Consider the following 144,179-nt stretch of genomic DNA (forward strand, 5'->3'; position numbering starts at 1 on the left):
GGACTCCACAAGATCTACGATGGTGTGCTGTAGTATCTGGCACCACAATGTTAGCAGCAGATCCTTGAAGTCCTGTAAGTTGTGAGGTGGGGCCTCCATGGATCGGACTTGTTTGTCCAGCACATCCCACAGATGCTCGAACGGATTGAGATCTGGGGAATTTGGAGGCCAAGTCAACACCTTGAACTCTTTGTCATGTTTCTCAAACCATTCCTGAACAATTTTTGCAGTGTAGCAGGGTGCATTATCCTGTTGAAAGAGGACACTGCCGGGAATACCATTGCCACGAATGGTATCTGGGTGATCTGCAACAATGTTTATCTAGATGGTAGATGTCAAAGTGACATCCACATGAATGTCAGGACCCAAGGTTTTCCAGTTTTGCCCAGAGCATCACACTGCCTCCGCCAGCTTGCCTTCTTCTCACAGTCCATCCTGGTGCCATCTCTTCCCCAGGTAAATAGGTACTAACCACTGCATACTGGGAACACCCAAAAAGACCTGCTATTTTGGAGATGCTCTGACTCAGTCGTCTAGCCATCACAATTTGGCCCTTGTCAAAGTTGCTCAGATCCTTATGCTTGCCCATTTTTCCTGCTTCAAACACACTCCTTTCAACTTCGAGAACTGACTGTTCACTTGCTGCCTAATATATCCCACCTCTTGACAGATGCCATTGTAATGAGATAATCAATGTTATTCACATCACCTGTCAATGGTTTTAATGTTATGGATGATCGGTGTATAATATATATAAAAATTAGGGCCTTTATTACATAGAGAACCAAAAAAGGACCATTACATTTGTGAACTCCATCCCCCACCCCCACCCCACCAAGTGGTTTGGTCTCAAAATTCAAGATGTGGTTATTGCCTTGGGTTCGTTAGATTAATCAACAGTCTGCTGCCTCCCAATGCTCAGCAAGGCTAATCACATACTTAACCCAGTATGACTCAAATACATTGCACACCTGCACTTTACAAAGCTGCATTAGACATTTTTTATTTATGGAACTCGTTTTGCTCCCAACATTGCTGCTATACTTACTGCTATTACTTACTTACGCTATTCAATAGTTTACAGTTTACAGCCCATGTTCTCTGTATTTATTGCCCTGTGTATTTATTGTCCCATGTATTTATTGTTCTGATCCTATTATTTTGTGTATTCTTGTCCTGCACTCGTCTCACACTGTTGTGTATTTGCACTTTATGTAGTCATGCATACTGTTAGGTGTTGCACCATGGTCCTGGAGAAACAACATTTCATTTCAATATATATAAGCTATATAGAGGAATGACAACAAAAACTCATTTGACTTGACAGAAATATAGAGGCCATACCACAAGATGCAAACCACTCATCAGCAGTAAGAATCGGAAGGTCAGATTGGAATTCACAAAGAAATACACAGATAAGCCACAAAAGTTCTGTAACCACAATTAACCTCTACCAAAGTGATCGAAAGGACATAGTGTAGAGAAGGAAAGGATCTTCTCATGATCCAAAACATATGAGCTCATGCACGGTGGAGGTAGTGTCAGGGCTTGGTCTTGCATGACTGCTTCTGGAATGGGCTATTTATCTTTATTGATGATGTACCTCATGATGGATTCAGAAGTCTACAGAAACATTCTGTCTGCAAATTTACAGAGAAATGCATCCAATCTAATTGGGAGGAACTTCATCATGAATCAAGACAATGACCCAAAACACAAAACCAACACAGCAAAGCACTTCATCAGGGGAAAAAAGTGAAAGGTTTTAGAGTGGCCAAGTCACTCACCAGACATTAACCCAATTGAGCATGCATATCAGTGGGTCACTGCCTTGATGCAGTTATTGAAAGTAAGGGATATGCAACCAAATATTAAGTGTTATTTACTTTGTGACTATCTGTTCCTATAATTTTGCTCACCTAAAAGTTGGTCTGTTGGAGTTAAAAGAACGGCCCTCTCCTGGCTCAGGCCTGATTTGACTGATCGTTATCAGTTTGTAGATGTAAATGGTGACTCTGCACATACTAAGGTAACAGATGGTGTTCTGATTACATAGTATCTCTGAATGGCCTTTCTGTTTCATCATGTGCAGCAGTAAAGGTCCCCTCTCTGTTGAGCTACACATTCTACTCCTGAAATACCAGCAATCCTGACCCCTTCTGCTCTCAAGATCTGCCTGATCCATCCTTATGCCCTACTTCTGGTTGGAGTTCTCATCACTTGTAAATCACTCGCTGTTGCTGAGGATGGCCCCACATGGACAGCCTAAAGATCAATGAGATTACTGAGGATGGTGGCACTTAAAAACCATGAAGATGGCTTTGGACTGCAATTGATATGAACAGTCTTGTTACAATGGCATAGGACTGCAATTGCCATGAACAGTTTTGCACTCAAGTTTCCATCAATGATCAGTTGATAACTTCAACAAAATAGACTTCATGTGAAAATTATAATGAATTTCCTGTATACACAATTGCACTTGTTGACCATGTAGTACACAGTTATGGAAGGGAATTATTTATAATTGCATGATCAGGTGTCACCCAGATGAGAATGGTTCCCTTTTGAATCTGGTTCTTCTCAACATTTCTTCCTCATTTCGCCTCAGAGAGTTTTTCCTTGCCATTGTCTTCGCTGGCTTGCTCATTAGGGATAAATTTATAACTTTATGAGTTTAAAATTTATATCTTGAATTTACAGATTTCTGTAAAGCTGCTTTATGACAATGGAGATTGTTAAAAGCACTATATAAATAAAATGAAATTGAATTGCCATGAAAGGTGGCATGTTCTGAGTTGATTAATGCATCTAGATGTAAATATCAGGAAACAAAAGCTGAAATTCTGATCTATCATCGCATATTCATCTCAAACCCAAATGTCTTCAGTGTACTTTTCACATGTGAACATCCTGAAGTGTATTCTGTATTTTACCTAATCTACAGTTTTACACTTTGTCCAGTGGACAGCAAGTGAGTGCTCTGATTAGCAGGTTTATTTTTAGCAGGAGATAGCATTGTGAGGTCTTTTATTTCAAGTGTGGAACACCAGCCTCCCAAACAGATGTTTAGCCTAAACAAAGGAAATCCACAAATGGTCTTCTACTTACTTTGCTTGTTTAGTAGAAAGACATAATCCTCTTGTTTTATAAGGTGCTTGTATCTCCAAACAGAAAAAGGGATCAGAATACATAAGTATGCTTGCAGATTCAGTATCATTCACTAGCTTTGGCTAATAAAGGAGCTTCCTTACAATATGGTTAATCTAGTAAGAGTCAGTGAATTTAGGTGTGCTCAGCACCAAACATATCCTAGGTAATATATTTTTCATACCAGAACATAATCAAATTTTACATATTTACACCTTCTTGTCAACTCCAGTTGGCTTGCAAATTCAATACCTCAATTGTTTCTGGTAGACCAGCATATCTCTGCACCCTAATAGAACAAAAACAATTCTTGATTCTTTGATTCTGTAACATGGGGGTTGTGACAGCAGAGTTGGGGATACAAATGCAAGGCTTTATTTAGGCAGAGGCAAAAGAGTAATCCAAAACACAGGCAATGGTCAGGACAGGCAGCAAACAATCAAAAACAAGGAAAACAGTCGAAGGGTCAAAACACAGGTGAACACGGAAACTATGAATAATAAACTACACAATAATCAGAGAACTAGGAGCATCTTTTATACAGGACATGACAAAACCAACCAATGAGAACATGACACATGAAACCAAGGAACCAATCAGAACATAACACACAAACAAGGGTAGCACATGGTAAGATTGCATGAGGGGCAAGGAACACATGGGAAATGGAGTCCAGAAGACAAGGGCAAGAGTCCGGGGTGGAGTGCCCTCTAGTGGAGTTTGTGGGCACTCCAGCTGGCGATCGTAACATGCCCCCCAAGGAGCGGCTTCCAGACGCTCCTCAATAGGAATAGACATGAGTGACAGGGGGTGGAGCGAAGGCGGAACAGGGGGAGGGATGGAGGGCCAGGTCCATGTGGAAGTGGAGGAGCATGGAACTGAGGCAGAGCAGGCTGAGCAGAAGGGGACCAGGGCGGGGATGAAGACCACCACAGCTGAGCAGATGGGTCCAAAGATCCCCACAGCAGAGCAGACGACCACCACAGCAGAGCAGATGTCCACCAATGTAGATCTATCGAGGGAGGTGCCCACCAAGGCGGATCAGGGACTGGAACAGAGAGCACAGAGAGGTTAATAAGGGCCTCTGCAACCAAGACAGAACAGGCCGAGACTTCACAGGCAGCCTCCATGGCCGTGACAGGACAGTCAGAGTTCACAGAGGGTCTCCTTGACCGTAACAGAACAGGCAGAGGGTTAAGAAGTGGATGCTGCCGACTCGGGAGGTTCTGCAGTGGAAGCTGCCACCTTGGGAGCAGCTAGAGCGGACGCCGCTGATTTGAGAGGTTCTGCAGCAGGAGTTGCCACTTCAGCAGCTGGAACAGGCTCTGGAGCAGATTCGAGGACTGGAGCGGGCTCTGGAGCAGATTTGAGGACTGGAGCGGGCTCTGGAGCGGGCTCAGGAACAGATTCACGGACTGGAGCGAGAACAGAGCAATATGTAGCCCAAACACACAGGATGACAACTGCCATATTACAGGGAGCACAGAGGATAGGGGAAGTGTCTCTGTGACGAACAGTGCTGAAGCTCTTGGAAGCACACACCGACATCAACGGTGGGTCCACCAGACTGGACACCAGCCTCAAACGCCCTTGGAACGCCTTGGTATCTTCAAATGCAACATCCACAATGCTCTGGAATACTGGAGTGACATCCGTGATGGCTGGAGGCTCTGGTGTGACAGGCATCTTGGGAAGAGGCTCTGGTGTGACAGGCATCTTGGGAAGAGGCTCTGGGCAGGCGGCCATCTTGAGAAGAGGCTCTGAACTGGCAGCCATAATCACAGGACCTGCTGGTGGCCATGATGGGTCAAGCTCCGCTGCTGCCGGAGCTTGCCCCTGTCGGCCCCCCCAAAAAAAAATTCTTTGGGGTTTCAAAGTCCTCTGCCTCTCCCACAGTAAAAGGAGAGCCACATGACAACAGTGCATAGTCCATAAAGTCTCTTAAACTACAATTAAACTCCCCTCCAGGAAACAATGACTTTGTTGGCTCACTGAGTCCAAAACGGAACAAGTCCTTAAACAAAATCTCATCATATAGTGGTACTTGATATGACAACTCACAGAACAGATGAACATATTCCTCAATGGATAGGTTCTTTTGCCAGTGCAGTAGTTGATTGACTGGGTCCATGATTGGCCTGGAATGCACAAATAGCCTTATTTTGTAACGTGGGGGTCGTGACAATGGAGTTGGGGATCCAAATGCAAGGTTTTATTTACAAACATGGTCAAAACAGGCAGGGTCAAGCACCAGCAAACAGTATAATCCAAGGCAGAGGCAAAAGAGTGCCCTCTAGTGGATTTCGTGGGCACTCCAGCTGGCGATCGTAACAGATACAGTAGCAAAATTTTACTAGGAATAAGACCACCTCTGAAGCAGAAATACCACTTGCATGTATAGTATCAGTGAATTTATGAGTTATTTTTCATGACAAAATTGAAAAGTAAGACAATTTGATAAGTATGTTGAGTACAATATAACCCCATTAGTAGAGTGATTAGAATCTTTTACTCTGAACTGTCACTGATTTCCTCTACAAAATCATCAGTATGTGCACTAAAGCCCTTACCTACACATTTCCTTATGCAAATACTACCATAAGCAAACAAAACTCTATTAAAAATGTTCAGTGCCTCTGAGAGCAAGGGCTGTATACCTAAATCCTTTGCACTAGCAGTTATTAAACCATTATTAAATTTGAATTGAATTCACTCATTTCCCAAGGGCCAAATTAACCCTAAAATCAGAGCTGAAAATATACAAATTCATGCACCCAATGCCATAACAAAACCTACCTTTCAGACTCCAAAAAAGTTGCCACTCTGATGTTCCCTCTTGGATTGAAAAGGTTTTCTAAACAAAAATATATGTTGAGTAGAACCCATTGTTCTGAATGGTGGGTCAATGTTCAGAACAACGGGTTCAACTCAGCATTGTATATTTTTGTTTAGAAAATGGTGGCTTCCTATTTTATATCTGAGAGAACTAAAATGGTTCCTGAAAGCCCCCCCTTTTATCATGTGAAATTTCACACCAGTCAGCAGTTGTTCATGCCATGTAGCCATGAGACAGGTTCATTTCAGTAGATCTGCACAATGCATATCCAATGCATGCCCATGTTCCTATCACCCCAGCTTACAGGTACCTACTGGGGTTTGCCTTCCTAGTGCAGGCATACCAACTCAAGTTCTGCACTTCGGGTTCTAGCATGGATATTTTTGAGATGCAGACAGGCTGTCTTGTTTCCTCTGATGGCTCTGATGATTAGCTCCTGTGTGCCTCAACCAGAGAACAGGCTTCAGGCATTTCAGAACATGTACAAGCTTCGTTTCAAGGTGAGATTACAGAAGAACACCAAAACAGATCACTCAGTTTATCAGCATAGAGCTGAATTCAGGACATGAGGATGACAGCCACCCCCAGCCTGATCAGTAAAATGTGAGAGGGACCTTACTTCTGATTCCGGCTACTATCGAGGACGCTGGGGTCGCTGACTTCAGCCATGGCAATGGTTCTGTTGGGCCTGTTGGAACTAAGAGACTTCTATAGATAGACCTTCAGCCTGTTGCTAAATCCCAGGGCCGATCAACAGAGACATGCTCTCATCTCGGCGAAAGGGGCATGGACCCTGGCCCGCTGGAGACATGAAGCCTTTCTCACAAAAGGGTTATGCCTACGAGCGGTTCCCCAGGTTTCCCTAAAGTAGCCTGGCTGGCCCTCACATTCTTTCTAACTGCTCTGAAACACTGTCATGTCCTGAACCATTCAGACAATGACGGTCAGTTACATAAATCGCCAGGGTGGCACACGGTCAAAAACGTCTTTTTGCGTTATGCCAGTTTTTTTTTTTTTTTTTTACAGAAAACTGTAATCTGTAACCTTAAATGCAGGTAGACTCACTGCAACTTACCTACCGGGTAGTGCAATGGGGCAATGGCTGCGCTGTTGAGGCGGAGCATATGACTATGAGAATGGTACCCATAAGTGGCATAAATGGACCTCTTTGCCAAGTTGACTCATTGCTGAGTATGGTTTCCCTAGTGGTGCTTAATAGCCCTCTGGAACAAGATGCACTAGTCCATGACTGGCTTCATGGCCTACTGTACATGTTCCCTCAGTTCCCTCTGCACCTGTCTATGCTGCAAGTGTATGTGGCAGCCTTTTCCGCTCACAGTGGATGACACTTCTCTGGGAGCTCAGAGGCTTATAACAGCATTTCTGAAAGGAGTTATGTGCCTCCGTAACCCCTACCCCCAAAGATGGCCTGGCCCACCAGGTAGTGAGGATACAGGGGGCCTACATCCACCCATTTGGAGGCCTTGGCCACAAAAAAAGGACTATGGTAGCCAGAGGTTACACTGCAGTCTTATTAACATTATTCGCAAAAAAAACCCAGTTCTCACTCGATAGGAGCTGCCACTTTAAGAAGCTGCATTGAGTGATGTTGCTCAGCAGCCTTGTAGCAGGCTAGTTCAATAAATAGCTTACCTTCTCTGAAATAGACCCAAAAGATACAATGTATCTTTTCTCCCTCTACTCATACACTGTGATCACAGGATATAATAACAGAAAATTTCAGTTTAACACTCGAACATGCTGTCATAGTTGTTGAAGAACAGAACTGCAGAACTAAATTCTACTTGGCTTACTGAAAAGTCAAAGGCACTTGTAAAACACAGCAATATAAACAGCTCTTTTGCCTCATTTCTTCAGCCTCATTTCTCTAGGTGCAAGGACGCAGGAAGTAGGGGTGCTGATGGTGCTGCCGCACCCCTGAATTTCAGGATTCCTTTAACTGTAAATGCAGCTGCAACTGCTAACATAACAATAATAATAATTTTCGGGGGCCAAGCAGCCAGACTCAGTGAGCTGCAAATTCACAGACATGCTACAAATCAGCTTAATAATTGATTAGGAGCTTGTTGTTTTCAGTAGAACTAATTTGTTTGAGCGAGTGCATGTATGTGTGATTAACGGTGGAGGAGCAACTGTAATGAAAGCACTATAGTCTTTTAATGAGTTAATTCAGATCACAAAAATGACAAAACATCATCACTGTAAAACAAAAAAAAAAAGTGATATAACAGTAATGAATACATTTTAAATCGTAGTTTTACATTCATATACATGCACTGTTACTCAAAAGTAGCATGCTGCTCTTTTAAAATCTATTCACATTTCACACCTCTGAATACTCAAACCTGCCCTCACACCATACTTTTCACATCAATCACTATGGAGTAGTGCACTAGCTCTGCATACTCCTGCCCTTTCCCTCTGGCCTTCTTGAGGTCTGGTGAGCGTGGGTCCTGCATCAGGGCAGCCAGAGACTCGCGCTTCTTCCAGTCCTTTATATACAACACAATTGCACTGATCAACTGAAATTGTCATTGAAATTGATCAATTGAAAACATCATTAAAGAGTTTATTATGCATACCTGGGTTGAAGAATGAGTTTCTTCATTTCTTTTGCTACATAGGCAGAAAGAAGCAGAACAATTATTTTGTACCAAGTCAGTACAAAACCTGAGGTCCATAGAAATGTTATACCAGAATTTTAAAGTTGTAATGTAGACTAGAAAGCCCAACTGCTGTCCTGGAATTCAGAATAGTTTGGTGGTGCTTGAATGCAGCTGGTTCCAATAAAAGAGTTTATTACCAGGATAAGTATGTGTGTGGAAATCATCAAACATCAAATAATCAAATCTCATCACAATGGATATATGTGAATTCTAAATCAGGGATGGTAAAAGGCTATAATGAAGCATCATTGCCTTTTACCATTCCTGATTTAGAATTCCATTGTCATAAAAAGAATCTGTTTTTGCTGAACAAATGTTGTAGTTGTGGTTAATGTGGCAATATGTATCATCTGTCTATATAAACCACTGCATATCCTGTTTATGAACAGCATGTCACGCAGGTCTAGGTGTACTACCTTGTTTCCTGTTTTGTCTACAGTCTCACCTATATATGAAAGACCAACAAAAACAGCTGTTAGTCACCTGTGCTCATGGTAAAATGAGCAGCTACTCACCAGAATATGCAGAGTGTGATCATCAGTATGAGGGCAATTACAACAGCAGAGGAGAAACAGATCAGGATAAGCATCACTATGCATCAGACAAAGAAAGCACATTAAAAATGAGACAAAGTGACTCATTAAATATTTAAGACAATTAATAGATCTTCTATGATATACTGTGTCAGGTGAGTATAACAAGGCCCACTGTATAAACATTGTAATGGTCTATATGCCACTATAGCCATCATAGGACAAAGCAGTAAATACTCACTGCTGTGGATTTCCTGGCTGGTTACATCCACCAGAACAGTGACTGTGGCATTGTGATGGTACCAGGATGTAATGCATGTGTACAAACCAGCATCACTCTCTGACACTTGCTGAGCAAAAACCAGGGCCATACCAACAGTGTGGGCAGAAAGTCCATTGGATCTAATGTCAGCCAAGCACAGACATCAAACATTAAAGGACATCTAAGAAAAATGTCTTGGGTGAATGTTGAGCATTTGAGACATACAGTTATAGATATTTCATAAAAGGCTGGGTAAAAGTTGCATTTTTTAAGTTGTTAAAAATATGAAATATGTTCCTGAAATGTTGTTTTGTAATGATTACATGAACATTTTGTCACCCTGACTTCTCATACCTTAAACATTTGATATTAGTTGCTGATGCATTTCCATTAACTCTAAAAATTATCCTCTGATTGGAAACATGTTCCTTCAATGCAACTCTGTGCAAGCCAGTATGTTGCCCATGGCTCCCATGCAGTGGAATAGTTTTGTTCAAAACCACGATAGATGAGATAACTGCAGAATGAAAACTAGATCAGAAATGTGTATTTTTCACTTAAAATATGTATACATCAATTGATGACATAATGCAGACCTTTTCTGCATTAAACAAATTTAAATGCATAATAAACATTAATCATACCTAGAACATTTCATATACAGAATACTGGATGTACCTGCCACAGTTTTTCCAGTCTTTTTTTATTAATACAGAAAATTCAGTTTCATTTTTTTGTGACTGTACACTCTATTAGATTCTGAAAGCTTGCTTGAAATTAATCTCCATTTTATTTTAAATATGAAATTATTTGGCATAATTTCACAAGGAGTGTTTTGCATTACATCATTGCATACATCATTGCATACATCATCTGGTGCGACCATCAAGAAAAGACAATTCAGTGAAAATTTAGTTACAGAAAGTGATCTCATACAGCATTATTTTGATATATTTTTTGGATATTGTTCTAATGAGAATCTCAGATGGACAGAGTGATGGATGGACAATGCAAAAACATTATGGCATTAAAAGATTACTATTACCAAGCCAACATATGATTTTTACATTGCCCTATTCCTAATGTTTAAAGTGCCCATATTCTGTTTTAATGCACCAAAAACAGTTGTAATTCATTTTCCATTCTCTATTTACTGCTTAGAATTCAATGTGTTTTTTTTTTTTTTTTTTTTTTTTACTGTTCGTTTAATTGGCTGCCCTGTATTGTGCTTTGTTAAAAGAACTAGTCTAGGTTGAAGCATTCTTTATCACTTCAGCTCAAATGTCTAAACTGCTATGGAATGAATAGTGGTGATATGTAAATGTGTGTTACAATATGAATAATAACTATGAAAGGGATATTGAAAGGGATATATTTCCATTATGGACTAGGGATGAACAAAACTTACGTAGTAACAATATTTACATAGTACCTCAACCTCTTATTTAAAAAAGCAAGAAAAATGAGGTTTTCAATGACATGGGCACTTTAATCTTGTTTAACACATAACAACTAATGTCTTTGTTGTCTATCTGATGGGTTTGTTTTGATTTTTCAGCCTAATTATGGCTTGCTTCACTGGTAGTGGCAACTCTTTGGGCTTCATATTCAGAGTTAACAGCAACAGACTCAATATGCAAATGCCACATGTTGAAATGAACTGTAGACCTTTCATCTGCTTACTTGAAAGTGAAATAATGAGGGAAATAATGAAGGAATAACCTGAAAGTCTGAGCTCATATTCATTATTTATTTTCATGTCTAATATACTGTGGTAGGCAGCTAAAATAACAATAATTTTGTCAATGTCCAAATACAGTAGTTATGGACCCGACTGTAGCACACACTTTAAGTTGGCTATTTAAAATCAACACTTTGTACTTTGTCACATTTTTTTTACTTTGTAATGGTTTAATTTTGTAATGGTTTAGCTATCTATTAGCTAGTGAAAAAAAAGACCTGGGAAAAATTACTTATGTAATCTTCTTGTGATCTGCCAAGACAGACAGCAAGAAACAGAGAGAGAGAGAGAAATGGAAGGTTGCATCCACAAGTTACAAGCAGAGAAAAAAGAAGGCTAAGGCTGTGTTACACCTTATATCTCCATCCATTTATTCATTGCCCTTTTTAAGGAATCTTTTTTAGGAAAGTTGGTGTAACCAATAATGGCAATTATTGTATTGTATGCAAATTGTATTAAAATTCAAAATAAAACCTCCAAGTTCCTTGGTTGAACATTAATCACTGATATGTTATGCTCAAATGGGTAATAGTCTTTTTCAGTTTTTGCATTAAAATGTCTGTAATGTGTATGCACATGATGTGCAATTATAGGACATAACTGTGTTACTGTAATTTTAATAATTTTTAAGCATATTAAGGAAATATATTATTTAGATGGTAAATGACGCACCACATAAAGTCGCACCACATAATTTTAAAACCATGACCAATTAATGTTGCAAAAAAGGGCTAAGTTCACATTGCATCTGCAGTTAAAGCTTTTATTAAAGGGCAGGCAGATAGATCCAAAAAACATATGGCAGAGGCAGAGTCAAAAACAGGCATGGGTCAGACGATGTACAAACAGAGAGAACGAGGCAAAACAAACACGAGAAACAAGAAACAGGCAGGAAGTCGAAAAAACAGAGCGAACCAAAATGGCTTGGTAAAGTCAGGTGGAAAAACACTGAACAATACTACGCAAAGAACAAAGACACATGGGGTATAAATATTCAAACTAATCAAAGGGTAAACAGAAACAAGACACATTAGGCAGACAACAAATGACAAGACATGGGTCATGAATCAAAACAAAAACACACGTGGCAACAAAAACAAAGACATAACCCGGAAGCATGTGCTGTTGTGTTGCCGGTTTGCACTCGGCACGAAGCAGAAATAACTGACAGATATAATTAAACGTTTTTATATTAATATAGACTTGATGGCCAAAGGTATGAGGACACCTCACCATAATATATGGTTCTTCTCCAGAAAATGTTGGAAAACAAAATTGTCTAGAATGTTTTTGTAAGATGTAGTATTAAGATTTCCTTTCACTGGAACTAAAGTGGCCAAACCTGTTCCAGTATGACAGTGCCCCTGTGCACAAAGTGAGGTCCATAAAGATATGGTTTACCAAGGTTGGTATGGAAGAACTTGAGTGGCCTGCACAGAGTCCTGACCTCAACCCCACTGAACAGTTTTGGGATGAATTGGAGCTCAGATTGCATGCCAGGCATCTTGTCTGTCATCAACTGCCTGACCTCACTAATGTTCTTGTGGATGAATGAGTACAAATTCCCACAGCCATGTTCCAAAATCTAGAGTAAAGCCTTCTCAGAAGAGTGGATGCTGTTATAGCAGAAAAGGGTTACCCATAGTTTTGGAAAGAGATGTTCAATACTCAGGTATCCACATACTTTTGGCCATATAGTATATGTGTACTGAACATTACAAATGTTGCAACACTTGCCAAATATATGCTTGATTTTTATATATTAAAATTTACTCTTTCAAAATTCTCATTAGTAAGTGATCTACTTACAGAAATTTGGGACATGTATGGTTCTCCTTTCAACTTCCCCGTTTACGTTTTGGATCACACAAGTCAAGAACTTTCCCTCATGCTGGCGCAGCTCAAATTTATAAATGCATGTGGCAAGCACCTTACTGCCCTCTCTTGAGGTATTTCTGGTCAAAGGTAAGGCAGTTGTATTGGTATCAGAAATGACCCAGGAGATGTTGGTTATGGCCCCATCACTTTTGTATTCACACACAGCAGCCCAGTGTGTGGAGTCTTTCTGCAAACCAATGCTCACATAACTTCTGGGTGGTCCTAATAGAAGACAGGTGACAGTTTTTAATTAATGCCAGTGGTAGCTCAATGGTTGAGGTTTTGTGCTAGTGACTGTGGTCTCAGCTCCTGAGTTGCTGAGTAATGTATTCACTGTTGCCAACATTCTTTCACAGTGGGAAAAAAAACAGTGGCCCCCTTGGGGATAAATAACATTAATAAAATTATTAAATTAATAAAATAAAACAATCAATATTAACATTAATTTATTTCAGACACTAACTTTTCTTTAAGAATACTGTAAATATTATTGAGGAACATTGATTGCAGTGCATAGATCTCTTTGATAGTTTAACATCCTATTCTTAGATCAGTACAATGGTGTAAAACATACCTATTAAAGGGATATGAATGCTCTTTTGTACCGGTTTCTCTAACCCGTTGTGATGCACCACACAAATTACTGTGCATCCTGCATAAGAATTAACTGGGAACCGTGCTGTGTTCCAAACCACACCGTGGTCCTGCTGACTTCCAGACACTACATTTCCAGGCTCAGAGGTACTGATTCTACTTCTGCAGTCTCCTGTATCCCAAGTAATATTGGCATCAGGAAACACATTATCTACCATGCATTTCACCTCTGTATACTCAATCCCATTCTCCCAAGATGTATTGGAGAGCAGTGTCACATTGATGAGAGCTGTGAGGAATTAAGAAAACCAGGAAAACCAGAGGATTAAGAGTGATGCAGTAATACTTTACATACAAGCAGAATTTGGTTAATTACTGTTTGACACAAACAGAGAGAGCAATTTGCTTAACCACACAATCTATAGTTAGCTCTTGAGGCAAGCAAGCATTAAGATACTTTAAAAGAAATGTGATCCATTAGTTGAAGTAATGTTAACTTTATCGTTGCTCCTTTCAGGCCTTGTTGAAGAACCCATGATACATTCATATTGGGAGTGGCAGCAGAGACTGAAAACTGAGTATAAATGTTGCCTCCTTCTTTTCTAAAATTCACACTTACATTTGGAGTAAAAGTAACAAAAGAAGAAGTAAGAGATTTCAGTTAAAACATATCTTTCATTTGTGGCTCACAAATTCTGCATAATTCTTTAAAAGGTACTATGCAGAATTTGTGAGCCACACTCCACCCTAGCAAAACTACTGTGTCTGATAAATTAGTAATAACATGAATATTTATAAATATAATTGTATAGTTACAAAAGGCCTATATATCATAAGTATATGTAAGAAATGGAAATTATTTGATGGTTTACTTAAAATTCTGATTTAAAAAAGTGTGTTCTTTTATATTAGCATTAGGATATATAAGTAGACAAGAAATCATTTCAGTAAGTCACACTGAATAAGAGCATCTGCCAAATGTCTTACCACTATACAGTATGTGTTAACTGAATTCTGCTTCATATCATCTGCACTTTGGAATGGCACAATCCTATGGCTGACAGGCACACTGTCTTGTTTTCCTTGTCATGTCTATTGTACTTTTTTGTACAATGGAATATGAAATTTTGAGAAACTATAAATACTGCCTTGCACCTGGTACTCGGACTCTGGGCTTCACTTCTATTTCAAACTGTAAAGAGGCTGAATGTCTGTAGTAGGAGGCTTGGCACTGGTATTGGCCCGCATGATTTGCCCCAACAGCACCGTTTATCATGAGACCACTGACAAATATATTCACATCGTCTGACAGAGGTTCACCATCCCTGAGAAGCAGAGCAACATAAACAAGTTAAGCAGCCATGTTATCACATTGTGCTTCTTGATACTCAAATACAAAATATCAGTATTCTGTACATGGACCAGCCATCTACTGTATCTGATCCATGAACATCGCTGAGCAATGTTTCTGCCATACTCTCAGTAAATATCTGTACAAGTGGCTAAAACATCAACATTAATAAATATTAAGAATTCTCACTTTGTGCAATTAATTTTATATCTTGGGACATTTCCCAACACTTCCATGCTGATTCTGATGTCACTGTCCTCCTCTTCTAATATCACTAAATCAGAGGTGTTTAAACGGTTCACCTTAATACTGCTGTTTGTCAGCTGAAGAGCGGTGAGATCTAGAAAATGAGATGCAGTGAGGCAGTAAAGAATACATTTACATGCATAACTCTTTTAATGCATGCATGTGTGACATACTGCTTTTATGTGGACTTTTTAATCAATGTAGATGATGTAGATATTTATACCCATACTCACAGTATGTTGGCAGCGTAACATTTCTCTTTATGGAAAGATGTGGGTAACCAAAAATGCAGGTGATATTTTCACCCTCATAAACATCTAATGGGAAGCAGTGAGAACTAGAAGCCAAATCAGATTTCTTGAAATGATCAGTGCATGATGTGTCTGCATATTCAGGTTGGATCCAAGTGATTGACGGATGAGGCCTCCCTCCTTTTGCTCTGCAGAGGACCTCAAGGAAGGCTTTTCCTTCTTTTTCAATCAGGGCCACTTCCATGGTTACATTTGGAGAAACTTAACAGGGAAAATTGAAAAGGTTAAAAGGGGGGGAATTGAAATATTTCAAATCAAAAGAGGAGGAAGATCTTATTAGAATGTTATAGAGAATTAAGGTGTTACTGTATCAGTTCAAAGTGGAAAATATCATTAATAAGGAAAGATTTATGTATGTGATTTATGTTGTGTTAAGCAGCAGTTTCAAAGGAAGTGGTTCAGTTGAGGTTAGTATTTAAACTACACAGGAAACACATGCCAGGCAGAAAGAGATCATCTGAAGTATAGCCAAGTTAAGACAAGAGAAAGAATCACACCGACACACACTCACATACATTATACATATACTGTGAAAGAGCAAGAGAGAAAGAAATAAAGAAAGATACACAAATGCTCACATGTATCTTTGCAATTCATATATATCTGTAAAATTTATTTCATTACCCATAACACATATACATGTGTGATTAGTAAGACTGTTTTCAAACTCAAAGTGCAAAAAGAAGTCTCAGTATTATAGTGAAGTAACATTTTAATAATAACCTACCAAATGTCTGTAACTTTATTACAGTTGTGCTAGGTTCAGTCAAAGCTGGGTGCCGAATCACACAGGCAACACTATCTTCATTATTCAAGTGGATGGGGAATCGTAGCATGCTGACAATACTGACTGTGCCGTTTGGCAGTGTAGAGCATGTGTTCTGGATGGAGAAAATGCGCTCACTGGGTGGAGCCCCATGGATGTCCCAATGGAGACTCGCACTGGGCTTGGCATAGGAAGCTGAACAGAAGATGCTTTGGTAATGAGTTTCATTCAGAACGTCTTCCTCTGCATGGATGTTCACACGGGGCCGGGCTTGAGAAGAAACACATTGTATATCAGGCACGTCAGACAGTGGTAGCTCAGGTTCTGTGCTAGTAGCTGGAAGGTTGTGAGTTAAATTCCCAGGACTGCAATAGAGATACTGTTTGGGCCTTGAGGAAATACATTTAACCTTTAATTGCTTAAATTGGATTTGCAATTCATGTGCCAGACAATTTAAAAAAATTGTTAAAAAAAAAAAAAAATCTCAAAAAACTTAAAAATAAGGCAACAATGTGTTTTAGTCTTAGTGGACACCTGACCATCACACCCATATGGGCTTTTTGAATATCTCATTCCAGAAGTAGTCCCCCCTTTGCTGTTATAATAAGGTCCACTAGATTTTGTAATGTGGCTGTGGGAATTTGCCCATTCAGCCACAAGACCAATAGTGAGGAGGCCAAGGAGGCCTGGGGCTCAGTCAGTTCAGTGACTGTTCAGTGGGGTTGAGGTCAGGGCTCTGTGCAGGCCACTTGAGTTCTTCCATACCATACTTGGCAAACCATGTCTTTATGGACCTCACTTTGTTATCCAGTTCAGACACTGAGGGATACACTCCCCCAATATTTGATATTTTTGCTTCTGCTGCACTCCATTATGCACCACTATGTATGTTGTTAGGATGGCAAAAAGTAGAAACAGTCACATTTTTTTGGGTGGTCTGCCTCGGCGGCCTAGCAGCACTCATCAATGTCAAAATGATTGAGATGGCCAATCAAATCAAAGAAGGCGTGCTTTACTGTTCACAGAAGCCACGCGATGCTTCAGTTTTAATGGTGAAAGAGTGCGAGGTAAGAAGCAACCTAAGTAGGTAAATATTTGACAACTGTTTTACAATGGAAATGTTAAACGACTGACAGTAATGTCTAGGGATGCAAACATTTATGTGATTCATGTAATGTAATGCATTATTGTCAAAGTGACGAGACAAGAAACATTAACGGAGCCATTTTTAGCATATAAGGCATAAGATTAAGAATGGATGTGTGCATATTGTGAATGTATTTAATGAACATGGTTACCTAGCTTTCCTGGTAGCCTTTCAATAAATGATGACAGTTCAAAACCAGGTGAAGGGGTGAGCGAGAATTGAGGTAAAACTGAAAGCCAGTGCCGGAAACTGAAAATACTGGCCACTTTGCTTGTAAAATACATCAGTTTATTGTCTGAGCCTTACCAGACAATAAACTGATGTAGCCTTACCAGATTAAAAGCTGCTGTAATGTGTTGTATTTGTTTGTACCTGGTTCTAAATTTAAAGGTCTTGCATTGTGTGTGTGAGCATCTATCTATCTATCTATCTATCTATCTATCTATCTATCTATCTATCTATAGATATGCATATAAATTTCAGCCTTTATTACATAGAGAACCAAAAAGGAACATTACATTTGTAACCCCACCCCCACCAAATGCTTTGGTCCCCCCCAGTGTTCAAGACGTGGTTACGGCCTTGATCAGCCAATCATATGTCATAAAATCATGCAGATACAGGTCAAGAGCTTCGGTTAATGTTAACATCAAACATCAGAATGGGGAAAAATGTGATCTCCATGGCATGGTTGTTGGTACCAGGTGGGCTGGTTTGAGTATTTCAAAAACTGCTGATCTCCTGGGATTTTCACACACAACAGTCTATAGAGTTTACACAGAATGGTGTGAAAAAAACATCCTGTGAGGGGAAGGTCTGCAGGCTGAAACACCTTGTTTATGAGAGAGATCAGAGAAGAATGAACAGATTTGTCTGAACTGACAGGAAGTCTATATAGGAAGTCTCAAATAAGGACTCTTTACAACCATGGTGAACCTTCCCGGCAGATTGAACCAATCTAGCCATTTTCCTCTGACCTCTCTTATCAATAAGGCATTTCTACCCTCAGAGCTGTCACTCACCCAATGTTTTTTTTGTTTGTTTGTTTCTTGCACCATTCTGTGTAAACTCTAGAGACTGTTTAGTGTGAAAATTACAGGAGATCAGCAGTTTCTGAAATACTCAAACCAGCCCATCTGGTACCAACAGCCATGCCAAGGTTAAAGTCACAGAGATCACATTTTCCCTATTCTGATGTTTGATGTGAAAATTAACTGAAGCTCTTGACCTGTATCTGCATGATTTTATGCCACATGATTGGCTGATTGGATAACTGCATAAATCAGAAGCTGTATTAAAGATAGTTAAACAAAGGTAAAGAAAGTTCCAGCATGACAATGCCCCTATACACAAAGTGATGCCCCTTATGCATTTTTGGTTTCTGTTATACTTACCAATTACACTAAGGAACAGGCTATCCATTATTTCCTCTTCTTCTGTGCTAAACACGCATGCATACTGTCCCTCTACCTCTAAGCTGTTTATGCTCACTTTCACAGTAAGATTGGTGTGGGATGCTGGAGTGGAGAAGTTGTCTTTGGCGAATGTCTTGCCATTTTTGTGTCCTGCCATCATCTTTGCTCTATTTCCTGAATCCAGGCGCTTCCAGGAAGAATCACTGATGTTGTGTTTGCCAGAGTACAAACAACGCAGGTGTACTTCCTCTCCTAAGACTCCTGTCACATTATGGTCAATAATGATGTCTCTTAAGACCACCTCTATTTAAAGGATGAGAAAATCACATATCTATGAGAATGGTCACATAAGCTCATGGTGCATACACAAGGCCTACATGCTGCTGGGGCAAGTTCAATGCCAATGTTGAAAATACTGTATATAGTAGAATGGCACTATGACACTTGACAGGTTTTGTTCATTTTCAAAATAAACACGCATACATGCAAACATGCACACACACACACACAGACACGCACACACACAATGTCAAAACATACCCAAACACCATATTTTCAGGACAATTAATATAAATGTCAGTGTTGGAGATGCTTACTAAATTCTCACAGATCACTTGTGTTAGAGCAGTTTGAAGAGCATTTTTAATAAGTGATATAATTCATGCAAAACATTGTTATGGTTTATGAAGTCTTATAAGTTCATAGACCTTTTTTTATTTCTAAAATCACCAACCATACTACTTTACTACTTTCCTGTTTCAGCATTTGATAGGGAAACCACCTTGATATCTAACTGAGACATAGATTTCCCTTGAAACAGTGAACACTGCTTTCACTACGTTCAATCACGTGACTTTGAGGTATAAAGTCATGATGGTGTGTGGTTTGCAGCTGAGGCATTCATACACATTGCAGCAAACCACATCGATTTTTACCTGTCCCACTGAGGGTGGCGGCTTAACATGGACATAGTTATGTCTACTACATTCACCTTATCAATAAAATTAAACTCAGATAAAACTGAAATTTACCAAGTCAGTCAGCAAATTTCAAAGCATGACTGGTTATTTACATAAATAATATTACTGTAACATCAGTGCTATCAAAAGGTCCTCTACTGTCCATTTTTGAATAGTACAAATCAGGTACATGGAGGAAAAGCTACTGCCAATCAGTGCAATAAACAATATATTTACACCGGATAAGCTTGAGTACCATTATTAAGTTTCAAGAGTGAATGTAATGCCATCATTACACAAAGGGAATTACAGAAACCAGTCACAATTATTACCAGAAAACCCCATGAAAGTGATGCTTATGCTTTGCTGACAATGTGTTACAATGCTGTAGCACAAATAAATGCAAAAGTTATCAGAAAGTGCTATTTGTTTTCAGTGGTTCAGTTTTAAACAGCTCAGATCAGGTAGGACTAAAAAAAATCTACTGATAACCTGTAGTGAAGGTGTTACTCACTTAGTGATTACACTAAGGGAATTACAGAAACCTGTATAAACACTATCAGGAAAAGTCCTCTGAAAGTCAATATACTCTGATTACAAAAGTAGTAGTTACTTAAAGGTAAGGGAGCAAATTACACCTGACCTGACAAATTACACAAAAGCCCACTGAAACAATATACTTACATTTTAACTAGACAAATTTGCATTGAAATTCTATGTATTAATAAGTAATTAATAATATGTAATACATTAATAATTATTATTAATAATTAGATGCACTAATAAAATTATTAAATGCACTCACAGTTTGAATGAAAAAAATATCTAGATCTGATGGTGATCAAAGAAATCCTGGAACAACTGGCTTAATCTTTAAAAATACACCAAAAAGAAATTCAGACTCATTTGATTAAATATGTCTTAATTGAAAAAGGAAAGCTCATTTGACCTACCTTGATTTTCCAAGCTCTGAGGGAGATTAAGGAGAAGTCCAAATGCCACAAATATTGACAAAAACATGGTCAAGTCAAGATAAATGTGTTGCAAGAAAGTTTCAAAAATGTTTTGCAAGATGCTTCAATAGATTAGGGAGAAGTGGGCATGATGTGTGTATGAGAGGAGGTCAGAGTCAACAATTAGAAATTGTTTGTGTGTGTGTGTGTGTGTGTGTGTGTTTTACTAACCCAAACCACAAGGTAGACCAGTTTTGGAAACCCACACAGCTTGTATTATCTTACCATCTGCTTCTTCTTCTTCTTTTTTAAACTTATTTTGAAAACTTTCAATAATTTATTGCAATATTCACATATATGGTGTATCAGATATTATATCAGACAAATAGTTCAGTGGTCTGAATGTGAATGGAATTAATAAGTTTTACACAGATTTAAAAAAATGTTTAATATGGAAACAATTACTATATTCAATCATACACAGCAACACATGATACTTCTATTTCTTGTCATATTAAATGTGTAACCATTAACAGAAGTGCACGGTGGGGTTAGCTAAACTTGGTAAATTGCTCGAAGTTGCTCTGAATTCAACAATAGTGACGTTCACTAAATAGGTCTTGGAAAAATCAGGACAGTAACCGCTGAGTCATCGGATGATAGTGATGAAGTCTGAGGTTTACAACGACATCCTGACACAATCAATGAAAAACAAGAAAAGGGTTTCGGTCTATGAGACTTCTGAGGCTTCTCAGTTTTTTCACTTTAAGTAATCAAGGTATCCACATGTGCAGTGACAAATATGAATCAGCACTGATAATGTTTTGATTTAGCAAACAACGTTTAATGTTCCCTAAATGATTATGCTTGCAAGTGAAATGTTTTTCTCAGTTTTGCACGCCACAGCACTAAGAAAGAATGTACACATCTGTAATTACACACCTTCACATAAACACAAAAAATGTGAAAAGAGACATGCATACAGACAATCATTGTTAATCATGGTCCCACAGATATGCAATTAAAACTGTAGGCACACGCGCACACACACACACGCACACACATGAAACCCACAGTCTGACAGTTGCTAAAGTAAACAGGAAGATCATGAGTCAGGTTCTAACCTCAGACTTGTTCCTGTTGTGCCAGACCTGAGATCTTTGTATAGTTCCTAAGCACAACAGGCTTAATATAAGCATGTTAATTTCCAAAGTCACTTAGATAGTGCATAGACATGCTGTGAAACTCGATCAAATTCCATTTTTATCCCAATTTATTCATTTATTAAATACATATATGTACATATTGACTTGCAGGAGACAATTAGTAAGCCTGGACTTCAGGGTGGAATGGTACAACTTCACCTTAACCAGAGAACAAACCCAGGTCATCTGCAAGACTTGATCTCAACCCACTGTACTATCATAGCGGATCTACTGCCAGGTCCATAAGTATTTGGACAGTGACAAATTTTGCCTCTATACACCACCCCAGTGGTCTTGTTACGACACTGCTAAATAACATAGACTGGAGTTGGATGGAGGACAGCTAGGTTGGTGGAGGAAGGAGGAGACTGTGGAATTGTGCTTAATATTTACAAAGTTTATTACAAAGAGCAAAACTATATACATAAGAAACCAGAATACCTGACTATATACAAGAGACACTTTACAAAACAGCTCTTTGAAAACAAATGACGTGTGTGGAATGACAAATGGTTTCACAGATGGCTCCCTAGAGAGAGAGAACGAGACGGTACCAAAGGAAAGAACAGAATAAAAGGTTTCTAACCCTTTTCTTAAATTTAACCTCTTAACTAACTACCCAGAAAAAACTATCTGCTACACTACCTTAACCTTTAGTAAAATACAAGGGGTGTTACCTGTCTACTTACCTAGAGTAACTAGACAATGGAAACACTACGTGAGGCTAACGTATTTGCGCGCACCTGCTTACCTGTTCGTCTTCCCTACTGTTATACCAAAAACTGCATGGTGGAGGGGGAAACAATAGAGACAGTGAGATATCAGCGAGGACACACCAACTAACACATAAGCAGACATCAAAGACTGTTAGCACAAATAGCACACATTAAAGTACAGAAGCTTAGCATAAAGCTTAATGAAACAAGCAGTGTCAAACATGAAACAAACCCAAGCAAAGCACTAAAACAACGAGCAGCGTGTATATGAGTGTGAGCCGAAGGCTGTCTTGCTGTTGTCGCCATGAGCCTTTTAAAGCCAGAGCTCCTCCCATTTCGGCATGCTCCTGTCATTGATAGGCCTAGTGGTTATGCTGAATGACGGTAGGTCCACCAGTCGGCAGGAACTGCGGGGAAAGGGAGAGGGCGAGAAAGAGAGAGATAGAAAAGAAAAAAAGGAGCAAGCAAGCAAGTGAAGAGGCAACAAACAACAAAAAAGTGCACGCAAAGCTCCATGCACATAACAATTTGAAATTAAACAATCAAGATGTAACTGAAGTGTAGACTTTCAGCTTTGTTGAAGAAAAACCCCTGCACAACATCTAGCCAAGTCAAGAAAACTCTGGAGGAGGTAGGTGTATCATTGTCAAAGTCTACAATCAAGAGACGCCTTAATGAATGTAAATACAGATGGTTTACCTCAAGATGCAAACCACTGGTAACACTGAAGAACAGAAAGGCCAGATTAGACTTTGCTAAAAAGCCTCTAAAAAAGGTCTGACCAGTTCTGATGCAAGATTAACTTGTACCAGAAGAGTATGGAGAAGGATAGGGAGGGCTCATGATCCAAAGCATACCTCATCATCCATCAAACATGTGGAGGCAGTGTTATGGTATGGGCATGTATGGCTGCCAATGATCCCTGGTGTTTATTGATGATATGACTGCTTACAGAAGTAGCAGGATGAATTCTGAAAAGTATAGAGCTATACTTTATGCTCAGATTCAGTCAAATTCTGCAAAACTGATAGGATGGCGCTTCACAAAACAGATAGATAATGACCCAAAATGTAATGCAAAAGCAACCCAAGAGCTTCTTAAGGCAAAGGAATGAAATGTCTGATGACCTCAACCCAATTGAGCATGCTCTCCAAATACTGAAGACAAAACTGAAAGACCCACAAACAAGCAGAAACTGAAGGCAGCTGCAGTAATGGCCTGGCAAAGCATCTCAAAGGAGGAAACTCAGCATTTGGTGATGTCCATGGGTTCCAGACTTCAGGCAGTCATTGATTTGCATCCAAGTATTAAAAATAATCCTGATATCTATGATTATGTTAGTTTGGCCCATTACTTTTTAGCCTGTGGAACTGGAGGGACTATGTAAAAAATGGCTGTAATTCTAAAATGGTTAATGCAATATTTTTGTTAAATATTGCATTGTTAAATATTATTTTTGTTTTTGTTTCATTCCCCTTGAATTAAAGCGGAACATCTACACTTCAATCAACTTGCCTGGTGTACAGAGGCAAAATTACAGAAATACTGTCACTGTCCAAATACTTATGGACCTAACTGTATATGTAATAATATGACCCTCCACGTAATAGGCCTTATTACCACAAAGACAGATACAAGAAATAGTTTCACTGACTGTCTTTATATCTCTCTTCATAAAGGAAATCTCTCTATTTACATCTTTACATAAAAGCTCATTTCATCATTTATATTTGTCTCAGAGGTGATGAAGTTGGATGCAAGTGCAGGTTTTATTCATGCAGACAAATACAAAACACAAATTCAAATGCAAAGTCCAAAAAGAGCCAAAGTTCAGCTGATCGGCAAACAGGCCAGACTAGGGCTTACATGAAGATCAAAGTATCAAACAAACAGAGTAAAAAAAAAAAACGGAAGTGCAAAAATGTGTACGAAGGCTTGGAATCATCAGCAGAACAGGCTAGGAGTGAGACTTTGCAACAAGAGTTTTAAAGTCAGGGTTATTTATAGTGTGAGTGAACTTGGCAGTCTGGTGAAATTGATGATGTGATGACATGAAAATATTAAGCTTTCTGTTTGACTAGTCTTTGTCTAACTCAGACTTATCCTATTTTGTTAGTGAAAATATGGTACACACATTTAAAAAGCAACTTGGTGTTGTACATGAGACAGTAGACAAACCCATTCTTACTCACAGACATTACTGTGAGTGACATGCTTCCTATTAAATAACAGAATAACAGAAAAAATAACAAAAAATTGCAGGTATTCAATGTGGAGACTAAGGCAAAGTATTGTCATATTCTCTACAGAACATTGGAGATGCCAGTCACACTATCTACCTATCTCAGCCAGGATTTTATAATCAATAGAGGGTCCATATCACAATATTTAATTCCTGGACATACCATGCATTAACTAAAAATGGTTGTGACTAGTTAAAAAAAAAGTCAATTGATTTTCTACAGGATTTTGTTCTAAATTAATGTTTTTTAATATAAACATTTTATATCTCCATAAAAATATTTCCAAGAACATTTCATCACTTAATATTCTTCTTCCACACATATCTCATGTTGCCCCATATCAGTTATTATCATAGCAACAGTTTTAGCAACATAGCACCTTGTTGCAAGCACAGACCTATTGTTCATTTGATAGTGTAAGGTATGTTTTTTCTAAAAATACTGCATTTCTTTAACTGGAAGATTTTAAAACATAGATATTCCGATATTCTAAATCAGCTAGCTTTTAGTGAGTTAGCTAGCTAACATATTGCCTAGCCTTTTTCCAATCTTCTACTGCCCAGTTCAACTGTCCAGCCTGTGCCCCCTGTGGCCTCAGATTCCTGTTCTTGGCTGACAGAAGTAGAATTCAATGTGGATTTCTACTGTTTTAGCCCATCCATCCCAAGGTTTAATAATAATAATAATAATAATAATAATAATAATAATAATAATAATAATAAAACCTTGGAATGGATGGGCTAAAACAATTTATATAGTGCCTTTCTCACACCCAAGGTTGCTTTACAAGTACAAAAAAACAAACACTGAAAAAACAAAAACACAGTGTCTGGGATCTAATTTCAATGGCGTAGCTACTCATGGTACCAATGAAGGCCTCAAAACTTTTTTTTTTCTTGAACCCAGGTATAATAAAAGGGGGGGGGGGGGGGGTAGTTTAAGTCGCATACACAAGAGTCTGTGGAATGTGAAAAAAAAACCCTTCATATTAATAGCATTGAAATCCACCATACAACATTATCAAATACGTACATGATTTGTGAATTATGAACAAAGGAGATAATCTGTATCAGTAAAAGAAGTAATATAATCATTAATCATAAACCAACAACATGAAAATAACAATACATAACACAGTAATACTGTAGTTAAGCAGTGCAATGAACTGGAGCAACAAAGTTTATCATGCAGTATTAGAGTTGGAAAGTATGGCTTAACTGTGGGGTTCGATGAGATGTTGACCCAGGCTGATGAATGTCCAAGCTGAAGAGTATGATGAATAGACCAAGTAAAAAAAAAAACAAAAAGAAAAATCAAAAAGTAATCCACATAAGGTTAGACCACTCTGGACAGCTCAAGAACAGTTCAACGGTTTTTAGTCTTTTCTTAGGCTACAACCTAAGAAAAAGGGTTGTGGTGCAAGCTCCAGACAATACATACTCCATACAAGTACAAAAAAGGAACAACAGACCACTCTAGTTAAACATAAGAACATAAGTCCTTTAACCTTTAAATGTTTGGCCTGCTAGGGGCACTAGCTAACCCAGGCCATACTGCCAAGTAAGAGAAGGCCCAAAAGGAAGAGGTCTCCTTTCTCTATTGAGACTTTTGCAAACTCTTGCAGGACCTTTCCATTTAGCTGCCTGTTTAGCCATATGCCCATAGCCTCTGCTCTTGGCAAAGGGTGTGCCCTAACCCAGACCAAGTCTCCCTCTGAGAAGAACGCTTGCTTTCTCCTTTGGTTGTCCTACCATCATTGCTTTAGTTGAACTCTTACAACATTCTCCCTGATGCACCAGATCCTCCTGCCTCTTCAACAGTTCGCATGTAATGGTAAGTGGTGGTTAATTTCTGAACAGCTCCCCATTGCTGGCATACCAGTGATGAGATGGGATGTAAACTGTGCACGTGACCTGACACAAGATAGGCCGGGGTACCCCCCTGAGTGAATATCTCCTTCACCAGGATTCATGCCACTTGAGGTGGTTTTACTGTCCCCATTGGGAACAATTCCACCCATTTAGAGCAACAGACCACCACTACTAGGAGGTATTCATTTTGCTTAGTACTCCTGGGAAATAGTCCCATCAGCTCCACTCCCAGCATGTGCCCTGGCTCTACCACAGGAGTTGACTGCAACTGCCCTGACAGCTTGGTGTTGGAGGGTTTGTATTTCTGGCATACCTGACAGTCTTTGCAATATTTCCACACATTTCAAAGACTAGGCCAGTAAGCAACTTCCAGCAAGTGGAGGAGGGTGTTCAGAAGACCAAAGTGCCCACTCAATGGACTGTCATGAGCGAACCTCAGAAGTTCTCCTCTATGGCACTTTGGGATGACCATCTGTAGCTTTTGTCCTTGTTGCTTGTCAGGAGGCACATTATGGAACAGGTAACCATTTTTGACAACATACTGGATTCTGTTGGTGTTGAGATCTACCTGAGAGGTGGCTTTTAAAGCTAGCTCTTTAACCTCAGGGTCACTTTGTTGAGCATCTGCTAGCTCAGTACGAGTGACTGGGACTTATAGATGCTTTTGAGGCTTTACATACAGCTAGCATTCCCAGAGCCATTGGTTCACCCATGCTTCTTGAAAGGGTATCTGGCACCACATCACATTGACCTTTGCAATACTCTACCATGAAGTCAAAGCCTTACAACTGAATGGTCCAGCGTGTTTATCTGGAAGAGGGTTTGGGATGGTTGAAAACCCAAGATAATGCAGTGTGATCCATGATTACCTCGAATTGCTGTCCCTCCAGGTAAGGTCTCCACTTCTCAATAGCCCAGACAGTGGCCAAAAATTCATTCTCAGACACTGAATATGATTTTTCAGTACCACGGAACAATCTGGAGGCATATGCAATGACATGTTCATTACCCTCTGTTTCCTGGGTCAACACGGCTCCCAGACCAACCTCACTGGTGTCTGTCTGGCCTTTGAATGGTTTGCTTAAATAAGGAGGAATGAAAACAGGAGCTTCAGTCAATGTTTGCTTGATGTCAATAAAAGACTTCTCACAGTCTTTGGACCAGGCCCAAGTAGCGCCTTCTTGTTTTAATGTGTGCTAGGGTGCCACTTGCTCTGAAAAACAGGGAAAAAAGTGATAGTAATATCCCATGAGGCCTAAAAACCTCTGCACATCCTTGAGGGACTGTAGGGTAGGGAACTCACCAACCGCTCACCAACCTTGGCTGGGTCCATCTTCACACCTCCTCCAGACACAACATATCCTATATAGGTGAGGGAAGTTGAGGTTGCACTTTTTTTAGGTTTAAGGTAAGACCTGCTTTATGCAGACAGCTAAACACTTGGGTAAGATTTGCCAGGTGTTCTGCCTCATCTCTGGAGATGAAACAGTGTTTACCCTTGAGGTCTTTCAACATGGATTCCATGAACTGCTGGAAAGAGGTTACGGCATTTTTAATGGCGAAGGGAAGACAAAGAAATTCACAGAGACCTGAAGAGGTTACAAACACTGTCTTCTATATAATATTGGGTTCCATATTCACTTTCCAGTAACCACATTTGAGGTCCACTGTGCTGAATTCTGTGGCTGTGTGCAACAACTCTAAGATCTCTTGGATTTGGGGCATTGGTTAGCAATATATGTCTTCATGTTAAGAGCCATGTAGTCAACACAGAATCTTGTACTAACACCTTTTTTGTACTAGCACTACAGGAAAGGCCCAGGGAGAGATTGAAGGCTTATAATCCGTTTAGACAGCATCTCTTGAATTTCCTTGTCAATGATCTGTTGTTTCTCCAGGGAAACACAGTAAGGTCTTTTCTGAGAGGCTTTTCATCGTGAGTGATAACAGAAAGTTTGACAATTTTGGTATGTCTGATCTCATCAGTTGGCCATTCTTTCAATATCCCTTCTAACAAAGACATAAACTCTTCTGTTGTGTCAGCTGCTTGGACCAATTGCTGGATTGACTGTGTGGTGTCAAATGACTCTTTAAGGGAAGACAGAGCAAGACAGAAGTGTAAATGTGGAAGAGAAGATAATTCACTAGGCATGAATGTATATACCTCATCTTCACCATCTGACTTTGAAGGCAAGATGCACTGGCCTCTTCTGAAATCCAGTATGATGTCAAAAGAAAGCAAGAAATCCATTCGCAAGATTAAAGGAAGAGTTAGATCGGTGTCCCTCTTCAGGTATAGTGTCACTGCAAATTCTTGTCCTTGCACCTCACATTCCCAGTTCGATCACCCCAGTGCGGTCTGCACGTTTCCATTGGCCAACATGAAGGTCTGCCCTCCACTTGACTTCCATCGCTCTTTTGGCTCCAACTGCCTCCAGCAGGATTCGTCGATCAAAGAGTAAGTGCTTCCAGTATCCTCCATTGCTTGGAAATACCAGCCATGCAGAAGAACAGGTAAAGAGACCATCTTCAAATCTTGCTTACTGGGCTTGGAGCCTGGCTGTACTGACTGTATGGTATGTATATTGGCCGTAGATGACTGGGTAGCTGTGCCTCGTATGTGTTGTGCTTTCTTCTTCTGTTACTCTGAGTTAATGCTGCTCCAAAAGTGCTTGGTTTCCTCAAAGTCTCACTCTATTTGCGTTCCAATCCTCACCAACACTCTTACATCCTTCACCATGCTCCGAAGCAAGCAAGCTAATTTACCTAATTCACGGTTGTCCTCATGACACTTGCCGAAGCATGGGGAAAGCAATAATAATGAGAGGACACTAGGAAATGAGTGGACTATTGTCTGTGGGTGGTAATGGATTATGTATATGATTACTTTTATTGGACACTTTAGAGACTGCAGGGGTGGGAACTGAGCTTGGCGGAAAATGCACTTGTGTGGACATCATGGGTGTACAGGCTTTCTTTCAATCTGGGCATCACGTCTGGCAAGGCAATCTACTAATGACTTTCTCAGATCCTGGATGTTTATTCCCAGATCCTGGATGTTTAACTCCAATACCTTCCTGACCCATTCACATTCCCTTTCGGCGATAATCCATTTTATCTTCCACAGCTCTGCATCTGACTTCCACTTCAACATCTGTAACACATTCACTTACCTTCTTCAAACAATCTGCCTACTGCCCCTCAAGTGAAGTAACTCTCTGAGCGAGATTTTCCACCAGGTCCAAAACAAGTGTTCCATGTTGCTCCAGCACTGGAGGGGAAGCAAAGTCATCACAGATTTCATCCATGCCACAGCCACCTCCTTCTGACTCATGCTCCCCTTCAGAGTCAATGTAGAGTTTGCCAAATGAGTTTACATGATTTGTGAATTATGAACAATGGAGATAATCTGTATCAGTATAATAAGTAACATAATCATTAATCATAAACCAACAACATGAAAATAACAATACATAACACATTAACACTGTAGTTAAGCAGCGCTATGAACTAGAGCAACAAAGTTTATCACTGCAGTATTATGGTTGAAAAAAAATAAAAATAAACAGTCCAAATGGCTTAACTGTGGTGTTCGATGAGATGTTGACCGAGGCAGATCGATGTCCAAGTTGAAGAGTATGATGAATAGACCAAGTAAAAAAAAAAGAAAAATAATAAAAGTAATCCAAATGAGGTTAGGCCTCTATTCTTACTCCTTGGCGTCCTCCACTGTCATGGAAGAGAATCGCACCTACTGTGACAGGTTTAACTGTTACAACAGGTATGTTTCAAACAGCCTGTACAGCTGCAATGCCACCAGGCAACACCACTCGGAACACTGTGCCATGGATCCACACAGTGAGCACAGACAAGTTGCCACACAGAAGAGAAATCCCGAGACCACTCAGAATGATCATACAAACTCTCCGCCATGGTACGGTTCTCAGGAGTGGCTATTTGAATAGACTTCCTGTCAGCTCAAACCAGTCAGCCCATTCTCCTCTGACCTCTGCCTGCAGAACTGCCGCTCACTGGACTTTTTTGTTTTATTGTTTTATCTTTTATGTTTTTGGCACCAAAAACATAAAAGATAAAATCCAAATCCAAATGGTTTTATTGTTTATGGCACCAAAAACCATGCCATGGTCACTGATATCACATTTTTCACCATTCTGATGTTTGATGTGATCAATAACCGAAGCTCTTAATCTGTATGTACATGATTTTATGCATAGTGTTGTTGCCACATAATTGGCTGATTGAATAGTAGGGTTACAAGTGTGCCTATAAAAGTGTTTATATTGCGTATATCTACATGGGAAGTGAACATTTGAAATATTAAAACACTTGTGTATCATCACTTGTGTATTTATGATTTTTTTTGATGATTATTATTTAGAATTATTTCTTTAAATAGAATATAATGATAAAAACAGGAGGATTAATGTGTGAATTCAGGAGTAATTAATCATTTAACTGTATTATTTAAAGTAACGCATTTAAAATAGTGAGGACATTCATATTGACCAGATTTTTGCTATAACTATAATTTAACCTATGTATTGCATTGCATTGATTCAAATGAAATAGTGGCTTCTGTTGGTACATTTGGTCATGCAGAAACATCAAATCACAGACATTGTAAATCTAAATTGCAGTTTTATACTGCCATCTATGGACAGTTATTCACTGGCAGCATTTAATGGTTAGAAGAAAATAGGAAACACTGCAGGGTGTCTGCTGGCACCTTCCTAAAAGTTAGTAAAACAACCACACTCAGCACAATCTGTAATTATGCAAAAGAAAATCTGCTTACAGAACATTGCACTACACTGCTGCAAAATGTCTTGTCAGGTCATTTACATTATCGATTTATACCTAATGACTCTAAATTTAGCTGTAATGGTCAGAGAGGGTATGCTGTGCAAAAGTGACATACATAGATACTCGTAATTACTAAAGGTATTTAAAGCTGGAAAAAACAGCAAAAGATTTGGCAAGAATTAACACAGATGACCCACAAAATTCCAACAGCTTCTATATTCAGATTAAGCAATATAAATGGACTCAAAAGGTCACAAATTTTTCAAAGGTGTTTCTTCAAAGGCTGTATTTACCTGAAAAACTGAGGTCACATTACTTTATGTTGTACATAAAGTATGTGTACACTTAGAACAAAATTACTTCTACAAAATTGGGATGTCTAATGATATTACAAGCATTGGTTATCTGACAGGTCCACCATTGCCTTGTAAATTCATTAATGGGCACAGGAGTTACATAATCTTTTCTACAATACTGAATCCATTCACTTTGCCATCATAATTTACTTGAGTGTTGTATAGCCTTGACATGGCTTACTTAAATTAAACCCTTTCTCTCAGAGTGGAGCACAGGTCTTCATAGAACTGTCTGGTAAAAAGATGTGAAATTTGGTACACTGATTGGAGAGGGTCTAAAGAACATTCTGACCAAATTTGGGCCAAGTGCTTCCAACGCTCTAGCGCCACTATTGGGTCAAATTTAGGCCTAATTTGGAAGTACGTTTTTGGTAATAACTTTTGAACCGTGTGTCTAAAATTTAAAAGACAGGCATTTGGCATCTTCACAACCCTGACCTGAGGCTATGCAACAAATTCCATGCCACCTTCTCGTCAAAAGTTATAATAACATGCTAAAAATTTTTACATCTAACTGCAATTTTTGCTACTTCTCCTCCAAATTTTGTCCAATCTTCACCAAACGTGATATCTTGAGACCTGTCTGAACAAAAGTTTTCAAAGGAATTTTGATATTCAAAATTGTTCTCCTGTAACGTGCTGGCAAATGCAAAAAACAGGATGTGACGGTGTATCCCAGCAATGCATCTACGTATCATCATGAAACTTGATACATATATTCAGGACCATGAAGTTTTATGACTGTGCCACCTTGTGGTCAAGAACTATAACAACTTTCATTTTTTCCTTATATCTGAAGAATTTGTGCTCAATTCACAGATCATTTTTCCTATAATTCCCTGGAGTATGCTGAAGTGAATGGACACCAACATCTGAAATTCAAGTTTACTTCCTGTTGACCATCTTGGATTTTGTCAAAAATGGTTGTTTTGCTACTCCTCCTACAAATCATGTCTAATCAACACCGAATTTGGCATACATCATCTTCAGACCAACCTGGACAATATATATATATATATATATATATAACAAATTTCATTACAGCGCCGCTTACTGGTCAAAAGTTACAGTAACATGCCAAAATGCTTCCATCTAAGTGACATTTTTGGTATTCCTCCACCAAATATTGTCCAGTCTTCACCAAATTTGTCTACTGCCATTCTAGCTGGTTAATGTGCTATTATATTTATAATAGGTTTAATATCAAAAGGCATTTTTATTGGGCAATTTTCAATAAAAAAAACAAACACAATATAGAAAGACAGATATAAGTTTGGTGCAGACACTTGCACAAAGTGGGGAAAAAAGGCCCAGACTGATGAGAAAAAACATAAATATCTTAGATGTTTTTAAATTGCAAGAAGAAAAAAATTTTCAGGTTCAGAGCAGTAGTAATCACAACCACCGTTCAAAGTAGCAACAGACAACACCACAGGTCACAGCATAGCGGTAGCTGCAGCAGCAGTGCCAACCTGCTGCCCATTTGTTCAACTAGACCTTTCCTCCTACAGTCAGAGAATTCCACCACTGTCCATGGTCAAACATACACATCATGAGTGAAACTACAAATCACTCTTGAATCCCTTTGCCTAAAGTTATGGCTCTGCTTTCCTGTGATTGCTTTGGCAACAATTTTAGCATGTCTGTGAATGTGCGGTTCGTGCTGGCTATTGGAACAAACTTAAATGGATTGTCTCTCATTATATATGGGATGGAAAACGTCCTTGAATTAAGCTGCTTAATTTACAGCGCAGCAGATTGGATGGAGGTCTGTCTTTCCCCAACTTTAAATTATAAGCGTCTACTCTTCACCATGTGTCAGTTTGGTTTGATCCTGATGTTTCAATGTCATGGAGAACTTTGTTTCTCCTTATGAATTGAAGCATCTTGTTTTTTCTGGAATTTCGCTTAGGCAATATAAATTACGTTTCGGCCCTATTATAACTCACCTTGAAGGCGATTATTGAAAGGCAATTACAACGAGTTACAATCTGGCACCATCATTTGCCTATCTTCCATAGCTATCATCTTTTGTCAGGTAATGCAGCTACCCTTTCAATGGACGCACAACAATGTAAATGTAATGATCCACTGGAAACCCTACATAGGGTTTATTTGAGTCCTTTGAAATGATTGTACATAAACTGGGCTTCTTCTCCTAAGTGTAATTTATGCTCTCAAGGGTCTCTGGACACATATCTACATTTCTTCTGAGATTGTCCTTCTCTTTTGCCTTTTTTGGACCCTGTTCTCACAGGACTTGTCATATTTGCTGGGCATGGATTTAGTTTTGACTCCACGCTTCTTCCTTCTGAATGAATTTTGGGACCTTGCCTTATCCACCTGACAAAGGAGTTTATTAGTTGGCTGCCCTCATAGTGTTGAAAAACTGTTAATTAATTGCTGGAATCCTCCTCACATGATGGGCAGGTGGACATGGGCTGTGTATTTACTGAGCATTATATCTATGGAACTCTCAACTGCTTGTATACATGTGGCTCAATCTAAGACCTTGGATATATGGCATGCTGCTTTTGATATTGTGCCAACATTTCTCTCTTCTTTATGAACTTCTGTATATTTTCTATTTGTTTTACAATTTTGTGTTTATGTCTATATCCTTGGAGTCTACCATGGGTGGGATGGGTTGAGGGGTGGGTCCTGGCTTGTTTGGTTTTTCTTTGCTCTGTACTGTTGTTCTTTATTATGTTGAAATGAATACTCAAAACAGTTGTTAACAAAAAAAAAAAACATATCTGAATATTTTTATCTCCCTCGGATTATTACCCTCGGTTGTGTAAGTTTGCTGGACACACACTAAAATAATACAATCCTGTTTTTTTTTTTTTAAATTAGAAACAGAAGGCATCTCAAAACAAATTAACTGTCTTTCAATCGAGACATGACCCTACTACATACATAGTAATAAATCAACTCAAAAGAACTAATATAAGAAACAGCAAGCACTCATGTTCTCTGCAAATGTTTTTTTATAGAAAAATATTATTTATCCCAATGACACATAAATCCCTGCCAAGATATTTATATACAAGAATATTTACTACATCTGGATGACTAGTACTTCACAGCTATATTGTACAAAATATCCAGTGATGCGTCAACATTTCAACGTTCACCAATTGCACAGACCATCCAAACACAAACATACCCTAAACATGTATGATGATTTTTGCACTATCCTTTGCACTATCATTCATTTATTCATTCATCTTCAGTAACTGCTTTACCTAGGTAGGTCTGGAACTTAAGTAAAGACATTTTCAAAAAGAAATTAGTCAAACACAAATATGTCTAAATTTTACAAACGCAAGTCAAACCATTTTGAAATCAGATATAAAACTAATTAATAGTATTTAATTTTTTTAAAAATTAGATATGTATTAACCAGATTTTCTTTTATACAGAACTAGTCAAAAGACCCTCCTTCAAATTAAATATCCTTTTGTTAAAATAGCTGTTCCTAATTTCTAAGTAAAACACGTGCACATATTTGAAGCTGAAGTGGATGGAAGTTGTTTAGAGAGCAAATGTCGGGAAACATTAATTAAAAAGCCTAACCTTTGATGTGAGGTTTGTCTTTAGGAAGCAGCCTGAGCAGCACATGCAGCAGATGTGCTTTGTTAGAAGTGGTGCTGGCAAATCAATGGAGAGGACAGCAAGGGTGGAGGAGGTAAAAAACAAATCAGAATCTAACCGACTTGCAAGTTGCAATTGCCAGTAGACCTGCTATTGCCAGTCTTGGTCTGTTTCATCTACTACTACTACATGAGTCCCATGACTGACCTTGAGATGAATAACCTATTGTTTTCTTGCTGTTGATGGTAAGACCTAAATAAGCAGTAGCTTTTAAAATATTACCATTGTTTTTCTTGCCTATGTTTCTGACAGGCAAGACAGTTTCTTCTGAACTAGTGGGGATTATCATGTGCTTATTTCCTTGCTGTGTACCAACAGTAAATTCATCAAATTCTGACTATGACCCCACATTTGTCCTCTTTCCCATTTTCATCTTGCAGAGGTATTAGAAAGTTGATTCAAATATGTACATGTACTGAAAACCTTGGATGATGGTACTTTGAGTGTCTGACATTACTATTCTTGCTAACTTTGAGTGTGTTAGACAGACACATGGATTATTGTGTCGAATTTCATTTGTTCTGCCAGGCTGATGTATTTGGATAATGAATGACATTATTAAATTGTTCTGGAACATCCTTGACAAGCACATACGGAGCCTTGCCCTTACTGCAGCATAATGTCGACGTGTTGAGCTTTCTGAATACTAACATGTGAGTAATACGATTACTATTCATAGTATTTTTCCTCTAATTCCGGACAGTCACAGCTGAGAGTTAAGCAAACAGCAGACACTACTATGGAACCTCTTGGAAAAAATGGTAAGCTCCTTTGCGGCATGATTGAATGCAGAGTGAAGGAGTTGGCAGTGGGCCAAATGCAAGAGCTATTAGCAACAATGCAACAGAGTAATGAAGTGCAGAACATAGAAGCTTCATATAGCTGCCTCATGCACTATATTCTCAGTAACTGTTTCTAATTCTCTAATTCAATTAAATTTTATTTGTATAGGGCTTTTAACAATGGACATTGTCACAAAGCAGCTTTACAAAAATATATAAATTCCAGATATAAATCTGAAATTTAGCCAGAGGCAACGATGGGAAGGAAAAACTCCCCGAGATGTCATGAGGAAGAAACCTTAAGAGGAACCAAACTCAAAAGGGAACCCATCCTCATCTGGGTGATACTGAATAGTGTGATTATAAATAAATTGTTTCTCTTCTCTAACTGTATAATTATATAGTCAAAAAGTGCAATTGTGTTAACAGGAACTTATGAGCTTATGAGCATCAGAGTCATTTCTGAATTCATTATTGTTTTAACTTAAAGTCTGTTCAAATAATTCAATGTTATGATGGCAACTTCAGTGTCAACTGTTCTTAGCAATTTGCAGTCCTAAGGCTGCAATTTAGCTGCAGCTTCTCTAATGATGCCACCCTGGAGGAGAGTGCTGATAGCCCCCCACTGAAGCATTCTTATGATCAGAACATAATGGAGAAGTTCAGCTCAGCAGCAGCGAATGTGCTGTAGTCTGATATTAATGAACATGGATCATCCATTTAACACAGCTGATTGAATGCCTAACCCATTTCATGGAATATTCAGCAAAGTGAATGACTGGGATATCCCACCATATATCTGAAGTAAGTAAGCACACTGAAGCTGCAGCCAGAGAAAAAAGCATATATACTGGCTGCAGTGACAGATATAGAAGTACTGAGAAGGTTGATAACATGTACGGTAGAGACACCAGTGGACTCAGTAATGGTTCAGGCTGATGAAGCCCTGCACGTTAATCAGTGCTGCATGCAGCTGAATATAAAGGAGCTGACATGGTGATTTACAAACTGTATGAGGCTATGAAAAATGTGCATTGTATCTCAAACATGGTGGCACAGATTCTACTGGCCACTAAATGCCCGAAACTGCAAGTACAATAGGTACAGAATTCTTACAGGCAGTATGCGGTAGATCACCAGTATTGTTCATGCAGATGAGAAGGCAAGTTGGCCAGAGCTTGGCAAAAAACACTCTGTGCCACGGGCCACCAGTACCTGTGCAGCTGATTGGTACTAAGGCTCAGGAGGCACTACATTATCGCCTCCTGAACTGGACAGTTTGAGGAACCACGCTATCTTTAGACCCAATTGTTTAGCATTACTAGAGTTTATGCAACCTTCCATTTCATCATCTAAACTTAAAACACACATCAAGTGCTGAGGAACTCATTCATTAAGTTTTTCCATATTATACCCACTAATTCTTAAAAACTGAAAACACAAGAAGTTAAAACAGAGAAAGTATATGTGTACTTAAACAAGAGTGCGATATGTAGATTTTCACTTTAAATCTGTGATGTTTTTCATTATCTTTACAGTCCAGGGAAACTACAAACGATGCAATTTTTTGCAATAATATGAACAATGGAAAAATTATTCAGACTGTTAGAACATACAAACAATACAATGTAATTACTTTTCATTGTATTTGTTACGCAAAACATAAGAATCTCTAAGTAACTAAAACTGAATCAGAAATTTTAAACAAGGGCACAGGAAAGAGGAGGCAATATACAGTATTCCAACTTGTTTTCATTGCTTCAGGCTACCCTTTGATCTCTCTTGGGATTAAAAGCACAAAACAACACAGACATTTGCTGTGCAATATCAACCCCCTAGAGGTAATAGCTAGAAAATAATACAGCCTTTAATATGCCTGATATACATTTTAAAAATCTTTCCTTTATTTTAAGAGTTTGCGAATACTGTATTCTGTAAAATCTTGTCTCCCATTAACCATCTCACATATTTACACATACCATTCTCTACGAGAGATAACAGATCCGTCCTTGTGAGACACATAGTCACAGTCTGTGGCCATATTGTACCTCTTCTCTTGCAGGTAGGGGGTGCTGGTGTTCCCAGTTGTGTTAATGTTAGAGTTTTCAGGGCAATAACTCACCCAGCAGCCTTTGTTTTTTCTGTAACTGTGGTATATCTGTGTATCAGGTATATCACCATTAAGTTTGTGTTTCAGGTCTTGGCTGCTATTAGCCAAGTCATCTCTAAAGGTGTCATGAAGCTCAATGGACTCTTTCTGCATATATGAGGGCCCAATGTACTGCTTGGTGTAGTAATCACCACGGAATGTACGCTGCTGACGGGTGTACCACAGCAAAGCAATACCCAGCAGAAGAACCAGTACAAGTGTGCCTCCTATGGCACTGCCCAACACACTGCCCATCGTATCATCATGCAGTGATGCCAGCGTTGGGGAGGTGAAGTGGGCACGGAAGTGGGTGGGTGTTGAGCTATAAAGGCCAGGAATGACTCCAGTGGTAGTGGCAGGGACAGAAGGCATAGACGGAGGCTCTGGTGGAAGAGTAGATTGAAATGAGTGTGTTGCACTCCAGAGAGTAGACATGCTGCAAAATGCTAGACTTGATGATGTACACTGAACACTGAACAACTTTGAGCACAGCGGCACAGCGGCAAATCCAGAGTGGTGTTACCTGTATGGCAAAGTGATCTGCCACTTTGCCATACCGGCAATGCTGCACTGGATTTGATGCCATGCAGTTCACTCAAATTCAACTCTGACCCAGTTTATGCTGACCTTTGCAAAGTGCAACCAATAAGGTGAGCCATCATGTTTGACATGGCAAAGACTACAATATTAATGCTGCCTTTTGATATAGAACTTTGTTCAAGACTGAATCCCATTGTGATAAACAAAATACCAAACTGCAAATACTCAAGCATAATCTATTCTCAAGTTTAGGACTTATAGCTTGAGAGAGTGCAACAGAAAGGTCAACAGAAAACAAAATTAAAACAAGTAGAACTTCACAGGGGTGTCTCCGCTGCCAACAAGTCTAGTTCATCTTGTTATAAATTTGTATACCTGAAATACCTTTAAAATACAATTTAAACAGGAGGGAAGCAATTGAAGAAAAATACTTCAGATATTTGGCTTTGCTGTGACCTTGACCATGTTTGGATCAATTCCAAAATCTAATCAGTTCAGTGCTGGTTACAATAATAATTCTGCATAAATCCTACAAGCAATCAAACAAATAAAGCATAAAGAGAAACCTGCTGGTGGTATTTCAGCAAAACAATATTAGAAAAGAAAACCTTCTACAAATTACTTTAGTACAGTTTCAGTTAGATCCAGTGCTGCTGACCTCTTACACACCAGTCAAATGAAACTATAAAAAAAGACTTAAGTTAAATTTGATCAATAAAGAAAATGAAATTTCAGCTCACCATGTATCCAGATGTGTACCTCCTGAGAATGTAGTCCAACCTTGTTCTGGACCTCACATCTATACGTTCCAGAATCATTTCTCTGCAGAGGACGAGTGAAGACCAGACTGCTGTTTGTCATCTTAACTCCTGTAGGCATCTGCATGTTGATCCTGATAAAATGGGTCCCAGTTTTAGACTCTTGCCAAGATAAAAGTCATTCAGGTAATGAATATTCAGAAGAAGGATGCAAAAAGCCTTTCTGTTTTCTATAAATACATGATGTGGAGACATTGTAAAACTCATGGTGATGGTACCTGGTCCAGAAGAAGTGATGAGGAGGAGGATTGGCATTTGCTCTGCAGTCCAACTTTGCATTTTCTTGTCCCACATACCAAACATCATTCTGGACTTCAACCATGACATCTGGAGCAACTGAAAGTAATAAGGTCAAGAAAAAGGGGCCCATTACCTATTAAGAAAAACACTTCAGGATAATTACACTGTGAGAAATAAAACAGTTCGATGCAGCACCATAAAACGTTTCTTTATTTAGCCCCTCTAAATCAGTTTCCTTTTCTGACAAGGAATAAAGAAGCCCTTTAGGAAGCTAGAATCCGTAAGCATACAAAGAACCACTGAGGAACACTAAAAGTGTACTTCAACAACATAGACATCCTGTTACTAAGGCTGACGTGGCAAAAACTTTTGAAAAAATAAATTATGGTGTGGTGTATAAACACTGACTAACAAGAAAATTTCTTATTTTTATGGAGTGGACAACTTATTCCAAGTCCAAAACTTGGCTTGATGTAGGCTTTGGAAAGCATGAAACTATGGTTCTCTTGCATGTACACAACTGAAACCTACAATTTTAATCTTCAGTTTCCAACAGAGATTTGTGCACTGTGGAAGGCCCTCTGAGGGAAAATTCACCCTGGGTGGGACGCCAGTCCATCACAAGGAAAATAAACCTATAAACACAACTATAAAGCCTAATTTAAACCACAGCGTCCCTGACCAGGCAGTTAGTAAGGGCCACTGCATGTTCACGTGCTTCATGCTCGAGCATGCTTGAGCCCACATCACATGACAATAAAAATCTCTTGCTCCACTCATGCAAGTTTTGTAAGATCTAGTCTCAAATACATGGCCTTTCTTCCAAGCTTAAAAAATGAATAGTACGCATCCAATTCATATCTGTATTCATATTTGTTTATCTGTTGAGTCTGTATAATATATTCATATTCAATTACATCCCTAATAGCCATGAAACACACACATATGTACATACCAAGGAATAGCTTACTAGGCACACTGGAATGCTAGATACCATTCAGACTAATGATGCCAAATTCCAAGTGAAACCTCATAAGATCAGCAATGACCAACTCACATTGTATGTTCAGCACATAGGGGATGCGCAAGTCCATAGCCAGGGCAGGGTGGCGTACCACACAGGTGAGGGCGTGGTTAAGGGCATGGCTACTGGGTGCCCAGATGTAGTCCACCTGCGTGGAGGTGGTGCCATCAGGTTCATCCTGAATGATCTGCTCTGAGCGTCCGTAAAGCTCCGCCTCCCAGAAGACATCAGCCGGGGGACGGGCCCTTTCAGCCATGCATGTTGCCACCACACCCTCCACATTACCATCCACCAGAGGATCAGGACCCGCCAACACATATACTTTGGGTTCAACTAAGAGAGAGAGAGAGACGCAGAGAGAGAATATGAAAGTTGAAATAAGTAGTAATGGAGTACACCCTTTGTTTCGACTGGGGGAAAAGATTTAAAGACAGTGAGATGTGACTTGTTTTATCCCATTTTTGTCCAATTTGGTCATTTGCCAATTCCTACCCACTAGCTAGTTCTTTCCTACTACAACACATCTACCAACCAGGGACAGTGAAGGATAACAAAAGCTTCCTCTCAGACATGAGAAGACAGACACTGCATATTTTTGAACTGCTGCTGGTGCTACTTCACAGGGCAGCTGAACACATTCGTAAGAAGTGCTATCCACCCTCGTCTTCATGAGCTCACAGATGGCCATTATTTTTACTATTGCTCTAACTGACAGGGGAGAAATTAATACCATCCCTCGCGCCCAGAGAGCGGCCCTAATTGGGTTTTCCCTTCTGAAAGGTCATTCATTCAAGATAAATTAAAGGTTACAGTTACAGTGCTAGCACACCAAACTCAAACTGTGAACCCACAAATGCATTTGTAGGAATTATAGATTCTGCATTAATCTGTTTAACCTCTTCTCTGTTTGGAACTCAAACAGCTATGCCACTTTCTCTTGTAGTATGTTATTTTTCAGAGGTCTATCTTAAGAACCCTATAAGTACCACATCACCTGAACTGGAAAATAATGAAATAGAGCAGAGCAAAGTCACAGCCCTGGCTAGATAATACCACCTGGGAGCTTAGACAAGAGTACCGGAAAGCAGTATGTAAATAGAATAAAAACAGACTGCAGGTAATGTAATAGATTTTAAGAAATTTCTATTTTAAGAAATTAATAGATTTTTAACGAACCTGGTAAAACTGCCAGGGAAAATTTTTTTGCTAATATTTTATTGACATTAAGACAATTAAGATTTTTTAAAAGCCCTCCATGGACTTCCACCTCCCTACATCACTGATCAGTCACCTGCCCCCAGGTCTCTGAAATCTTCAGGTGTGCTGCTTTTGGCAGTCCCACAGTGTTAGATTCTGATTTTATCAGGATGTTTACTGTAATTGCATTGATGTTATCTGACTGTTGTTTGAATGAAACATAAAGCATCACACATTTACAATTTTACACAAATAGTGTGTGAACACGGTGTGCAGATAGATTTAGGGATTTCTCAAACAGATAAACTGATTTTTCTTAGTTGTAAATAAACTAAGTAAAATTTGTGTCAATATCTGATTAAACTGGGTTCCCATTTGAGTAGTCTCCCTCCACCCTCATGTAGCCTCAGGGAGTTTTACCTAGCCACGGTCTCCTCTGGTTTGCTGATTAGGGATCTATATCTGTCTATTATAGGATAGAGTTTAAGATTCTCTATTTGTTTTAAGAGCCTTTCATAGACTTGCACCTCCCTACATCACTGACCAGTCCATCCGTATTCTGCCCCTAGGTCTCTTTTTTTCAGGTCTACTTGCTTTTGGCTGTTCCCACTCAAGGGCCACTGTGCTTTTTCAGTTGGTGCCCTCAGGCTCTGGAACAGCTTAATGGTGTATATCAGATTTGCTGCCACCAACTGGGGGGCAGTCGTGGCCTAATGGATAGAGAGTTGGACTTACAACCCGAAGGTGAACCTAAAGGTTGTGGGTTCGAGTCTCGGGTCCGGAAGGGATTGTAGGTGGGGGGAGTGAATGACCAGCTCTCTCCTCCACCCTCAATACCACGACTGAGGTGAGACCCTTGAGCAAGGCACAGAACCCCCAACTGCTCCCGGGTGCCGCAGCAAAAAAGGCTGCCCACTGCTCCGGGTGTGTGTATTCACTACTGTGTGTGTGCACTTGGATGGGTTAAATGCAGAGCACAAATTCCGAGTATGGGTCACCATACTTGGCCACAAGTCACTTCACTTCACTTCACTTCACTAAATGTATGTAAAAATATTACTTTATGTAATGTCAGTCCTTCGGCTCAACAAAAACCTCATCCAGAAAATAAAGACATCACGTGCCTCATCCAAGGTCTAAAATAACTTTACAACATTTAAAAAAAAAAAATAGCCTTTCTACTGCTGTACTGCATTGGAAATTTGATCTGTTATTGTAAAATAAGCTGTAGATTTCCAAACTCATTCTGTTAATAGACATTTCAAACCACAGTTATTTAACATGTCAGTATTGCATTTGTTTAAAGGTATGTTTGTCATGACTGTTGAAGTAAAATGAGATCAAGGAAAGTTAGCTAGCTACCACACTAATGTTGGTGACAATAGATTTTTGGAGGCAAGGCATTGTGTATTTTGACACTGACATTGGTTTCTTTACATAATATATGGTAATAAAGCAGTGTTTTAACACTTGAGAATCCAATAGAACTAATTAAGCCCCTCTGGTAGATTTTTATAATGTCTTAAAAAATTACTTACATGTAACTTACTAATAGCTACACTGCAAAAACTCACAAATGCAGCAATTTTACAGGGTATACAACAGACTGTGTTTGGGGCTTCCACACAATCACCCTCCACTTAATAAATTACATTAGCCATTCAGCAAGGGGGCTTTAAGCCTCATAAGTGGCTTGTTCCACTGTTCATTCATTTTCTAAGGATAATTATTATGCTGTGTCACTGTGAATTAACTGCACAGCACAGAGGTGAATTCTATTAGTGGGATTCTGGGTCAAATCGAAGCTGTGCTGTATGGCCTCATAACACATATCAAACTGTGAGTCAATACGAAGTATGGGTTACAAAGAGATGGCAATGATTAACACTGGGCTGGGCGTTAGAAGCATACGTGTTGCCATATGAATGAAACAATTTTAAGAGTGTAAAAGAATATTCATACAGATTTACGGATTCCTTGGACAGTTAAAATATTTTTTCTTAGTTTAGCTGGTTGATTGGGGCATCCATTTAATTTTACATGTTTTTATGTATAAGGTAAATGTTCTATAAGTTCCAATCGGGAGCTCCTATCAATTGTTATAGGTGGGGCCTCAATTAGTGGTACACCGTAGGATGATATATCGCTTCCCCTTTAAGCATTCGCGCTCAGACGCATGGTGTGTGCAGACTGGGAAGCAGAGGTACTTTTGCACTTTCACATTTATCCTGTATTTACTGTTTCTTTGTAACTCAATCACTGTATTTATGATGTTAGAACATTGTTAAGGGTTTCTGTCATAATGCGCATGAGTGTGATTAGCGAATTTTCCTTGACAGTGGCGCTTTTAACCATGTTAATTTTAGTACCTCATTTGCTCTCCTCCTTTAGTACCTCATTTGTGTGTCTTTCTATGCAGGGATGAGAGAGTAGGCCTTCCGATGTGTATATACTAACCTTGCCTCACACCACTTAAACATATGTTGGTTCAGTTTGTATTCATTAATTTAAAAGTTTATGTGTAATTTGTGAATTTGATTCAATAGGCATGTGTAATTCAATGTATGCTAGACTATCGCTATGCTGATTGCCTCGTGGTATATTTTCCTGCGATGACACGGTGTGATTGTGCAAAAAGAACTTTACTGTACACACAGTTGTTCAACAATCAGAATTTAATGCAATTCAGAGTCTACTGTACATGTTATATATGCATTCCCATGTGTTTGCGGTATATTCGAATGTTACCTTTTATAAGTATGTTATGTATTTATGTTTTCTATTTGCACTGTTATGTTATGTGAGGTTATTCAACGCCTACATGTACACATGTTAAGTATTACATATCGCTTTGCGTTCACGCTCAGAGTCATGGTATATGCAGACAGGGAAGCAGAGGAATCATCCCATCCATGGTGTGGTCGTGTTTCTATGGTGTCCAGAGGTTACCACTTGAAGTCTGCTACATTAGTAATAAGTAAACTAAATAAAACCTGTATCAATATCAAATTAAAATTTGTTTCCTTTTGAACAGCCTCCCTCCATCCTGATGTAGTGTCTGGGACTTTGTCCTTGCCACTTTCTCCTCATTAAGGATCTACTGTATATCTACATCCAGATAAAGTTGCTTTATTTCCTGTTAAAAGTGCTATACAAATAACATTTAGTAATTGAAAATCAACATACCCATGATGTCAATGACTGTAGAGGCCTGTGAGTTACCCAGTGGGAAGGTGACCACCTTGCAAATATAGGAGCCAATATCTGCAAAGCCTACTCCCTCCAACACAATAGAGGCATCCTCTACTGATGGGTTGAGAAAATGGACGCGATTTATGTACTCCTCAGATATGGAGATGCCGAACTGTGGATTGAATACTGCCACTGTGAGAGAGCCCATGGGCAAGTTGCGTTCCCAGGAGCTTTGTGTCAAGCTGAGGTTGGCACCCACGTGCACCCTGCAGCTCAGCGTGGCATTCTTACCAAGCACAACTTGAATATGCTCTGGAACCACAACCTTGTTGCTGCAAACACCTGCAATGAGACACAAAATAAGTGATCCAATAAGTGAAAATAAATCACTTAGAATCAAATTCCCACTAACACAATACATGTGCTCTGCAGGTACATTGAGTCCCCCCTAAAAGCATTGGAATGGCAAGGCAAATTCTTTTGTTTTTGTTATATGTATTTGAGTTTGAGATCAAAAGATGAATATGAGATGATAGATCAGAATTTTAGCTTTCATTTCCTGATATTTACATCTACATTTGTTAAAAAACTTAGAACAAGGCACCTTTTATTTGAACCCACCCATTTTTCAAGTGATCAAAAAATATTGGAACATGTGACTGATAGTTGTTTCTTGTTGCCCAGGTGTGCCCTGTTAGATTGATTGTTTAAAGAAATAATAGCTCTGCATATCTACTGTTGGTTTGAACCCAGGGCTTCACCTGTGAAGACTGCATTTGCTGTTAAAAGAAAGACAACAACAGAAACATTGCGAGAGCTGTGAAGAAAAACCCAAAAACAACAGTCAGTGACATCACCAACAACCTCCACAGGGCAGGGGTGAAGGTAACACAATCCACCATTCAAAGAAGACTTTGAGAGCAGAAATACCACAAGATACAAACCACTCATCAGCAGTAAGAGTCAGATGGCCAAAATGGAATTCACAAAGTAATACAGAGATGAGCCACAAAGTTCTGGAACCAAGATTAACCTCTACCAAAGTGATGGAAAAGCCAAAGTATGGAGAAAGAAAGGATCTGCTTATGATCCAAAACATACAAGCTCATCGATGAAGCAAGGTGGTAGTAGTGTCATGGCTTGTACCTGCATGGATGCTTCTGGAACAGGATCAATAAACTTTATTGATGATGTAACCGTCATGTCAACTTTGAATTTGGCGTTGTACTCCATTTCCAAGAATGCACCTCCACCTACAAACACGGTCACCACGGACTCCCACTCCCAGTTCACATGCTCAAGCTCACGTGATTAGTAATCACAGGCACCTGGACTCAATCACAACCACACTCACTGCTAAATATTCGTTCAGTTCTGTTATTCATCTGATATACCAAACAATTTCATGTTTGCTATTTCTGGTTTTGACCCATGTTTGCTTCCTCATTTTGTGATTACAGTCTCGTTCATTGCTAACCTGTTTGTATCACCTGACCTTTTGCCTGCTTGTAGATTCTGGTCTTACTATTACATTTTGGACCTGCCAGTTTCTTGTAATAAATACATTGACCATAACTGTCACTGTCTCTGCCGCCTGACAGTAACTCATGACAGCTTGATGCAGTTATTATAAGCAAGAGATATGCAACCAAATAGTGTTATTTACTTTAATGCACTTTAAGACTATCTGTTCTAATATTTTTGCTTACCTAAAAATTGGCTGTTCTGCCACCAAAGGTGCCATGTTCTAAGTTGTTTAACACATCAAGATGTAAATATCAGGATATGAACACTGAAATTCTAATCTATTGCCTCATATTCATCTTTTGAACTCAAACCCAAATAGCTCAAGTGTATACCAAAACAAAAGAATTGGCCTTGTCTTTCTAATTCTTTCAGAGGGGACTGTATATATTGATGGAACCAAAATTATCAGTACCCTTCCATCCAAACAATTTACAGTTTTCTCTGAAATAAGTTGAAACTGACTTAAGTATTTCACACGCACAATTCTTTATTTCACATTTAATAGAAAAGAATAGAAAAACATATTATTTTAAAAATAATAAAACCAATGAAAATGGCATAGACAAAAATACCAGGACCCTTAACTTAATACTTTCCAGCAACCTTTGGTGACAATGGTGCACTTCTCAACTGGTAGTTTGGCCCACTCTTTTTGAGCAACGTGCTCCAGATTTCTCAAGTTTGCTGGGTGCCTTCTTCCAACAGCGATTTTCAAGGTAAGGCATGATAACACTTTATTGATCCCAAGCAGAAATTAGAGATTGATAATTGATTGATAATTGATAATGTTGGCAACCATGTTCACATTAATATAAAGCTCTTTAGAGATCGTCTTCTAGTCTTTATGTTGACCATGCTTGGCTATTACTTTCTTTCTAAACTGATCAGACATTATCTGCTTTTCCTTCTCTTTTCCATGTTTAGTGTGATACACATGTTGACACAAAGCAGCAGCTGGATTACGTCTCTACATTCAAACTGACTGATTTTTATAAGATTGAAGACACCCATGTCTGCTTGAGGCTTCACTAAAATATAATTAGTTCTTAAAGCTTCTAAAGGGTATCAAAAATATTGTCCTAGTCTTTTTACAAATTTTATAAAATAAGCAGGAATTTACTTCACACTTCAGTGTTTTTTGTTCCACTGAAGAGATGCATGTATGAATGGCAAAGAAGTCTTTCGATTTAATATTATTTCAGGAGGAACTGTGCATTATTTGAATAAAATGCAAGCGTGTCAGTAAGACTGTCTACAGTCAGGTTCATAAATATTTGAATTAACCCAAAGTTATTTTTTTAGCTGCCTACCCCAGTATATTGAAGGTAAAAGTAAATGATGACCTCAAAGTGCAGACATTCAAGAATTTAATTTGTGTATTTACAGCCAAATTGGGTGAGCGGTGTAGGAATTACAGCACTTTTTTAAGGAACCAAAAGTAATTGGACAAACTAACAATCATAAATTAAATTTTTAATACTTGGTTACAAATCCTTTGCAGTCAATGACTGACTTAAATCTGGAACCCATAGACATCACCAGATGCTGGGTTTCTTCCCTGATGCTCTGCTAGGGGTCTTTACTGCAGCTGTCGTCAGTTCCTGCTTGTTCTTGGCGCATTTTGTCTTCAGTTCTGCCTTCAGCAAGTGAAATGCATGCTCAGTTGGATTCAGGTCAGGTTACTGACTTGGCCATTGCAGAACATTCCACTTCTTTGCTTTAAAAAAGTCTTTGGTCAATGGGCATAGGGGCAAGGGAGTAAGGGAGAGTGCACACAAAACAAGAGCATACAAAAATACTCATATGAGAATGTATGTATGTACGTGTGCATGTATGTATGTATGTATGTATATATGTACATACGTATGTACACTAAAGTGACCTGTGACATGTGAAATGTATTAGGTGCTGTGTGTGCTTCTGTGTGTGTTTTAATGTCACATGCAGAGGAGCTGAAGGGAGTCAGTGGTCATGAATTCAGGATTCTCATGGCTCGGGGGGAAAAAAGCTCCACGTTAGTCTCTCAGTTCTGAGAGACTGAAGTGTGTAATGTCTATGACAGGTACACCAAGGTACCTGAAGCTTCTCAGTCTCTCCACCAGGGTCCCACTGATCTTAAGAGATGTATGTCCTCTGTGTATGTCTTCTGTTGTTCCCTTATGAAGTCCACAACCAGTCTTTCCTGACATTTAGGAACAGGCTGTTGGCCAGGCACCACTGGGACAACCTCTCCACTTCATTCACATAGGCCTTCTCATCATTCTTGGTGATCAGGCCTACCACCATGGTGCCATCCGCAAATGTTACAATGGTGTTGGATTCATGTGTGGATAAACTGTGGTGTGTGTATAGAGAGTACAGCAGAGGGCTTAAAACATAGCCTTGGGGAGCTCCAGAAGGTGAGGGTGTTGGAGCTGAAGCTACCTACTTTCACCACCTGCGGCCAACACGTTAAAAAGTCCAGAACTCAGCAGCAGGGTGAGGAGCACAGGCCCAGCTCCCTAAGCTTACCAAACAACCTGAGGGGGACTATGATGTAGAAGGCTGTAATCAATGAACAGCAGTCTCAAACCATAAACAGCTCAAACTTTAAACAATATACAGCTAGTTAGTACACAGTGAAACGAAACAACGTCCCTCCAGGGGCATGGTGCTACATAAAACAACCCAAAACTACAAGAGGCTACACATTTTTTACATGTGTGCACATGCAACATGTGTAAATAGCACAAAACAGTACAATGACTACCAAAACAGGACAATAGGCACAGTAAGATACAGTGCATCGCAGACTAGTACACAGTTCTAGTAAGAAAGTGAATCAGATATGAAAGTAGTGCAAAAGGGTAACAACATAATAAGTTGCTATAAATGTATATCATAGTATTCAGCAGATAAGCTTATACTATATATAGACATAGCAGTTAGTGGAGTAGCAGCCAGGTAGAGGGTATAAGTAGTGACAAAAAATTATATACAATGTTTTACAAATACTGTAGCAGCAAAAATACAGGTAGTAAATACAAAATTGCAAAGAGAGTGGGATATTGTTCAGTTGAGAGCATATGTGTGTGTTTGTGTGTGTGTGTTGTCAGTCCAGACTCTGAGTATTTAGGAGTCTGATGGCTTGGGGGAAGAAACTGTTGCACAGTCTGGTCATGAGGGCCCGAATGCTTTGGTACTGTTTGCCAGATGGCAGGAGGGTCAAGAGATTGTGTGAGGGGTGTGTGGGGTTTGCGGTGGCTTTGCGGATGCAAAGTGGTGTGGTGTAAATGTCTATGATGGAGGGAAGAAAGACCCTGATGATCTTCTCAGCTGTCCTCGCTATCCGCTGAAGGGTCTTGCGATCCGAGACAGTGCAATTTCCAAACCAGGCAGTGATGCAGCTGCTCAGGATGCTCTCGATAGTCCCTCTATAGAACATGATGAGGATGGGGGGTGGGAGATGGGCTTTCCTCAGCCTTTGCAAAAAGTATAGACCCTGCTGGGCTTTCTTGGTTTTTGGAGCTGGTGTTGAGGGAACAGGTGAGGTTCTCCACCAGGTGAACAAGAAATTTGGTGCTCTTGACGATCTCCACAGAGGAGCCGCCGATGTTCAGCAGAGAGTGGTCACTTCATGCTCTCCTGAAGTCAACAACAATCTCTTTAGTTTTGTCCAGTCTCTTAGCCACTGCACTTCCTCTCTGTATGCTGAATCATTCTTGCTGATGAACTTGATGATATGGTTCGGGCTGTACATTGCTGCATAGTCATGAGTCAGCAGAGTAAACAGCAATGGACTGAGCACACAGCCCTGGGGGGCCCCAGTGCTCAGTGTGGTGGTGTTGGAGATCCTGTTCCTGATCCAAACTGACTGAGGTCTCCCAGTCAGGAAGTCCAGGATCCAGTTGCAGTGGGAGGTGTTCAGGCCCAGCAGGTTCAGCTTTCCAATCAGGTGCTGAGGAATGATTGTGTTGAATGCTGAACTGAAGTCTATGAACAGCATCTGAACATATGTGTCTTTTTTTGTCCAGGTAGGTGAAGGCCAGATGGAGGGTGGTGGTGGCGTCATCCACTGAGCGGTTGGGACGATATGCGAATTGCAGGAGCTGTTTCGCCAGCTGGTCTGCACACTCTGAGCACTCTGCCAGGAACATTGTCTGGTCCAGCAGCCTTCGGTGGGTTAACTTTTTGTAGAGTTTTCCTCACATCAGCTGTGGTTAGACACAGCACCTGGTCATTGGGAGGAGGGGTGGTCATCCTCGCCGTCACATCATTCTGTGCCTCGAACCAAGTGTAGAAGTTGTTCAGCGCATCTGGAAGGGAGGCATCACTATCACAGGCAGGTGGTGTTGTCCTGTTGATGGTGATGGCCTTTATGCCCTGCCACATGCGCTGGCCTTGAAGTGGCTGTGGATTCTTGCGCTTTGCCTCTCTGATGGCCCGGAACTGTTTGGCTCTCGCTGTTCTTAGGGCCGCCTTGTCGCCTGCTTTGAAGGTGGAGTCTCGGATCCTCAGCAGTGCACACACCTCTGCGGTCCATGACTTCTGGTTGGAGCACGTGGTCGTGATCTTGGAGACATTGATGCAATCAATGCACTTGCTGAGGTACCTGATCACTGATGCCGTGTATTCTTCCAAGTTGTTGTAGTCACTGTTACTTGTCGCTTCTCTGAACATGTGCCAGTCAGTGTGCTCAAAACAGTCCTGAAGAGCAGAGATGGCTCCTGCTGGCCAGGTTTTTACTTGCTTCAGAACTGGTTTGGAGCGTCCTATGAGCGGTCTGTATGCTGGGGTTAGCATAACAGAGATGTGGCCTGAGTAGCCAAAGTGGGGGCGGGTCTCTGCCCGGTACGTGCCGGGGAGGTTTGTGTAAACAAGATCCAGCATATTCTCCCCTCTCATTGCAAAGTCCACAGGTTGATGGAATTTAGGGAGCACTGACTTGAGATTTGCATGGTTGAAATCTCTGGTGACAATAAACAGTCCGTCAGGGTTTGCGTTCTGCAGTTCACTAATAGCTCCATACAGTCTGTGATGGTCTGCAGATCCTGCCACTCTAGTTTGGTGTTATGTTCCTGGAGTTGAGATTCCACTCTATTCTTGTAGCTCTGTTTTGCATTTTTCACTGTGTGCCTTAGTCTGTAGCATCCTGGTTTATACTCACTCACCCATGTCTCCCGTTTGGAGCTTAGCATTATAGGCAGTGGTGCATGCATTCAGTCATGGATGGATCTACCGACCCATGATTTCTGGTTGGGAAAAATGGTGGCTTTAACAAATCCAGGCACAGAGGTGGCCCTGTAGCCTTTATTGAATTTAGTGTAGCAGTGGTCCATGACTTTTCATCCCTGGTGGGGGAAGTGATATGTTGATGTATGTTTACCATGACCTTTTTCAGACTGGTTTTGTTACAGTCCCCTACTACAATGAGGGCAGCATCCGGGCATTTGTTCTGATGGCTGTTGAGCATATCATGGAGTGCAGATAAGGCAGTAACGTGTTTGCTTGAGGTGGGACATAAACAGCCATGATGAAGACCGAGGGGAATTCTTGAGGCAGGTAGAAGGGGTGGCATCTGAACATCAGGTGTGGCAGGTTAGGAGAGCAGGAATGAGAGAGAACAACAATGTTCGGAGCACCACACCAGGTGTTGTTGGTCATAAAACAGACTCCCCTACCTTTGGATTTACCAGACTCTTCCGTACTGGACATATGGAAAATGGAGAACCAGACCACAGGTTGAATGGACTCGTCTGGCACTAGGGGGTCAGCCATGTTTTGGTGAAACAAAGGATATTGAAGTTCCCCACGTCGCACTGGAAACAAACTCTCGCCCTGATGTCGTCCAGCTTGTTTTCATGAGATTGTATATTTGCAAGAACCAAGTAAGCAGAGTTGGTATGTGTGCTCCTGCTCTTAACCTGTTTCACTCACCTCAGCGTTTCCCTCTGTTTTTCCAAATATTTATGGACCTGACTGTATACAGGGCCATTGATGAATAAGGATTTTGAAAGGTCAAATTTTAAAATAAAAAAAATCAAGCATACACCATGGACTTTGGTGAATTTCATACCTTTTCATCAACATTAATAGGCCATGGTCTTAAAACTGTTCATGTGGTGCGAATGTTCCAAATAATATATTTACTTACTATGCTTAAAATTTTAACAAACCTACAACAACAACTCTAGAAAAACATGCATACATTTGTGGATTTCTCAAAATCATGAACCTATACTTATGTCTTGTAACTGCACTGTCCCCTGTTCATACACTTTTAATTAGTTGAACTATTAAAAAAAAAAAAAAATATATATATATATATATATATATATATTTATTACACCAAAAATCATTATTAAAAAAATAATTATTTATAAAAAATATTTTTTACAGCATTTCAATAAATGAATACAACTCTTAACTAGGCTTAGTTAAATAACAGGTCACTAACTGCAATACAACATTATTGACATTTATCAGATAATCTGTCACAGCATGAGAATATTATCATGTCGATGTGCTTATGTCAACCAAATGAAACCCAAATTAATGTATGGCGCTAGTATTCTGTGCTTTTTTTTTTTTTTTTTTTTTTACTGGTTCCACAAACCTTTTTGCAACTATATGTCTTATCTGCATTTCAAGCCCTGTTCAATACTGACCAGACAAATTCAAAATAAAAGCAAAGTAAATATCCACTGGTTGTCTCCCTAACTGGAACACTGCAATGCTAAATTAAAGTTTCTTGCCATGTGCGCACGAGGCAAATCATTTCCAATGTATTAAAGTCAACTCCAAAGCTTTGGGGTTGACCCTAAGTTTTCAGTCCCTAGAATCAGAGAATTGACTCTTTTTGGGATTGTCTTCAATGTGAACCAAAAGCAGAATACCGACTTGATGACTTGACACACAAGATATATTAAAAATATACACTGATCAGCCATAACATTATGACCACTGACAGGTGAAGTGAATAATTGATTATCTCGTTACAATAGCACCTGTCAAGGGTTGAGATATATTAGGCAGCAAGAGACCAGTCGGTTCTCGAAGTTGATGTGTTGGAAACAGGAAAAATGGGAAAGCATAAGGATTAGGGAGACTTTGACAATGGCCAAATTGTGATGGCTAGATGACTGGGTCAGAGCCTTGTGGGGTGTTCCCGGTATGCAGTGGTTAGTACCTACCAAAAGTGGTCCAAGGAAGGACAACCGGTGAACTAGCGACAGGGTCATGGGGGCCCAAGGCTCACTATTGCGCGTGGGGAATGAACTAGTCCGTCTGGTCTGATCCCACAGAAGAGCTATTGTAGCACAAATTGCTGAAAAGTTAAAGCTGGCTATGATAGAAAGGTGTCAGAACACACAGTGCATCGCAGCTTGCTGCGTATGGGGCTGTGTAGCCACAGACCTGTCAGAGTGCCCATGCTGACCTCTGTCCACTGCCAAAAGTGCCTACAATGGACAGATGAGCATCAGAACTGGACCATGGAACAATGGAAGAAGGTGGCCTGGTCCGATAAATCACATGTTCTTTTAAAACATGTGGAAGGCCAGGTGCGTGTGCATGGTTTACCTGGGGAAGAGATGGCATCAGCATGCACTATGGGAAGAACTCAAGCTGGCGGAGGCAGCGTGATGCTCTGGGCAATGTTCTGCTGGGAAACTTTGGTCCTGGCATTCATGTGGATGCTATTTTGACACGTACCACTTACCTAAACATTGTTGCAGACCAGGTGCACCCCTTCATGGCAACGGTATTCCCTAACGGAAGTGACCTCTTTCGTCAGGATAATGCGCCCTGCCACACTGTAAAAATTGTTCAGGAATGGTTCAAGGTGATGACTTGGTCTCCAAATTCCCCAGATCTCAATCCAATCGAATATCTGTGGCGTGTGCTGGCCATCAAGTCCGATCCATGGAGGCCCCACCTCGCAACTTACAGGACTTAAAGGATCTGCTGTTAACGTCTTTGTGCCAGATACCACAGCACACCTTCAAGGATCTAGTGGAGTCCATGCCTCGACGGGTCAGGGATGTTTTGGCAGCAAAAGGGGGACCAGCGCAATATTAGGCAGGTAGTCTTAATGTTATGGCTGATCGGTGTATATTGAATATGCTATTATAAACAAATATATGAATGAAACGTCTACAGGCAGAAACACCTTGTTCATGAAAGAGTTCAGAGGAGAATGGCCAGACAAACCTTGTGGAATCAATGACCCAAAAAAGTACACAGATTAAACTGAGCTCTGTTTTTCAGTGCAAATATGGATTATTTGGTTGAGCAAATCATTTAATGCACTATGTCAGCATGTGGTATAATAATCTTTACTCGTATACCACAATACTCATTATTGTTCATAATGAGTATTGTGGTATATGATTAAAGAAGATTATACCACATGCTTAGTGCATTAAATGATTTGCTCAACCAAATAATCCATATTTGCACTGAAAAACAAAAACAGAGCTCAGTTTAATCTTGCTGACATGACATGCACCAAGTTTGGACAAATAAGGTATATGATATGCTAAGGCTTGTAATGAGAGTTTCTGCTTTCCTCAGCTATAATTAAGCCCCATGTGGGAAGCATTCCCTCTGCATGGCAGCAGGCAGGGAAGCCTGTATCACACAATCCTAATGAGCACCACACAAACACTCGTCCTTCTGCTTCACTATGGGACATGCTGACTGTCCTCATTGATCTCAGTCTGAGCACCTTGCCCTATAAAAAGTTCTGGAATTAAATTAATCATTTGCAGCTGTTAGATCGTTTTGCCTTTCCTTTAAAAAAGCTTTTAATCTTTGTCTGCTCTACATTTATTAGAGGGTACTGCAGTTAAACATGTCAGCACGACTAGAAAGTTGGAAGTCTGGACTGAAGTAATTGAATAAAGGTTACGGGTGAATAAAGGTGGAGGGTGAGATCAGACATAAAAACATAGCCTAGATCAGGCACAAAGCCATAAAAGCAGGCAGTCAATCAAGTCATCAGTAATAAAAAGTATTTTAACATTTGGTTTCCTGAAAAAATACCTTATATTTTTAAGCTGTTACCTTTACTTCTCCATTAATACAAAACATACAGTTAGAAAAGCATACTAAACAACAACACAGTGCAATCTGAAACATGAGTCTCATGCTGGAAATAATTCTAACTTCAAAAAATAGGTAAGACCATCTGTGCTAAACATTAAAAGCTGAAATATAGAGGAAAAAATTATAGGTTATGATTTTAAGAGTTGTGTAAAATATACTTTGGGCCCAAAATTGTTCAGTACAAATATATATATATCTCCTTTGAGTGAGTCTTTAAGACCCGCAGTTTGCAGAATTTAGAAGGCATTTTCTTTTCATTCAAAAAAAGGACATTTATTCAATTATACATCAATAAATATCATATTCATAAAAAAGAAAATCAGTTACACATGTAGAATATAATTAAACTCATAGGCAAGTGGCTGATGCTCTGAAACCCTTGGCGCATAGGTACATGTGGTAAGCCTTAGCTATTATGTCTGAAATATATGTCTACTGAGGCTCTCTCACTCTTCATACTTCCCTACCCACTCGGTAATTGCAAGAAGAAAAACACACAGAAAGGCGCGTGTCAGGCAGAATACATTTCTCTTCACACTCTGCTCAGGACAGAAACAGAAAAACAGAAGAATAAAACTGATGAAACAATTGACCAATCAAAACGAACCAAAGTACAAGATCACTTTATTTTAAAGTAATACTGTAAGGTTGTAGAGCTCAACTCCATTTTAGGATTGTTTTCAGCCTCAGTTGTGAGTCATTTTGGATCAAAGTGTATGCCAATTTTAGAAATGTAAATGTAAACATACAAGTTTCATCTCGTCTTGGGGGTCTAAAGGGTAGGATCTTGTCATCTGTCTTCTATCCAAAACATGCCATGATTAGAGTAACCTCTAACCCCTTCATTGTCATATACACTTGATAAACATTATGTGAATGTCTGCTCTTCACAGGATAAAGTTTAATGGCAGAAGGCTGATGTCCTTGGTGCACACTCTCATGCAAAAACAATAAATGCCATGCTTGGACAGTTTGTACAGCCAAAGATGCCAAATGTTGCTCCCTGCCATTTTTGTGGCATGATGTACCTGGATCCAGTCCCCAAAGCCTGCTCTCTAAGGTGTTTTCTGTCTGCTGGATAAAGCAAGTGAGACTAGTACACAGTTGGTACCTTCTTTCCACAGTGCAGGACAGATGGCTCCTGCCTTGGATATCTAAACGAACATCAGAAAAGCAAACTGCCACTCGTATATCATTTGCTTTAACCACACAGAGCACCAGACCTGAATTAGAATGCCCTTTAGATTCATGAACACCCTTGAAAAATAAACAAGCAAAGCATTTCACTCTGCATCAAAGCAACATACAATTACCAGTCATGTCTAAAAGTCTCATATTTTGGTCTCATAATTTTATAAGTGTAGATATAGGTGACAAGCATAACCTGTCTCAAAAATCCAAGAAAATCGACTGTGAACTAGAAAAGAAGAAATTAGATGTTCTGTTTTGTGTGCCTTTCAATATCTGGGGAGGGTAATGTAGAGTAAACCAAAAGATCAATGCACAGAAAGACTACAATGAGAGTAAAGAAAGGAAAATAAGAGGAATTAATGAAAATTATGGAACAAATTAAAGGGGACCAAGTATATCACCATTATCACATTAACATGATGTGCAAAAGTATACACAATATATGGTGGGTTGTCTGAATAACTGGTTGATCGATACCAATTAAAATCAGTTTAAAGAAATTCCTATGTAATTAAGTTGTTGGGGTGGAAAGATCGTCATCATTAAATTAATAAAAAGAACACAGATGTAAATGATCATTCTCCTGCATTGTTTTGTGATCCTGTTTGCTGCCAACACAGGGATCGTCTCGCTGTATGATTTGAGTTCATGTCTGCATGCATGAAGTTTTTAGCTTGGTGAGATCTGGAGTCATCAGTCCTTTCAGTTAGTGAATGGTTTCAGTGGTTCACTCACCAATCAGATTAGTAGGACACCTGCTCATGCATGCAATTATCCAGTCAGCCAATCATGTGGCAACACTGCAATGCATAATCACAGAGATACATGTCAAGAGCTTCAGTTTAATATTTACATCAAACATCACAATGGAGGAAAATGTGATCTCAGTGACTTTGACCATGGAATGGTTATTGGTGCCAGATGAGCTGGTTTGAGTATTTCAGAAACTGATTTCCTGAGATTTTCCAACCCAGTAGTCTCTAGAGTTTACAGAGTTTGAGACAGATGGACAGAAGACCACATCAGGTTCCATTTCTACCAGCCATAAACAGTAATCTGAGGCTACAGTGGGCACAGGCTCACAGAAACTATACATGTAAAGATTGGAAAAAGAGCAAGTGATGTTTTTTAATTTTCAGCTGGATAACTGCATGAAATAGCAGATGTATATTTGTTCCTATTACAGTGCCTGGTGTGTGTATATAACTGTACAAGCTTGGTTTAGCAGAATCATCCTCCATCTTCAGAAAATTGTGCCAATCTCACTGACACGTGTAGATGTGATTATAAAATATTACTAATAATTATAAAATGCTACAAGTGAACCAAAATAAAAAAGACTGAATGGTCTTTCTCTGCAGTACTTGAGTGAACTTTTTGTCTTTTATGATCCACACCTGCTTCATTCAAAAGGTGTGGGCTCTTTAAAAGTACATAGATTAATGAAGACTACAGCAGGTGGCAGGTTTTTCTTACAAAGCCCCACAGTTTTGGAACAGGCTTCCTGTTAGTGTTCAGGACTCAGACACAGTCTCAATCTTAAAGTCTATGCTGAACACCTACAGTTGTGCTCAAAATTATTCATACCCCTTGGACAAATCAATACTTTTTAATTTTTTTCATTTATAAAAATTACTTTAGCGACACTTCCATTGTATTGAAAATATATTAGTTGCTATGCACAACCCCACATATGTGTCTATTGGTATACTAAACTTCATTTGTATACCAATAGATATGGCCAGAGATTCTCTTTTGAGCCTGTTCAAAATTAATCATACCCTATTCCCAATCTCAGAAAAAAATTCTTCTTTTGTGAAAGTGCACATGGTTTCACACTCCAGTGACTATAATCAATTTAATCAATTTAGGTCTAATCAATTAAGGCCTAATAATGTTAAATGGTAACACCTGCTCAATTAAGGGGGCAAAGCTTTAATTATTCTCAGTCACTGTCACCATGGCCAAGAAGAAAGCTCTCAGTCATGATCTTCGTACGCGTGTTAATGCCCATAGTGGAGGCAAAGGCTACAAGGCCATTTCGAAAGAACTGGATGTCCCTGTATCAACCGTACAGAGTATCATCAAGAAGTTCAAGATGTTCAACACTGTCAAAAACCTGGATAGGCATGGCAGGAAGCGCAAACTCCTTGAGACGCCACTCCTTACCCAGAGACACTGGGATGCGCGCCTGGCCTTTGCGAGGGGTCACCTAGATAGAGATCTGAACTTCTGGTCATCCATCCTCTGGAGACTAAACTGGAGCTCTTTGGACATATGGATGTTTGGCGTAAGAAAGGAGAAGCCTTCAATCCTAAGAATACCATCCCAACAGTCAAGCACGGCAATGGTCACATCATGCTATGGGGATGCTTCTCTGCCAGTGGTACAGGGAACCTTGTTAAGATAGATGGTATCATGAAAAAGGAGGACTATCTCAAGATTCTTGATGAAAACTTGGTGGCGTCAGCACACAAGCACAACCTGCCAGAGAATTGGACCTACCAGAAGGATAATGACCCAAAGCATACGACGCGAGTGGTCAAGCAATGGTTCAGGGACAACAACATAAATGTTCTGGAGTGGCCAAGTCAGAGCCCTGACCTGAATCCAATTGAGAATTTGTGAAGAGAGTTGAAGATCCGGGTCAGGGCTAGGAAGCCTTCCAATCTCCAACAACTGGAGGCTTTTGCAAAGGAAGAGTGGGGAAACATTCCGCAGCAGACCTGTAGAAATCTTGTGGAGACCTACAAGAAGCGTTTGCAGGCCGTCATTGAGAACAAAGGCTTTTCTATTGATTATTGAAACATTGTAATATAAAGGGTATGAATAATTCTGAACATGGTGATTTTTGAATATTTGTCAATTAAAAACCCATGAAATGTCATATTTCTTGAAATATCACATGTTATTCTCTCAGTTGTTTGTCACATTAAATATACGAAAGTATTATAAAACTCATTCATCACAGAAGACAACTCAAAATACCAAGGGTATGAATAATTTTGAGCACAACTGTATTTGTTTAGTCAAGTTAGTTTCTGGCTCTCCCTTTTAGTTATGCTGTCATAGCTAATCCTGCTGGAGTGCCTGCTTGCACTTTGTACATTTTCTATAAGACAACCACTATAAGACAAGAGCATACCTAATAATCTGTTCTCCCCCTCTCTCTCTTCCTGCCTTCTTTCTGTCATTCTCTCTTTGCCTCTTTCTCTCTGCTTTGTGACAATGTATTGTTAAAACAAGTATATACAGTAAATATATTGAACTGAATTGAATGAAGATGCAGGGACACAAAACCTGTCTGTTAATCATAATATATGAACACAATGATATAATACATAAAAATATTGAATATACATCAAAATATTGTTAACCCATTAACTGAAAAAAAAAACATCTCTAAAAACCTCACTTATCAACTAGGTGGCTTCATTCAGGCCCATTCTTTGATGATACCATTGGTCCATCTCTTGATCTCATGAAAATGACATATACATCAGTAGATGAGTCATGATTTAATAGAAGACTGTAGTTAAAGCAAATCACTCTGTCAAATCTTTTTTCATTCCATATGACTGACCCTTTTACTTACAGTGAGTGACTTGCAGGTTGTGCTGCTCTAGCACGTGATGCTGCTGCATTCTTTATTTTAGCACATACTGCACAGGGAAGATCAATGCCATTGCAGATAACGTGGCTATCATATTCCAGGCTTGTGTTTAAGTATAGTGAGCAATGCCTTAATCAGTTACCAACTGATGGGCAAGTAAATAACAACTCATATATGTTTATTTTGCTATAAAACACTACTATAGTTCTTGGATTTTTAAAAAAATTTAGGTGTATTTTTCAGATTATTTCAAGGCTAATATTCCTCACATTCCATGACTGGACATAAAATGTAGTTAGAATCTATGCTACCTTTGTGCTTCCAGCCCAGAAAACACAGGCCATGAAAACAGAACTTTACACACACACAAAAAAAATGTAAGTTATGATAAGTAACATTTCAAATTCTTCCTGTTTGAAATGGGCTGGTATGCAGAATTGCTTATCTTGCCTCCCGACCTAAAGCTAAGCCTAACATACAATTCAAATTACACACTACCATCCTCTGACAGTCCCCTTGCTGTAACCAGTTCAAACTGGATGTACATTTCCCACCCTTGCTGAGGTACTTGGTCCATGCCCCTGAAGTGCTCACCTTTTCCTTCCTCTCTGTACACATTTAAACCAATCATAACAGCCATCATTTAATTGAAAATATTAATGGTGTTAGTGTAAAAGCTATAAAATAGGTTACTGCCCACTGCCCACAAACTGCAGTACAATGGAGTAGGCTTGGGCTGCTTGGCAATAGTATCAGGAATTGCTGACAGATTCCAACTGTTAACTATTAGTTACAGATAATTATTTGTTACATTTATTTAAAGTCCCAACTTCAGTTTTGCAAGCATTCCTGACCTTAGTAATTAATAAAAATTTAAAAAAAAAAAACCCTAAATTATAATGCTTGCAACTAGCATGTGACCAGCAGCTACAGCCAACCTGTAACCAGCTTCCAGTATTTTTTCCACTGTAATGACATAACGTTCATGACAGACATTATTTATGTCTGGCCACGCCCCTTCTTTTCCTCCTCAGCGTCACTGCAGCAGTACTGCACCCGGCTCACACACACTGGCTGCAGCCTACAAACCACAAAGGTCACAGCCGATCGTCAGTTGGTGATAGTGATATCTAGGCTTTCAAGAAACTGGAAGTTTGCCAAAGAAGACAAAACAAAGAATACAATGTGTCATTCAGGCAGTCAATTGCTGAGGGAAGGAAATGCCACAGTTTTGTCAACATGACACTCTAAGGCATTTTCTTGGTCACAGGCCAGTTTACTTTCCCACCTCTCCCTCCTTTTCAATGTCCCTGTTCCTTAGAATGGCAGATTAATATTCTACTTTACTGACACACAAATTCATCCTCCTAGAGGGCTTTGCTAATTCAGTGTGTTTCTTTACATGCCAAAGTAATACAGTACCTAATGTCAGATTCAACACACAGCTCTGCCAGGAGAGGACATAGCTGTCCCTCCTACCAAAGCCTGCATTTTTGTACTCTCTACATTAACTCCCTAAGTGAGTAGGTGGAACATTAGGCTAACAGACCTATAGCTTTATTATTTTAACTATTTTTCCGCAACACAACTTAATTTGAGAAGAGAGCTGAGAAATAAAAGTTTTTGTGACCCAGGTTATACCTGGCCATTTCACGCATTTTATCTGTATTATATCCTGTAAAGATTTTAACTACATGCATTTACACAAATGTCTCTCCAGTTAACGGTCTCCCTGGTATTGCATGTATTATGCAATATTTTTCCTTCTGAAACAAAAACAATTGTTTCTAATAGTTGCCTTGTTGAAAAATATGATTTTGCACGTTGTGTTTTTTTAGGAGCTGGCTTAAACATATGTGGTTTGTGAGTTTTTTTCATTCATAGCACACAGAATTTTCCCCCTTCCCTTTCTTAACCTCTATGTTATGCTATATAATATTATGTTTACTTTGTTTATATCTGCCAGCGTTGTTTGGTTCCAAAAGAATGTTGGCCATTACTAATGCCATTTTTGTGTTCAAGGTCCTGACATGTGTGCGTATGTGTGTACATGTAAAAGAAAGTATCCCCTGGCCCTGGCAGTTATATGGAGTTCACAGAACATGGTTAAAATGCCTAACATATTTTTTTATGTTAAATCACAGGGAGTATACATACAACCCCTGGCAAAAATTATGGAATCACCACACTTAGAGGATGTTCACCCAGCTTTTTTACTTTATAGCAAACAAACAAATCACAGATATGACACAAAAAAGGTTTTGTTCAATAGCTTAACATTCTGGCTTTGTGAAATATACATAAAAAAAATTCAAGGACATTTTTTTTTATTAATGGCATGTCTTTTTCCAAATCAAGTAGAGGAAAAAATTATGGAATCACTCAGTGTTGAGGAAAAAATTATGGAATCATCAACAAAAAAAACACAATTAATACTTTGTTGCTCCTCCTCTGGCTTTTATTCTTTGAGGCATAGACCTCACTAATGAAAAACAATATTCCCCATCAATCTGGTTCCAACTTTCTCGAATAGCAGTTGACAGATCAGCTTTGCAGCTTTGCCTTAACATGGACCAGTTTTTTTACTTTCCACCATAAATTTTCAATTGGATTGAGATCCGGACTGTTTGCTGGCCATGTCATTGAGTTGATATGCCTTTCCTGAAAAAAAGCTTTAAAACTGTTTGCTCTGTGGCAAGATGCATTGTCATCCTGAAAAATTATTTCATCATCACCAAACCTATTTTCTATGGATGGAATGAGAAAATGTCCAAAATTTCACTGTACAACTGTGCACTGACTGCTGAGGTAATGACTGCCATCTCCCCTGGTCCTTTACCTGACATGCAACCCAATATCGTAAATGAGTTGGGAAATTTGATTGGTTCAGGCAGTCATCTTTATATGTTTTGTTAGAACGGCACCAGACAAAAGTTCCAGCATCATCTCCTTGGCCAATGCAGATTCATGATTCATCACTGAATATCACTTTCATCCAATCATCCACACTCCATGACTGCTTAGCCCACTGTAACCTTGTTTTCTTCTGCTTTGGTGTTAGTGCTGGTTTTCTTTTAGCTGTTCTATACGTAAATCTCATTTCATTCAGCCGGTTTCTTACAGTTCTGTCACAAACATTGACTCCTGTTTCCGCCCATTTGTTTTTCATTTGTTTTGTTGTGCATTTTCTATTTTTAAGGCATAGTGCTTTGAGTTTTCTATCCTGATGCTTCGACATCTTCCTTAGTCTGCCTGTATATCTACCTTTCATAACCTTCCCATTATGTTTATACTTGCACCAAATTTTAGACACAGCTGACTGAGAGCAACCAACCTCTTTGGCCACACTCCATGTTGAAATTCCTTGTTGAAGGAGTTTTATAATCCTTTCCATTGTTTCAACTGACAACTCTCTCATTGGAGCCGTGTTACCTTTCAATTAGCCAAGTCCGACAGCCCATTAAAGTGTGTAAGCACTCCCTTTTAACTGCTGACATATTATCATTTTTAGACTTGTCCCAGTATTTGTTTTAGAAATGGAAATTAAAAATTGATTCCATAATTTTTTCCTCAACACTGAGTGATTCCATAATTTTTTCCTCTACTTGATTTGGAAAAAGACATACCATTAATAAAAAAAATGTCCTTGAAATTTTTTTATGTATATTTCACAAACCAGAATGTTAAGCTATTGAACAAAACCTTTTTTGTGTCATATCTGTGATTTGTTTGTTGGCTATAAAGTAAAAAAGCTGGGTGAACATCCTCTAAGTGTGGTGATTCCATAATTTTTGCCAGGGGTTGTACATGCATGCAAGCTTGCTTGTCATCTTGCTAATATGCACTATGGGGTTTAGACAGTAAACAGTTTTAGCAAGTGTGATTATTAACAGAGAGCGCAAGGTGCTGTGACTGGTGAGCACACAAGGCTATATGCAAGTGCAGTGCAGTGAATGCAGTGTGCAGAGAAGCTTCTGTGCATGAGTGTTCCATTCTGTGCACAGTCAGCAGTGACACACACTTGTGCTTTGCTGTTGCATTCAAGGAAACAGACCTTGATCTCATTCAAAGTAAAATTTTCAAAATGGCAGAGATAAAAGAGACAACAATAAACATATAAACATTAATTTTAGATGATTTAGTTGAATTCTGACCATCAAGTCACAGGTAAACATATTTGTTTTACTTTTAATACAACATGCAGACATGAACATAAACACATGAGCACTGTAATTCTGTTTTAGGACATGGGATTTACAATCACCATCCACTTTAATAGGAATACCTGTACACCTGCTCATTTATGCAGTTTTCCAATCAGCCAATCATCTGGCAGCAGCACAACGCATAAAATCATGCAGTTAATGTTCAGTTAATCAAGTCAAGTTAATCAAGTTAACGCTTCAGTTAATGTTCAGCTCAAACATCAGAATGTGGAAAAAGTGTGATCTCTGTGACTTTAACCCTAGCATGCTTTTTGGTGCCAGAAGAACTGGTTCGAGTATTTCAGAAACTGCTTATCTCCTGGGATTTTCACACACAACAGTCACAGAAAAACACAACGTGAGTGATAGTTCTGTGGGTGGAAATGCGTTGTTGATAAGAGAGGTCAGAGGAAAATGGCCAGATTGTTTCGAGCTGGAGGGGCTACAACAGCAGAAGACCACATCAGGTTCCACTCCTGTCAGCCAAGAACAGGAATCTGAGGCTATCACGGGCACAGGCTCACAGATGTTTTTTCTTTATGGCACCATTCTGATTAAACTCTAGAGACTGTTGAGCATGAAAATCCCAGGAAATCAGCAGTTATAGAAATTCCCGACTGGGTATTTATACACCCCATCTGGCACCAACAATCATGCCACGATCAAAATAACTAAGATCAAAATAACTTTTGCTATGCCACTATGCAAAGTTTATATTAAGGGAGGTGCTAGCTTGGCAGCAGCACCACAATCTGGATCGGTAGCAGTACTTTAGCCAGTATGAATGAGGACGAAAACGTTGGCCTGGACCACATGTTGGCTGTTGACACTTGAATCTAGTACTGTTTGACAGACCTACTGTCCTACATTTTATTTACTGGCTCTTCACAAATTGGGCCAGCTATGCTACACTGGGGTCGGACCTTCTTGAAGGCTTCTAAAACACCTTGAGCAATCACACTAAAAGTTGCCTGCAAGATCTAAATGAAAACATTGAGAAACACACAGTAAAGTTCTCTATTCTACTTTCATCCCCAAAAATGGTGTGCATTCTAATCATACTCTTGAGTTATGTTTATATCAATTTAATATAACTTAAATTATGTTGTTATATTACATTATTATATTACATTATGTTAATCGTGTATATTAAAACTTATTACATTAAAGCAGCTACGACACTTCCCGACTTTGCTGTTGTAGCAGTTTTTATGATTTCATAAAATACATTCGTGAAATGTACATGCAGAATTTTTTCTACCTAAACTGTCATTTTGTTACAATCCCAGAAAATGTCGTGCTTAAGTCAACTAGTCAGCCACAAGGCAAAGTGACACTGCTGCCGAAAGATGCAATACTCTTGTGTTTATGTTGACTTGTGCAGAGCTCAGTAGACCTTTACCTGGATATTTTACAAACACATAAATTAGTTACTTTATTTAAAATCTACAAAAAGTAAAATTATTTAGCAAAAGTAGCGAACTCACCCTTACAGACTAATTCCCTATTCACCCGCTTTACGGAAAGTGCTGTCGTTCACGTTGAAATTATTTTCAGATTCGCCAGGCCAAACAATACTGCAAGCTGGCTAACAGTCGTGACGTTTTTGTGGCTATACAATGTAAGTCCAAAGTCAAAATCTTCGATAATTAATAGTGATGTTAATCACTACAGTAAAATCTATACCACACACATGTGAAGCAGTGGGATGCAGTTTGCTCCTGGAGCATCAGATGTGTTGTGCTACAAGATGCAGTTATAGACCGCACTGTCTACACAGCACACTTCAAACTTACCACAATCGTACAGAGTAACTACAGCAATAATAATAACAATAATAATAATAATAATAATAATAAATAAATAACCCACCGATGAAGATGAATAAAAGAAGAGGAAGATGAATGGACAGTTCCAAAGATATCCCCGCAATATCCCCGCGATAAACCGATAGTCCCCTTGCCATGATTTCTGAGTCCGGTAAGCTTGTCGTACGACCACACTGCCTGAGGTAACCGTAGGACTGGAGATCTCAGAATGGGCGTGATTATTTCGGCTCAAGTAGGCGGAGCAATCTGACCTCTGAACACGTGGAAACAACATCCTCACCCTTGTTATACCAACAAGCCCTGAAATTCAGTTCCTCTTTGCGATATCACATAAACGTTAGTAGTAATATATTGCATCACAGCCAAATCTATTCAAGGGGAACCTAGCATAAAGAGGAATGCTGGGATAAATAAATGTGTGTATATATATATATATATATATATATATATATATATATGTGTGTGTGTGTATATATATATATATATATATATATATATATATATATATATATATATGTGTGTGTATGTATATATATATATATATATATATATATATATATATATATATATATATATATATATATATATTTATATATATATATATATATATATATATATATATATATACAGGGGCCAAGCAGGAAATAATAATACGAAATCTGAATGTAAAGTTGTAATTCTGAATATATAAATGTAAATTGTGAATATATAAATTTAAATCCGAATATATAGTTATAACTCTGAAAATATAAATGTAAATTGTGAATATATATTGTCTACATCTCAATATATCTTTATGATCAGGCATGTCAATAGACAGATGAATTTTTTTAAGGAAAACAGAGGGCCTATACATCCTGTATACATTTATCAATGTAAATATTGTATTATTATATAATTATTTTAAGTGCATATCAGTTGTCTTAACCAAAGGGGGTACATTCCTCTACTTTACAAAAGGCTGGCCATAGTGCCAAAGGGTCCTCACAGTCCGTTAACAGTGTTAATGCTGTGTAGATTTTCTGCAGAATTCAGCATGACTGAGAGGGAAATTACCAACAATCTGTTGACACATAATGATTTTATTGAGACAATAGCAGCGGCATGTGATAGACAGGAGACACTGGGACAATCACACAGCACATCCATCTCAGCAAGCTCAACTGTCCACCAAACTACTGAGGCAGAGGTGTGGTCACTGTTCAGTTGTGGCACTCCAGCACTCCCTGCTGCTCCCGCATCTAATCCAACCATCTTCCAAAGCCGCATAGAGAATTCAGGTAAAAACTTGAAGAATTTTAAGAATTTTCTTTATAACTACTAAAAGTTGCAGACGTAGGGTCTAACTGTTTTCACCACCAAAAACATGCTGATGAATGTCTATAACACGTGGGAGTTTTATTAAACTTACATAATCTCCTTCATGATTTAAAGGACAAGAGTAGCCATATTCACTGTCTACACTGGACGTGAGTGGTGTGGTGGAAGAGTTATTACATCTACAATTATTAGTCCACTGCAGAGGAAAGCTTCAAGGGAAACCAGTTTTTAATTAATTTTTTCATTTAAAAAATGTGTTTATTCTCTGTGTAATTAGGGGTATATTTATTTTTAACATGTTTATATTTCCCTGTCTTTGTCAGTCAACATGCAAGCTGTTACACTTGAGGACATTCTTATCTTTGCTACTGGATGCAACTCCCCTCCAGCTCTTGGCTTAACCCCAGAGCCATCATTGGAGTTTATTTCATGCTCAAAATTGCCTCTTGCTAATACATGTGACAATATCATCAGAATTCCACTGAAGGACACTAATGAAGAGTTCAAAACAGACATGGACTTTGGCATAAAAAATTCCCCTGGATATGGCATGGCTTAAATGTAAGTGCATTTTTGCGTGTGTGCCTTCAGTGCATTGAGTATGTATGCTTATTTGTTGTGGAAACAAATTGTTAGTTATTAGTTGGAGCAACCTTTTTATTTGACAGTATTTAATATTTTTGTTATTTGTTTCTGATATCAGTGTATTCTATTTCTTGAGCTCCTATTTTGATTGTTTGGCTTGATTCAATATGTGTAATGGCATGACGAGATGAAACATGGAAGAAAAAGAAGTGTAATGTTGTATTGTTGTTATACAAATATTTACACTTTTTCACAAATATTTGGTTCATCCTCTAGCTAAGAACTACTTTTAAAAAAACTTTGAATAGAATATCTCTTTCGTGGATGATAAAGTTTATAAAACAGCAATAAAATGCAGTAACATTGCATTACTAATTACTGTCATTTAGAATCATTAAATTGTATACAATCTTTATTTCTCAAATTTAGGTTATTCTACCGTTCTGTAACACATTTAAGTATCCCTCCTTAATCTTTAAATATGAACACCAACCAAAATGTTGCAAGCAGAGATGAAGTGCTTTATGCCATGGGTTCCATCATTTGTTAAAGGGTTAATGTGATACAGATCAGGATCCACAATGTCTTGCAATCTGCACTCCCTCCTCCTTGACATTAATTTTTTTGTACTCTGAATTCTTCCAACTGTCCATAGTTGGATGGGGAACAAATTGTTCATAGTGCTAAGACTATGATTGTTCCATTGATTGGTGTAAAGCCCTATTTATCCTTGGAAGGAAAACAAAATATAAAGCTCTAATGTGGGTGGGGTTATTGATTTGTAAAATTCATTAAGCCTCCACAAAAAGAAACAAATCTCTGGAGCCCAGTTTATGATTGGTGTCCATGTGCCTATGTAAGAATACATTGATCAGTTTTAGTAATGCACAAAATTAAGCCATATTAATCACATTATCAAGGTATGAGGAGGTATGTGTACACACTTATTGGCTAATTTCTAATGCATCCATTTATTTCTAAATTATTTTCATACACCCTTTTGGGCATATAGTGTATGAACAAAGAGGTTAATTCTAAGATTTTACCTATTAGCTATTAGCCATAACACCCTTCCCACTGGATCAACAGACCTTAGTCGATCCCACACTCACCATCATTGAACTCGAAGTCCTCTGTACCTCTCAAGCTGCCTTGAGAGTAAGTTTCCCCAGAATAAGATGTAGATGACAGGAAGTTGGTGATATGGTGATCAAACTCCACATCAGAGAGAGAGGTAAATCCCCCATAATCTTCCAGCCCTAGCTCCCTTCTGCGATTAAATAAATCCTAACACTAATACATAGCATTAGAGATATAGTGGTCCAACTAAAACCAAGATCACCTATATTTTCCAGCTGAGTCCTTGAAATATGGTACCTAATAAAAAGAGACAATGGTATATGAAATTATGCATTTATTTATATTGGAATACAAAAAATAGAAATGTTTTTATTAAAGTCAAAATAATAAAAAAATAGTCAAAAATAATAAAGTATTGTTCCAAAATGCTAGTTAAATATTAAATGCATTCATACTTATTATAATGCTTTACCTTGGTCTTCCAGGAAAGTTTGCACCACATCAGCTGACATAATGTTGTGATGGGCTTCCTGTGTTGTCTCCACCTGAGATAGCCAGTCGACAACTGAATTAAAGATGTCATTGAGTAAAGACTTGATAGGAGATCTAGCACATTTCCATTTGCAGCTGGAAATCCATTAAGAGCTATCATGAAAGCCATAATGATATTGATATGGTCTTCAAATGTCTTGAGGTTCTTTCAAGAATGCCCAGATTTAGTTGCTCATGTGAAAAATGATAAAGGAAATTGTCTAATTCTACAAAATAATTATGGAAATCTGCCATTCTGAGAGAACTGTGAAGGACCCTTTGGCTTCTAAACTATGGCCAGTAATATACTGAGAAAAAAAAACTTTTACAGTATATACTTTTATATACTATATAACTTTTGCTGCTTTTATGTGCAAAGCTGCTGATTATCATGGTGTAAAACAAAAACTGATTACACCGAGCATGTTTATTGGTTTAGTCAAATATGGAAAAATTAAGAGCTTGTCTATCAATATGCCTGGTAAAATGTATAAATACATAATCAGGGTTTATAACTATATATTCAGGATTTACATTTATATATTCAGAGTTATAAATATATATTCAGATTAACATTTATATGTTCTGATTTACAATTAGATATTCAGAGTTATAACTATATATTCTGATTTACATTCATATATTCAGAGCTATAACTATATGTTCAGATTTGCATTTATATATTCATTACGCATTACGCATATTTACGCACCCTGCTGTCCACATGATGGAAAAGAAAACATGATTCATCAGACCAGGGCACCTTCTTCCATTGCTCCGTGGTCCAGTTCTGATGCTCACCTGCCCATTGTAGGTGCTTTCGGCAGTTGACGGGGTCAGCATGGGAACACTGACCGGTCTGCGGCTAGGCAGCCCCATATACAGCAAGCTGTGATGCACTGTGTGTTCTGACACCTTTCTATCATAGCCAAACTTAACTTTTTCAGCAATTTGTGCTACAGTAGCTCTTCTGTGGGATCGGACAGGTGGGCTAGCCTTTGCTCCCCACACACATCAATGAGCCTTAGGCGCCCATGACCCCGTCGCCGGTTCACTAGTTGTCCTTCCTTGGACCAGTTTTGGTAGGTACTAAACACTACATACCGGGAGCACCCCACAAGACCTGCCATTTTGGAGATGCTCTGACCTAGTCGTCTAGCCATCACACTTTGGCCCTTGTCATAGTCACTCAGATTCTTACACTTGGCCATTTTTCCTGCTTCTAGCACATCAACTTCGAGGACTGACTGTTCACTTGCTGCGTAATATATTCTACCCCTTGACAGGTACTACTGTGATGAGATAATCAGTGTTATTCACTTCTCCTGTCAGTGGTTTTAATGTTATGGCTGATTGTTGTGTGTACGTGTGTGTGTGTGTGTGTGTGTGTGTGTGTGTTACGCACATTAGGTAGTTATGTAGCTAACTTATTATGTAATTTAGCCCATTCAAGTGACCAACAAATCATAATACCTACAACAAACGGCATCGCTATGAAGCCCCGAAAGTTTTGAGCCCATTCCCAAATAAATTTTGCTCTGAAAAAAGCTGTAGCTTGAATTTATTACACAGGAACATTAGGTGAGCTGTGGTGGAGGGAAGGGGGAATAATAAGGCACTGTACAAACCAAAATTCACGTGTTGTAGACTGGTAAAGAGCAACCACTCTCAAAGTATCTGCTGTGAAATTGTCCATTTGAGTCATGTCATATCAGAAAAGCAAACAGCTAGCACTTTTTTCCCCAAGAAGAGAAGTAAAGGCCTATTTGACAACTTTATAAACTATAGTATGTTCATATCCACAAAGCAATTAGGCTAACGTTACCTGTTACACAGGGCGAATACATTAATTTTGGCAGTTGTTAGATGGCACTGCACAGCTAGCTATTCTAGCTAAACATGCTAACTTTCAGACTAGGTGATGCAGTATAAAACACTGTAAAAATATGCACAATACAGCTTAAAATACACATTTCCACACTGCATATAGTTATAAACTAATACAAAATGATATTTAAAAAAGCAATAAATATTAAATATTTAATGCTTGATCTAATACTGATATACTGTTTATTGCTGTTTAAGAAGTGATGTGACTGTGATTAATTTAGGAGGCGGACTCTTCTTGTACTGAAGGCCAGAGAGCTGTTGCAGTGACCAAATTTGCTTACAGCAATATTTACACTAAACTTTTATCACTTGCACACTAGATTCTGGAGTGTGGAGGGAGGATTTTACTGCTCTAACCAAATGCACAAAATCTACCAGTCATGGAAAGAGCCTTGCAGGTCTGGCCATTAGTAACCATGTACATGGATGCAGTCAGGAAAAATAAGCTACCAAATCCAGGAATGGCATCTTATGACACTCTTGAAATTACTGAAAAAGACCCTCTTATTCTGACAAAGCTATATTTCTACATGGGTATCGCCCAGACCTTCAGTCCTTTCCTTACCTTCTATCAAACAGATGAACCAGTAATTCCATTCCTTGCCAAAGACTTGGTTGAGCTGATGGTATTGTAATTCTAGTACAGCATTCTGATAATGTCAATAATTAATCTGTTTTGCAATTGTTTTGCGATTTATTTTTGTTTCACTCTTTCTATATGTCAGTAAACAATGTGTATTAATGATGGTAACTGGTGGTATTGTGTGCTCTTTGTTACTATGAAATTGGTCTTAAATTTCATTCTGCATGGTATTAAAAAGGTCTTAAAAAGTTTTAAATCTAACTCTCCTGAACCTGCAGATACGCTGTTAACGGAGCTGTTTTCAGCACATTAGGGATAAGATTAAGAATGAATGTGTGCATTGTGAATTAATTTAATTGGCGTAGTTGCCTAGCTTTCCTTGTAGCCTTTCAGTAAATTCACTTGTCTAAGAAAATGATTCATAAAACTCATAGTGGGAGAGTTATCATCCTCACACTTACACTAGAATGTGGTAAAACGTATATACGTATATATGGATTTCACTCAAGTGTGTTTTTAGGTTGTGGTTAGGACAGAGTCATTTATTAAAATAAAAACATTATTTGCAAATCTAGTTCTTTAACTATTTTTCTTTATTCCTTTAATTCTCTTGTTTGGACTATAGAGAGTGTCTGCAACCATTGTATTTTGGTATGTCCTTGTCAGGTCTAAAACTGAAAGTCAGTACCGCCCCCCCGCCCCCAATGTGATAAAATGTAATAAACAGCATGACACCGCCATCTGCTGGTCTTCATTTATTTATTTATTTATTTATTGATTGATTAATTGATTGCATCTTTTCTGACGATGTCTTCTGTGGACACTGATGCAGTATATTACTGGAATTGCTTGGAATGGAAATGGAAATGTTGGATCAAAAACATTACTTTGCTACACTGCATTAAATTGTTACACAGTTCGGTATAGTGTACTGCATACTGGATTTCTTTTTGCACTAAATCACAATTTATTTATCTTCTTGTGGGTCCAGCCCTATCCACCTGAACATTTTGGTACTCTTCCTGTTATTGTTACTTACTGTACTCTTATTGTTATTGTCCTATATGTGGAATACCACCCTCCTTTCTCTCTCACTCACACACAATTAAACCGCTTTATCCTGGTCAATGTTGTGGTGGATCCAGAGACTATCCCTGGGCATGAGGAAGGAATACCCCCTGGATGTGATGTCAGTCCATTGCATTACCAGCCTCCTTTGTTCTTGCTTTATGTTATCGATAAAAGTATGCTCTGTATTCTAAATAAACAATAATTCGAACACAGCAATACACACAAACGTCACCCTCATGTCCATTCAATCCAGGAACCAATAATTCACTCCAAGATCACATCAATAATACAGCTGGACCACTCATAGAAAAATAACATTTTATTTACATTAAAATAACACAGTAGCACATTTTTTTTTTTTTTGTAATGATCTCAACCATCTGGACAAATTACGGGCTTACATTTAAGAAATTGTGATTATAAGCTTATATGACAAGCTTTTTTTTCAGATAAAATAGATAGCACACATAACAAGGTGAAAGGAAAGCATTCTGTGCAGATATTAATTATCTTAACTATTAATGAGTAATGCAAATTATTGGCCTTGCAGAACAAAATATGTCTGCAAATTATATTCCAGTCATTGTCTGCTTTCTCAGTCTTCACGAAGGTAAGCCTCAGGAACATCCTCCAAATCCTGTAAGTTGATACTTGATGCATACTCAGCCATTCTCTGGATCTCTTCAGCTTTCATTTCAGCAAGACTCTTCTGCGCCGCCACTTGGAGTTTCCTCATTTCTTCTACCATAGACTGTGCTGCCTGCATGCTGCTCTTTAATGCATTGGATGCATGTTCTGCTCCTGAAAACAAGAGGACATAATCACTTGATTTAAATCATAACCATCAACGGGCAAGGTATTTCCCCCACATATGAATAGCAGTAATAGTAGCTCAAACACATGCCTGAATTGTAGGCGGCCTCAGCTGACATCTCACAGATGTTGATAGCAATCATCCAGTTTGACTCAAAGCGTTTACATTCATCCAGCCTGTCTCCAACCTGAATAAATAAATTAAAAAAAAAACACTTCTTGCTACGGGGGCATTGTTTTTTGGAATCTGACCATCAGTAAAGATTAAAGCCAATTATTTTTGCTGATATCTGAGTGATAAGTGCAAAAGAACATCATATTCTGTTGTACTCAAATCCAAAGTACAGTTTTCTAGTTATCTTTGCAGAACACAAGCTGTTAACAAACATTAAGGTAACAAAAAGGGACTCCAGGTACTTTTTACTTGAATTCACTAGAACACAGGCCCAAAAAAATTACCTCGACTCTCTGACCAATGATCACTTGCCAAATGCTGTCTTCCTCAGCAGGAGTTAGTTTTCCAATTGAGGACAAATAGCGCTTTTGAAGAGCGATGAGGGTGTGCAGAGCCTGAGAATAGGAACAGATAGTGTTACTCACTGCATACTAATCTCGTGTCCTGTGATTATAATATAATTATATATATATATATATATATATATATATATATATATATATATATATATATATATACAGACAGATAGATAGATAAATAGTGTGTGTGTGTGTGTGTGTGTGTAGCCCAAACAATATCCCAATAGTTTACATTGCTCAATGTGAACAAACTACAAGACCAGAGGAAAGGTCAGGTAGGTCTTTTGAGATGAACAGTAATTATCAAAATAAACAAAGACCTTTGTATAGAGTGTGAGGGCATCTACAAGAGCCATGGTTGTTTGGGAAAGGTAGGTATTGGCACTGTCTGTGACCAAGCAAGATGCCCGTCGAATCAGAGACTCATGTGAGAGATTTTCTGCCTGCTGTAATAAAAACAACAAAAAATGTGTATTGAACTTAAATGCATTTGTGATTCAGACATTGCATACATTTTATGCCCACTTTCCATATTTCTATAAGTGACAGTATACCTGTATGAAGGGAACAGTACATAGTCCACTGCCCATGCTGAAGGACACAATATTTGTCTGCATCATTTCTGGGATACGTAGAAGCCGCTGTACAGGTTTTCTGTTGATGAAGATCCCACTGGCTGTGGCTCTATAAGTAAAAGAGACGTTTATAACTACGAAACCACAAACTAGCGTATCTAAATTAAAATAGTACGCCACCTAGAGTCGCCTTGGCTACGGTCAAAACCCCATAACTTCGTACTAAAAAGAATGTCATACTAGTATGCTGGTTTGCATACTAGTGTACTACATATTAGGTCAGAATACAACACCGGCGCACAGTATACATACATACATACGGAGCACAAGACCTCCGTTTATGGCATGCAGTTTCTCTACGTTCTTCCAAAATCATAACATTAATCAAGTACACCGTTATACATACCTGACTAAATGTAAACACGCTGCCGCTTGACGGATGGCAGCCATGTTGGCCCGCGTAAGCAGGAAGTCCTTCCGGCTCTGAAAAAGTCCTCTAGACACACACAAGCCGCAATGCCTCAAAGCTTGCATTTCCCTGATATTACAATTTAATCCGCTACTTTTTGGTTTCTGATTTGTATCTTATCTTGTGCTTGTGATCCGAATCGATATAAATATCGCCTATTATGAAGGTAAATTAAAATTATCCTAAGCAGCGGTATTCAAGTAAGCCTGTGATCTTTCACTGTTCTCAGTTGAATCTGACGATTACAAGCTCGTGCATTTTATACGGCGTGGCCCAAGCAGTTTATTGACTAGTGTACTGAAAAAGTCCTATCAGGAAAAAAATAAAGTTCAAGGAGAGACGTGCGGTGACGCACAGGCCTTAAACCGCGTCAGCAGAAACGTTGACCAGCTCGGCTTATAGTAAACACGCAGGGCCAAAGGCTGATCAACAAGCGCCACAAAAAAAACACAAAAAAAAAACAGCAGCGGGTCAGAACAACTGACAATGAACAAATGACAACAACGCTACGTGCAAATAATTCAAGGGGCTAAGAAAAAGATAGGAACAAGCACCCTATACCCTCTCAGTCAAAATACCTGAAATGATGCCATTATTTATTGCTTGTTTTTAAAGTCTTTATATTATATTATTATACACTATAAAAACATTAGTGTGACAGGCACAATTCTAAAAACATATTCAAGTGAACAGTTAGGTTTGGTTCGCAGTTATCTCTGCACAGTAAAACACCTGTGGGAGCATGGGTGGAAACAGAACTGAGAAATTATACTTAAGGGAAAGTTTAAATAATGTGTCAGAACCTTACTTACATAAAAGTGGAAGTATCCAGCCAAAATTGTAGTCACGTAACAGTAATAACTAACTAACTAACTAAATGCTTTATTGCTAAATAAATACTTTGAAGTGTATATTAAAAAGTAAAAACTATATCTTTTCAAATGATGAAATTGGGTTAATGTCATGTTTTCATGTGAAAAGTAACTTTTATTGCTCATCTTAACTGTTAGAAGTTCATTTTCTTTTAAAACAACTACACTATTCATTAGCACACTACGTAGCATTAGTCATGCATATAACAAGCACATTTACAAAGATTGACTGTTTTGTCTGAAAAAAGTCACTCTTTGTAAACGTGCTTGTTATATGCATGACTAATGCTCGTACATAGTGTGCTAATGAATTAGTAGTAAAATATGTAAATAGCCAATATTTAGATTAGCTAGAATTTGTCTTACTGCCTAGACAATTTATGTTAGTCTATCCTGGCATTAGCACAGAAAACAGGTTTAGTAGCGTTAGTTACTAACTTACTAAGTTACTAAGTTATACTTAGTTACTAAATATAGCCAGTTAATGTTAACAAATTAGCAAATTAGCAGATTTAAAGTCAGGTCCATTGACATTGACAAGTTATTGGTATTTTAGCTGTCTACCACTGTATACTGGAGTTGAAATTAAATAATGAATATGCTTTCGGTGGTGAGGATGTTTACATCCAGGTTGGGTTGAACGGTATAGGAATTATACCACTTTTTATATGTGGTCTGCCAAAAGTAACTGGGCAGTTGACTGCTCAGCTGTTCCATGACCAGGTGTGTGTTATTCCCTCATTATTTCACTGTTTATTTCGTTATTTTATTAAGCTGATAACAGGTCTAGAGTTCAAGTGTAGCATTTGCATTTGGAGTCTGTTGCTGTACTCTCAATTTGAGGTCCAAAGAGTTGTCACTGCCAGTGAAGCAAGCCCTCATTAGGCTATCAAAACAAAACCATCAGAGCGACATTAGGTGTAAAAAAATATTAAGTGTACATTTGTAAAAAGAAAGAATGAGTTCAGGAGCACCAAAAAGCCTGGAAGACCATGGAAAACAACCGCGGTAGATGACAGAAGAATTCTTTCCCGGGTGAAAAAGAACACCTTCACAACAGCTGGCCAGATCACGCACACCCTCTAGAAGGTAGGTGTATCCGTGACATTTCAAGAGACATTTCATAAATATAAATATAGAGGGTTTATCACAAGATGCAAACCACTGGTAAGCCTCAAAAACAGGAAGACCAAAAACATCTAAAAAGTCTGTACAGTTCTGGAACAACATCCTATAAACAGATGAGACAAAGAACAATTTGTACCAGAATGATGGGAAGAGAAGAGTATGGAGGAGGTAAGGAACTATTCATGGTCTGTAGCATACCACCTCATCTTATGGCATGGGCATGTGTGACTGCCAAAGGAACTGGTTCCCTTGTATTTATTGATGATGTGACTGCTGACAAATGTAGCAAGATGAATTTTGAAGTGTATAAGGCTATATTATCTGCTCAGATTCAGCAAATTGCTTCAAAGCTCATTGGACGGTGCTGCGCAGTGCAGTGGGACAATGACCTGAAGCATACTTCGACAGCAACCCAAGACATTTTTAAGGCAAACAAGTGGAATGATCTGCATTGGCCAAGTCAATCACCTGACCTGGATCCAATTGAGCATGTATTTCACTCGCACCCCAAAAACATGCAGGAATTGAAGACAGCTGCAGTAAAAGCCTCGAAGAGCATCACCAGTGAAGAAGCTCAGTGTCTGGGAGTGTCTATGCATTCCTGACTTAAGGCAGTCATTGACAGCAAAGGATTTGCAACCAAGTATGAAATATGGCAATTTAATTTATGATTAAGTTAGATTGTACAATGACTTTTGGTCCCTTAAAAGGGGAGACCCACATATGAAAAGTGCTGTTATTCCTACACTGTTTCCCCTGATTTGGATGTAAATCCTCTTTAAAGTTGAAAGTTTGCACTTCGAGCTCATATTCTTTATTTAATTTGAATAATTTTGTCAATGTCCAAATATTTATGGAGCTCACTCTACATCAACATGCTTTTTCAAATTAGATGGAGTTCATCTCTTCTAGGGAAGCAAAGAAGACACCTCATTTTATATGAGCCTCCAGTATTTGAAACATTTTACTGAGGTAGGGTCTGCAATGAACCTACGATGAAGTTCAACCCTGCAGTCCAGTGGCTTATCCATATTCCGACATACACAGTGTAGCATGAGAACTTCACAGCAGATGAAGAATTGGCATGATTTTTGATAGTTTTTTCTACACTGATTACAATAATTGGATGCTAAACTGAGCCCATTCAACTGATATATAGAATACAGTCATTGGCTGGATGAGGGGAAGAATTGACCTTAGAGATTTTTAATAAGTACTTCTAAAAAAGATCTAAATAAAAAAATGTAAGGAGTAAAAAGTAATTTTTCTTGGAAATTTAATTTAGTAAGAACAATTTCAATATTACTCAAGTATAAATATGCCAAAATAATACTTAAGTATAGTAACAAAGTACAATTACTCAGGTTTTGTTCACCCCTGCATGGGAGCCCCCAGACCCCACTTTGAGAATATTTGCACAGTCACGACTCATTGAGTCTTTGTATTTGTAGCATAAGATTTGGTGCTGATTAACAGCAGAAATTATACTGTATATTTGTTCTGTATTATACTTTTACTGTATATACTGTATTAGACTTTATTTGTTCTCTTTATCACTAATATGTTGGCTGTTGATTATTGGTTTATTAAGCATAATGCAGATCACTAGGCATGTCTGGAAAGAATTGCTTGAGCATTTTACATATTTTTCTAAAAAACATGTAAGTTTGTTCACTTAAAATGTGACCACTCACCATTCCTGAGATACCAGTGATCCTGACCCCTCCTGCTATCCAGACCTGCCTGATCCATCCTGATGCCCTGCTTCTGGTTGGAGTTCTCATCAGTTGGAAATCGCTCACTGCTGCTGGGGGTGGCCCCTCATGGACAGCCTGAAGATCATTGGGATTACTGGGGATGGTGGGGATGGCTGGGGGCTGTGGAGATGGCTTGGGGATCTCATATTGGGAGTTGTACTCTGATGGCTTGGGACTGCGATTGCTGTGGTGGCTTTGGGGCTGCAGATACTGAAAGCAGTTTGCACTCTGGTCTCCATCAGTGGACAGTGGATAGGGTCAACAAACCAGACTTCATGTGAAACTGTGATGAATTTACTGGTTGCACAATTGCACTATTTGTCTATGTAGTACACAGTTATAGAAGACATTTAATTATAATTGCACTGTCTGTTATCACCCAGATGAGGATGGGTTCCCTTTTGAGTCTGGTTCCTCTCAAGATTTCTTCCTCATATTGTCTCAGGGAGTTTTTCCTTGCCCCCATCGCCTATGGCTTGGTCATTAGGGATAAATTCACACATTTACAATTTACTTTGATTTAATTTAATTTGAATGTATTTATTTCTGTAAAGCTGCTTTGTGACAATGTCCATTGTTAAAAGTGCTATAAGAATAAAATTTTATTGAATTGAATTGCTTCAAGGCATTGGATGGAAATTATAGCTCCCAAAAGCCAATGTAGAAATTACATCACTTTGCTATCTGGGCCATTTAACTCAGTAGGCAATAGGCCTATTAACTTTGTTGTGATATAAGCCTTCCTTCAGCTCATATACAGCTATAATCTCTTTGTCTTCATTTAAGTTTTCTTGATGCTGTAGCTATTTCTACACTCCTGGGCAAAAAATGGGCCAAGCCCAAAATGGTGAATATTACACTTTTAATGGTCTTAACAACAAATCATTGGTCAGAAAATTAGCAAGAATTAAACATGCACTCCTGAGACCTCCTGTGCCAAAACTATCTTTTGGGATGTTTTTTTATTTCTTAAAAGATTAATCATTATTTGGTTATCTGCCATACCTGATGCAAGGCTTAAACATTTAAAGAAATCAAAGGAAAACGCAATCCCACACTAACTAACTTTATCTATTTGTTTAATTCTTGCTAATTTCCTGACCAGTGATTTGTTGTTAAGCCCAGTAGAGGCTTAATATTTTGCGATTTTGGGCTTGGCACATTTTTTTGCCCAGAAGTGTGAATGATTGAGCTAGAGTTTTTACAGGAAATGAAAAAGGTTCTTTATAATAGTAATGGGTATGAAGACTGGCATAATTATAAACCCATTCTTTTCAAATGAACAGGCAATTAGTGACTAAAAACTAATTTAGTGACTAATAACTAACCATACCTGAAGAAAACTTAGATCTGAAGAAAAAAAGCTAATTATAATAATATGCCTAGCATGAGGTTCAGAAAAGGTTCAGTTGTGGGGAAAATAAAACAATTGTCATTAGGGCCTATTTTGGGGTGCATGACAACTCCACAAGAGAATTTAACATTTAAAAGGTGGGGCACATGTTTTAGGACCACTATTGCACCCATTGCAAGCTATTGTATATGATCAAGGTCAATTTGTTGTTTTTTTGTTGGGCACCTGGAAAAAAACCCAAAGATTTAAGTGTTCTGTTGTCTTCAACATTGTCCTCAACCAGAAAAAATAAAATGTGACACTAGAGTGTGACTTAGGAGACTCTGTATATAGTGACTTCTTGGAGAATCTGTATAGATTCAGGGGTCATTCACATTGAAGAATGAACAAAATCAACAAGTCCTACCCTGTACTCTGTACTCTCTCATGCCTCAGTATTTCTGTTTTACACACATCAATTCATTCTGTTAACAGCAGACAGAAGCTTCTACAGCTACAGCTACTATAGCTTCTGTAGCTGCTAAGGACAGGGGACACAGTGTTCTCTATCCAGAAGACAATGAAAGGTTTAAGAATAAAGCATCTGCTTGGCTTCCAGTTTATATGGACCTGAAGTGCTATAGATGAAGGGTATATTACATCCTGTAAGATGCACTCACTTGCCACTTTATTATGAACACAATACTAATACAGCCCCAGTGGCATAGATTCCAAGGTGTTGAAAACATATCTTTGAGATTCTGGTCCATGTTGACATGGTAGCATCACATAATTGCTGTAGATTTGTCAGCTGTACATTCATGCTTCAAATGTCTGCTGTTGTAGCCCAGCTGCATCAGTGGTCCACATATTGTGAGTTCTAAGGTGCTTTTCAACCACAGTTGTAAAGAGTAGTTATTTAAGTTATCATAGCCTTCCTGTCAGCTTGAACCAGTCTCATCATTTTCCACTGATCTCTCATTAATGAGATGTTCCTGTCTGCAAAACTGCCACTCACTGGATGCTTTTTGTTTTTTTTGCAACATTCTGTGTAAACTCTAAAGACTGTCCTGCCACAGTCAGACCTACTGGGGTTCATTGACTGTGCGTACTGCCACAGTCAAACCCACTGGGGTTCATTACTGACGCTCTTGACCTGTATCTGCATGATTTTATGCACTGCACTGCTGCCATATGATTGGCTGATTGGACAATTGCATGAATATGTAGATGTACAGGTGTTTCTAATAAAGTGGCCATTGAGTGTATACTTGTCTTTGGGTTGCTTCATAAGACAGGGGTGAGTACGTGCCCTGTACCTTGCTGTTCTCATCAGTGAAAATGGATGAGGAGTAAGCTTTTATTATCTTTGGAAACAGCCCTTGTTTTCCCACACAAAACAAATAGTGTTGTGCAATAAAGCAGATAGTCAGAGTTCCATTAATAATTAAAGGCTCTGTAAGTATTTATCAGGCAAGTTTCAAATGAAACAGAACATTTTGGACAAAAGTCCTTCAGCTATGTAAGCAGAGTGCTTCTGATTCTGTCAGAAGAGACTGGTTTCACTACCACCTTAGGAGCATTCTGCTTCCACAGCTAATGAAGGATTTTTTTTAGTACAAATTTTACATTTCAACAACAACAACAAAAAAGTTACAGAAAAATGTTTGTATGTCAATAAAAAAAGCAACATATTGTGCAACAGACCACATTTCAGACAAAAACATAATAGGGGTGTAACGATGCATCGTGACACTATGCACTGTGATGCAAAAATGTGACGGTGTGCATCACAGAAATGTGCAATATCAAAATTCTTTTAATTATGCATCTAATGCAATTGCACTGTTTGAACACCAGAGGTCCCAATCTGCACATTCCATAGAGTTAAAGTATATAGAGTGCTTGGTGGTCATGTGATTGCATTCCTTCATGGAGAGCCTGTGCCATTACCAGTAATCATGTGAATTGTCTGAAGTGACTGATAGTCTCCACCGTATCCACTGTTTCAGTTACCATTTGTATCATACCATTCATGTTCAGTAAACATTCATAATTTAAATTGTGTGCTATTCTGAGTAATGTGATGAAATCTTGTTCAGTCCCGTCCGGGACGTTAATCATCCTTTTGTCCAGTGTATCCACGCTGTATACGCTACCCAGCTATAATATAGATACTGCTCTGGATCACAACAACTGTCACACATAGTTATATACAGTATAACCGTATGGTTATATGGTTACACAAAAACATTATGACAGTTAAAAATAGCTCTTCAGTTGCTTTCAAATAACAACCCTGCACTGCTGCAATCTTCAGTGCCTAAGAAAGAGGTTACAAGTATTTTTTTATCTGACTTTGGAGCTCTATTTACAGCCTTAGATGCTGTGATAGATTCTTCATGATAGATTCTGTTAGTGTGTCCAGCAAACTTTTCTGATCTTTCTGGAATATTCTTTGTCAGTCACAATAGATAGAAGATAAAAAACTTTCCAAAAAGTTCTACAGGTTGTCTGGTTCAGGAATTTAATAAACTTATAATGGATATTAAAAAGTCCACACGCCCCTGTAAAGATTTTAGGTATTTGTGATTTAAAAAAAGAAACTCACATAAATCATGTCAGATCTTTTCCCACCTTTAATGTCAAAACAAACAGAAATGTTTTATTGAGATAGAAAAACAACCTGGTTGTGTAAGTCTGCTCACCCTTTTATAATGGAGTGTGTGACTGTGACTGAGTTAACCAATAACATTCAAACCCCAAATAAAGATCAGGTGTTTCTGTTTTCTTGATATCTTCTTGGTTTCACTCGTCTGCTGAAGCCATGATTAACAACGAGCTTACAAAGCATGTATGGAATTTCGCTGTCGAAAGGTACCGGCCAGGAGAGGGGTAAAAAGGAATTTCCAAAACATTAGATGTACCACTGAGCACAAGTAGAGAAAATGGGGCACCACATTACCAAGAACAGGATGTCCCACAAAAAACTGATGAAATGACAAGACAAAATGTATCAGGAAGGCTGTCAAGGGACCTAAAGAACATTAAAGGAGCTGCAGGAATATCTGGCAAATACTGGTCACTTCCTGCATGTGAAAACAATGTCTCTTTATCTACACATGTCTGGGCTATGAGGTAGGGTGGCTAGATGGAAGCCCTTTTTCATGAAAAAAAAAATCCAAGCCCACCTAAATCACACCAAGCCATGTGACAAAATGTGTTATGGTCTGATGGTAGAAGTTTCTGGACATAATTCTAAAAGATATATTTGGTGCAAAATCAAGACAGCTTATCACCCAATGAACACCATACCCACAGTGAAGCATGGTGGTGGCATTGTCATGCTATAGGGGTTGCTTCTCTTCAGCTGGGACTGTTGCTTTATCTTGACTAGAGCCCTTCATGGGCAGCTCCAAATATCAATCAATTCTGGCACTTGAATAAAAAAAAAACAAAAAAACTTAGAGCACAATAATGACACAAAGCACAAATCCAAGTTCACAAAGGAATGGCTTCAGAAGAATGATTCGGAATGGTCCAGTCAGAGTGCTAAGTTTTTACACTCTCACCCAAAAAGACTGAGAGATGTATTACAAGCGAAAAAGTATTAGATTAGGGGGAGTCCACACTTGTGCAACCAGGTTATTGTACAATTTTTCTTCTTACTTCTTATATCCATTGTTTGTTCTGCAAATTGCTATGTGTTGTTATAATTTATGAATAAAAAATGATCTCTTATTCCAGCAGCCCTGTTTCTTCAGTGTTTTCCAGTATTTCTAGAGCAAAGAGGTAGGGCTAACAATCAATCAATCAATAAATCAATAAATCAATAAATATCTTTCTGGTGCAGTCCATGCCCATTTCTGGTTTAAAACCAATTATGATGACAGATATGAATATTTTGAGCACTAAACATAATATATACAGTTGGCTATTGGTTGGTTGCCTCCATCTTTGTTTTTAAATTAATTTTTTTTTTTTTTTTACCGTGTATTATCTTTACTCTGTCTTTTCTGGTTAAACTCCGCTGTTTTACCTTTTTGCTCTGTTGCCTTGTTTATTTCTAACCTTGTGGTTTTGACCCTTTCTTTCACTAAACAATTACCCTTTAGTCTATTGTTCTGGATTGTTTGCAAGTTCATTAATAAATCATATGCATTGGTTTTTACACTAGCATTTGTCTCTGCTACATTTGTCCAAGTGTGACACCCCTTATCAAGATTTATATAAAAAAAAATAGTTTAAAATATTTAAAAGTGTTCTAAAAAAAGAATAGTTCTACTTCAATTCAATTCGGTTTTATTTGTGTATCACTTTTTTACAATAGACATTGTCACAAAGCAGTTTTACAAAAATCTGAACATAGCTTTAGATTTCTAATGAGCAAATCTGAGGTGACAGTAGTGCTGCCACCCTGATTGTGTCACCACAGCCTAAAAACTTGCCAGTTATAAATGCCCATGGCCAGCAACAAAGTTTAAAATCCCCCTGAAATCAGATTGGGTGTTTTAGAGCTTTTTGACAATATAGAAACAATTAACAAAAAAATGACAGAACATTATTATTTTTTAGATATCTTATAATAATACAATTTATCATTTCCTGGAAAATAGTGAAAAAATGTTGATGATTCCTGTACTCCAGTTTGCTTTCTTTCTAGAACGCATTTGTCCCTCCCTGTAAACAAACTGGGTGGGATAAATCGTTCTACCATAGAAGCAAGTTAGCATCAAAAATGGGTTGTTCGTATAGTTCATGTAGTCGAAAATCTTCATCTTGGCTCAAACATGTACAGTTGTTGTGGGCTGCACTAAAGGCAATGGAATATGTGCTGCAATATGGTCTATTCATTTGCTCTCTAGCCATTTCATGGATACTTTAAGTATAGTAAGAGTCACATTCTAGGCATATGGATGACCTGGTGGCAGAGGTGGCTCTGCTGAAATAATTTATTCTGGAACTGAGACCATGCAGTGTGGAAGTTCTATGATATATGGGAGGATGTTTACAGTAGAATCTGAATTCATTTTCTAGGGTGATGATGACCTGCGACCACACATTGAACCATCACATTCAACTCTGAAACACACAACCACTCTCCAGAAAACAGGCAGAAGTCAAAGTGAGAAAAATAACAATAAAAGACATTATTTGAGCAGCAGAAAGGAACAACAAGAGGGATGAGATAACTGTTAAGCTACTAAATCTCAATTTTTTTTACTATTTTGTGCTGTGTATGATATGTAATTGGCAGTTTTTATGTAGTTGTCACTGAAACCTGCCAGTTACAAGAAGATGTCCTTGTATTATGTAACAGATGTAACAGTCTGATGAGATGCCAGTGATCCTGAGTCTGTCTGCCCTCCATCCTACCTGGTCCATCCTGATGCTCTACTTCTTCTTGGAGCCTCCTTAATCTGAGAATCACTTGCTGCTGCCGAGGATGACCTCAAATGGACAAGACTACTGCCGATGGTAACACATGGACTACTGCCGATGGTAACACATGGATCCCCTACAGATGGCTGTAGATGGTCTCACTTGGAAAGCTGAAAGACTGCACTTATTGAAAACAGTTTATACTCAAGACTCATTCATGATTCAGTGGATAAATTTACTTGGACACTACAGACCTAAAGTTAAAAAACACTAATGGAATATAAAAATTAACTGATGCTTGTACTGAAGATCCTTTCAACACACTTTGTACTGTTTAATGTAATGGTATGCAGTTGTGAAGAAATAATGATTCATAATCCCACTATCCAGTGTCACCCAGAAGAGGATGTGTTCCCTTTTGAGTCTAGTTCCTCTCAAGGTTTCTTTCTCATGTCATCTCAGGGAGTTTTTCGTCACCTCTGGCTTACTCATTAGGGATCTTAATCTTAATCTATATCCAGATTTCTGTAAAACTACTTTGTCAGAATGTCCATTGTTAAAAGTGCTATACAGTATAAATCAAACTGAATTCAACTGAACAGAAAATATTTGCTTGATGCTCAACTAAGACAAATAAAAGTGTCAATCAAATGCTAGCATTTTTATACTTTGTGTTATTTTAAATAACAGTTACTAGACTGTAGTTGACAGTGTTTCACGCAGTATATACAGTATACTTGCATGACATGGTGAGACATGCAGTATTTCACAGGTTTAAAAACATTTTACAATTATTTATTTTTACCATCTTTTGTTTAATTAGCAATGGTAGAAAATGATTTTAATGTAATTCCTACACTGAAGAAAATCCTTTGTGAAATTTTTCACACCAGTTGCTTTCATAAACAATATACAAAACATTTAATTGTACAAATTGTTTCAGATTTCAGTGTTTTAAAAGCAAATTATATAGTACTGTATGATTAGCAATGCAGGATTTAAGCAAATTGTGGTCCTCATGTGGTTGTGGTTATAAGATTTTGTGCAGTGGAAGGCATGATAAGATCATCAAGGTGTGATAAGTTGTAAATGGTCTACACATGCCCTATACATACCAAAATTATGTGGACACAGGCTTATCAACCATTGATTTGGGTACTGTTTTCAGGTTGGTTGCAGCGGTGGTGCAAGAATTCAAGAGTTTTAGTGAAATCAGTTATAGATATGAAAAGATCTGGCTCACAAATGGCGATTTACTTAATCATAAATGCTGATAAAATTGAGGGTCTTTGGAGTAAGATTATATGCTATATCTATCTAATCAGCTACACAAAGCTCCCAGGGAAGATGGCCCCACAAAATCTGGCATCTTTTCTAAGGCATTGTACAAGTACAACATAAACAGTTACTTCTGGTTAAACAGTAGGTCTGTTACTTTGCCAAAAAAAAAAACAAGTGTGTTGTTTTAACAGTGCTGCATGAGCAAGGGTCTTACTTGCCAAAGCCGCGATATAAAGGCATGTCTAATTTTTTTGGTATTATTAAACAAAGCAGTAAGCTACAGTAAGCACTATACTCCTTAACTGAATCTCTGGGAGTTAAATCATTGGTGATACAGTCAGTAGTCAATCCAAATTAATTCAGTCTCATGGAACAAATAATAATTTAGGGTTATAGCCAAATAGAATTGTAGCTCATCATGTTGTATTGCCACACGATATAACCAAGCAGTAAAAAAGGCAGAATGGATCACAGCATACCTTGTAGCACACCACAAGTAACAGTGGTGTGACACACAACAGCACACAACAAAATCACCTTCTCTATTAGTCAATCCCAAACAGCCTCTCCAGATAATTAGTTTGTATGTTAGTTAAATTAGTAAAATTGATCTATGGGCTATGGTATCAAAGCAATCATGAGAGATCATGATCATTTATGAACCTAAGGAGGACAGGTCCTGTGCTATGGTTTTGTCTTACTCTTACTCATCTCAAGAAGTTGTTTCATATTTTGAAATAAAAAAATAACATTTTATTCAATTGATTTGATTATAAACAGCTAAACAGATTAATTGCATATATGTTTCATGGTAACCACTTAGACCTAGCCTTGGATTGCTTAAAGCCCTTGAAATCTCCTTTAATCTATAAAATAAACTTACCTTCTGTCTGTAAAACCAGATGATTATATATTTACAAAGTAAATAGCTATATCACTATGTAACAAAATCCCATTAGGAAATATCTAATGCTAGTAACTTTTCTTTTTTATTCTATTATTGCTTTGCATTTGGGACTTTCAGACGAAACATGATTTTGTCTACATCTGATGTAGTACAGTAGGGTAGCATAAAATCTTTCATCTCTTAGGCCATAAACAAGTGGACTGATTGCCCTGGCAATGACATTAAACATTATGAAATTGAAAAAGCGAACTGACAAATATAACTGAATATCTTTCTCCATGATTAATGTTTCAATATAGGGACAAATAATTTCAACAGTACACAGTGTAAGCTGAAGCATATGCAAAGAGACAGTGCGCAGACCTTTGATTGCTGACTTCTTGTCAATCGAGGCTGCTCGGGCAGAGATCACAATCATAACATAGCAAAATAACTCAACAAGTAAAACCATTATAAAATGAATAATATATACAGCACCCCTCATTACACGGTGCCAGTTTTCTGGCATCATAATTTCATAATGACAGAAGGTATACTGAGACAGATATTCTTTCGAGGCAGTTATGACAAGGATGAAAACATCCACAAATGACTTTAGGGAGCTTATGATCCAAATGATAAAAATAGCTGTAAGGGTCCTGCTAACAGTAGAGATAGCACTATGTCTCAACGGCATGCAAATGGCCACGTAACGTTCCACACACATTGCGGTGATAGTTAGCGGTGTGCATGTTGTTATTGTCTCCATGAGCATGCAAAATGGAATACAGAATGCCATGGGCATCAGTACATAGCTGTATGAGAGAATTACTACAAAATCTGTCAGCACAAGAAACATCAAGTCCACAAATAAGGTATGGGCAAACAGTATATAGCGTGTTTCAGTTCTGAAGGCTTGTTTTCTGGAAAATGTAAGAAGCATGAGGATGTTGATGTAGATGAATGGCCACACAAAGATCTGGGTTATGGCCATTGATACATTCAACCTTATTGATGCTGAATGGACCAGTTGCAAATGATGACTGCTGTTACACTTCTCTGTACACATATCTGGAAAAAACATATATCAATGTAATTACAACTGTGACTTATAAAAATTATAAAATTATAAAAAATACAAACAAAAATACAAATAATTATTATGATAACAGAACTAGGATGCAGAAGCTAAGTACAAATTAGACATTTTAATGAAATGCAACAGATGGTACCAGAAATATCTACTGGTGCATATGGTAAAATGCTCATTTTTTAATACATTACCTGCAGGTGTAATGGAGTTTTCCTGAATACTAGAGGCTCTGGACAAAAACATATATATGTTTGACCAGACTAATTTTAATATCCAATTACTGATGTCATCAACATGTAAGATTAAGTAAATGGAAGGTGGGGGCGGGCAACTGTAGGGCTCGAAACAAATGATATACACCGATCAGCCATGACATTAAAACCACCTGGCTGATATTGTGTAGGTCCCCCTTGTGCTGCCAAAACAGCTCTGGCCTGTCAAGGCATGGACTCCAGAAGACCTCTGAAGGTGTGCTGTGGTATCTCGCACCGAGACGTTAGCAGCAGATCCTTTAAGTTGTGTAAGTTGCGACTTGTTTGTCCAGTACATCCGACAGATGCTCGATTGGATTGAGATCTGGAGAATTTGGAAGCAAAGTCATTTGGGAATACCGTTGCCATGAAGGGGTGTACTTGGTCTGCAACAATGTTTAGGTAGGTGGTACGTGTCATGTTTCCCAGCAGAACATTGTCCAGAGCATCACACTGCCTCCACCAGCTTGCCTTCTTCCCATAGTGCATCGTCGTGCCATCTCTTCCCCAGGTAAGCGATGCACACGCATTCGGCCATCCACATGATGTAAAAGAAAATGTGATTCATCAGACCAGGTCACCTTCTTCCATTGCTCCATGGTCCAGTTCTGGTGCTCACATGCCCATTGTAGGTGCATTGTAGCATGGGCACTCTGACCAGTCTGCGGCTACGCAGCCCCATACGCAGCAAGCTGTGATGCACTGTATGTTCTGACACCTTTCTATCATAACCAGCATTAACTTTTTCAGCAATTTGTACTACAGTAGCTCTTTGGTGGGATCGTGCCAGATGGGCCTTCACTCCCCAGGCACATCAGTGAGCCTTGGGTGCCCATGACCCTGTCGCCAGTTAACTAGTTGTCCTTCCTTGGACCATTGTTTGGCAGGTACTAGCCACTGCATACCAGGAACACCACACAATACCTACCGTTTTGACCCAGTCGTCTAGCCATCACAATTCGCTCAGATCCTTATGCTTGCCAATTTTTCCTCCTTCCAACACATCAACTTGCTGCCTAATATATCCCACCCCTTGGCAGGTGCCACTGTAACGAGATAATCAATGCTATTCACTTCACTTGTCATTGGATTTAATGTTATGGCTGATTGGTATATTTGCATACGATAAAACAACATGCTAGGAAACTGTTATGAGCGCTGTGATTACAAACAGATAAACAAAATATTTTTCCATTTTGTTACTTGATCTTTCCCAGGCTTTAAATAATCACTGTCACATTATTAACCTGTTAGCTACATAACTAAAACTTAAAAAGGTTTTTTTTTTTTTTTTTTGCAAACTGAAATTTAGTTAAGATTCCTTTGCCAGCAATGACCCAGTAATTAGATCTTTGAGAGCTGTGAAAGTGATATTATACTTATATGGGAACCCTTGACCTTGTGGTTATGAAAACCTTTAAAAACTCATAAATGTTTGTAATGGAATATTACCATAATTCTTCAAACCACAAAGATCCTGTGTAGGGGAAAAAGCAAATCCTATATCTGTCTGAATCGCACAAATAGATCATTCACTCAGTCATTTGTGTTCAGTAAAATTTGTTTTTGTACCACTTTACTTTAACTCCACCCAGCTAGCTCAGTTGGTAGAGCATGGGACGTTTGATCTCAGGATCATGAGTTTGCGCCCCATGCTGGGTGCCAACCCCAGCCACTGGGGGTGCATAGGTTTGTTCACTCTCAGTGCTGGTCCCAAGCCTGGATAAAATGGCGAGGGTTGCGTCAAGATCGGCATCTAGCATAAAACCTATGCCAATTCAATATGGGGACAATGGAAGGTGATCTGCTGTGGTGACCCCTAACAGGATCAGCCGAAACAACCACTTTAATTACCAACAGAATCAGATCATAGTTAATTGGGTCGTGTACCATATGAGCAAATGACACTCAGTTAGATTTTCAATGTCAGTGCCTTTAGCAAACAATGTCTAAATATACAGTCACTGGCCACTTTATTGGGAACACCTGTACACATGCTTATTCATGCAATCATATGGAGAATAGGGCTGTGTATATATAGATGTATCTGTAGAGCAGACTGTGACATTTTACATCGCCCTCACTAATATATATATGTGCTTTCCTAAGATCCCCAGATTACCTGTGATGTCTGGCACCCTGGATCCAGGTATACAGCTAACAAGCTTTTTCACGCTATTTCAAGCCTTAAGGACTGAGGTAGCTGACAGTTCAGTTTGGTCTTTTCTATGCTCTACCTATTTCTAATCTGATGACAGGAACAGGAAGACTAGATTAGACTTGTTCTGGAACAGCATCCTTTGTCTCAACAACAGATGAGACAAAGAACAGCTTGTACCAGACTGATGGGAAGAGAAGACTATGGACAAGGGCATGGGCATGACTGCCAAAGGAACTGGTTCCCTTGTAATTATTTACGATATGACTGTTGACAAAATTGGCTGGGTGAATGATGACGTTTATAGGGCTATATTATCTGCTCAGATCCAGCCAAATGCTTCAAAACTCCCTGGACCAGATTCATCCAAATGCTGATACATTTGCTCTCTGTAACATGTAACCAGTGCTGGGGTAGTTTTAAAAAAAGTAATGCATTACAAATTACTAATTACTTCTTTCAAAATGTAATGGGGATTACCTTACTCTTTACTTCCTGGAAAAAGTAATTCCATTACTTCCAAATTACTCCCTAAGACCCATATTAATGTGTACCAACTAGAAAGTACAAAGATGACAGCTAATAGTCATTTCAATGCTTTATTTAAGAAAAAAAGAGAAGTAGTATTTGTACATGCATATACATGCTATAAAAGAATTGTCACTATCCCTGCATTTGCTTTGAACAAAACCAATTTTAGCATTAAGATTTATCCAGTAGAAACACCGTCCTAAAAGAGTCACCTTGAAAGATTTTAGTCCAGCAAGTATAAGACTTTAATTCACAAAAAAGAAAAAAGAATTTTCTCAAAAATACATCTTAAAAATAAAAAGATAGTATTTATTCAAATAGCTTGCAAATGTTTTTCTGTCGGCTGCCGGTGCAGTTTTACCTGTCGCGAGTATCTTGCTTAGTATTTGTCGAAATGATGGTGAATCTACCGTGCATAATGGTAGCATTTTCTCTACTACATACCTTGCTGCAAGTCTCTTCATGTCTTTCTGAGTTACATTTACTGTTTATGCTGAATAAAAATCCAGTTTAGCCTGTTTAGGTAAATTTGAGGCACTGTCTCCTTCGGCAGGGGTTTTTAGCCAAGTGTTTTGTTTTAGCATGGACCCTGATTACACGCTTTGACAAATTGCTTGAATTTGCAGCAGTTGAAATTTGTCTTTGGTTTGGACACAACTTACACTTTATAGTCATCTTTTTTTCTTTTTTTTTTTAATTTTTGTGTGAAATAGATTCAAAATCATGAGAATATCGACACATCCACAGTCAAGTCCTCCTCTGCCACTGTGGTCTAAAGTTACCTTGCGTTTTCTCTGCACTCGTCTCACTCTCACTCTCAATCCACGCTGGGCTGTCAGCACGTTCATCGTGGTTGTGCGTGGGCGTGCAAGCAAATTACTAGACAGGCAGTAAACAGTAATTAGTAATTAATATTTTTCGCTTAGAAACATGAGTAATAGAAGTAACATTTTTTCGTAACTGTAATGTGATTACAAGAATTTAAACTGTAATGTGTTACATTACTTTGTTACAGTAAAAAGTAATTCGATTACTGTAACGAGGTACAAAGTAATTACCCCCAACACTGCATGAAACCTTAGCCTACAGTGCATATAAAAAGTCTACACACCCCTGTTAACATGGCAGGTTACTGTGATGTAAATAAATAAATAAACCAAGATAAATGTCAGAACTTTTACCACGCGTGACATTACAACGTATAAAACTTCAGTGAAAAACAATCAGAAGGGACAAACATTTTAGGGAAAAATGTAAAACTTGATTTTGAACAACCCGGTTGCATAAGTGTGCACACCTTGTTATAATTGGGGACGTGGCTGTTTTCTGAATGAACCAATCACATTCAATCTCATGTTCAAAAGTGTCTTATTGTTTCATCTAACTTCTGAAGCCATGGTCTGCAAAGATCTTACAAAGCCTGTACAGGGTCCCACTGTTGAAACGTATCAATCAAGAGAGAGGTACAAAAAATTTCCAAAACTTTACATGTACCATGGAGCACCGTAAAGGCCATCATCATCAAGTGGAGAAAATGGAGCACCACAGTGACATCACCAAGAACAGGACGTCCCTCCAAAATTTATGAGAGGACAAGACAAAAACTTAACAGGCTGCCAAGAGACCTACGGCAACATTAAAGGAGCTGCAGGAATATGACAAGTACTGATTACAACAATCTCTCATATTCTTCACATGTCTGGGCCATGGGGTAGGGTGGCTAGACAGAAGCCCTTTCTCACAAAAAAACAAAACAAAACAAAACAAAACAAAAAAAACATCCAACTCAAATCACACCAAACCATGTGGCAAAATGTGTTATGATCTGAGGAGACTAATTCCAAAAGGTATAATAATTTCATAATTCCAAAAGATATGTTTGGTGCAAAAAAAGCACATCACCAAAAGAACACCATACCCATGGTGAAGCATGGTGGTGGCAGCATCATGCTTAAGGGCTGCTTTTCTTCAGCCAGGGGCTTTTATCAAGGTGGAGGGAATCATGAATATCTAAAAAAAAACAAATAAAAATTGATTTAATGCAAAACCTTCAGGTGTCTGCTAGTAAGCTGAAGATGAAAAGAAATTTCCCCTTTTAGCATGACAATGACCAAAGCATACATCCAAATCAACAAAGGAATAGCTTAACCAAAAGAAGATTAATGTTTTTGAATGGCCTAACCAGAGCACAGACCTGAATCCATGGGGTGACCTGAAGCAGGCTGTGCACAGAAGATACCCTTACAACTTGATGACTCTAGAAAGTTTTTGCAAGAAAGAGTGATAAAATATTGCCAAGTCAAGATGTCCTGGCCACACTTTTACTGTCCTGAATGTTGACTTTGTCTTCCTGAAAACTGGTTTGTCCAATGTCCAAGGTGGGGGCAGGGAGAAACCCTGTAAGCATCTGGCATATTTGTATATACATTGTCCAGTCTGTTCTTGCCCCTGGTTGGACACTTTCTGTTTTGATGAAAATTAGGAAGCACTATTCTGAGGTTTGTGTGATTAAAGTCTCCTGCCACAACAAAGGCATCATCAAGGTTTGCAGATTGCTGCTTGCTTATAGCAGTGTATAAGTGTCTGAGTGCTAATTTAGCATCTGCCTGAGGTGATAAATACATGGCCATTATCGCTATGACTGTTAATTCCCTTGGAAAACAATGTCTATCAATGTCTAGCAATGTCTATAATGTCCATGTTTGTGCACCAAGCATTGTTAACATAGAGGTATAGCCCTTTGGACTCATCTTGCTGGCTAACTTGGTGCTCGACATCATCTGCTTGCCTCCTCATCGGTACAGCTACACCTAGTGGAAGGTCCTTTGTGAGCAGTTGCTTTTCTGAGAGTTCTTTATCTTGAATGCCCACTACGTCCCACTTCCCTAATGTTCTAATTTCTGAGTACATTTCTTGACAGCATGTCAAATAAAGCACACATCCTTAGTTGGCTTTAGTTGTTTAATGTTTAAAATAAATGTGAACTTATACACAAAGCAATAACTACATTTCTTCTCTATTCACTTTCACTAAAGTATTTCCTCATGTCATATCGTCTAATGTGACCACAAGTTATTGGATATGGTATTTCCATAAATTTTAACAGGAACTTTAATCAGCCTTCTTGACAGTGTCCGAGACAGGGTTTTCAATAGTGTCTAGACCCTAACCTTTAAACGCAAGCACTTGCCTTTAAGCTGGGACTAAATAAGCAGCTAGCATTTTTCTTTTGCTGTCAAATGTAATATGTTGTAAAATGTGACAATTTAAAAATGACAAAATAAAAAGTGTACTATGATGATATATTATTATTATGTATTTATTTGGCAGCTTGATCCAGCACATCCTATTCTTTTGCATTTTAATTTTTATATTGTGCGCTGACAGTCAATTGTGTGCACAACATAATGTAGTGAAGAGTACTAAATTAAGGTCAAGAAATCATAATATGTGTGAGCAGTATAGGCTATTTTTATCACACTTACTTTGTTGATTTGACAAATGAATAAAACAATGCCAGTATATTTGTTATTTTGAGGCTCTCTCCTGCAAAGAAAATTACCATGGTTCAAAGGATAAGTTAGCCCCAGCATTCATCTGCCTCACTTACAACTCACTTTATGTAAGTGTTGTTCATAATTTATCCATAAAAGGCAGATAGGGAGCTGGATTTTTTTTTATAATTAAAAAAATATTTCAAGTCTGGAATGCTCTACTGGCTTCATGCAGTGTTTCCTCCTAATACCAAACATGGTGACCCTTTTTTTTTTTTTTTTTTTTTTAAATCCACTAAACTTATGGTTCTGTCATCTGTCCTTTTGTGTAATTTGTTCTTTCATTGGACAATGTATGCTTAGTCTATCTCCTCTAAATGCATTTTGGGAAAATGGTTGATAATGGTTGCGTAAGTAATCCACTTCATTGGTGTTAATTACATCAGCATCTCTATTTCTCTCTCACTGACTACTCTCACTGGCTGCATAAATCTAATTTGGTGGGCTTCTTATAAGTAGCCTGACCAAGTCTCACTTCTTCATATTATTTCGTGGATTTTTTATGACCGTTGGTGGTGCTGTTGCACTTGGGTCCACAAAAGTCCAAAACAATCAACTGTAAGACATTTGTTAACAGAAAATATTCTAATGTGGATGCTACAAATGAAACCTATTTCATTCATTCTTTTTCAGTAACTGCTTTATCCTGGACACGGTTGTGGTGAATCTGGAGCCTATTCTGGCAACACTGAGTGCAAGCCAGGATGAACCTATGTACTGATATTATTTAATCTGTGAAAGTTAGGGGACTTAGCCCTCCCACCCCATTTACACCAGCTGCCCCTGGCTAGAACAAATATAAAGCAAGTGCCCTTGTGCACTCTGTTTTAATGATCCAATGAGGTCCATGGCAATTTTTTCAAAGGGGCCTCAATTAATTGATGGGGGTGCAATGGTGCTTTTGCAGTGCCTGGAAGATCACTAAATGACAATCATGGCACGATACATTCCACCTGTGCACATCGTCTTGAATGACTGGCCAATAAATATCTGCCACATTTAGTATTTTGTCCAAACCTAAATGTCCAGTCATGGGATTAATATTTAATTTGAGTACAACCTCGTATGATTACAAATACAGGGTGTCCCAAAAGTCTCCATACATAGGGGAAATGAACACTTTATAGCAAAATGTGTTCCAAAATTTTTCACACTAGTTTATATTAAATATTTTTTTCAGATAGCCTTTAAGAATGCCTTTGAGAAATGAAGAATGTATTGCAATCATTCTCATGGCTGGATTGGGAAGTTGTCACAAGGTTACGATGGACATGCAATTACATGCAATTACATGCATAACACCAGATGTGTTAACACAAGTTCATTATGAGTGGGAGAGACGACTCCATGTATGTTTACAAAGAAATGGCAATCATGCAGAGGATGTTGTATAAATAAAGTTACATTTTGCTAAAAACTGTTAATTTCCCCTATTTATTAATACTTTTGCTACACCTTGTATATTAAAAAAGACACAAACCTACATAATATTCTAAAGATATGGAACTAGGATTTTGATCTGAGTCAATTATAACTGATGTAAACTGATGTAAACGTATTAATTGTCCAATATAAATACTGATGCATAAAAAAATAACGAAGTGATACTGAAACAATTTATAAATATACACTAACTGCAGGAATATTGGACTTAGTCATATTATAGATTGTGTTTGACCAGATTCACTTTAATATCCAGTTACTGACATCATCAGATCTTTTTTAATGGTATATTGCCATAATTTATCACAGCAAAAAGAACACACCTGAATCACACAAGTAAATTTCTGAGTAAAATACATTTGATGCAGTCAACACCAGAAACTAATTAGAAACTAATTAATATTTATATTAAGTTATAGCAATATTTTTACATAAAACAACAAAGACTGAATGTTCTGTGGACAAATATTACATCAGAATGTTTACAAATTTGGTCATTAGATGTGTGGAGACATCTCCCTATAGCCTTATCTGAACCAAAAGTCATTAACAGAATATTTGTTTTCATATTGCTTCAGTTTAACTACCAAGGGAAGCAGTTGCTGATGCACTGGGTCTCATGTGACCAAGTGTCCCTCAGCTACATTTTCCATTTCACTTGTATTAATGAATACTATATGTTTAATAATTTAGAACTTGCTTGTCATTTACAACCCATAATTAGACACATAGGATTTAAGAAATTGTTGATCTGTAATTAACTAATAGGGGCTGTGATGTAAGTTTTACCTTTAGGGCCTAAGAATATGAAATGTTAAATATCAGCTTTCTTACGTAAGTAGATTTGATTACATTGTCACTATTCTGGCATCAGTGTCCATCACTAGGTTCAATGCACTACAGCAAACTGATTATTGCATGCAATCTAGCTTGCTATTCACATCAGTGACGCATGTCTGAAAGTGAATGAGGATAAAGTGTCTGTTTTGTTTGCCATACAGAACAAACACCACTTAACCAAACCCCAAATGTTTCAGTTAATAATTAAAACCCATGTGCTCATGTGACTCCAGAAACACACAACAATGGTCATAAGAAGTCTATTCATTCTCAGAATGTAATAATAATTATTTCTATAGCACTGTCCCTGTATTCCTGTAAATGCAGCTCAATATGTACAAAAGAGAAGGAAAATTCATTCAATACAAAGGATACTACTGCTATGAAACTGATCCACATGCAGAGGCACCTCATTATATAGCCAGGCAAACACCACTGAAAACACAGGTTCATGCTAAACCTGTTGACTTCATATACTATAGAATCAAGAACAGAGAAGAGGAAATGCATGTCAGAGGTCTGGAGATTCTGCTGGGCTGGTGTTACAACTTCCTATCTCAAGGTATCCTTTAATTGCACTGCTAACAATCACTATGGTAAGTACATTATAATGTCATTTAAATCCAAATATGTGAAATGCAAGAATAATTAGTGCCTTCTCATTCACTACTGGCTGAGTGTCTGTCTTCTTCTTGAGTGGGTCAGAGCAACTGCTCGTCTGATTCTTTTCTCTCTTTCTGAGGGCTGATCAAACATGGAGCAAGAAACAAGCTTGGTAAAACACTCACATGACAGTGCCCCCTTGTCCCTGTCATTCCCAGCCTATTTTCACCCCTCATAAGTAGTAAGTACACTCACTGGCCACTTTAATAGGAACACCTGTACCCTTATATCATTCATGCAATTATCCATTTAGCCAATCAGGCGGCAGCAGCGCAATGCATAAAATCATGCATACAGGTCAACAACATCAGTTAATGTTCACATCAAACTTCATACATGGGGGAAATGTTTACATCAAACATCAAACAAATGGGAAATCACAGTGACTTTGACCATGACATGGTTGTTGGTGAGAGATGGGCTGGTTTGAGTATTTAAGAAACTGTTAAGGAGACTGGTTTCGAACTGAAAGGAAGGCTATAGCAACTCAAATAGCCAGTCCTTACAACTGTGGTGAGCAGAAAAGCATTTCAAAACACACAATTCATCAGGCGGATGGGCTACAACACATCAGGTTCCTGTTAGCCAAGGAATGTGAGGCTACAGTGGACACAGGTTAACCAAAATTTGACAGTTGAAGATTAGAAAAACACAGGTGATGTTTGTTTAATCTTCAACTGTCCATTTTTAGTGACCCTAGAGACTGTTGCATGTGAAAATCCCAGGAGATCAGCAGTTTCTGAAACAGTCATTCCAGCCTGTCTGGCACCAACAACCATGCCATGGTCAAAGTTATGGAGATCACATTTTTCCCCCATTATGATGTTTGATGTGAACATTACCTGAAGCTCTTGACCTATATCTGAATGATGTTATGTGCTGTGCTGCTGCCACATAATTGTCTGATTGAATAATTGCATGAATCATCAGGGGTTTTGTGAGTGTATAAAGGACATAAAGACAGTTTAATGAAATAATTAGGGAATGAATGGGTTCTATTTCTCCTGTCTTAACACACTTTTTGTTTGTATGTTCCAACGAAGTCAAGAAGTGACTAATGGAGCAATATTAACAGCTTTTGCTTACAGTGATACAAGTAACCTATAAACACTATGCAAAGTATTCCACATCCTCCACTGTCTAGCTAACCAGTAGGACTGTAGCTACTTGCTGCTAGCATGGTTAATTGCTTTTCCCTTGATACTCAACACTAGGGCTGGAGTCACGCTTCCCTTTGTTCGCCCTCATTCTCTCTGTGGGGTTTGTTTCTCCCTCAGCACTAATCTCATGATGGCATGGTGATAAATACCAACATGGCGTGCTCAGCTGGCACATTTAGACCCTTCTTTTAGTCAAATATCCATGTCCAACGATGACTGATAAACATAATAAGACACCCAGACAGCAATCCGAGGCCATTTCTTGGCAAATTAATGAATAGGTAGCAGACTAATATGACGACTACTGTATATATTTGGACAGTGGCACAATGAGATGTTCAGCTTTAATTCAAGGTGTTTAACAAAAATATTGCATCAACCCTTTAGGAATTACAGCCATTTTTTCATAGGCCCTCCATTTTCACAGGCTCAAAAATAATTGGACAAACTAACATAATTATATAAATATATGGATTAATTTTAATACTTGGATGCAAATCCTTTGCAGTCAATGTCTGCCTGAAGTCTGGAAACTATGGACATTACCAAATGCTGAGTTTCCTCCCTTGAGATGCTTTACCAGGCCTTTACTTCAACTGCCTTCCGTTGTTGCTTTTTTTGGGGGGGTGTTTCTGCCTTTAGTTTTGTCTTCAGTAAGTGAAAAGAATGCTCAGTTGGGTTGAGGTCAGGTGACTGACTCAGCTAATTAAGAACATTTCATTTCTTTACCCTAAGAAGGTCTTGGGTTACTTTTGCGGTATGTTAAGGATATGTTCAGTTCCATCTGAACTGTGAAGTGCCGTCCTATCAGTTTTGCAGCATTTGACTGAATCTGAGCAGAAAGTATAGCTCTATACACTTTAGAATTCATCATGCTACTTCTATTAGCAGTCATATCATCAATAAACACCAGTGATCCAGTTCCATTGGCAGCCAAAAAATCCTTATGCCATAACACTGCCTCCACTATGTTTGACAGATGATGTGGTATGCTTTGGATCATGATGCCTTCCTTTCCTTTTCCATATTCTTCTCTTAGCATCATTCTTGTACAAGTTAATCTTGGATTCATCTGTCCAAAGAATCTTGTTCCAGAACCAGGCAGGCTTTTTAAAAGTTAATGCCTAATCTGTCTAATCTGGCCTTTCTGTTCTTGAGTGTTACCAGTGGTTGCATCTTGAGGTAAGCCCACTGTATTTACATTCATGAAGGCATCTCTTGATTGTAGACTTTGACAAAGATACACGTAACTCCTCAAGAGTATTCTTGACTTGGCTAGATGTTGTGAAGGGGTTTTTCTTCACCAAGGAAATAATTCTGCGATCTTCCACTTTAGTTGTCTTCCAAAGTCTTCCAAGCCTTTTGGTGTTGCTGAGCTTGCCAGTGCATTCCTTCTTTTTAAGTATGTACAAAATTGTTGATTTGGCCACTCCTAAATTCCTAAAGTAAATCTTTTATCACCTTAATTTGTCATGAAATAATGAGGAAATGTCAGGTCAACTCCCATAGCGAACTCAGTTTCCCAGAGCGCACCACGGCCTACAGACATGGCCATCCCGGACTACACATCCCATAACTCATAAACTCTGACATGCTCACAATCACCAGACTTCTGATTGCACTCACCTGTTTCCAATCACATGCTCACCCTTTATAAACAGACTTTGGACACTGCCTCATTACAAAGTAATGCTCTGTGTGCATACATCTGACTTATGAAGCCTTCAATTCCGTGATTGTTATTCTGGTTGTGATCCCGATTGTTTCCTGGTTTCTGTATTTTTGGAATTGCCCCGTTTATGTTGTTTGTTGATTGCCTGACCATTGCCTGTTCACTGTTTTCGACTTTGCCTAATGATTTGGATTTGTCTGCCAGCTCTTCAAATGCTTATCAGTTAATTGTCCAATTACTTTTGATTGATTGATTTGACACATTGCTGGCCCTTCTGAGCTGGGATTATTGAAAACAAGTAATTTTTCGATAGTATTGTCATTTTTGTGGATGCTGTTTTGACAAGGGAATAGAAGAAGGTTTATCTAGCATAGGAGATCATTACTTATGGAACGCAGTAAGGGGTTAATGTTGTTTGTGTAGCTCTGACAGCTGGGAGGAGATTTTGACACCTAGGTATGTGATGGAGTCAGTACTTATGGGGATGGGTAGATATTGGTTTGCAGTGTCTGAAACATTCATGTTGAGAGGAAGCATAGTGGATTTGGTCCAGTTCATAGAGCAACTGGATATTCTAAATGGGCCAATGTGCTAAATCAAATATGCGGAACAATGATCCGCTGTGGCGTCCCCTAACAGGAGCAGCTGAAAGAACAACAGGATATCATATCCTTTATAATTTCTATTATTAATCTGTTAAACACTGGTCCTAATATATTCCAGAAGTGTTTATAAAACTCAGCAGGAAAACCCTCACTACCCCATATAGCTTCCATAGAGTTATTATTGTACCTATTGGTGAAAATGGGAAGGGGTTTGTCAAATTAGTCTAGTTCAAAAATATGCCACTATGATCTTGGTCTATGGCAAATAATCGGAATTAAATCTAATACATTTCTGCAAAGTGTACATACAGTGTGTTTAAATGTGTCAGTCTTTTCTAATGCCCAAACTTTTTGGGCTAGTTTCAGGTCTTTTGTGTAGTCACCCGGCCTTCTGCAGGATATAAAAGAAAATGTGATTTATCAGACCAGGCCACCTTCTTCCATTGCTCCGTGGTCCAGTTCTGATGCTCACCTGTCCATTGTAGGCACTTTTGGCAGTGGACAGAGGTCAGCATGGGCACTCTTACAGGTCTGAGAACCGACTGGTCACTTGCTGCCTAATATATTTCAACCCTTGACAGGTGCTATTGTAATGAGATAATCAATATTATTCACTTCAACTGTCAGTGGTCATAATGTTATGGATGATCGGTGTGTGTATATATATATATATATATATATATATAATCACTTAGTATAATCACTTAGATATGGGGCAATTCTCTGTCAGTGTAGTCAGTATATAGTCTGTCAGTGTAGTTTAGGCATCTACTCTGGTTAGCATGTTCTTCTGACATTTGTAGCACTTTTAACTTTTATATTCTGTCCTTAGAGCATCTTGACTTAGAATGCCTGTGTAAACTTAGGCCCAATCCCAATTCTATTTTATACCCCTATGCCAACCCTTTCCCCTTGTCCCTTGAAACAGAGTGTCAAGGGGTAGGGGTTAAAATATTCCCCTAAGATTTGGGACACCACTACTCTACCGTTACACGTCATCATACGTCATCATACGTCATCACTGTATACTCTCTCAGAAGCATCAGAGAAGACACAAAGCTCTTTAAACTTGGCGCCTGACAGTGATGTGTGCCCATACCTTCTTGGGATTTGTACATGCTGCAATTCTTGTAAAGAATCTCTTCACTCTCCCACAATTTTTGTTTATCTGTGGGTAAGAGAGCATCGCAGGCAGCAGAATTTAGAGTCAGCTCCCCCAGAAGAGCCTTGCCTTGAACTGTTACAGGAGCCACAAATCCAAGTGGATAGTACAAGCTGTGTACTACTGATAGTACTCTGTGTCTAGTGAAAGGCCTTTTATCACTCTGGTCTTGAAAGGTGAAGCTATATGCATCCAGATTCCAAAGCAAGCCAAGACTACCTTGCATGGGAAGCAGGCCAGCACCTAAATCCAGACATGTTGTGGATCCTCTTTGGCAAATCAATTGCCGCTTCTGGGGAGGGTAAGGATTTTAGTCCATCGTCCATGTAAAAATCTCACTCAGTGAACTGTTGAGTATCTTGACTGAATTCGTCTTCACTTTCTTGAACTGCACATAGAAGGCAGTAAATGGCTACTGTAGGAGAGGGACTATTCCCAAATACATTCACTTTCATGCAGTATTCCATGATTTCATTCTCTGGGCTGTTGTCATGAAACCAGAGGGACCTCATGTAGTTCCTGCCTGCTGGTCGTACTTTGAAGCAGTGGAAAATTTGTTGTATGTCCACAGTGAAAGCAACAGGCTTTCTCCGAAAGCACATGAGAACTCCAAGGAGACTGTTACTGAGATCGGGTCCAGTTAAGAGAACCTTATTCAGCGAGAAAACGTTGTACTGTGCACTTGAAGGCTACAAAGTCTTTTTTCATTTCAGGCTTTCTCTTGAAATATCATTGTAGTGAATTAAGGTGTTCCACAGCCAGTGAATGATTGAATGAAGGCATGGCCTTGGCTGTCTGAATGGAAGTGGGGAAACCCATGAATTTTACTCATTTTTGTAGATCTCTTTGTCCATGATCCATAGGAAAAGCATGTCTTCAATAGACAGGGCTATCTTTTCATCATCTTTTATTCTCTGAAACACATTCCATACTGATGTCTTTCGAGTCTCTCCTTTGAGAAGATCTCTGTGAGGCTTGGGGAGTGATAAACCTAGACAACCTTTCCATAACTTTATAGTTAATAGGACACTGGTGGAAAAAGGTAGGCTGTCCATTCTCCAAAACATTAGTGCTAAGTTTGAACGAAAGTTGGTTTATGAACCTTTCCGAGGCACGTATCTCCAATAATTACCTAGCCTAATTCTAAGCTTAGACTTACGGGTGCATAAGGCACACTGGGTGGCCCACACACTTGTTTATAGGCCTTATTATATCTCTGCTCAACAGAAGGAGAATGTAGGCTTGGTGATTGAGCTCTGGAATACTCTTTACAAGATGTTTCAGGTGAGTAGGGTTAAGTGCCACTTCTGGAATGGGGATCTCTGAACAATTGTCTGGAATCTCGTTGCACTAAAGTAATACTGGCAATGGTAAAACTATGCTTCCTTCAAAAGACTCCACCTGAAAGCCACGTGCTTGTCTACCTTCTGTTTCAGCTGTACCTGCTCGTGTTCTGAGAGTGTATGGTAAATTACAGTCTTTATGCCAAATAGGTCAAAAAAGTCTGACCTTGCAAGCGATCTGTTGCTCCGATCGTTTAATATTGCCTGACTGCCTTGTCTGGGTGTCCATCAGGATATACATTCACCAGGCAGACTTTTGAGCATGAGTGTGTCAATTGGTTGTTTCCACATAACCCTGTGCAAGCTGAGGAAGCTCCTATCTCTACAGGTATGTCTCTGTTTCTCTGTTGTTCTCTAGAGCTGGAGATTTTGAATCTTTGGACCATGACTTGGTCACAAGTCTTTGCCATGTGTGCAGTAGAACTACAGCATTTGTAACATATGCCATGTTGCTTTAACAATGCTTTTTTTCCCCATAGGTTTCACTCTGAATCCCTGAACCTGAGAAGAGGATGAGGCTTATTGTGGTGCAGGCACTGTTCTACCGGGTCTACTTTATCCTTGAGGTCACTGAAAGCTGATGGATTTTCAGAGGAGACCTGAATCTTGTGTGTGGCAACAGCCCTTGTGTTGTAGGTACAGCCCACATGTACCTTTAAGTATGCTTTTATGCGTTCTTTTGTGTCCCCTACTGACAACTCTATTTTGCTCAAATTCTCTCCATTTTCATGCTCTGCAGCTATCTCTAAGGCCTCTGCCCTTGCCTGTATAGCTGCAGCTCTCTTTTCAAGCTATAGAGTTTCTAATGATGCCTCCAGTTGTGCTTGCTATATTTTAAGTTTACTTTATTTTTTGGCAAATGCTACTTCAGCTTTAGCTGCTTGAGCCTCTGCTCAAGCCATTGTAGCAGCAGTTACAACAGCTGATGAGCAGTGTGAGCACCGGGATAAGCATGATGCATTGGATCTGCGCCTCAGTGATCCAGACTTGGAACTTGACTTTGACATCGTAAGAAGGAAGGTTTGGCTTATGAGCTGGCTCGCGCCTCGTTTTCTCACACACTTATGAGAGCAGCTTATTTTCTAGAAAAATAGAAAAAATAATTTCCTGTCTGCTAGGAAAAAGGCCACTGTTGGTGATTCCCAGTCCTCCAGAAAAGCAAGAAAGGTAAATATATGTCACAGTAACAGGAGCACCCAGAAGTAGAACACAAACACCGGGGCTAAAGATTAAACAGGTTTTATTGGAGGTTGGGGTAAATGGGAGTGTGTGTGAAAGGAGAGTGATCATTAGGTCAGGATACGAACTCTGGGGGGTTTATATACTCTGTAGGTTGATGAAGTGGTGGGCAGCAGGTACATTCACTGGAGCAATCAGGGAGAGGCGTGAACAGGATTGCTACGCCCAGACACACACACCCACACACATACAAACAGAAACGAGAGAAAACACTGGAAACGCAAAGAAGGGGAAAACACAGGGAAACAAACGGAAAATGGGGAGACACAGAAAGTCATCCCTGGCAATGACAGTATTTTTTTTGTTTGTTTACACTGCTGCTTTTATGGAACCCCCTCGTTTTTTTTTTTTTTTATATAAAATTAAATTTAAAAAAACGGAAAGACATTTTAAGGATAAGTATAAAGCTATTGGTTTCTTTATTTTGTAAAATTGTGGCAAAACATTCCAAAGTAACAAAGTAATCAGCCCAAAGTAGTAGTAAGTGACACTTGTGTTGTAGTCAACCCGATGTACAGTGGTTCAAACTAAGTTTCTAAATAACTGAAACTTGTTGTGTTGTAGTGAACGCAACATACTGTGGTTCACTATAAGTTTAAAAGTACTAAAACTGAAGCAGTGTAGTTAGGCCTGACATACTCTAGCAGTAAACTAAATAATGTGTTTTAGTTTCACATTTAAATTAAGACCTGAAGCAGTGTGATATAGATTAATTTAAACCTGTTACCTGTAGTGAATGTCTGAAATGGATGGGTCCAAAAAAAATTTGTATTGTAAAGCCAGCAAAAGTATTTGTTTCCAAAACCCTAGAAAATTCATGTGTGGGCTGAGTTACAGTATCTGCTTTACATAATGTGAAGCTATAAAGTCATAAACTATTGAATTGCTGTACAGTGTAAGCATTTATTAATGGAGACAGCTGCACCTACTGTCTCTTGCGAGAACAGTAGGTGCATTTCAACCTGGTGAAAGATATCCTGCAGGGTTCTTGTCAAATCTAGAGTATGTGGTGAATCTGAACAATTTGTCTGATTTGGGTGCTTTAACAGTGAAATTTTTCCATGTGTCTGATGATACAATTGGGGTCATAAATTTACATATGTCTTGCAGAATCTGCAAAATGTTGATAATTAAAAAAAAAATGATAAGAGGGATCATGAAAATTGCATTTTGTTTTTTATTTGGTACTGCCCTGAATAAGCTATTTCACATAACAGATGTTTACATATAGTCCACAAGACAAAATAATAACTGAATTTACACAAATTAACCAGTTCAAAGGTTTACATATGCTGTGTAATATGAACTGTAATAGTGTGTGTTATTACCTGGATGATCAATGACTGTTTTTATATTTTGTGATAGTTTTTAATGAGTCCCTTGTTTGTCCTGAGCAGTTAAACTGAACACTGTTCTTCAGAAAAATCCTCCAGGTCCTGCACATTATTTGGTTTTCCAGCATCTTCTGCCTATTTGACCCCTTTCCAACAGTGGCTATATATGACGGTGAGATCCATCTTTTCACACTGAGGACAACTGAGGGACTTGTACACAACTATTACAGTAGGTGCAAACATTCACTGCTCAATAATGCAACACGATACATTAAGAGCCAGGGGGGTGTAAACTTTTGGATGTAAAATAGTTGTTCATTTTTAAGATCCTTTTTATTTTTTATTTTTAATTATTAGCATTTTGCAGATTCTGTAAGGTGTATGTAAACTCATGACCCCAACTGTATGTTGCTTGTATATGTGTACATGTGAGCACAAAGTGGGAGACTGTTGTTTTGTATTTGTTTTTCAGATTCCTTAAAACTCAAATAGAGCAATCAAAGAAGATCTAGCAGTGGTCCTGTCCTGGTGAACCTGACAGAATAGGTGGATCAATGGTGACCAGTTCTAGAGGAGCTCCCAACTATCCAAAGGAAGCCCAATTATGGAGGAAGTTTTTGGGATTCATGGATGGCATTCTTGGGTGCCACTGTAACAGATAATTAAACAGGAACTGGGAAAGAAAGAACTGATTCAAGGCCTTCCATCTACACCTAAAGGAACTAAAGGAGGAAAGGAGATTGTACAGGGCATCTGCACAGTTGCACTCACACTGTCCATTACAGTCAATTATTTCACACATGGAGAAAATTAGTTTCACTTTTGCACAGCTCTTTGTGTTTGTGATGGTCCAGATGTCTCTCCCTAGCTTAAATTTGATTTAACTTTGTTTCAAATTTTAGATGAACTCTGTGTGATTATTGGATACAGTGCAGGTAACAGATACCAGTGTGTGTATTCAATGACAAATTGGGGCAACCTAAGGTAGGACGGCACTGGCACTGGGCATCCAAGCGAGGCGTAATTTTATGTAAAGCTTTAGGGCCAAAAAGCATCAAAAGGGGAATCTGTAAGAAATGATAGAGCCTGCTAGACATGTGGGTTTTGATCTGGTGTAATCTCAACCCAAACACCTCAGTTTCATCACTCTAACTCCCAGCCCTGGTTCTAGACTGCGCTGACTGGGAGAGAGTAAAACATAATGGGTTGCATAATCTTTAGTTAGTCAGATTATATAAAAGCCAGAACTACTGTATATTTATGGCTTGATTCAAATGGGATATAAATTGGAGATCATAGCCTTACTAATATTTTAATAAATAAAATGTTAAAAAAAAAAGCGCCAGCTATATTTACAGAATGAGAATTGCTCATTCTGAATAAGGATCAGGATATAATAAGGATAAAACAATAAGAAAAGAGTGGAGGAAATCAATGAGAATAGTAAAAAGATTAGGAAGAAAAAGCAACAGTTGGTCATTTAAAAAAAAATTGACAAAACATAAACAAGTCTTATTACTGTAAATGCCCAGAATGGTAACTTAACAGTGAACATGAGATGTGAATGCTATGAAATGCAAATTACTGAACAACAATCCCATTTCCAAGGAACTCAGCTACTATATACATATACATAAATTAAACTGATATTTGCAAAGTTTGGACCTAGTAACCAAAACCTAAAAATGTCTACTGGTCAAAACAGCCTGTATTATAACTAAAAACTTTATACTGATTCTGTATTATAACAAAGTCTGCCTTCTGTTTCTTTTGAAAAAACCCTCACAAACCCATCCATGTCAAGAATATTGGTTATTGACATCTCATATGCCAAAATCACTAAATTTATTTTTCTTTCTGAAGCATTTTGCAACAGAAGGGGGTAAGAACTTGTGTCAGTGTTGAGAACGAACTTTCACATGATGTGAGAATGCCCCTATTGGGCAGTGGTGGCTCAATGGTTAAGGCAGAAGGTTGGGGGTTCAAGCACCAGCACCACCAAGCTGCCACTGTTGGGCCTTTGACCCTATTTGCTCCAGGGGTGCCATATCATGGCTGATCCTGCACTTCCTAACATGCTGGGATATGTGCAGAAAAGAATTTCACTGTGCGGTAATGTGACAAATAAAAGCTTCTTCTGTCAAGAATATCTTCAGTAGCATAGGTCTTGCAACATTAATTTATTTTGGCTATATCTAACTAATTTGTCAGATTTTCTGTGTCAGTGTCACAAGTTGCTTCAGGGGTTCTAATAAGGCCAGATCATTGCTCATGCCTCCTGGCAGAACTGGTGTAACTTAGGTTAGGGGCTTCCTCCTTTCAGGCCATGGTGATTTGGACTCTTAATGGTGAAAATACCTTGTTTTCTTTGTTGTACCTCTTTCCTTAATGATACAGTGTCTGTGTAGTCCCACGATTTTTATATTTACATACAATTGTTTGTACAGATGCTCGTGGTACCTTCATTTTTCAGGAAATTGGTCCTAAGGAGGAACTGGACTTGTGGAGGTCCATCATTTTTTTCTGAGCTCTTGGCTGAGTTGCTTGGATTTTCCCATGGTACCAAGGGCAAAAAGCACTGACTCCCAAGTTAGGCCCTTTTACAGTCACTTGTGCACTTCCAGTTAACTCCAAATTATGGCAAATCATAGGCTTCTAAATGTCATTACATCAATTTCTGAGACTGTTTAAAGATATGTTGGTGTATGCACATTGTTGACCATATATCATTCTAATATAGTGAGTTAAAGAAGAAATAAATCTGTCTCTAATTGATTGCTTTAAAATGACCTCTGATGTGAACAAAGTAGATGCCCTAATTGACTTGCCAAAAGAAATGTAGGTTAAAATGAAATGTGCAGAGTTGTAAAAAACTAAGATTGAATATCTTTAGCCTAAGCATATGTAACTTTTGCCCTCAGTTGTATATATTTTTTGTGTGGGCAGCATGGTGGTACAGTGGGTAGCATTGCTGCTTTACAGTTTCAGGTCCCCCAGTTCAATCCTGAGCTCTGATTACTGTCTATGCAGTATGAGTTGCGCACTTTCTCGCTGTATCCCTGTGGGTTTCCTCTGGATTTTCCAGTTTCTCCCACATTTGGGTTCTTTCTACTCTAAAAACAAATATGTGTGTGCATGGTACCCTGTGATGGACCCATTCTGGGTGTATTCCCACCTCATGCCCAGTGTTCCCAGAACAGGCTCCAGATCCATTTATATGTCAGTTTACAGCATTTAGCAGACAGAAGTGCTTTGTAGTCTCCATCAAAAACATATCCTCCACTACACTGACCAGAATAAAATGGTTACTGTGGGCAAACATTACATCAGCATGTTTACCAAATAAAGACATGATCAAGTAATTAGAGGTGTGGAATTATCTCCCTGTGGCCTAATCTGGGCCAAAAGCCATTTGCACATTTACACTCTGCTTCAGTTAATTACCAAAGGAAGCAGATAGTGAATTAGGTCTCTTATGACCAAGTGGCCCACAGCTACATACGTCAATGGCTTTCTCAAATAACATATAATAAAATGTTACTTGTACTAGAGAATGTGTTTTAATAATTCAGAATCTGCTTGTCTTTCACAACACATAATTAGCCACACAGGATTTAAGGACAATGTTGACATGTTTAATTAACTAACAAGTGCCAATGTGCTGCATACTATGTCTGTTTTTGTTCTGTCTGATGATGTAGATTTGTTGAATATCAACTTTATTATGTAAGTAGCATACATTACATTGCCATTATTCTGGCTCACTCGGTGTCCATCACCAGCGTCAATGCACTACAACAAAGTGATAATTGTGTTGCTATTTACAGGTGTTTTATAACTAAAGCAACCATGAGGACAAATAAATAAGCCATAGAGAACAAATAGCATTTAACTAAACATCAAAGGTTTCTATTAATAATCTTATAATAAAAAGTCCACAGATATTTCAGAATCAAAGAACACCCATGTTTAAATTACAGAAAAAGCATAAAATATTGATAAACAACAGATACACATAGTTTAACCTGGCCACTGTCCAATCCTGCCTTAAACTAATTTTTATTTTCTGAAATGACAAGATTATCATGTTTGTAACTTGTGAGCTACTTAATGTCACTCAGACATGCATGCACTGAGAAGCCCATAGCCACATACCACATCATTTGATGCAATAAAGTGTCAGCTAGTTTCAGTGATAGTGTTAGTGATAGAAGGTTTGTGAGTGTATAATCTATTAGGTATGATAATTACTATATGGTCCAATTTCTAAATTCTTTTAATATCAGAACCGTTGAAATAAGAGGTTATATTATTACAAATATAAAATTATTCATTGGTGACTTCACTCTGGCTAAAAGTATTCATACTTACCTATAAGGTTCATTCAACACATACATACATTGTATAAAAATACATTTTACACAGAAGTGATTTAAATAACTGAATAACGAACTTTCATTACATATGGTAGCTAACAAATAAGAAAAACACTGTGTCATAGGTTTTATATGCAAACACTGGAAATGTAAAATATTGGAGAAAAATGCTGTTAATTACAAAAGCAGTGTATAGTGACAAAGTTAAGCAAATCTCTAAGGAATGATCTTTTTCCTCACATGATGAAGACGAAATGTATAAAACTTGGCTCCCCCCTCAAACTATCCTTTAATTGCTCTGCTAACAGAGACTGTGGTAAGTATTTAATCATTCAATTTTAATATAATCCAGAATTCATGCCATATTCTGTTTTAATTTATTAAATTCAGTTTTCAACCAATTAATTTCAACTTTCAATTTTTTCAGTTGTATTTATGCCATAAACTGATGCTAAGCTTAAAATGTCCACTGTAATGTTTGTTTCAACAAACAAGTTGTTTTCAGACCAAGCAACAAGAAAACTCTTGTTTGCTGTTTGTTTTTTGTTATCCTAGATCTAACACACCTCATTCAAATCAACAGATATTTGTCAAGCCCTTTTAATATAAATGTTAGCACCCACTTTTTATTCACTTAATTTCAAAATCAACTGTATTCCAGCATTTTTCCTTTTGCATTTCAGGCTCTGCAAAGTCCTTGACATTATGCAAAATCTGACTGAATTCCCAGGCAATGCCACGTCCAGCAATAGCACATCGATTATCCTAAAGGTGTGTGTGGTGATCCCGCTGTTCAGTGCCTTTCTCTACTGCATTCTGCTGATGCTGCATACATTTGCCTCACACCGGCAATTCTTTGATAGCTCACGCTACATCCTGTTTGCCTACATGCTGGTCAATGATACATTGCAGTTACTCTCCTCTGTGCTGCTCTTTCTATTCGTCATGGGCAATGTGAAATTCGCCATCATCTACTGTGCACCACTTCTCTTTGTCTCTGTTGCAACCTTTCAGAATGGCCCACTAATCCTAGCTGCCATGTCACTGGAACGCTACGTGGCTATCTTCTACCCACTACGCCAACCAATCTCCTGGAGGCCTGAAAGAATTTGGGTGATTGCTTTGAGCTTGTGGATCATCAGCTGTATCCCTCCTGCAGTGGATTTCATCCTGATGCGCCCCAATGTGGCCTGGGATGTCTTCACCACCCCAGTGGTCTGCAAAACCACAGTTCTCAATGGCTTGCCCATCCAGACTGTCTTCAAAGTGGCTGTGAACACAGTATTCTTTGCTGCGGTGGCCGCTATCATTCTTTTCACATACATTCGGATCCTTCTGGAGACTCAGAAGATGCGTCAGGACCGGGCCTCAGTAACCAAAGCCCTGCACACTGTGGTGTTGCATGGATTTCAGCTGCTTCTGAGCATGATGGTCTTCACATTCCCCATTACTGAAAACTTGATTGTGCTGAACATCAGATGGATGCAGGAACATATTCAATTTTTCAACTACTTCTGCTTTGTGTTGCTGCCACGCTTTCTCAGCCCACTCATTTATGGCCTCAGAGATGAGAACCTGAGGAGCTACATGAAAAAAGCCATGCCTTGCTGCAGGGCTCGTGTTGGGCCACGTAAAGCAGTCAAAATTCCAAAATAAACGTTAAATGCAGGGGACAGCAACCAAGATGTACTGTCATTGTTTTTTTTCATGAGTTTAGTAAGGCTGGTTTCTAATGCCATTGAAAAATATATATAAAGTCAATTTAAAGTCTTCCATGACACACCATAACCAGTATGTGTAATAATTTGATAAGGACTGGTGTATCATTCAAATTATCTGAATTAAATTCAACTGTGTATAGTTAGAAAAATGGCATAATTAAAATGTTAAATGTATATAAATGTAAATGTTTTTTACCATCATCCAATGAATCGTTAGTGCTGCCTTCAAGAATAAACTGATAGTTTCTTAAGAAATTTATATATAGCTACATGTGTTTAGAACATATATAGCTACATGTGATTTTGTTTCATTAAAGCAATTTATGCAACAGCATAGATTATTTGTAATAACAAGTACTGGATTAACAAAATCAACTGTGTATAAAGTGCATTATACCCAAATACTTGCTTTTCATTAATGACCTATATAAAACATTCCAAAACATTCATTACATAGTTTTCATGTCCCTTTCTATATAAAAACAGTGAGCAGGGATTAAGTTGTTAGAATGGACTACAGCCCACCTTGTAGTCCTCTGTTTGCTGCCTTAACAAGCCAAATCAAAGATCAAGTGCTTAATCAATGCATGTACATACAAATGTTATAGTCTTATACTATTCACATTTTATCTAATATAATAAATTTAGCACTATGTAATAATGTAATGTAATTACTGCCCAATCACTCATTTCTACCTATCTGGGTTACAGGATTGAGGTTACACAGGTCTTCAGTTAGATGGCTTAGGCCTGTGGAGATGATCTCTTTCCATTATTAAATGTTTTTCATTACTATGCAACATTAACATTAATGTTGATTTAAATATTTATTGTGGTGTTAACAGCCTCAAAGAGCCAATAGACACTACAGGTACTACACAGAAGCAGTGATGATGTCTTGTTAGATTTTAATGTGATAATCCCCCAAAAGACAGGCAAACTTATGCTCTGTTACATACTACTAATTCAGCCACAACACCCAACTTGACCAATCATAATCATGCTTGTTTGCTGTCACTATATAGGTGCAGCTTCTGAAAAATAAAGGCCAGGAGTCATATTATGCCAGGTACTGCAACTAATAACAGGCCTCATGAAAGGCTTTGAGTAAAAATGACAATAGCCTGCCATTCTGTACACAATACACAAATTTGGATTGCATTCCTGCCACATGACAAATGTATGAATGAGCAGGGGTACACGTTTCCTTATTAAAGTAGCCTGTGAGTATATACAATGCATTGCATAAGTATTGACCCCCACTGGAACTAAAATGATCTTATTTGAGATTATATGTTAATGTGCATAAAACCCAGGGGGAATCAATATCGTTTGCAAAATTATTACAGATAAAAAATTTAAATGTTGTGATTGCACAAGTATTCTCCCACATTGCTGTCAAATCCCTGACTTAGACATGGTTAGAATAAGCTTATGGCCCTATGTTTATTTTATTTTATATAATATGTATATAGATTAGATTAGATTAGATTCAACTTTATTGTCATTACACATGTATAAATACAGAGTAACGAAATGCAGTTTAGCATCTAATCAGAAGTGCAAAAAGCAGCAAGTGCAGTATGTACAGTATAAACAGTGTGTATAAACAGTAGTAAATAAATAGAATGTACAATATAAACAGTATGTATAAGCAGTAGTAAATAAACGGAATGTACAGTATAAACAGTATGTATAAATTTCAGTTTGACATAAGTGGTTACATCAGACTGTCAGACAGTGGTGTTGTTCTACACTCTAGTCAATATTGCACAATAAAAATGTGTCCAGGGGGACATATCTGTCAGTAACCCACACTTCCATTACCCTTCATGAGCTCAGAGGTGTATTGTAATTGGCTAGGATTAGAGCCTGGCTCATTTGCTCTTTCTGAGTATGCCGGCTATTTTCTTGGAATCACTCAATCCAATTTTTTCAATCCTTGAATATTAAACTGCTTGAATTTTTTTCTATCTGAATTTTTTTAACCTGAATTTTCAAAAGCTTGAATTTTTTTTAACAAGAATTTTCATTAACTTAATATTTTTTAACCTAAAATTTTCAAAAGCATCATATTTATAATTTTTTTTAAGCATTAAAAATTTACACTTTTTTCAAGCATTACAAATGCACATTCAGGTCCTGCTGACTCTGATTTCATTTGATAACAGTCAATAACTTCATGTTGATACAATAGACATAAAGTAGACATAAAACAATAATGAAATCAGAAATGAATCTGGAGCTCATAGTCAAGTTCCTTTCTGCACTGCTTGACTCTATAGAAGAGAAATGATTCATATTTGCACCCAGATGAGGACAGGTTCCCTTTTGAGTCTGGTTCCTCTCAAGGTTTCTTCCTCTTGTTGTCTTGTCTCTGGTTTGCTCATTAAGGATAAATTTAAAATATAAAATTTATATCCATATTTCTGTAAAGCTACTTTGTGACAATGTTTATTGTTAAAATATCTGTTAAAAAAATTAAATTGAATTTAATTGGTTTGAATTGAATTGAATTGTTTTGGGGAAAGATGTCATCGTCTTTTGTTTTTTTTTTTACTGAGGTGCACTGCTGGTATCTGCCAACGAAAAAAAGGGATGAGAATATGTAAGTATGATTGTAGTTTCAGTATTATGATTCACTCATTTGAAGACAGTGACTCAGCTGTTTAAACATATATACCGATAAGCCATAACATTAAAACCATTGAGAGGTGAAGTAAATAACATTAATTATCTCGTTACAGTTACTGTCAAGGGTGGGATATATTAGGTAGCAGACGAACAGTCAGTTTTGTTGTTGTTGTTTTGTTGGAAGCAGGAAAAATGGGCAAGTTGTCAGAATACACAATGCATCGCATACAGGATGCGTAGCTGCAGACTGGTCAGAGTGCCCATGCTGAACCCTCCAAAAGTGCCTACAATGGGTACGTGAGCATCAGAACTGGACCATAGAGCAATGGAAGCAGGTGGTCTGGTCTGATGAATTACATTTTCTTTTCATCATGTGGACAGCCAGGTGCATGTGCATCGCTTACCTGGGGAAGAGATAGCACCAGGATGCACTATGGGAAGAAGGCAAGCCGACGGAGGCAGTGTAATGGTCTGGGCAGTGTTCTGCTGGGAACCCTGGTATTCATGTGGACGTTACTTTGACACGTACCACCTATCTAAGTACACCTCTTCATGGTAACGCTATTCCCTAATGGCAGTGGCCTCTTTTAGCAGGGTAATGCGCCCTGCATCAATGCAAAAATTGTTCAGGAGTGGTTTGAGGAACATGACAAGGTGTTGAACATAAGTTCAAGGTGTTGACTTGGCCTCCAATTTCCCCAGATCTCAATCCAATTGAGCATCTGTGAGATGTGCTGGACAAACAAGTCTGATCCATGGAGGCCCCACCTCGTAACTTAAAGGACTTAAAGGATCTGGTGCTAACGTCTTGGTGCCAGATACCACAGCACACCTTCAGAGGTCTTGTGGAGTCAGAGCAATGGGGTGGGGTGGGAGAACGTAGGAAGATTGAAAACAAGTCATGCAGCTGCATTCTGGCTCAGTTGCAGTGGTTGAATGGTGCTCAGAGGCAGACCTGTCAGGAGAGAGTTGCAGTATTCCAGGCTTGAGATGACAAGGGACTGAACAAGCACCTGAGTGCCCTCTGTGGATAGAAATGGATGAATCTGTCTGATTCATTAAAGTCATGAGAGTGAAAAAAGAGATTCTGGAGTGCAAACGGCTCTATATAGCTACTATAATATAACCAATAACAGGAAGTAGGCTTGGGAGATGTAACAATATTATCCTTACACGATATACTACATTGCCATGATATCCAGTGACATTTATTACCGATTATATTGTATTAGCACACTGGCCAACTGTTATGCATTTTGCGTAGGAGCTCCTCAAAAAAGTTGAGTTTGCAGCAGTCTCCCGGGTTCAGGTGAAAATGAGGAAGCAGGAGGCAGGCTTAGAACAACTCAGGGGCGTTTTATTCTCCGTTTCTCTTTTGCTTTCCTTGGTCTATTTAAGTTCCACATACACACACACTCGCACACACACGGCTCTGTGCTGGATCAGGGCTCTCTCTCTGGAGGCGCTCTTCTCTCTCACCCTTATCCTTGCCCCAGCTCACTGCAACACAGTATACTCTTTAGTCAAATTCCCCACAGGTGTGCATTCCTTACCACTCACCTTCTCCGGCTCCGCCCTCCATTCACAAATCAGCGCTTGACCACGCCCCTGCTTCCACAGAGTTGTCGCTCAAAATATGCCAAAAGAGGAAACTTTTTCTTCAACTCTCAACACGAGTTGAGCCAATTAACACATGAACCTAGAAAGATCTGTGCAGATGTTTTGATCTCAATACTAACAGACAATTTATGAAAGTTATCTCATGAATTCTTACTTTCTGTTATGGTAAATGGAGAATATTTTATGTTCATTAATGTGAAAAATCTATCATTATAGAGTGGATCGAAAAAGTCTACACACCCCTGTTAAAATTACAGGATTGTGTCATCCGACGGAGTCGGAGATGGATGCAAATGCAGGTTGGCTTTTTATTAAAAAGAACCTGGCAAACAATCCCAAAATGTGGGGGAAAAAAAACATAGCGATGAGGAAAGATCAAAAACCAGAACAGTAAGACACAATTTGCAAGACTTGGTAATTCAGATAAATGTACACTGAGCATTACTTCGCAAACAGTCTTTGTGAGAGTCTGTATATATAGGGTGTGTGTGAATTCAGGTGACTGTGAACATGCCAGTGAAGTGTTGCGCTGTGGCTGGGGTTGTGTGTGCCCATGTGATGAGCATGCTTCTCAAGTTGTGTTGCACAAAGGTTTGTTCCAGTGGGCGTTCAGGGAGATCTTCTTGCACTGGTGTGTGGGCGATCTTTCTGTCAATCTTCCAGGTTATCGCTCTTTCAAAGCAGGAGGAGAGCAGTATGGGTTCCAGCCTTTGGTCCTTGTTTTCAGTGGGATAGATGCGGGACAGGGGGTCAGCCTTGGTGTTCTTGGAGCCAGGCCTGTACAAGAGCATGAAATCCAACCAGGCAAAGAACAAAGTCCACCGGGCTTAGCGAGGGATCAGATGCTTGGCTGTTTTCAGGTACTCAAGGTTCTTATAGACTGTGAAGATAGTGAAGGGATGGGCCACTCCCTCCAACTAGGGCGAGCTTCACAGCCAGCAACTGTCGATTCCCTATGTCCTACACTAGTTCGGCCCAGTTGGTGGAAGCTTCTTTCAGTAGAAAGCCACTGGATGGAATTTAGGTTTTTATCCAAAACTTTGTGAAAGAATCACTCTTTCTCCAGATTCCGTGGCATCCACTTCTACAATGAAGGGCTTAGATGGGTCTGGGTGTTTCAAAATGGGAGTGGTGTTCAATGTTGCTTTGAGTCTTTCAAAGGCTTTATTGACTGCTGTGTTATAAGCCAGATGCATGGGTGGAGGGGAGTGTAAATGTAAGGGGAGTAGCAATGGAACTAAAGCCCCATTTGGTGGAATCTTAGGAGTCTTTGAAGCTTCTTGACAGTATTTGGATTGGGCCATTCTGTGACAGCTGCAACCTTTTTCTGGTCCATACCCACTCCCTTGGGTCCTATGATATACCCAAGGAAGGTGATGGTGGACACTTGGAATTTGCACTTCTCTCCCTTTACATAGAGCTAGATGTTTTGCCATAACTGGATGTCCTTGAGAGCGGCTGCTGATCCCTTTTACACTCTCCAGCCTTCTGCAGGAGGGTAGAGAGTCTTCGGCTTCCACCTTTTTTCCTGAGGCATCAGAAAGTGTAGGTGGACGGACCAGGTGGAGAAATGGATCACGACATCGTCAATGTAGGCAGCAGCATATTGGCGGGTGCAGGACGATGTCCATAAGTCGCTGCAATGTAGCAGGAGCACCATGCAGGCCAAAGGGGAGGACATAGTACTGCCAGTGGCTACCGGAGGTGGAGAACACGGTCTTTGGCTTGGCTTCCAGGCTCAGGGTCACCTGCCAGTACCCTTTTGTGAGGTCCAGTATGGACATGAACTGGGCCCTTCCCAGTTGTCGACCCTAGGGAGGGGGAAGCTGTCAAACTCTGATATCTGTTTAAGCTGCCGGAAGTCATTGCACAGCCAGATGCTTCCACTGAGCTTGGGCCCCATGATGATGGGGCTGGACCAGGGGCTGGTGGACTCTTCGATGATGCCTTCATGAAGCATCCGGCTGAATTCCTCCTTGATAGCCTTACGGCGGGCCTCTGGGACACAGTAGAGCTGCTGTCTGACCACAACTCCTGGTGGGGAATTGATGTCATGGGGGACCAGATCTGTTAGGCCTGGGGTGGAGGAGAAGATGTCATCAAACTGGTCCACCAGCTCAGACAGGTCCTGGCTTTGTGCCAGGGTGAACTTCTCTCCTTGGTGGACCAAGGCACACTCAGACGGATCTCTGGGGAGACTATCAAATGCAGACACCACGAAAACACAGAAGAGACAGAGTTAATGGGGGGTCTCACCTGCTGAGGTCGCCCCAGCATCGCCTTTGCCCTAGGCCAGGTAGGCCCACTGGACCCGCGGCCACGTTGCTCCAGATCTACGCCCCTGGATCTACGCATCCATTATACGTCTTGATGTCTTGGCGGCGGAGAAGCCCGGCCAGTCTCCCGGGATAAGACCTATGAGGAGCGGCCACTCCTTGGCCCGATGTTCGACCCTGACTCTAGCTGCTGGCACCTCTCAGACATCCCCGTGCACACACGAGTCCGTCAGAGATCCATCAGCCTTAGAAGGAGGTGAAAGCAGGGAGGGTGGGCCTGAGTTATGGTGCTTTCTGAGTCCCAGAGGGCCGAGACTGGCCTGCCGTTGACCTCCACGGGGATGGTAGGGGAGCTGTGAGGGGTCACCATATGGAGAGCATAGCCTGTGAGCCAGGGCTTGTCAGCACGTTGATTGGTGGCGGGGTCCAGCTCGGTAGGCACGGGCTCATCCCTGGGAGATCCGTAGGCGGAGCGGTTGCTGGTGGGTCTCCCCTCCCCATGAGAGTGCTGGTCTAGGTGCAACTGCGGAGGATGCCAGGAAAACTCTCACTGCTCGCCCCTGCTGATTTCCAGGGTGGCTACTGCACACTCCACGGCCTCTAGCACCTCCCGGGGGTTGCGGGCACCCTGCATGCCTATGGCTTTCCGTTCAGGTGGCAGAGCACTCAGGAAACGGTCCATGGCCACCCTCTTGACGACCTCGGAGGCGGAGAGGGTGTTGGGCTGTAGCCACCTCTTGGTGGTGTGTAGCAGGGTTGTCCATTTGGCCGTGAGGGGTGGCTTTAGGGTCATAACTGCAGTGGTGGAACTCTGCTGCCGCACTGGTTGGGGAAAGGCCAGATCGTAGGAGTACCTACTTTTTGAAGAGTTCATATTATGCAGTTTCATCAGGGGGAAGTGCGTGATAGGCCAACTGAGCCTCCCCCGAGAGGAAGGGGGCGAGAATGTGGGCACAGTCCTCCTTGGGCCAGCCTCTGTGCTGGGCAATTCTTTCAAAAGTGAGAAGGTAGGCCTCGACGTCGTTGTCACTGGTGAGTTTGGTGAGGAAGCGCTGTGCCTCTTGGCAGGGATAGGGGAGGTGGACTGCAATGGCAGGCAGCCTTTTCTTCAGCTCCAGGAGCTCTTGGGTGGTGACGTGGACACTTTGGGCCAGGTCCTGGGTTACTGCCTGCTGCTGTAGGCTGGTCTGGAGAAATTGTTGCAACACTGTGTCCATCGTGGTATCGGGGCCTGTGTCTGTGTTCACACCCGCATTCTCCACTACTGTAGCACCACGAGGTTGCAAGAGGGCTGAACATGGCGCCCGGAGGTTCGGGGGGTTTGAGGGAGGGAGAGAGAGAGAGAGATTAGTACCCTGTTTTACCATACCTTGATGTACTGGAGAGCGGCTGCTGGTCCCTTTTATACTCTCCAGGCTTCTGCAGGAGGGTAGAGAGCTGCCGCTGCAATCATTGGCTGCCAGCCGAGTCGAGTTGACGTACAAGCCTAGGCCTTTCCTATTTACTTGTCAAAGGTTTACTTTAAACTTGCAAGTGTTAGCCTTTTACCTTAGCTTGTCAGAGGTCGCTTTCAAATGTATCTAATGTATCTACTAAAATTTTAGCTAGGAAACTGTTTCTTATAATTATCTTATAAATATAAATCATTCATGCACACAAGTCATGCACTCTTAATGCAACATACTTTCATACAGAAGAACTACTGAGCATTGAGAGATCAAGTAATGAATGGGTTTATTGTACAAAACGCAAATAGGCTACACAATATACAGAAAGTAAAAGCAAAGAGAACTTACAGAATTAGACAGTAATAGGGCATAGGATGGTAATGCATCTGGATGCGTGATGGTAAAGCAACTCACTGCGCTCCTACTTTCTGGTAAAAACTCCCATTTTTACACTCCTGAGCCTCTTTGAAGTGTATCATGTCCAGAGTACCAAATGGAAGAGACACGATGTGTTTATGGCAGGGTGGACCCCCAGCTGGCTATCTCACCTTAGGAAACTGTATGTTAATTAAGTTCCTGTGAATGAGTTGTTGGAAACAAAGGCAAAAGGTCTCCCATGCAGACCAGGTGGTGCCAGTATGTATATGTGTGGGTGTAGGTGTGTGTGTGTGTGTGTGTGTGTGTGTAGAAAGAATACACATTGCAACATAGTGTAGATGATGTTTCCTAAAGCTGTATGATATTTACGATGTCACCACATTGTTCACCAGGAAATATGGATTGATACCAAACATGCTCTGAGGAATGTTGTAGCATAGTTTAAATGACCAGGTTTAGCAAACAGAATAACTGGCAAATTCAAAATCTGAAAACTTATTCATGAGGCAGGATCAAAAACCAGAACAATGAGACACAATAAGGCTTGGTAAGTCAGGTAAACGTACACTGAGCATTACTTTGCAAAGAGTCTTTGTGAGAGTCCATTTATATATAGGATGTGTGTGATTAGGAGCAGGTGTGCATGATTAGAATTCAGGTGACTGTGAATGTACCAGTTATGTGTTGCTCTGGAAATTGTGGTCCGTGGCGGCCATGTTTGTAGGCCACGGTGAGTTCAGGAAAGTGGAGTTTCTGGTGGATTCCGGTGCTAGTGTGACAGTTTGGAATAAAAATGATACCTAGATAAATCTTGTAAGATCTTTTCCCACCTTTAAAGTGGTATAGCAGCCAACACAATTGAAGAACAAAAAAAACATTTTAGAAAAATAAAAGAAAAAGAAAAATCTTATAATAACCTGGTTACGTAAGTATGCACAACCCTTAACTACTACTTTGTTAAAGCACATATTTCTTGCAATACAGCACTCAGTCTTTTTGGGTAAGAGTCTACCAACTTAGCACATCTTGATTTGGAAATTTTATTCCACTCTTCCATGCAAAAATGCTCCAGATCTATCAAATTGTAAGGGGATCTCATGTGCACAGCCCTCTTCATGTCATTCCACAGATCTGGGCTCTGACTGTGACATTCCAAAACATTGATCTTCTTCTTCTGAAGCCATTCCTTTGTTGACTTAGATTTGTGCTTTGGGCTGTTATCAAAGGTGAAGGTGAAAGGTGAAGGTGAACGTTTCCTTCATCTTCAAATATCTGACAGAGACCTGCAGGTTTTGTGTCAAAAGAGGTTGGTATTTGGAGCTATCAGAGCTCCAGGCCCAGCTGAAGAGGAGCAACCCCAAAGCATGATGCTGCCACCACCATTCTTCCCAGTGGGTATGGTGTTCTTTGGTTGACAGCTGTCTTGTTTTTGCACCAAACATAACTTTTAGAATTATGCCTTAAAAGTTTCTCCTTAGTCTTATCCAGACCATACCATATTTTGCACATTTCGCCACATGTAATGGTAAGTCCTTGCCAAATATTCCTGTAGCTCCTTTAATTTTCCTGTAGGTCTCTTGACAGCCTCCCTGATGAGTTTTCAGCTTGTCCTTTTATCAAGTTTGGAGGGATGTCCTATTCTTGGCATGTCATTGTGGTGCCCCAAGCACGTACAAACGATCTTGTACATCTTTTTTTAACAATACTGTTCAACAACTCATGGGTAACTTTGCAGGGACCAAGCAGGAATAAGTGAGTTCATCAACACAAATATAATAACCTATAATAATTCATATAGACAATTACATTTTAGACATTTTAGAGGTACATTTTAGAGGTATTGGAATAGGTTGAAGTACATAAAGGTAGTAGAGCTCCAGGAGATTACATTCAAAGAACTTCAAGTTGATTATGAAGTATTGCAGGCTGCATTGGCTAATTTTCAAAAAGCAGCTAAGGCTGCTAAAATAAAATATTTCTCTGATATTATTAATCAAAATTGTCATAAGCCTAAGGCTCTCTTTTCTATTATTGACTCAGTTCTCAATCCTCATGCAAATTCTCATACAGTGTCTTCTTCCTTAACATCGGATGATTTTCTTAGTTTTTTTCTCAAAAAGATTGCCGATCAGAGACCACAGTCTGCTATAACATACTGTGACATTATCGAACCTCCTTTGCGTGCTCCCACTTGGAGTGCTTTTGAACCCACCTCATTGTCTGCTCTACAAGAAATTATTGCTCAAATAAAACCTACTGTTTGCTCATTTGATATCATTCCTTCTCGTATTTTGAAACAACTCTTTGAGACCTTGGGACCCAGTCTTCTGGCTATTGTCAACAAATCACTTAGTTTGGGGACCAGACCAGCTGATCTCAAACATGCACTGGTAGTTCCATCTTTCAAGAAGCCAAATCTTGACCCTGCGGATCCTGCTAATTATAGGCCTATGTATAATTTGCCTTTTCTTTCTAAGATTCTCGAAAAAGTTGTTCAACTTCAATTAAACTCTTTTTTGTTAAAAAACTCTATCTATGAAACATTTCAGTCAGGATTCAGAACATTTCATAGTAATGAGTCAGTTTTATTAAAGGTGTTAAATGATATCTATATGGTAACTGACCAGGGGCATAGTATTGTTTTAGTGCTATTAGACCTTACTTCTGCATTTGATATGATTGATCATAATATTCTAATTGCCCGACTTAAGTCCTATGTGGGCTTGACGGGAACCGTTCTAAGTTGGTTTAGTTCCTATTTAAAGGACCGGAGGCTCTCAGTTCGACTAGGCACCCACATGTCACCAGCTGCAAACCTCCCATGGGGGGTCCCGCAGGGATCAATACTTGCTCCAACACTTTTTTCTCTGTATATGCTCCCGTTGGGCTCCATCTTTAGGAAACATGGTGTTTCATTTCACTGCTACGCTAATGATACCCAGATTTATTTGCCACTTAACCGCTCTGATAGCAACACTTTTGATACTTTGTTGGCTTGTATGAAGGATATTAAAATCTGGATGTCATCAAATTTTCTCAACCTTAATGAAAAGAAAACTGAAATTATATTTTTTTGGTCCCCCTAGTGGCTTTCCCTTAAAATATCTCAGTAATCACTTTGTTACATCCCAAGCCAAAAAAACCCTTGTTAAAAACTTGCTTGACAGTGAGCTGAAACTTGATAGTCAAGTAAATTCTGTGGTTAAATCCTGTTTCTTCCATCTCCGTCTTCTCTCTAAAATCAAGCCTTTCCTCTCTTTTCAGGACTTTGAGAGAGTAATTCATGTTTTTATATCATCACGCTTAGATTACTGTAACTCACTGTATGGTGGAATGAATGCCACTACCCTGGCCCGTCTCCAGTTGGTCCAAAATGCATCAGCAAGACTCTTAATGGGCCTACGTAAATTCACCCATATCACTCCTGTCCTAGCTTCTCTGCATTGGCTGCCTGTGCGGTTTAGAGTGGAGTTTAAAATCCTTGTTTTTGTTTTTAAGTCTTTAAACAACTTAGCTCCCTCATATTTGCTTTCCTTACATAACCCTGCTCAAGCTCTTAGATCTGGTAGTCTTAGATTGCTCACTGTTCCTAGAGTTAAACTAAAGAAAAGGGGGGAACGTGCCTTTGCTGTTTTAGGCCCTAAACTCTGGAATAGCTTACCAGTTCATGTTAGATCTGCTCCTACTTTACAGGTTTTTAAATCTCTACTCAAAACACATTACTTCTCCATCGCTTTCAATGTCTCTTGATGTTTCATCCTTGTTTTTGACTTGATGGCAATCCTGGTTCTATTTCTTATAGTTTGTTATATTTTAAAATAGAGTTGTTGATGTAATTTGGTTTTTAGCTGTGATTTTATTTATTAACTTTGTTTTATTTACTACTTATTTTATTTGATGCTGTAAAGCACATTGGTCAGCTGCTGCTGTTGTAAATGGTGCTACATAAATAAATTAAACTTGAAACTTGAAAAATATTCTATACAATTCTGTGCTTCCACCTTTGTGGCAACAGTTTGGGGAAGGCCCAAACATGTGTGATGGTCACTTGTCCACAAACTTTTGGCCATATAGTGTATGGATAAGCTAGTTACAGTGGTGTCACATATTTTCAAGCCCTTTTTAAAAAAACACTAAACTTATGGTTTTGTTGTATGTTCTTTTGTGTGTTTGAACATTGATTGGACAGTGTATGCTTAACTTTTAGTTTCCCCTCCAAATGCATTTGGGGAAAAGGATGATAGTGTAGCCTAAGTCATCTAAATAATTCATGTTCATTACATCTGTGACTGAGTACACTAGTGTCTTGTACACTACTGATGATGTGTAAGGGACGTGTCACTGAAGTGGCCTAAAAACTATTAGCTCATGAAATCTAGTATAATGACCTGACACGGCTATCACTGATTGGCATTTTCAATCTACTGTGCTGTGCTCATTAGGGCTGATTAGTCTAGCGTAATTTCTTATCGTTCTGTTTGTTGTTCTTACGATCGCTGGTGGTGCTGTTGCGCTCGGTTCCAAAAAATTCAAGAATAATCCCCAGATAATCTGATGTATATGTCAAAAATTAAACCACTGATTACAGCCACCCTTGTTTTTATCTTATTTCCAAGTCACAAACTCTGTCTCTGTCTGATTAAAAATCACACTTTTTTTTCTGAGACATAATTTAAATAATTTAAAACTTGTTAACAACAAACAGCGGGAGAGAGCTGAACGCACTGAGCACGCTCACGCTACTCGTGGTGATGGTAATGTTGACACTACTGCATTATATCGTGCTACACTGTAGCATCAGCATACACTTTGGATCACATTACTTGTAACATGCATATAAATGAAGAATATCCAGTTTAGAATACACATAAACAGTTTATTAGCGCTGAAATCCTCTAGCGAAAATCTTTTTTCATTTGGCCAATTATTTCAGCAAAATACAGCTTATTTTAGTGATACAGTATACTTTATTCATCATCTGTCAAAGAACATCTTTGTTCATCGTACTTATTTGCTGGTTTCAGCAGTGGTAACAGAGTCTTGGCAAGATAAGCATCTCGACATGCAATAGGCCTATGTCTTTTGACAAGCTATGCTTATAAAATTTATTTAAAAATTTAATTGTAGACTTTTCACCTGCCGCTTTGACCGTACCTAGAGAACATAACCTTGTTGGCTTGGTCATAAAAAGCCAAGGCAAATCTTTATTGTGGGTTAAATCAGTAGATTTTTCTGTCAGCTGTGATGGACTGCCTTGTGCCCAACGAATCCAGTACACCCATGATTCACTGCAGCCCTGACCAAGTGGTTAGTGAAGGTGAATGAATGAAAGAGAATGTGAATGTGACACTTGTCCTGGTCGGGACGGGGATGAGGACATGGGAGGCAGGCTTGCAACATCTCAAAAGGGGCTTTATTCTTTGTTGTTTACTTTTCACTTTTCAGCGCTTTTTTATTTCACACACACGCACGGCTCTGTGCTGGTTGGCTCTCTCTCTCAAGGCACTCATCTCTCCCCTTTTTTCATCGCCACACCTCACTGCAACACAGAAGCCATTAGTACAATTCCTCTCAGGTGTGCAACCTTTACCACTCACCTTATCCGGCTCTGCCCCCATTCACAAACCATGTCTCACTGTCCACAGTGATGTTTAAATAATTACCTTGAGGCGCTAATGTCTTACTGCACTGATGGGTTTAGATCATATATTATACTCGAAAAAAAAAAAGCTGCACTGTTGAGATGTGAATTGCACATGTTGTGCTAATGCATGTGTTATGGAAAGGTTTTGTTTCTCCTTTTAATATTTTTTTCTTATGCCATGGAAAAAATGTCATGCATTAGACATTTCTCTGCCATGCAGTATAACTGTATTTAGTTGTAACGAAAGACAGACACTTTCATTATGTATACGATGTACATAATGTACACAGTTTTGGGTATAGTAGAAGTGAAAAGTAATTAAAAATGAATGATAAACATGACTACAAGTTGCATTCTACAGTTGTCTTTGCAGAGAAGATCAACAGAGTCCAAACACAACATTGTTTAGTGCATCGTGCCAAGTATGCTGGGGAACCTCAGAGAACAGAGATGAGCTGTGAAGTAGTTTGGCTCAGCATACTTTCTGTGAGGCGAATGCCGTGAGTCACTGGAAAGTGTGTGTGTGTCTGTGTGTGTGTCTGTGTGTGTACTCACATTTCCCTTATTACGAGGGAAGCCCACTCTCTAAAATGTGATGTTTCCAGATGTTCTCACTATGGCTCGTCCTTCATATGTGTGACCATTCACTTGGGGAAGTTTACACCTCAATAATGAGCATAAAGCAAGCCATTTTATAAGAAAAACAACTCATTGATCATTTAAGAAGATACCTTGAGCGGGAAACTCAAAGACTTGAAGGCTTGCCCATTTTTGACCACTACCTGCAAAGACTTAAATAGTGAGTGAACAAGCTTATTGTAGGGGTAAATTTCACCACAACGTAGGGATAAGATTATGTTCCGCAGTGTATCTTGGAAAACTAGGGAAATGACAAGATCTAGGTCTTCAACCCCTAGTACATTTAATTCCTGTACTTATTTATTTAAGTATGTTTTTATCTGCCTTGCTAAGTTCGCCTTTGTCTTTTGTAGCGGCAACTGATGAGGATTGAGGCTCTGGAATTTTATAACGTACACGGTAGCTCCCAGAGTAAGAAGTAATATTAACCCTTCTTCCCCTCTATCAGCCCACAAGACAGGAGGAATGCCCCTACTCCAAGACAACAGTTTGGGTTTATTTTTACAGTGTTTGGTAAACACGAAGAAAACACAAGAATAACAGAGAACAAAGAAACACAAAGAAACTTTTCACTTGTGAATAGTCCAGTGGAAATCTATAAAATTTTTACTTAACTCAAAAGTGCATTTAGAGTCTCTTTGTTTACTGCTGTAATCCCCACAACAATCAGAATCAAGAAAACAGTTCCCTCAAAAAGTTCAGGTGATATTCAGTTAAACCAACAGTTCGTAGTAAATTTTTACATCTCACTTCACAGACTTTTTATATGACAATCAACATACCTGAGTAAGAGTCATAACCCAATATTAGACTTTTACCTCACCGCAGAACTAGGCTGCTGTTGGAGCGTCCTTATATGGCAGGGTAATCAGTTCATCCAATCGGAAACCTGTTAATATCAAGTCTTTTCCTTTTAAAAAAAACAAGAAAGAACAGTTCAGAGAAAATCAGCAAAATCACTGGCCATGCGAATGCTTCCGGTAGACAGGAAAATCTTTCAACACACAAAAAAACTGAGGCAGTTTTGTTCAAAAGCAAGCTCTGTTCCCATTTCAGAAAGTCTATTCAAGTGTCCATCCAAAAAAAAAATAATAATAATAATTTCAAAAGTCTTGAGACGAAAACTCTGTAGAACGTCCAAAAAATTCAACTATGAAATAGAGAAAAGGAAAAATAATACTAAGTTCCAGAACAATGGTTTAACACTCAAAAAAGGAAAATCAGTACTGTCAAGAGAGCATCAAAGAGTCTGCAATGCCGTTCGCATCTACACAGCGGCAATAACGTGTCAAAACGGCATGTGAAGAATTTTCTCGCAACAATAGCAGCAGAGGTCACTCGTTCAGAAATCAGCTTCGTTTTAAGAACAACAAAAATACTGTCCGTGTATTTCTTCCAGATGTCAACTGTAGTTGAACAAAAATGAATAAAATTCACAGTACCTCAGCTCTCTCAGACGGATACCAACACTCACGCAAACACCATCTCAGCAAACGCAATGAGCGACGCCCCTCTCGTATCACACAGGCACACGACTCAGTTCCACAGCAATCACACTCCCGTGATAAGACTCGCAACAGCACAAGCTCGGTCCAGCTCCTCGTCAGCTCACCTCGATACTCGCCAAATGCTGTTCACGTAAAAGCAAAGGAATCATGAGAAGTGGGGTTTATTTCTTTTACTCTTTGCCTTTGCCGCTCGCACCTCGAGCTCGTATTTTTTTCTATCGCCCCCGTTTTTCACTCCCGCCATGCTCACATCACTTCCGGTCTCAGCTTTTTTCCAAAAAAACCCTTCAAAATAAAATTCTTTGAATACCTCCACATTATTATTGATTGGACATTTAGAGCAAGGCCTGACTCAGTGTGAGTAAAAGTTGTCATGATTACTGATTAATACAATCAAGATAACTTCATTAGAGGGTGAATTGTACAATTATAGAGCCCAAGTAAATCTGCACAGTGGGGCGTTCTGTGCCATTACCACAATATATATGGTTCCATGTTATGCTATGAGTGTTTGTTTTTGTTAAATTGAAATATTATTAGGTCAGCATATTTCCCAAACTTTTCAGGTTCTACACAAAGGTTTCTGCATTTCAGAAGGGCACACACAATGATTTAACAGTTTCCATGGATAATCCTTTGGCAGCATTTATACTCATCAAATGATTACAGTCTGAATGGTTGAACATAATCTACAGCAACAAAGCTGAAGAAAACATCCAAGGTAGTTTGTCTTTTTAATGCATGCCATCATCATCATCAAACAACAACAATAACAACCTTGAGCAGTGACTCATGACAATAGATTTTGGTGTGGCAGGATGACATTACTAATGACATACAAACAAAATTAAGCTGAGAGGCTGTCACTCTTGATTTATGCTATTGGCTATGAGGCTGAAGTTTGTTTCTCAATCGCAGCTTCTTATTTGAATTCGCCATTCCACCTTAAATTCCATTCCACCTTGAAAGAATCATATTATGTTACAAAAAATGCCAACTTTTCTTGTATGGACCAATGTTCAGAGAGCTGTTTAAGGAGTTAAAATGTCTTAGGCCACCAAAATCTCACCATATCCTGAAAAAAGGGACTTCTTGAATTTGTATTCGCCCTGCTCCAAAGCCTTCTTCACCCTTAAAATATCTTAATATGTAGCTTAAACACTCTTGATAGCCTTTTAAAGTCAATGCTCAAAGAACTGTTTAAGGGGTTAAACATATTTGACCACCAATAACTCACATTCTGAAGATACTCCCCAAAATACACTATATGGCCAATAGTTTGAGGACATCTTATTGTCACACCCATGTGCTTTTTGAACATCCCATTCTAGATTTAGTCCCCCTTTTGATGTTGTAATTACCTCCACTCTTCTGGGAAGGCATTCAAAGTCACCCTATATAATTGTGTACTTCCAACTTTGTGGCAACAGCTTGGATAAGACTGGAATGGAGAAAGGTCATTTCCAGCGGATCAGCAATGGAACCATAGTCGCTATTTACAAGCCATCCCTCTCTCTTCCTTGTTGGAAAGGTAGGCTCCCTGGAAAGTAGCAGGTGCTTTGGATTCCTTTTTTGTTGATATTTTACACTGGCATGGAATATGGCAATCAGTTGGCCAATAGTGTTCTATGTAGATATCATGTGATACATCAAGCCAAGTAAATTTCATTGCCACTGGAGGTGGTGATGGAAACGACATAGCCTCAAACAAATTTAAGTCAGTAGGCTGTCACACTTGACTCATGCGATAGGTTACTATCTAGTGAATTTTTAGAGTAACCCTGTAATATATTGCAAAAGTGTGTTTTTGTGAGTTTCGCCACTTTTGTTAGCAGTTTAGTTTTATTACTGTTATTATTGCTGTGTGTAAACACTTTGTGGAAATAAAAAACATACAGCAGAGTAAAAGAAATATCATGGCCTTCACCCTTTGTTGAAGTCCTCATCAATTAGGGGTAGTTATAGGGCAATATTTTCCAAAACTTGAATTCAATGGAAATTTAGTTAAATTTATGAGGATGTTCAGGCTGCTGTGGAAAACTGTGGCAAACACAGAAGAGCCACACAAAAGACATGAAACTAGCCCAAAAAATTCAGGCACTGGAAAAGAGACACATTTTATTCTTTTTCTTACCCTTTATGTGGGAAACAAGATCACCATATAGTGCAAACATATTTCTGATGTATAGACATTATACACTCCATAATCCCCATTTTCTCATTTTTTTGCAGTGTCTCATGATAGAAATTGTTCTACATCATAGTCACACTGTGTGTACTTACATTTTGACTTTGCAGACATTTATTAGTTTTAATTCTGATTATTTCCTATAAATCAAGATCTCAGCAGCTGAAGTTTATTTTTAAACTAGCCCAATTTGGCATTAACCCTGGCAACCCTGTTATTAACTATCCTGTCCACTACTCCATTTCCACTGAAAACGTTCATAGAGCAAGCATGGGGCAGCATGATTCCTGGCCCAATGGAACTCTATTAGTGCTTGTTGCAGTGCCAATTTTTGACCACTACCTGCAATAATAACTCTACCAAGCCAAGTGGAGAACTATTATTCATGGCTAACAGGAGTGGATCTAATGATTGCATGAGTGGACAAGATGGCATTTACTTCCACTGTGTGGTTTTGAAGCCTTTTTTTGGGTCGAAATGGGAGTTGCCATCTTTTTAGTCCATTCAAGCTTCCCTTTCTTGGGAATGATGATAAAATGATTAACAAAATATTATTATTATTAGCCAAGCACCTAAGGTGTGTAGGCACCCTATTGTTATTCTAACTTTTCTTATTATTCTTTTTTCCCCACTTCTTCTTTTTCTGGCTAGGGTGTATATGTCAGCCCATAGAACCATCTGGTAAAAGTTGTGAAATTTGGCACACTGTTTGGGGAGGGTCTAAGGAACATTCTGACTACATTCTGACTACTTCTAGCAGGAGATGGACATGGGAGGCTGTGCCGTTGGCCTCTAGCAGAGGCAAGACTTGGGAGGCCTATGGCAGGAGCTGGATTTGGGAGGCTGGGTCATCGTCCTCAGGCAGGAGCTCGGCAGGGGAGGTCACCTTCTCGGCCTCTGGAAGGAGCTCTACTCGGGAAGCCGTCTCGTCGGCCTCAGCCTGGAGCTCTGCTGGAGAGGCTTCCTCTTTGTTTCTAGCTTTCTTCTGCTTGTAGCAGACAGAGAACAGCTGAACAGGTTCGGCCAACAGGCTGGCCCTCCCCAAAAAGTTTTCAAGGCCAGGTTTAAACTTGGGACACCTGAATACCTCTCTCAGGCGGCATATGACCTCAGCCACGCTTCCTAGGCCCCCCGCTCCCGTGGCGACCAGGAGCTCCACCCACTGGCAGGCTTTGGCCGGTGAGCTGGGACAAGAACCTCAGCCACTGTTACTCTTCAGGCTTGGGGTTCACCAGGCTCTCAAAATAGACTTGGCATTGCAGCAGGTAACTTTCTGGATAAATCTTGAAGCCGTCAAAGGGTTTTGCAGGATATAGAGGAGTCCAAAGAAGGAAATGCACCAAGTCAAATGCCAGTATGGTCATCCTGGTGTGACACCCCTCTCGCCTTCCTGCTGCATTCATGTTAGAGGCAAAATAATCTGTCATGTAATGCGAGTTGAGATGCAAATGCAGTATACGCATTTTATTTGAGAGAGGGAGGCAGACAAATCCAAAACGTGTAAAGATCATTGCTTAAAAAAAAAAAAAAAAAAAAAAAAAACACAGTAGTGAACACGGAAACAAAAGGCTCGGTAAAGTTGAACACACATAAAGGCACCACGCGGGGTTAAATACACAAACTAATTAAGGGCAAAGTGAAACAGGTGCGGGCAATAAAGGACACATGACGGGAAACAACCAATAACAATAAAAGGGCAGAGACAGGACATGAATCAAAACAAAAAAACACATAGCAATGTAAACACTCATGACGTTGTACATGAAAATGCAGAAGTGCGCGCCGACGCGCTGCTGGCTGTTACGCGCACTGAGCGCTTCTGCATGCTGAGTTCGGCGCGGGAGGGAAAACCCTGCCAGATCTATATTTGTTTTTCTGCTTTTGAAAAGCAGAAAATATAAATCATAAATGAATGCTTACCTTACAAAAATAAGTGGAATAAAATGTTAAAAAAATAAATAAATAAATAATCAAGTTCAGAGTCCCAGTCCTTTACGCAAAGTGTACTTTCCCCTGTTTAGCTTTGTAAATAAATATCGATCCCCACCATATTTGCAAGTAGAGAGGATTCCCACTAAGGGAAAAAAAAATCTATATTCACAGGAGTTCAGTTCACAGGGCCATCTAAATATATGATGATTGTAATATTTCCCATATGTCTTTCATTTGTGAAGAGAGTGGTCCAATACGTCTGCTCTGTCAGGAAGGCAGCCAAAAGGCTTGCAGAGATGATGAGTGAAAACTCTCTTTACTTTTGCTGCTGTATAAATTCCACAGTTAAATTGGGTGTATTTAATCGGTAGTATTGTTTTAGCTTTTTTTCCTCACCTTTTACATAATATAAGACCTACTCTGGGCCCTTTTCAAGAAAACATCCGTGAAAAGGTTCTCAGTTTTAATGATTTAGCGGTTGTTATTCATGCATTCATTTCAACCAGGCTGGATACTGTAACGCTCTTTACGCTGGAATTAACCAGTCTTCACTATCGCCTTTACAATTAGTACAGAATGCTGCTGCTCGCTTGTTGACAGTGACAAAAAAGAGGGAGCATAATCTATGCTCTAGCTCTACCCCTGTGTTAGTTTCACTTCACTGGTTACATGTTAAATTCAGAGTTGATTTTAAGGTTCTAGTTTTTGTATTTAAAGCACTTCATGGTCTTGCCCCTATTTACATTTCAGATCTTCTCCATTTTTATTCTCCTGTGAGAACACTTAGATCATCTTCTCAGAAGTTATTGATTGTCCCAAAATCTCATTTAAAATCTGAAGGGAACAGGGCCTTTTCAGTTCTGGGTCCTATGCTCTGGAACTCTTTGCCTTTATCCATCAGATCATCCCCTACATTATCTTTTAAATCATCTCTTAAAACATATCTTTTTTCTCAGGCTTTTGCTTAACTTGAAAACACTTTTTTGTTTTGTTTCTGTTTGTTTTTTGTTTGGTGATGTTTTGCACTACTTATTGTATTATTTAATGATTTTAAATTTGATATGTTTTAATGCTTTTGTTAGTTGATATTTCTGGTGTTTTGGCTGTGCAGCACCTTGGTCAATACTCGTTGCTTTTAAGGTGCTATATAAATAAATAATCTTGAACTTGAACATTTTTGCTGGCATGTTGTATATCAGGATTTTCTGTTATAACAAAATTCTATCATCTTGTGATTGTCTTGTAATGCCCTGTAATGCTGTATGGAAAATTATGTTTTGTTATAGTACATGAAGAAGTATGGCTGCTGCCCAAGCTTTGCTGCTCTGGATATGATAAAAACATGAAGAAACAGAGTTAATAGTCAGTAGGGTTTTTCTATTTTCCTCTCAAATAATAAAGCTAATAAAGCTCAGATGGGTGAGCTACTTTTTTGAGACTTTCACCAACGGCAGTGCTGGCCTGCTCTGCAACCCATGAAATGTGAGCTAGTGAGCCTGCAGCCTTACGTTGTCATGTTTCATGACTTCATCACGGGAGCAGAGGCGCAATACATCAGGGAGTCTGCAATGCCAGCAGCGAGTGATTTACAAATAAATGTAAAAATAAATAAATAAATACTTTTAAAGCTGCAGATTTTTATATGTCCCAAAAGAGGGTCATTGTCATAAAAGCTGTAAACACAAACACAGACACAAAGATATAGCTTTCATTTCATCAAGCTGAATGCTCACTAAAACTAAGTCATCACGTTTTCAGGCCATTTCAAGTTTTCATTTTTTGATGTGACACAAAGCAGTGATATCTAAGCGGGTGAGTTGTTTACTTACTTTATAATTAGTCAGTAACGCCATCATTTTGTCCATTCAGGCCGAGAGCTCTCACGAAAACAAGAGGCGGGATTTATCGAATGAACCTATCACACCCAATCATAACCGATCATATCCAATCATAACCTATCACATCCAATCATAACCTATCACACCCAATCATAACCTATCACATCCAATCATAACCTATCACACCCAATCATAACCTATCACACCCAATCATAACCTATCACACCCAATCATAACCTATCACATCCAATCATAACCTATCACACCCAATCATAACCTATCACACCCAATCATAACCTATCACATCCAATCATAACCTATCACACCCAATCATAACCTATCACACCCAATCATAACCTATCACATCCAATCATAACCTATCACACCCAATCATAACCTATCACATCCAATCATAACCTATCACATCCAATCATAACCTATCACACCCAATCATAACCTATCACATCCAATCATAACCTATCACATCCAATCATAACCTATCACACCCAATCATAACCTATCACATCCAATCATAACCTATCACACCCAATCATAACCTATCACATCCAATCATAACCTATCACATCCAATCATAACCGACCATATCCAATTATAACCTATCACATCCAATCATAACCTATCACACCCAATCATAACCGATCATATCCAATCATAACCTATCACATCCAATCATAACCTATCACACCCAATCATAACCTATCACATCCAATCATAACCTATCACATCCAATCATAACCTATCACACCCAATCATAACCTATCACATCCAATCATAACCTATCACACCCAATCATAACCTATCACATCCAATCATAACCTATCACACCCAATCATAACCTATCACATCCAATCATAACCTATCACATCCAATCATAACCTATCACACCCAATCATAACCTATCACATCCAATCATAACCTATCACATCCAATCATAACCGACCATATCCAATTATAACCTATCACATCCAATCATAACCTATCACACCCAATCATAACCGATCATATCCAATCATAACCTATCACATCCAATCATAACCTATCACACCCAATCATAACCTATCACATCCAATCATAACCTATCACACCCAATCATAACCTATCACATCCAATCATAACCTATCACACCCAATCATAACCGATCATATCCAATCATAACCTATCACATCCAATCATAACCTATCACACCCAATCATAACCTATCACATCCAATCATAACCTATCACATCCAATCATAACCTATCACACCCAATCATAACCTATCACATCCAATCATAACCTATCACATCCAATCATAACCGACCATATCCAATTATAGCGCGATGGAGGCATTGCCTCCTCTCACGTGACTTTCCCCCATTCATTCTCAATGACCCCCCACTAAACCCACGGCGCGTTATGGGGTCTCTGTTATAAGGGCTGAGGGGAGGCAAGCCTCCGCTGTAACTTTACCTGCGGGTGTCGCTGTTGGACAGCGTTACTTTTTTACTTTTAATGTCATTTTTAGTAATATTTGCGTCGTTTTATTTTTGCAATATCGATTATTTTCTCATCCAATTTTTTTGAGGAGACACTGCCTCCCTTGCCTCCTCGGAGGAAACGCCCCTGATATATATATATATATATATATATATATATATATATATATATATATATATATATATATATATATATATGTATGATCATGTGGGAAATGTCAGCTATGCCAGGAATACCATCAGTTATTCCAGTTCAGTTTTGTGTTGGTAGACTGAACAGCAAGTGGGGTTTTTCCATCATATTTTAGTGGATAAAATCCCCACTTCCTTGCCAGTAGTAAAGTTTTAATTTATTGTTCCATCTGCTGATAGTACTGCATAACGGAAATCTGATCGACTTGATCCCTTATATGCTGTATAAGTGCAGCTCATAAATATTTGGTAACCTTAACAAGCACAATGGTAGTTAGGTATGTAACTGTGGTTCTGTAAACACAGGTTACGGTCTGATTTCTACTGGTGTGTGCGCATTACTGTGAGCATGTCTGTCCTGGGCGGACGCTTGCTCTGGGTGAGGTAGTCTTACTTGTACTTGTCCTCTAGGGGGTGCTGTCGCAAGAACCACACCAGAATTTACTGAATTAGACAGTGAAGAAGGGCCAAAACAATATGAGTTCCGTGTTTCACTGTAAAAATAGCAAATAGATGTTATTTTGAAAAGTGCTGGGGAAAAAAGAAACTTTACGTGATTAATTTTAAACCAAGTGAATTTTTACTGAAAGCATTTCTGAAGTGTTTTAACTTGTCTGTATCTAGCAGTATGAGTAGCTGTTGTATCAAAGCACGTCAATTTAACTAGTGTTTAAACTCACAGTTCTATAAATTACGAAATGACGATGCTTTAGTTTATATTTTTTATTGAGTTGCTCTGGTTTACATCACCTACATTGTGCATTTATTGGGAGTCTGTTAGAAGAAAGATAAAGTTAAACTGGCCATTATAATGAACTACAGCCGGTATATGGCCTTGCACTTTATATGGCATACAGTATTACATCATCTAATTATTAAATTATTATACTATACCATGAGTGTAGTTTTCCGTAAGTAAATCCATTATACAAGAATGTGATCATCGCCGAGTGTGAAGCAAACATGAAACGCAGGGGAAACTTGTGTTTACTTACAGTTGCTGTTCAGTTTTGTCATAGAGGTGAAGTTTTCATTAAAGACACCGCTCTGAAAAACTAACAGAGTGAATATGTTTAAACCGCAGTTTATACAGCCTTTTTCATCCATTTCTGTCACGAGCTGTTTTAAGCTTTTTAACGGATTATACTTTCAGAAAGCAGTTTCGGAGCACGAGCTCATCTGTACAAAGCGGAAATGACTGGAAAATGAGGGAAAATTTTATTGTTTGCCCTTTATTGTTTACATTTCAGATGTATTTTGAACAGTATTACTCTAATTTAACAATATTAATCTGAATTTGATTAAACCCACAGAACAAATTTCACAATGTCTAATCTTGTGCGACATTGTCTCATCTTGTGAACGACCTCTCCACCACCCAATCAACATTCCAGACCAGACACAGAGCACCACAGAGATGCACAATGTGTAGTTAGCTTGTGGGAGGACTGCACGTCGTCAGCATGTCTCTGCACGCCACGCATGTTTACCCAAAGCACATTAATGAAGAATTATAAATCGGCCTTAACTTATGTGTCCCTGTAACCTTATTGCTGGGTTCCCACCAGTTCGGCATTGGTTCCCAGTGATGGCCTTGCTGGTTATGGAGTGTCCATAGAACCACAATCACGTACTGTAGTAACTACTGTTCAATTTCACCCTTCCTAACTGCCAGGGGCAGTGTTTTAACACCTGGACACCCGATACCAAAATGTCACAAGGAACTAATTCACCCTAGGACTGACCAGAAGGGTGCTTGGGTATGATCACTGTACTCACACCACTGGGAGGGACAATGCTGACCTTGTAGAACCTGGAGAGGTACATGGTGATACCCCGGCAGCTGGAGCACAGACCTCTTGTAGCAGCACACCTCTCAGTAGTGCCGACTGAAGATGAAGCACTTCTTGTAGAATGGCATATCATGGTAGGAGTGGGCTTCTAGCCTGTTCATAGGCTGCAATATTGATTATTACCTAGTGGACCAAACTCTGCTTAGACAGAGGAGCACATAGAGCCCTGTGTTTTCACGCTATGAGAGATGAATAACTGACCTAATGAATAGCCATTGTGCTGCTTAAATAGTACCATAAGATGTGTACTGTACACATTGACCAGATGGACCTTCATAGAGCTTCATAGACCTTCATAGACATAGATGACATAGATGGACATAGATGGACCTTCATAGACCTTCATGTGAGGTTCATTGCCTGGTTGACAAATTTAAGAAACATAACCTTAGGCAGGAACCCTGGGTTCAGCTCCAAGGTCTTTCCTCTTTCCGGAACGATATGGTTACCAGCAGCAGGGTGAACTTATCCAACTGTTTTGCTGTAGTGATCCCCAGCACATAGAGCTGTCTATAATGCTACCCATTCCATACTAAGACACATTTCAACCTCAAGGCCCATGCAAACTTGCATAATAAGCTTGAGTGGGCTCAAATCTCCTAGTCACCTAGTCATCTCCACAGCAAAACCTAGTGAATGTTCTAGTCTAATCAAGTCTATGCAGCTGCTAATATATATTTTTAAAAAAGAACTTTAATCAGTACAATAAATTTACCACCTAATTTTATTTTATACATTTGAATAGTTTATTAGCCCTTCTATTTTCTACAATCTTCCTATTCTACTTTCAGAGCCAAGGTTATTGGTGTTAATCAATAGTATAGATAATATGTTAAAAAAAAAATCAATAGCTTTAGTTCATGGATTTCTTTTAAGCAAAGTATGATGTCCTTTTAATGTGCACAGTCAGCTAAACTATCATTATGCCAGTTATGAAAGCTTACAAGCCACACTACACTCAAAAAAGTTATCTAGGACTTTGTGTGAAATTATTACTTTTTTGACCCTTAACGTTTATTCAATTGTTAAAGCAGCCACTATGAAAAAATGAAGAATGAAGTACTGGACATCTGACAATGAACAGTAAACAAGCTAGTAAACACAAAAACTGCCCTGGGACTATAAATGGGTAAGATAATGATAATGATCAACATAAAAGTGTCTCTCTCAGTGGCCAATAAATGGGTGCATGAGTACGGGCAGAAGTTTCTGTTGGCGCTGCGGTTTCTGTTGGTGCTGCGGTCCCAGCCCTCATGAGATTTGGATAGTGTTAATGGATTGCGTCACTTGCACAAAAATATCATAATTGTTTACTCAGATGGAGGTTTGCACACTCATGTCAGTCAAATCCCGTTTACAACAGGGCCCAAATGTCTAACCACATTGTAATTTATCAATACAGTATTTTGTTGCATGATAAGCATGCACTTAGTAAGACTGATGCAAGAAAACAGTCCTTGCTAGGAGATTGTTGGACATGCTTTATATGTGCATCTGTAGCCGGTCATTTATTTGCTCATATTTGTAATGTGATGCTTCTGGATAAAAATCCATCTGCTCTATCACAGTTTGAGTTCTGAGAGTCTGCCAAACAGTAGGTTTATGCACATCATTGAGGGCTGGAGGCTTTAAGAGCTTTCTCTGTCAGTACATTTTCACATGCACATGCACATGCACATTCACATGCACACACACACACACACTACTCTGAGAGGCCTCTGCTTTAGGAATGCTGGGTGCACCATGCTGTATTTGGCAAATGTATAGTAGAGATTATTCACTATTCATCATGATTTACAGGCCCAGACACATTCTCAGTGTGTGTGTCCCCAAAGCAGGATACATAGAGTGAGTTCGGAAAGTATGCCTTTTTTTTTTTTTTTTTTTACACTTTATTGTGTTATAGATTTAATTTAAAATGGATTAAAATGACTTTTTGGACATCAAGCTTAACATACATTAACCTATAAAGACAATCCAAAAACAAATTTTCCAAGTGTATCCAAAATAAATAAATAAATAAATAAAAATCAAAACTGAACTCTCTCAATAAATCAAATCAAATCAAAAACTGAAATCTCTCATTTAGATAAGTATTCAGATTTATTTTTTAAATGCCCCTTTAGCAGCAATTATAGCTTTGAGTGTTCTTAGTTAAGTCTCAAAAGCTTTGCACACCTAGATTTGGGCAGTTTCTCCCATTTTTGCTGGCAGATCCTCTTAAGCTCAGATTGGATGGGGAACATCTGTGAACTGACATCTTCAGCTCTCTCTTGTGATGCTCTATGGGGTTTCAAGGCTAAGCCATCCAAGGACATTCAGAGACTTGTCCTGAAGCTATTCCAGCATTCTCTAGGCTGTATGCTTTGGGTTGTTGTGCTGAAAAGTGAACATTCACCCTGGTCTGAGGTCATGTGCATGTTTCTTCAAGGACCTCTCTGAATTTGGCTTCATACGTCATTCCTTCAATTTTGACCAGTCTATTGATTGAGTATTTCTGAGATGGTTGTCCTTCAGTGCAGGTTCTCCCATCTCTGTGGAGGACTTCTGTAGCTAAGTTAGAGTGAGAAATTAAGAGTAAGAAAGTAACTATTTATTTCTTACTAGTAAGAAATTAATTTAATTTAAAATTTAATCATTAATTCTTAACCAGTTTTGGATAGGTATGAAAGCTTCATTGTCTCCGCGTCTTCAGGATCTTATTAGTTGCCTAATTTTATAAAAGTAAATTGCAGTTTCTATTTGTTTCACACCACAAGGGGGTGCCATATGACTGCCTGATACATAAACCTTTTCACTATGTGGTAGAAAGGTGCCCTTTTTGCATATCTGCTGTAAAAATCATTTGGCCCCCTGAGGGTCCAGGGGCTATTATACTGCTTATAGCAAAAAAGGCCCTGCATTTAATTTCTAGTCACAGCATTTACGTGAGTCTGAGGGTTAAATGTGCTGCAACTTCAAATCACACACTGATGGTATTTCTGTACTGTGAATTTTTTTAACTAAATAAAACGTTAAGCTACACTAAAATTTTATGAGATTCTTGATGTCAATATTGCATTCGTAAATAGTTCAAGCCAAGTCAAGTCAATTGGCTTTTACTGTAATTTCAAACATATACAGCTGATACAGTACACAGTGAAACGAAACAACTTTCCTCCAGGACCACAGTGTTACGTAAAACAGCACAAAACTACCTGAGACTACACAGTACTAACTAAAGACTACACAGACCTACACAGGACTATGTAAAGTGCATGTGTGCAACCATGCAAACAGAACAAGACAAATACAAATTTCCTAAAACAGGACAATAGGCACAGTAAAAGACAGTGAAGCGCCGACTAGTACACAGTTCTAGTGTGGTTAAAGTGGACAGAGTGCCATATGTAACACATTGTGCAAAAAGATACATCTTGGGGCATCCCCAGAGCGGAGTGACTCAGGCTGGGTCTCCCCTCCCCGATGGATACACTTCCTGGTGACGGGTTGGTGGGCCCCGAGGAAACTCGTGATGCTCGCCCCTGCCGATCTCTAGGGTAGCCACGGTCCACTCCAGGGCCTCCAGCATCTCCCTGGGGGTTTGGGCTCATTGAATACCCATGGCCTTCCTCTCTTCTGGAGGCAGAGCTTGCAGGAACCGATCCATGGCCACCCTTTTCTAGGGCAGAGAGGCGGTCGGGCTGTAGTCACCTCTTAGCGATTCTCAACAAAGTGTCCATCTGGACAAGATCTCACTATTGACTCTGTCGTATTGGGTGGCTTCCTCTGGTGTCAGCGCACGATAGGCTAACTGGACCTCTCCAGTGAGGAAAGGCACAAGGGTGTGGGCCCAGGCCTCCTTGGGCCACAGTTCACGTTGGGTGACACATTCAAATGTTAGCAGTCATCCTCGCCTGGAGACCTCGGACTAGCTCCTGAGTCACAGCATGTTGTTGGAGCGTGGCCTGCAGGAACTGCTGTAACATCGCCTCCATTTTGCTTCTTGGTGTGCTCATGCCCGCATTCTCCACCACTGTAACACCGCGGGATCGTGGAGGGCTGAACACACACACATAATGTCAGTTAATGTGGGGGAATGTGGTCTTTATTTCTCTTTTAAATGCAGGGTATGAAGTGAAAGTGAGGGAGGGTGAATCTTGTGCAGCTCCGTGTAGAAAGGGAGGTCTTGGGCGTGGCACGGCGAACGGGCAGTAGCAGCAC

The 144,179-nt window shown here is 39.0% G+C and overlaps 5 protein-coding genes across 19 annotated transcripts; 1 reads left to right on the forward strand and 4 right to left on the reverse strand.

Annotated features, from left to right (window-relative positions):
- Positions 1-8,142: 8,142 nt before the first annotated feature.
- On the reverse strand, positions 8,143-21,009 carry si:ch211-149e23.4 (uncharacterized). The gene is made up of 13 exons (XM_026923908.3): positions 20,830-21,009; positions 18,897-19,220; positions 16,317-16,625; positions 15,512-15,790; positions 15,222-15,372; positions 14,837-15,006; positions 13,662-13,970; positions 13,019-13,309; positions 9,823-9,985; positions 9,448-9,608; positions 9,189-9,264; positions 8,590-8,623; positions 8,143-8,499 (listed from the first exon to the last, which is right to left on the reverse strand). The coding sequence occupies exons 1-13, from the start codon at positions 20,894-20,896 to the stop codon at positions 8,359-8,361; spliced, it is 2,475 nt and encodes an 824-aa protein (XP_026779709.1). The 5' UTR covers positions 20,897-21,009; the 3' UTR covers positions 8,143-8,358.
- Positions 21,010-21,320: 311 nt separating this feature from the next.
- nectin3a (nectin cell adhesion molecule 3a) lies at positions 21,321-67,330 on the reverse strand. Of its 3 annotated transcripts, XM_034310892.2 has the most exons (7): positions 67,139-67,275; positions 58,184-58,248; positions 45,638-45,985; positions 41,288-41,587; positions 40,209-40,326; positions 39,913-40,064; positions 25,935-39,015 (listed from the first exon to the last, which is right to left on the reverse strand). In XM_034310892.2, the coding sequence occupies exons 2-7, from the start codon at positions 58,209-58,211 to the stop codon at positions 38,453-38,455; spliced, it is 1,509 nt and encodes a 502-aa protein (XP_034166783.2). In that variant the 5' UTR covers positions 58,212-58,248; positions 67,139-67,275; the 3' UTR covers positions 25,935-38,452. The 3 variants fall into 3 exon arrangements, with proteins under 3 accessions (XP_034166784.2, XP_034166783.2, XP_026780597.3); XM_034310893.2 differs by lacking the exons at positions 25,935-39,015; positions 58,184-58,248 and adding an exon at positions 21,321-23,157 and having other exon boundaries at positions 67,139-67,330; XM_026924796.3 differs by lacking the exon at positions 58,184-58,248 and having other exon boundaries at positions 67,139-67,330.
- A 7,129-nt stretch (positions 67,331-74,459) lies between these two features.
- On the reverse strand, positions 74,460-76,786 carry diabloa (diablo, IAP-binding mitochondrial protein a). Its single transcript, XM_026924552.3, has 6 exons — positions 76,484-76,786; positions 76,057-76,186; positions 75,823-75,948; positions 75,428-75,538; positions 75,060-75,156; positions 74,460-74,956 (listed from the first exon to the last, which is right to left on the reverse strand). The coding sequence occupies exons 1-6, from the start codon at positions 76,609-76,611 to the stop codon at positions 74,751-74,753; spliced, it is 798 nt and encodes a 265-aa protein (XP_026780353.1). The 5' UTR covers positions 76,612-76,786; the 3' UTR covers positions 74,460-74,750.
- A 12,502-nt stretch (positions 76,787-89,288) lies between these two features.
- Positions 89,289-90,254, reverse strand: LOC113532847 (odorant receptor 131-2). The gene has a single exon (XM_026924516.1). The coding sequence runs from the start codon at positions 90,252-90,254 to the stop codon at positions 89,289-89,291; it is 966 nt and encodes a 321-aa protein (XP_026780317.1).
- Positions 90,255-99,350: 9,096 nt separating this feature from the next.
- Positions 99,351-114,740, forward strand: or95a1 (odorant receptor, family 95, subfamily A, member 1). Of its 13 annotated transcripts, none has more exons than XM_053239975.1 (4): positions 100,592-105,783; positions 105,893-105,988; positions 106,140-108,462; positions 108,706-114,740. In XM_053239975.1, exon 4 carries the CDS (start codon positions 113,219-113,221, stop codon positions 114,263-114,265), a length of 1,047 nt encoding a protein of 348 aa, XP_053095950.1. In that variant the 5' UTR covers positions 100,592-105,783; positions 105,893-105,988; positions 106,140-108,462; positions 108,706-113,218; the 3' UTR covers positions 114,266-114,740. The 13 variants fall into 13 exon arrangements, 12 of the variants coding, with proteins under 12 accessions (XP_053095952.1, XP_053095953.1, XP_053095950.1 ...); XM_053239976.1 differs by having other exon boundaries at positions 100,592-105,601; positions 105,754-105,783; positions 105,893-108,462; XM_053239977.1 differs by lacking the exons at positions 100,592-105,783; positions 105,893-105,988 and adding an exon at positions 99,351-99,651.
- Positions 114,741-144,179: the final 29,439 nt, after the last annotated feature.

This window comes from Pangasianodon hypophthalmus, chromosome 14 (genome assembly GCF_027358585.1).
Source record: "Pangasianodon hypophthalmus isolate fPanHyp1 chromosome 14, fPanHyp1.pri, whole genome shotgun sequence".
Taxonomy (NCBI): Eukaryota; Metazoa; Chordata; class Actinopteri; order Siluriformes; family Pangasiidae; genus Pangasianodon; species Pangasianodon hypophthalmus.

What these genes read in the sequence shown, in the direction of transcription:
- si:ch211-149e23.4 (XM_026923908.3), bottom strand. Translation starts at nt 20,896, where the DNA reads ATGTTTTTGTCAATATTTGTGGCATTTGGACTTCTCCTTAATCTCCCT. An exon ending in CATACATGTCCCAAATTTCT is followed by an intron (nt 9,986 to 13,018) that starts GTAAGTAGATCA and finishes TTCATTCTGCAG; the next exon opens with TTATCTCATCTATCGTGGTT. An exon ending in CAGCCAGGAAATCCACAGCA is followed by an intron (nt 9,265 to 9,447) that starts GTGAGTATTTAC and finishes TCTGATGCATAG; the next exon opens with TGATGCTTATCCTGATCTGT.
- LOC113532847 (XM_026924516.1), bottom strand. Translation starts at nt 90,254, where the DNA reads ATGTGTACAGAGAAGTGTAACAGCAGTCATCATTTGCAACTGGTCCAT.
- nectin3a (XM_026924796.3), bottom strand. Translation starts at nt 67,232, where the DNA reads ATGGCAAGGGGACTATCGGTTTATCGCGGGGATATTGCGGGGATATCT. An exon ending in CTATGTGCTGAACATACAAT is followed by an intron (nt 40,327 to 41,287) that starts GTGAGTTGGTCA and finishes TATTACTTTCAG; the next exon opens with TTGCTCCAGATGTCATGGTT. An exon ending in CATCACTTCTTCTGGACCAG is followed by an intron (nt 40,065 to 40,208) that starts GTACCATCACCA and finishes CCATTTTATCAG; the next exon opens with GATCAACATGCAGATGCCTA.
- diabloa (XM_026924552.3), bottom strand. Translation starts at nt 76,611, where the DNA reads ATGCAAGCTTTGAGGCATTGCGGCTTGTGTGTGTCTAGAGGACTTTTT. An exon ending in GTACTGTTCCCTTCATACAG is followed by an intron (nt 75,949 to 76,056) that starts GTATACTGTCAC and finishes TTTTTATTACAG; the next exon opens with CAGGCAGAAAATCTCTCACA. An exon ending in CCCTCACACTCTATACAAAG is followed by an intron (nt 75,539 to 75,822) that starts GTCTTTGTTTAT and finishes TCCTATTCTCAG; the next exon opens with GCTCTGCACACCCTCATCGC.
- or95a1 (XM_053239977.1), top strand. Translation starts at nt 113,219, where the DNA reads ATGTTAGCACCCACTTTTTATTCACTTAATTTCAAAATCAACTGTATT.